Source organism: Rattus norvegicus, chromosome 8 (genome assembly GCF_021556685.1).
Source record: "Rattus norvegicus strain SHRSP/BbbUtx chromosome 8, alternate assembly SHRSP_T2T, whole genome shotgun sequence".
In the NCBI taxonomy this organism is placed as follows: Eukaryota; Metazoa; Chordata; class Mammalia; order Rodentia; family Muridae; genus Rattus; species Rattus norvegicus.
This window is the reverse complement of record NC_141541.1, coordinates 56,989,495-57,103,192: the sequence shown is the minus strand read 5'-3', so window position 1 is coordinate 57,103,192 and position 113,698 is coordinate 56,989,495. Positions and strand designations below refer to the sequence as shown.

General features: G+C 45.1%; 2 protein-coding genes and 1 pseudogene across 19 annotated transcripts; 2 read left to right on the top strand and 1 right to left on the bottom strand.

The window, feature by feature from the left end:
* Positions 1 to 5,259: 5,259 nt before the first annotated feature.
* Usp28 (ubiquitin specific peptidase 28) lies at positions 5,260 to 65,659 on the bottom strand. Of its 15 annotated transcripts, none has more exons than NM_001436504.1 (26): positions 65,499 to 65,659; positions 50,145 to 50,222; positions 49,140 to 49,272; positions 47,748 to 47,853; positions 46,883 to 47,042; positions 41,094 to 41,180; positions 40,382 to 40,519; positions 39,250 to 39,323; positions 38,277 to 38,356; positions 33,128 to 33,276; positions 31,311 to 31,438; positions 29,671 to 29,766; positions 23,621 to 23,800; positions 21,413 to 21,636; positions 20,324 to 20,394; positions 18,816 to 19,044; positions 16,077 to 16,268; positions 14,655 to 14,794; positions 14,300 to 14,479; positions 13,306 to 13,401; positions 11,725 to 11,903; positions 11,536 to 11,614; positions 10,487 to 10,566; positions 9,872 to 9,995; positions 8,412 to 8,607; positions 5,260 to 6,352 (listed from the first exon to the last, which is right to left on the bottom strand). In NM_001436504.1, the coding sequence occupies exons 1-26, from the start codon at positions 65,553 to 65,555 to the stop codon at positions 6,177 to 6,179; spliced, it is 3,432 nt and encodes a 1,143-aa protein (NP_001423433.1). In that variant the 5' UTR covers positions 65,556 to 65,659; the 3' UTR covers positions 5,260 to 6,176. The 15 variants fall into 15 exon arrangements, with proteins under 15 accessions (NP_001423433.1, NP_001423438.1, XP_087418025.1 ...); NM_001436509.1 differs by having other exon boundaries at positions 38,277 to 38,353; XM_087561899.1 differs by having other exon boundaries at positions 23,621 to 23,725; positions 65,499 to 65,649.
* Positions 36,892 to 37,227, top strand: Pclaf-ps4 (PCNA clamp associated factor, pseudogene 4; annotated as a pseudogene).
* A 17,145-nt stretch (positions 65,660 to 82,804) lies between the features above and the next one.
* On the top strand, positions 82,805 to 113,038 carry Htr3b (5-hydroxytryptamine receptor 3B). 4 transcript variants are annotated; one of them, XM_087563514.1, is made up of 9 exons: positions 82,805 to 83,123; positions 89,303 to 89,463; positions 100,649 to 100,693; positions 100,953 to 101,062; positions 101,638 to 101,807; positions 102,575 to 102,736; positions 110,843 to 111,049; positions 111,163 to 111,345; positions 111,979 to 113,038. In XM_087563514.1, the coding sequence occupies exons 1-9, from the start codon at positions 83,084 to 83,086 to the stop codon at positions 112,212 to 112,214; spliced, it is 1,314 nt and encodes a 437-aa protein (XP_087419640.1). In that variant the 5' UTR covers positions 82,805 to 83,083; the 3' UTR covers positions 112,215 to 113,038.
* The last annotated feature ends 660 nt before the right edge of the window (positions 113,039 to 113,698 follow it).

The following is a 113,698-nucleotide window of genomic DNA, read 5'->3' as shown; positions in this document are numbered from 1 at the left end:
CATGCCTACCTAGAAATGTTGATGTGTTGGCAAAGGAAAGTTAGTTATCGACTCCTCAGGTATGAGATTTGAGTCACAAGTCTCTGGCTGCTTTTAGATGCCCAGTGTTCTAGAAGGGCACCGCTTTATTTCTGCTGCGTCATGAAGCTGTGAATGGTCCCTGTGACTAGTAAGGTCCTTAACTTTCTTGATTTGTCTGGGACTCTGTACTTTCACTGCTAAAACTAGCAAACTCAACTGACTACACTGGGACAAGCTGGTTCCTCAAGGACAGTTGTGCCTATTACCATCCAAGGTGGGCTTGTGTGTGCAAAGAATTCTCAGCTCCACAAAAATGTCTGTTACCTCATGCAAAAAAAAAAAAAAAAGCACACTATAAACTTTTTATTACAGGGGAGGGTTTCAGCGTGTAGAGTGCTTGCCTGCTTAACATGTAGAAAGTTCTGGGTTCCATCCCCACCATTCGGTAAGAACAGGTACTTGCTTGTGATCCTAGCACTTGGGAGGTGGAGGCAAGCGGATCAGAAGTTCAAGACCAGCCCAGGCCACATAAAACCTTGACAAAGAGAAAGAGGAGGGGAGTAAGGGGAACAAACACAGAGACAGACACAGAGGTGGGTCGAGTGGGGGGGGGAGAGGAACTTTTATTGTGATTTGTATTATTTGGGCCTGGGGAGGTCCAGTGGTTGGAGATCTACCTAGTAAGACTTTGGATTTGATCTCCAACACTACAGAATAACCAACGCAGCCCAAACCAGCATCCTTTTGCAAAATGCCATTTTCCCAGGCTAACAAGTGACTGAGGACACTTGCCACCAAATTGATGACCTGAGTCTGATCCCCAGAACCTACACAACGGTAATTGAGAACTGATTCCACAAAACTGTCCTCTGGCCTCTGCACACACTGTGGCCATATTGTACGCACCACTTCTCCAACACCACAATGTCCAATAATAAAAGATAAAGTGTTTAATAAGGAATTAGGTGTGCTGGTGCACACTTTGTATCCCAACACTCCAGGAGAGGCGCGTGATGTCGTCAGTTCAAGGCTGGTCAGGGCTACAGAGACCTCGTCTTAGAAGGAAAAGAAAGAACACGCCTGGTTAAGGAAATGGAACTGCACACTTCTCAACAACTTTTCCCTTCCTACTGAAAGCTGGGGCCCTGGGAGTCAGGTTTCTCTGGAAAGCCTTTAATGTGCGCTCATCTGTGAGCAAACACAAACCTACTGAGACAAACATCAGGATGAATAAAATCCTGATTATTCTGTGTGCACCAAAGCATAGTCTGTTCTTCTCTGGCCAATCAGAAGACTTTTTCTCGATTCTTTTTTTTTCGGAGCTGGGGACCGAACCCAGGGCCTTGCGCTTGCTAGGCAAGTGCTCTACCACTGAGCTAAATCCCCAACCCCAGAAGACTTTTTCTGATGACTGTTTTCCTCAGCTACCCCCCTTTCTCAACAGGTTCAACGTTTGGTGGGCCAAGTGTCAGTAATAAATGAGACTCAAATACCCAAGGATCCCTGGTCCATAGAGTGCCTGCTTTGTGAGACCAGCACTCATCCATCCAGTTGTTAATTCTCTCATTTAACAAGTATTTATAAGCACTTACCATGTTGTGCTGGGAACTAACTGAAAAACCAGACACATTGTACCCAGGGTCCTCAGTCAGACAAAAAACAGACATTAAAGTAAAACCACTCAAATTAGAGGCAGTGAAGTCCTCAGAGTCACAGCTGGGCACCTTGAAGAATTGGCAGCTGTTGCAAAGGTAAGGGTGAGTGGAGAGGTGGGGATGAGGGGAGGAGGAGGAAGAGGAGGGGGGAGAAGGGAGAGGGGGAGGAGGAGGAAGAGGAGGAGGAGGGACAGGAGGGGGGAGAAGGGAGAGGGGGAGGAGGAGGAGGAAGAGGAGGAGGAGGAAGAGGAGGAGGAGGAAGAGGAGGAGGGGGGAGAAGGGAGAGGGGGAGGAGGCGGCGGCGGCGGAGGCGGCAGGATGGAATTAGACCTCGCAGCATCTTCAAGGCCCTCATGTAAGGATGCTGTTGCCCTTCTCAGCATCATAGGAACCCCACCCACCAAGCATCAGCCTGGCAGAGAGCTCGGCCCCTGACTGCAGCAGCATTGTGCCTCCTTCACGAGGGCTTGACCCTGTCACACAGCCGGCTGCAGCTTAATAGCTGCGCAGTTGAGACAGTTATGTAAGCTCCTCCAAGGTTTTCAGAGCAGAAGAGCACATCTGACTGCTCCCTTTGCTAACGAGGGGGACCTGAAGCAACACACTTGTAGCTAAGTCAAGAGTTGACATTGAGGGTGCCCTTCTGAACCTCATCCTGCTGCTTCACTGGACGGGCTGCACCCGAAGACTCGGAAAATCTTCCTTTGCACTGTTTAGCCTAACCAGGGATTTGGTGGACACCTGGCTCACCTGTGCCTCCTGGGGGCTCTCTAGTCCCTCATCCTAATCCTGTGTTCACAGGTGTTGGTGACATTGGTTTTCTATTGCTTTCTCCACAGAGAAATGGATGCGAACTAGAGCACTGTTAGGATATCCTGTCTCCCCACCCCTCCCTGTGAAGGATACAAGGGCACGGCTGGTAATGGGGGCTGCCTGGCATGCAGGAGCAGGGGCAGCATTCACTGAGGCACTCATCTCCTACATCACAATCTTTATCCACCTGCATTGAAGGCCAAGTGAGAGCTGAAAACAGAACTGCTTAAATACTTAACAAGGACTTCTCTCACGTGCTGCTAAGTTGATCTAATTGAAAACATTTTAGAGGCTAGGGATGTATCCTTGACAGCTTGCCTGACATTGCTGAGTCCCTAGTCAATCCCCAATAGAACACTATTCCCCACCCCACAGCTTGCCTGGCATTGCTGAGTCCCTAGTCAATCCCCAATAGAACACTATTCCCCACCCCCAAATTAAAAAAAAAAAAACGGGTTGGGGATTTAGCTCAACTTGTCTAGCAAGCAAGGCCCTGGGTTCGGTCCCCAGCCCCGAAAAAAAAAAAAAAACAAAAAAACAAAAAACCAACTTTGTAATTTCACTGGGAAAGATAAGACTCCTTGTTTCCTGTCTAGAGCACTGCTTTGGAACTCTCTATGTAGCTGAGCATGACTTTGAACTTCTGAGCCCTGTCTCCACCTCCAGGGTTGAGATTTCAGGCAACAGACATACCAATTTATGCTGCTGGGGGTGGAATTCATGATTTGCCCCATGCAAATGAAGCAAGCATTTTATATCAACTGCAGAGCCACGGTGGACTCAGGACCAGGTGGCCCAGCTTCTAGGACACCCATTTCTTCAGGCCAAGAAGATAGTGAAGACTGAAGGTCTGAAAGGGGCTCTCGTGTAGCCCTTTCTAGTTGCTTCATCTCTTCAATGTTTCTACTTTTCTAGAGATGTGTAGGGTAAAAATGAACTTACCCAACCACCCCAGCCCCTGCTAATTATTTGAAGTGCTGGGCCTTGAACACAGGACCCTGAGCGTGCCAGGCGAATGCTCCAACACTGAGTCGCATCGATTGCCAAGTGAGTCTCCTCATACTTGTAACTAATAGGTGTGTTTGCTTGGTTGGTTGGTTTCTGCTCTGAGACAGGGTTTCTCTGTGTAGCCCTGGCTGACCTGGAACTCAAGGGATCAAACTGCCCCTGCCTCCCAAATGATAGGACTAAAGGTGCATGCTACCAATGCCTGTCGGCAAGCAGTTCTAAAGGGAGCGTTCACATCTCCAGTTCACTGTCTCTGTGGCCCATACTGATGTAAAATGATGCCCTGCTCATACGCTTCCACCTTTCACACTGGCTTCTTCCTCCTCTCATTCCTTCAACCTCAGTGTTCTTGTTCCCAAATCTTTAAAAATACCAAAGACTAGGGGCTGGAGGGACGGCTCAGTGATTAAGAGCACTGACTGCTCTTCCAGAGTCCTGAGTTCAAATCCCAGCAACCACGTGGTGGCTCACAACCATCTGTAATGAGATCTGATGCCCCCTTCTGGTGTGTTTGACGACAGTGACAGTGTGCTCATATACCTAAAATAAATAAATCTTTAAAAAAAAAATACCAAAGACTAGTTGAGTGCATGTCTGTAATCCTGGCTGCTCAGAAAGCTGAAGCTAGAAGACTGGAGACAGACAACACATTCCATAGGTTTAGTGGGTAGATATATTACACAACCTGAGCTCAGTCCCAGAATCCTGCATAACGGGAAGAAAGAGAACTCCCAACAAGCTGACCGCTGACCTCCACAGGCAAGCTGTGGCATGAAAATACTTTTTAACTTACGAACCTGGGCCACAGAATAAGACCCAGTGTCAATAAAATAAAGTTAAAAGCCAGTAAGATTCCAAAAGAACACAGCAACATTCTAAGACACAGCTTGAGTACAGTTAGAAAGCAGTAGACACATGGTAGATAATGAGTGCCTACCCATCTCAGTATTTGGGAGCTAGGCACAGTAGGGTCAGCAGCCAGGGGCCAGCCTCTCCCACACAGTGAGTCTCAGCCCAGTCTAGGCTATATGAATCACTCAAAAACAAGTATCAACAAAGTATCAGCCTGAAACTTCAATCTGTGAAGTCCTGAAGAGACAGGGCTGAAAGAAAGGTAGCTATACAAGAACGAGAAACTACCTGTCACTCCTCCTAGTGATCTAACTGGTATAGCTATAAGGTGTGTGTGGGTGGATGGACAGTTAGAGCAAGAGAGGGCTGAGAGGTTAGGATCACTTGCTGCTATCCCCATGGCTCTCACCCTCCCTAATGCTGTGAGCCTTTAATACAGTTCCTCATGCTGTATGACCTCAATCACAAAAGTGCTACATACAGCAGAACTGTAACTTTGCTGTTATAAATTGTAATGTAAATATCCTTTTTCTGTTGGTCTTAGATGACTCTCGTGAAAGGGCCATTTGACCACCCAAAGGAGTTAACTCATAGGTTGAGAACTGCTATGCTAGCTGGTGTTTGGCTCCCAGCACACAGCAGGTGGCCGATGGCTCCTGCAGTTCTAGGGACTCCAATGCTGTTTGCTGTCCTCCGTACACGCTTTCATACATGACACACACATAAATGCACACACAAGTTAAAGACAAACTTTTGAAAAAAAGAGTCGGGGGAACAGAGGGAAATGCCATCTTTTCTTTCCCCTGCCCCTTTTAAAAGAAAGGCTGAAATCACATAAATGCTATGAAGTCCACTCATTTCCAAAATGGAAAACATGTATTTCAAAACGGGCCATGCTACACACCAAAGGTAAAACAAATACTTTTATTGCACATTTATAAAATCTGCATAGTTGTGTTCTTCCCTCCCATGATTCCTCGTTAATCCTTAAAATTTTGTTAAAACATGAATTCCCAATTAAAAGTTCTTTAAAAAGCAGCTTCTCTACATATACACAGATAGATGGTCTCTCTCTATATAAATTCACATCCCTTATTTCTAAAAAAAAAAAAAGGAAAGAGAGAATCAAAATTCTATCAGGCCAGGTAGCCTTAGACACCTGCATGTGACAATCTCCACAATGTTGCTTAATTAGCTATTAAATGTCCCTTGTGCAGCTTTACACCAGCACTGGGGTGAGAGCCCAGGATGCTTGCTTCTCTTTCACTCAAGACTGAGTGTGAGGTTTTCTGGTTTATCTGAAATATAAACAGACCGAAAATGGAGGCAGCTTTCCTGTGGCTTCATGGTGGGCGAAGCCTTACGCTCTACCCTTGTGTGGAGGGAAAGGCTCAGCAGCACCCTTTGTGTTACTGTCAAGAGCCAGGCAAGGCCCCTGTTGCCAATCTCTGGTAGCTAAGGACTTAGAAACGTCACCTGAACTTGACAAAAGAACCAGAAACTGTTCCTCCGGCTCAGTTCTGATGAGACAGGCGCCCGAAGGGTAATTATTATGGGAGATTTAAAAAGGCAATTCAGGTCTTCTGGGATAATTCAAAACCTTAATGCACCGGGCTCCTGCCTTCTTCAGTGAGAGAGCTCTCATGATTCTGTACCTAAATGCGCAACTTTATCCTTAATCCCTTAAACACATATCAGAGAGGGCAGAGGGTCTAAATCTTGCTCAGACACCCAATCTCTCTCTCCAGGGGAGTCTGCAACAACAGACTGCCGTGTAACTGGCAGGTGACTGGAGACCAAAATGAGTCTTGACCGTCCATGTGCAGTTTACTTCACTGTTACTGTTGAAACTCCTTGAATGGACTCCATGACAGCTGCAAACCGGCTGCAAAGATCATAGGGAGAATTCGGTCGAATAGTTGGAGGCTCCTTTAGGACGATGATTTCTGCGGAAGGATCTAGAAGCCTGGGTAGGAACTCCCCTAAACACAGCTGCAGATTTTCTGTAGAGGGAAAATAAATGTCATACAGACAGCTCAACAGATCTGAGCAGAAAGTAAGACGGCTATAGCTATTCAGCCTTCAGTAGCCAACTTTCAACTCAACAGCTCGCATCCTGCTGCAGCCAAGGAAGATGCCTTTGGGACTTGCCCCTCCCACTCTAGGTGAGAAGCCCACATAGGGCTGCATAACTGAGTCCAGGTTCATGTCTGTGTATGCTGGGGAGTTGCCCTGACAGCAGTAAAGGGGATTGAGCCTGCTCAAAAGCAAACATAGCCATGACTCCATTGCAGTCCTGGTTCAAATCAGACAATATACAAAAAGTCATGTCAAACAGTGCCAAGTTTTCCTGTCTTACAGAAAGGTTATTAACGTAACCACAGAAAAGACTGCTGTTTGCACTGCTGATTTTTATGTTTCGTTAAAAAAAGAAAAGGCTAATATTAAGTGAATGTTGGACTGGGATTAGCTCAGAATTGCCATCATTTCTGAACTGGCCCTCAGTGCACCTCTAACACTTAAAACTATGTATTTATATGACATGGTGGGCTCCTCATTGACATTCATAGAATTAAAATATCAGGGGTTGGGGATTTAGCTCAGTGGTAGAGCGCTTGCCTAGCAAATGCAAGGCCCTGGGTTCGGTCCCCAGCTCCAAAAAAAAAAAAAAAAAAAAAAAAAAAAAAAACCCATCAACTCCAAAAAACCGTTTTTCAGATGGTCTAAATTCTCAAGTATCAAATATTCATCTAGGATTTAACCTTTTATGAAAAGATAGAGCAACCCCATCTCCTGAGCATGCAAATTTGTCATCATTTATAAACAGAACATTTCTGTTTTTTAAAAAAATCTATAAAGGTTTAATCTGCGCATCTGTTTTGGTATGTGTGTATACCTGGGCTGTATAAAGCTTCTTGGATGAGAACAAGGAGCTGGCTCGGAGGGAGAGTAAAGTGTCTGCTGCACAAGCTGACCAGACTTCACCAGACAGAGCCAGGGAGAAACGGAGAACAGGCCTAAGTGCACAGAGCTGTCCTCTGATGTACATGCATCCTCTATACACCCAACACTAGTGATTCAAGCAACGCTTTTAACTAGCTTGGTGTGGCAGAGTACACCTTTAATCCAAGCACTCAGGAGGCAGAGGTACAAAGGATCTCTTCAATTCTCAGCCAGTCTGGTCTACACAATGAGCTTCGGGCCAGCCAGGAGCCAAGCCTTGTTACCATGGCTATTCTTACCACTATCCTCTTAAATCTTAAGAAATTGGATGTGATGCTCTGTAACACACACACACACACACACACACACACACACACACACACACACACAAATGGTGCTATTGTCTTTCAAATGCTTAAACACACTAATGTGTCCAAAGAGAATAAAGAAAAGCTACGCATCACAAGGTCTAAAGAAAAACAATGAAAGAAAACACAGCAATTGCTTGTTCTAAGATTTATCAGTCAGTTCTGCATACTAAGACAAGTCACTAGACTCTTTACAGAGTGGGAAATGAACAAGAAGGATTCCTACCAGAACATACAAGCAAACTGAATGCACCTACAAAATTCAGGATCTCTTGATATTCCATTTACTCATTCACAGAAGTAATTAGTTAATAATATTCTTATATACTGCAACTTCAAACTTCAAGAAAGTTCAGTTAAAGAGCCATCAGATAATCATACTCTACATAAATAAACTACAAAAGCCCTTAATTTAGTAGAAGGGAAAATAATGGAAAAAACTAACACTCCTGCAGAGCACTAACTGTAGCTAGGGAGTAGGGTGACCTGGGTTTAGTTCTAAGCTGTTGTAGCTCCCATGAGTAGCTGGCTGACCCTGGAGTGGCTTCAGCTGCTGACTGAGGCAAGGAGGCAGAGAGAAGCAGAGCCCGAATTCCCGTGCTGTTTCCACGGAGCAGACCCATGTACCTCACAGAAGATGTAAGGAGGTTTCAATCCCCTAAGAGGCTTTAACAACCAGTGATGCTAAAGGCGCTGTGAGGTTTCAGATACACAAAAGCACAACTACAGGTGAGCAGTGCTAGTAACACACCTGCGATGTCCTTCCCCAGGTAAGAGCACCAGTGGTTCCTCATGACCTCGATGGCATCAAGGTCGTCCTTGGAAATGTCATTATTAATGATCAGGTGGATGCAGGGAATGATCAGCTCATTCATCACATTAATGCCCTCTGTTACAGAATGGTCGTCATTTGTTTCAAAAAGAGAAGCAGCCTTGGCATTCAACTCCTACAGATAAAAGACAGACAAAGAGAGACTGAGAAAAAGAATATCATCACCTTAGTAGGAATCTAAGCCAACAGTCACACCAAAATCACCTAACTAGAAAAAAAGTAAGCACTGACTCCTGCCACAGATATTCTGACATAATTTAGAGGTGGGTGACCTGGGCCCTAGGTATTACAACTTCTGTGATGATTCTAAGCACCCAAACTTGTGGTTCTGGTGGCCTAAGTTACCACCCAAGGTCTTACTTGACATCTGTTTCTACCCAAAGACCTACTGAATGATTCTCCATCTTCACTGGCCACTAGAACCATTCATAGAAGACACTGAAACCCAGGTTACTCCCAGAATGGCCAGTTGTCGCCAATGGCTGAAGGTGTCCCATATAACTGATAACACTAGAGGCAGTGATGGGAAGTTAAACCATCCCTAGTACAGCAGCAGGAAGGAGGGTGTGAGGACACTCAAGGTGATAATCTGTATCTGGTGACTTAGAAGGCAAAAGCAAAGCTTTTAGGGGCTACTTCTCAGCATAGGACAGCCTTACCACACCTATAACTGGCACAGCAACCACAGAATCCCCAGAAAATACCCATGTTGCAAGGATAATACCACAGATGTCTGGGGTAATGAATACACAAAGACATCTTGCAAGCAAGCCATCTCTTGAGAATTTCATGAAAAACTAGCATGTTATAGACTCTTAGGCAGATTGACAGTATTATACTAGACTTTCCCTATGGCTGTTCAATGCAAAAGAGGTAAAGTAACAAGATTAGAAAGAATAATTCTTACATTCGTAACCTGGGCTTTTCTTTTTTTTTTTCTTTTTTTTTTTTCGGAGCTGGGGACCGAACCCAGGGCCTTGCGCTTCCTAGGTAAGCGCTCTACCACTGAGCTAAATCCCCAGCCCCCTTACATTCGTAACCTAACGTAAGACTGGAATATATTTTTAAGATACTCCTAGTCCTGAAAACTGCCCTCTGCTTGCTAGGCAACCCCGGGAAACACCCCATTCTTCCCACATATTTATATGGCTCAGTATGTGGTGGGCTCAAAGGAAACAGCTGACCAGAAGGTGGCTCTGAGCTCAACAAATTCATGCTTAGTGGGGGCAATATGCTAAAAGCTTCAACGCAGGTAGTCGAGAAGGGTATGGCTGCTGGCTCAACCTATCAGGGGTTGGAGAAGAATGATACCCAGAGAGAGCACGAGAGAGGCAGGGAGGGAGGAAGAGAGATTACGTTCTTCTGTAAATGGTACAGACCAGAAGGCATTTTCTGCGGTACAAAGCAATCACAGACTCCTTCACGCCCCTGCGGGGCCCCTTCACCAGCAGGCCAGCATTGCTCTGGTACGCGTACACCAGGTAGGACAAAGCTTCCTGGTACCTTAGAAAGTGGGAGACAATCCATAGATGAGTTCTCTTTGCCAAAACCTAGGGCTTAGCACACTTTTCTGTAATGAGAATCTACTCAGCTACAATAAGATGCACTGGGAAAACGTGAGAGCCAAACCCACAGCCAGGCTCAGCTGTTCTGCACACAGAACAAAACTCAGGAAACACCTTTGGGCCTCAGGTTTTCTCTATCTCTAGAACAAAGGAAAGAGACTGCTTAATCACTACAGCCTATGATAATCAGAATGACTTTCTGGTCAGTAAGAGAGCCTAGCATAACATCTCCTCACGAATAAACAAACCCACTGTAACAGGAAGGACAGGGGGAAGTGTAATGTGCAGAACGAGATGAAGCATGGGCGTGGGTGGGCACAGTGTATGTGACAAAGAAGGGGACTCCTGGCAGTTGACGTCTGAGTATCCCTGGGTAGGTGTTAGTGTTCTGACTATCAATGTTAGTGGGAAAAAAAACAGCCAACATACTTTCCTTTTTGGAAGAGTTCCAGGCCCGTTAGCAGGTACACAGACACCTTTCGGAACAGACTATAGTCTTCATGCCACCTCTGGAAAGGAAGGACCACCATTAGTGACTTGACCTTAGTGAACCGGCGCCTGCTTCACTTCCGTTGCTAGATACTCAGTACAGCCATGTACTCAGAACATGTGGTCAGGTATAAAAACACATCACACTTTCAGGTTAAAAAAATAAAACAAAAACAAAAGCCAAAACACAAACAGGAAAGACTCAAATGGAGGTGCACACCTGCAAACCCAGCACTGGGGAGGTGGATGCAGGAGCATCAACAAGGCCAGAGTCATCCTCACCACACGACGAACCTAGCCCTGCCGAGAATGTAACGCCTGCACCACTGACCTGACCTGCTGTGTTCTATTCCTTCCGCTAAGGAGCAGTAAATCATTTCACTCTGACTCAGTGCTTGAGTTTATAAACTCTCCTAATCCTAACCCAACTCGGCAAAGCCCTTCTGATGTGTATAGATGGCACTGCTGACTCTGACAGGCACAGGCAGCCATGGGGAAGAAGGGCGCACAAGCTAAACAGCACCACTCTGGCGGAGTGTGCTTTCATACACGGAAGAGTTTGGTTTTAAATTTAATCTGTAGCCCCACACATTTTAATGCTTACTAGAAAACAATGCCATTACATGCCCATAGATACACAAACATTGCCCAGGACAAGGAGCAGAAGGGCCCTTAGGAAAGGAGCACAGCGTAGGCTGATCAAGCTCGAAAACGAGGCTTCTGACCCCTTTAATCTGTAGCCCTGGATGTCCTACAACTTCTTATGTAGACCAGGCTGGGCTTGAACCCAGGTACACTGCCTCTGCTCCTGAGTGCTGGGATTAAAGGTGTGGCCCACCACACCCAGCTTTGTATTTTCCCTTCCCCTTTCAGCTACATAGGGAACTTGTCAGTCTGGCAACATAAAACTTCATTTTATCTTAAGTATCACTTGCCTCCAGAAGAAAGGTTCTGGGAGGAATTAAAAACAAACAAAGCCCCACACTTACCTTATACTCTTCCATGTTCATGTCCTCTGGACCAATTTCCATCAGTTTGGCCTGAGCCACCTTCATGATACTGATAGATCTGTGTGGGACAGAGTTCAGAAAGCAATGGCAGGGTACAGGGCAGCACCTCCCAATTGGAAGAAGTTGCCGAGTGAGACCCCATGCAGGAACAGGCTGGCACATTCTCACCTCTCATCATAGCTAAGGTTTCTATCTGCAAACTGTTCCAGAAGGGTTCGTTCTACTACCCTCTTGGGTGCTTCATTTTGGAAAAAGTAGACGAGAACATGCTGAAGGCGAGGATCACTGTGAGAGGTGGGTGTCTCTTTGGCAAGCTGATAGAGCCTGGAGTACTCTTCATGAAATGCCTGTTAACACAGAATTGAGCGGTGGAAAGGGAATATTGTGGACTTGAGCACACACAGAGGGAAACTGACAGAGAAACACCAGAGGGCCTCTCAGTAATTCATGCTAGGCCAAAGAATTCTTGCCCAGAAATTACAGAAGCAACTATGGGCTGTGAACTGTTGGCATACCATAACTCTCTCGAATCTTGACACTAAAGACATGCTATATCTAAAAAGTAAACTTTTCATCCTCATCAAGTTGTTTGTTTTTGTGGAGACAGGGTCTCAATTTGTAGTTCAGGCTACTTAGATCTCACTATGTACACCAGGTTGGCCTCAAACTTACCAAAATGCTAGGATTACAGGTATGTGTCAGCAGGCCAACCTCTCATGAAGTTCTTAAAAATACAAGTACTTAGTTTAAATTGTTTAAAAATCCACCCAAATGTAATCTCATTCAAACATCTTGAATGTCAAATAGCTCAAACAGTATACCAAGTTACAAGTCTCAGAGTTTGTGTCATCTATGAGCATGTAATAACCTCATCACCCCTGCAGAGTAGATGCAATGCACAGGGGCACGGCTCACTGCTGGGCCACTGCCAGGCAAAGATGAGCCATCAGCTCTGTGGGGCGGGTTGCTCATTAGTTGGACAGCAAAGACAGAGTCATGTTTCACTTCAACACAGGACACTGTGTATCTTTGTGCTAGGGTGCACATGTGTGGAGACCAGAGTGCAACCTTGAGTACTGTTCTACTGTTCTTCAGATTCTATCCTATACACATGTGTGTGCGTGTGTGTGTGCATGTGCTGGAGGGGTGTAGAGTTGGGTATGGGGTTGAAACAAGGTTTCACTGTGTAGTCCTGGCTGGCCTGTACCTCACTATGTAGACCAAATGCGTCGTGAGCCTCACTTGAATGTACCTGTCTCTGTCTCCTAAACACTGGTACTGAAGGCATGTGCCACTCTACCTTGCTCATCACACTTTTTTGGGACAAGGTCTCTCACTGACTTCAAACTCACCAAGTAGGCTATATTGGTTGGCCAGCAAGCCTGAGGGATCCTATCTCTGGCTCTGTGATTATAGACATGTACTGTACCATGTTACGTGTATATATGTATGCAGGGTATATGTCTGGTATCCACAGAAGACAGAAGAGGGCCTGAAACCAGAGTGATAGGGAGAGTGACAGCAGTGAGCTGTCCAGTGTTGGGTACTGGGAACCAGACAGTTTTCTGCTAGAGCAGTATATGCTGGGGCATCTTCCCAGTTCTGTGGAAAATTTTATTTTTTAAAATGTAGATTCTGAGATTAAAAAAATGTGTCCTTTTGACTGAGCAATCTCCCAGCACAAGGAATTTTAGTTAACAGTTTCCCGCTGTCTTACAGAAGTATCCCTGGGTTATGGGGATTGAGTACCTTAATAAGCCCTGCTTCAGACCCGTCTCGGTCAAAGGTCTGGCGCGCCTTAGCTATGGCCAGGAGGACCCCTTGCATGGCAGGGCTCAGCATCACCTACCACAGAGGGCACAAACAGAGAAAGGAGAGCGACAGATTCAAAAGGAAACCGTATGAAGTGAGGTGAACAGAGCTGAGGAGAGGCCCAGCACAGCCCCCTTCGCTGGCACAGGCTGCAGGCCAAGTTTCACAGCCCTATTCTAGGTGCATGCAGAGTCTTGGCTATTCTTGTCATGATGCCTATGACAAGCTGTCCCTCTACGTGCACATTAAGTCTAAGTCTAGGAGATAAACAAAGATGTCCGAGTGTCCATTTCCGATGGGACACTGCTGAACATTAAGTTCAACCATATGGTCAGCACTCCACCAGAAGGAAGGTATGAGGGTATATATTAAGTAACTGCAAACTTTCAATAAAAAACATATATACCTAGAGCAAAAAGCAGAAACCCGAGAGACAGGATTAAAGGCTATTTCTGTGCAGTGCAACTGAAGAGGAGACGAACCACAAGGACAGCTGCTTGCTCAACCTCAGAACTAAAAGCAAAACCAACTTGAATCCACATTTATTTTATTCACTAGCAAGTGGAAAAAGTCTACTTGTCAGACAAAATAATGGAGTGCCACCAAAAGCAAACACCTCTTGACTGTAAACGACTTTTGTTCATAATACCACATGGGGCTAATCCTCTCCCCAGGCCACCCAAGCTTTGTGGCAGTCCCTGTTCAACACAAGCTATTGTAGACACACACACACACACACACACATGCACACACGCATGCCAAGTGTGCACAGCAGGAATGGGTCACCCACCAGGGCCCTTTCTTAAAGTGCAACTAAGGTCAGTAGCAGACAGGCCTCCATGGCTATTCCTTGACTCAGTGAGAAAACATTAGCTCAGAACACACACCTTTTGAAATACAACACACAGCTACCCTGCACTCGCCTCTGTACCTCCTCATCATAGCCATCTGCATCAGATCTAACCAGAATCCTTCCCACACTGGGGATCTCCACTTCAGAGACCTCAGAGTTAGGTGGGGCAGCAGCCTCTGTGTCTTTGACCTCTGCAGCCTGTTCTGACTGCTCTGCAAGGTTTGTTTCCTGGGGCTTCTCGGGTTCAGCTTCCTTATGCTGTGGCAGCAGAATGGAGAGATAGAGTAAGAATAATGGGGGGGGGGGGGGGGAACAGGAAGAAATAAAGAGGGCTGATTAAATTCAGCAGAGACACGGAACAGAAACGACAGAAAGCTAGCAGCCGGTGTCAAAAACCAGACCCTCTCAAGGAGGGCCACTCGACCAGTCTCACCTCACTCAAGGCTGCTTCTACCCCGCTCTTCTCATAGGCATGAGCCGTGTTTGCGATGGCCTGGGCAGTCTGCTCCTTTGCAATCACAGCATGTTCAGAAGACAAACATCGAACGCCATGCGAGGACGCTGCTGAAGACTCTAACAACAATCACAGAAGGGTCACATCTGAGGAATACTGTTAGAACACTCTTAAGACCAGCAAGCAGGAGCGACACACATTTCAATATAGTTCCAGCAAACCTCTTCAAAGCCTACGTAAATGCCCCTATAAATTTTGACAAGAAACAGCTACTCTGCCAAGCAGTGGACATGCATACCTTTAATCTTTAATCCCAGCACTTGGGTGGCAGGTGGATCTTTTTGAGTTCAAGGTCAGCCTGGTCTACACAAAGAGACCCTGTCTTGAAACAAAAAAAAAAAACAAACAAAAAACAAAAAACAAAAAACAAAAAAAAAAAAAAAGCACTGATTGCTCTTCCTGGGGTCCTGAGTCCAAATCCCAGCAACCTCATGGTGGCTCACAACCATCCATACTGAGATTTGATGCCCTCTTCTGGTGTGTCTGAACACAGCTATAGTATACTCATATACATAAAATAAATAAATCTTAAAAACAAACAAACAAACAAAAAACCAGAAAACTTTTTTGTGAGGCAGTGGTGGTACACGCCTGTAATCACAGAGCCTGGGAGCCAGAGGTAGGCGGATCTCTGAGTTCGAGGCTAGCCAGCACTGCAGAACTAGTTCAGGACAGCTAGAGCTACACAGAGAAACCCTGTCTCCAACCCATTTAAAGAAGAAAAGAAAGGAAGATCTACCCCATCAAGGACCTTTGAAGGCTTGTTAAAATTACTGTGCACAATTTCTCCTAAGCTCTCATGCCAAAAATGCTTCCTTTCATCAACAATTCATTACAATCACCTATGGAGAAGTCTAACCTTCTTTTCCATCCTGTCATTCTTTCTCCTATATGATCAGGGTACAAGCAAAGTACTATAGAAAGCATAGACAGCCTTTCTCATAGCATTTCTGTTCACCCAAAAGCAACTTCTAAAGGAACACTGATCCTACCAAACTGTGTGGCAGCCACTGTTAACAGAATCTGCTGCTGGGCCAGCAAGACGGCTCCGTGGGCACAGGTGCTTGCTGCTACGCCTGAGGACCAGGGTTAGATCTCTGGGACCCACATGCTAGAAGGGGAGAACTGGCTCCCACAAGTTGTCCTCCGTATCAACCATGTTTTATGAATATGGGATGTGCTCCCACACTCTCCTCTCATCAAAGAAAAATAAAAAATTAAATATAAAAGAAAGCCAATGTGAAGAGAGACATCACCATGTCACTGAGTATCTGGAGTTGGCTGGAGAGTACAAGAACCTGACCAGACCAGCACTGTGTGGGGACACAAACTGGACCATACCTTGTGATGTGGAAAAATCCTGTGAGGAAGAGTTTGGGGAGGACTCCATCTGTGGGATCTTACAGGACTGTTCTTCCTCCCATTCCTCCACCTCTTGCTCAAACCTCCAGTTATCTTCCTGAATGTACTGCCTGAGTTCCACAGACAGGGCTTCCACTTCTGCAGTCTGATCAGATTCACCATGCGCTGCCTCTGAGGGAAAGGTTAAAATGGAGAAAGGTAAACCCAACTGTCAATGAGGAAGGGCAGGCAGCACATCCAGCTTCCCTCTTGTCCCAGACTCGCACACTTGCATGTATACTTGCATACTCACAGAACTTAATCAGAAACGCACAGCCCGAGGCTAACCAGCATAGCACATCAGCAACCCGGGCAGGCAACACCACCAGGCAGGTTCTTGGTGTTTAGCTACTAGGGTTACAGAAACAGCTCTGCAGCTAACAGCACCGGCTCCCCTTGCATAACACCCAGTTCTGGTTCACAGCACCAACATGGTAGCTCATAACCGTCCATACCTCCCAGTTCCAAGAGATCTGACACATCAGGCATGGTATGTGTGCATATGCCGAGCCCCCTATAGCTGTAGTCATTTGTTCCATGCCTGCCAGTCATTGATTCAGACCAAGGTCATGCTGGTCACATACCCTGTTATTATATTCTGTAGGAGGTTTGCTATATCTTAGGACCCATCACATTAAAGGTCAATATGAACTGTGATGTCTAAAGTATCCTGGGTCAAAGCTAACCTGCATTTCCTGCACCTGTGTATGAACCCACTGGGTGGTTTTTCCCTTTGAGCCAGCCCTGAGAAATGTTCGTTGTTATGGTTCAACCCCTGAATTCTGAGCTGCAGCCCTAATCAATAAGTCTTAGGGTGTGCATATAATAAACCACCACTGTCTGACTGAGATCGGTGTTCATGTGGTTTGCGGGACAACGCCTGGACATATACACATATATACAGCCAAATATTCATCAGCATAAAATAAAAATAACCAATTAGAAATTAATATTCGGGGTTGGGGATTTAGCTCAGTGGTAGAGTGCTTGCCTAGCAAGCGCAAGGCCCTGGGTTCGGTCCCCAGCTCTGGAAAAAAAAAAAAAAACAGAAAGAAAGAAATTAATATTCGGGCTGAAGAGATGGCTCAGTGGTTAAGAGCACCTGACTGCTCTTCCAGAGGTCCTGAGTTCAATTCCCAGCAACCACATGGTGGCTCACAACCATCTGTAAAGGGATCTGATGCCCTCTTCTGGTGTGTCTGAAGACAGCTACAGTGTACTTTTATATAATAAATAAATAAATAAAGAAAGAAAGAAAGAAAGAAAGAAAGAAAGAAAGAAAGAAAGAAAGAAAGGAAGAAAGGAAGGAAGGAAGGAAGGAAGGAAGGAAGGAAGGAAGAAATTAATATCCATTGACTGACTGAATGAGCACATGACAGGACAATGACTTAATCATGATCAGGCACCAGAGGCAGTCAGCGTTTCTTTAAAAACCCGAACATCAACAGAGGTGATAGAAGAAAATGGAGAGAGTTCAGTGCTTCAGACTGCTTGCTGCTCTCATGGAAGAACACAAGTTCAATTCCCAGCACCCACGGAAGGTGGCTCACAAGCACCTGTAACACCAGCTCTGGGACATCCTACATCTTCTGCCCTCTGTAGGCACCTGCATGCACATGTGCAAACACACAGAAACACAGGCATATACACAGAAATAAACAAAAAAAAAAAAAGGAGAAAGAAAATTTAAAGTAATAGTCTTATCAATTTAACGACTACATCTAAGAGTGGAAAGAATGTCCCAGCTGGGCATGGCGGCACACAGCTATAACCTCAGTACAGCTCCAGAGGTAAGGCAAGAAGATCAGGAGCCCACAAAGTAGGAAAGGCTAGATGAGCTACTGTCTCCAAAGGAATGACCGTCCAGTTCACTACAGTTGAGCAGGAAATGTCAAGGCACTGATCTGAGCGCACTCGGAGGCAGAGGCTACACGGTGAGACCCTGTCTTTAAAAAAGGAAGGAAGGGGTGGGAAGATAGAAAGATGGTGATGTCTGTAGGATTTACTCTTTTAGGGGTGGTTCGGGGCTGGCAGCAGCTTGACAAGCTCTGGGCAGGTAGTTCTCGTGGCCTGTCCCTTGAGGCTGTGCCCTCAAGCAACCAGTCTCAATGGCGCTTGCAGAGCGGCCACTGCTGATCACCAAGCCACTCACCCCATTGCAGGAAGAGAATATGCAACAAAGCAACAAAACCCCTGTTAGCTCCTCATCATGAGCACGGAGTCTACTAGTTCCTTCTGAGTCAGTGCCTGACCTGTCGCCTGTGCCTGAGCCCGAGGACTGCAAGCATGCATAACCACACCTGCTTTACAAAGTGCTGGGGATTGAACCAGGGTCCCTGCTCACCAGGCAAGCACTCTACAAACAAATCTTAATCTCAGCCCTCTATGTACTTCATAAAAATGAGAAATCTAGGCAGCAACAAGGAACTCCCAACAGCCAAGGGCTAGGACAGCCCTTTATAACTCTCCCAGCCAGCATTTATGACTTTACACCATAGAGGGTGGTTGTTTTCTGATATTTGAGATATTTTCTCTTTCATTCTCTTACAGCTTTTAGTCTTAAGAACATTTTACACAGTGATAAATTGCAGTTTACAAATGTCTTCAAAGTAAGTATGAGACTGTTCCCCTCCCAGGGACTAGATCCCCCAAATGCTTTCCTCTACTCAGTGTGTTTACCTGCACTGCAGTGGGGCAACTTGTCATTGATATACATCAAGCAGTATGCGCTGACATTTCTCAGGCCCCCGTAAGAATCTCTTTCAAGTTCTTCCCAGGAAGACTCAGTGACAGAGATGTCGTTGTATTTGAGCCAGATCTGCCGGGGCTGGTTATAGATGTACGCCCAGTAGTGCCCTGCACTGGCTTGTCCTTCATGAACAAGAACTGCATGTAAGCGATAAGGCACCTGCAAATCAAAAGGAGAGCTCTCAGACCGGGCATGGAAATCGGATGGTATCTGTGTCACACAATTCTGAACATTCCCACTAGCAAGTAAAAGGGAACACCCATACAAACACAATCATTTTATTTACCAGCTCAGGACAGACCAAATAAAGACACAATCTTGGAAGCTACCAAGGTCCCATCCTAGGGCCCTTAGAATGAGAAATAAGCCAAGCCTTGCTGGAGCCTCTTTCAACCCTAAGTTCTGCTCAGCACCTTCACTCAGGGGCAGATCTCTTTGGATCAACACAAGAAAGAAGAGGGAAAGTCAAGAGTCACATGACCTGTTCCTATTCCAACCACAAGCATGCTCACTGTCCTTCTGGGAGCAGAGCTGTGTTCTGGAGATGACTGGGTCATGGGCACTCATAGAGTTACCTCTGCACAGCCATGTCCACGGTTATATTGAATAAAAATGAGTGTGGACACAAAGATTTCTGTTCTGACTGGCTTCCTTCTGGAATCTCCAGTTACTAGAGAAATAAAGCCCCAAACGGAATGGTCCGAGGGACCTTAGAAATGGATGACTGATCTCCAATCAGTTTTCCCTCTGTACTGCTTCAATTACCACTTGGAAATGGCAAAATATTGATCAGACTGCTGCCCCCAAAACTGTGTTATTTATTGGGTACTTTCTCTGCCCCTCTGAGCTAGCAAACTTTCACCCCAGCACCTGGCTCCTGACTCTTTACTGGCAAAGTAGAATAATTAAGATTTTGTTAATACCACCACTTGGAGAAAAACTTTTTATTAATATTTAACAGCACATTTGTTTTAAATCTGTCTTTTGTAAAAGCATGATAAGCATGTGCATGTGGGTACGTATGTGAGAGCTCAGGTACCCATAGAGGGTGGGACATATCAGATCTCCCTGAAGTAATAGGTATTTCTGGGAACTGAACTTGAATCCTCTGAAAAAACAGCATACACTTTTTTTTTTCCCCCGGAGCTGGGGACTGAACCCAGGGCCTTGCGCTTGCTAGGCAAGTGCTCTACCGCTGAGCTAAATCCCCAACCCCCAGCATACACTCTTAACTGCTGAGCCATCTCTCCAGCTCCTAACAGTAAATATATCTCTATTAGATGAAAAATACCACGTGGCAGAATTAAAAAAAGATACTCGGAATTCTTCAACTGGATGTAAGGGAATTTATGTCTATCTTAGCGAGAAATCCATGCCGCCTTTGTGGTATTCTGCCCTGTCATTAGCACCAGTCCACTTCCCTTCACCTTTAATTCACCTGACGAAGAAGAGGATCACAGTACATCTGCTCAATAGCCTGGGTGGTGCTCGAGATACAATTCTTTAAGTCTGTTAAGAAGAAAGACCTCGTTAGGTTGGAGTGTCTGTGATGGGCCCTGCCAACAGTGCTGTTTGTCCCCACACTGCAATGACTTGTACTTCCCAGCAAGCACAAAGCAGCACGTGGTACTGGAGTAGCAGTGCTTCAGGTTATAAAGGCTGTTAACTCAATATAATTACATTGAAGCCATAAAAAACTATTCTAATAAATCTGCACTGAAATTTCTTAAAGCAATTGTCTCAATTTAGGAAAAAACCTTCCATGAGCTGAAGCAAGAGCGTAATGGGGAAGTGCAAGGCCCTGGGTTCAGTCCTCAGCTCTGGGGGGGGAAAAAAAAAAGAAAAGAGCGCAATGGGAGGAAAAGCTAGCTAGCTTGGCAGAGCACAAGCTTATCTTGTCTAAGGGCCCAGGACAGGAGGGAGGCCAAGCAAGAATGGAGTATGGGTAAGCTAGTGTTTAGAAAGCATTTTGTAAAGATGCTAAAAAACCTGTGAGCACTGTTCCCACACTGGGAAAGCTGAGGCAGGAGGATCATGAGTTTGAGACTAGCCTGTGCTATAAAAGGAGATCTTATGTTTAAAACTAGCAAGAGAGATATTAAACCAAATTTTCTTCTAACAAGGCCTAGTTATGACACAAGTACCGTTACTACCCTTTTACTATCAATTACAATCTTTACATTTAAACAAATTTAAATGTGCAGCAGCACGGAAGTACATGGACCATGTGAACTCAGGTCAGTTCTGAGACCCTGCCTCAAAGACACTGGACAAGAGCAGGAGAGAAGGGCGAGGAGGAACATACACTGCTTCATCTCAGCGAAGGGCCCCATGATTGCAACTATACAATTGGTAGATGTTCTGAGGAGGAATAATTCCACAGGACCAAGCCCACAAGGCAAAGTAACCGCAGAAGTCACAGCCACCAGGCGCTGCGCAGCAATGAGGGAACAAATACCCAGAGTGCCTGGCTTCCACTAGCCAGGGAAAACAGGGAGTAAGTAGCCAACAAGTTCAGGGCACCAACCTTGTATATCCTGTTCAATTTCACTCCGCCACCTCTGAAGACAGGTCTTAACGAAATTCATTTCCTCATCTGTGACTGTCCGAGGAGCTGGTGGGGGTGCAGGCATTTCCAGGGAAGAGTGAGGAGAAGTAAATGGCCCATTCATTACCTCAGAGTTGGGTAGAGCATCTTCCGGAGAGGAAAAGGAACCCTCAGCATTCTGAGAGCAGCTTTTGGGACTTGAACTAGAGAGACAAGAGATGGCACTTATTTTGTATTATCTAACAACATGCAAGTTGGGGTGGGCATGGTGGCACAAACCCGTAATCTCATCCCCTGGGAGGCTAACACAGGACCGTTTTAACTTTGAGATTATCCTGGTAATAGCTAAGAGCCTATCTCAAAAAAAGAAAATAAAGTTCAATCTGACCCAAACTAATACACTTCAGAAAACCAGCTGCTTTTTGAAAAGCTACAGTTAAGATATGACCCCTAACAACAGTGAGACTGAGCCAAAAGACCTAAATTGTCAGGCCAACATAAGCTACACAGAGAGGCTTCATCTACAATCTACATATATAATAAAAGCAAGCTTTTTCGGAATAATCATTTCATTTAATACAGCCTGGTTATGAAGCTGACATTAGTACTATCCCCATCTGATGAACTAACTTGGCATTTAGCAGAACTTTGCTGGCACGGTGGTTCATGTCTGTCACCCTGGCACCCAAGAAATGAAGTGGAAGCTGGAAAACCTCAAACTCAGTGGTTCTGAACCTTCCTAGTGCTATGACCTTTAACGCAGTTGCTCATGCTGCAGGGATCACCAACCATAAAATTATTCTTGTTGCTACTTCATAACTGTAATTTTGCTACTCAAATATCATAATGTAAATATCTGTGTTCTCTGATGGCCTTAGGTCATCCCATGAAAGAGTTGTTTGACCCCCTAAAATAGGGGTTGTGACCCACAGGTTGAGAACTGCTTCTCAAACCCAGGGTTCTAAGGGCTTTGAAGTAAGATGCTGTCTCAAAACAACAGGAAAAAAGCAAAGCAAAACAAAAACAAAAACCAGGGTTGGGGATTTAGCTCAGTGGTAGAGCGCTTGCCTTGCAAGAGCAAGGCCCTGGGTTCGGTCCCCAGCTCCGAAAAAAAGAAAAAAAAAAAAAGAAAAAAGAAAAAAAAAGAAAAACCATATGTCGCTCAGATGGCCTAACACTTGCTTAGCCAGCACAAGATGTTGGGCTTGATTCCCTATACCACATAAGACAGGCATGGTAAGCCAGAGGAAAGGAGGAATAATGCAGATTTATGTATGAACATCACCAAAAAAGGCTGCCTGCTGTGGTGCTGGGAAGTGAACTACCGTCCCCTGCAAAAGCACCACGGACACTTAATAGCGGAGCCATCTCTCTAGCCTCTGGGCACTTTGTTTTGTTTTTAAGACTAGGTTTCTCTGTGAAACTCTGACTATCCTGGAACTCGTCCTGTAGGCCTCAACTCAGATTCAGCCTGCCTCTACCTCCCAACTGGTGAGATTAAGGTATACACCACAGTCCATCTAACTACTAGGTTTTTTTTTTTCCCCTGGAGCTGGGGACCGAACCCAGGGCCTTGCGCTTCCTAGGCAAGCGCTCTACCACTGAGCTAAATCCCCAACCCCAACTACTAGGTTTTTAACATAAGCATTTTTCTCTGTGAGGGACAAATGTGCCCTAGTAATTCTATTAGTCAAAGACTCACATATCGTGGAGCATGACCCAGGCTGAACCTGCTGGCACTGGCAAGCTATAGACTGCTGGCTAAACAGGAAGAGTCAGAGGACTCCTCCACGTGGCCTCCTCTAGACTTCTCCTCAGAATCCTAGCCAGCTCCTCCTTGTATAACTCTGCTTTTTCCCTCGCTGTTAAGCTAGCCATGCTTGCTTCGTGGCAGATGAAGAACAGGATGAGATGCCTGGAAGACACCTGATCTCTGAGAAAACGCTTTCGAGGCAGTTTCAAAGCAGTCCTGAAGTCTGAACCAGACAGCAGACAGTGAGAAGCCTCTGGAACAAGTGCACTACAAGGACTTAGGACTGTGCCAGGAGCGGAGGTGACAAAACCCCTCCAGAAGGCAGAGCTCCCTCTTTGAGCTATCTGGGGAGTCCTCAGCAGAGGGAGGGTGGGAAATGATTCAGATAAGAACGGGAAAACCATACAAACCATTTAAGGAATCTGCTGCATTACCTTTCCTTGGCTGTGAGGTCAGAAATCGGGCAGTGCACAGAAGGAAGTGGTAACGTCATATGCTCAACACTTCCAGACAGACAGCTTTCAGAGGCAGGTTTTGTACTGGCAAATTCAATAACGTATTTCAACATGTCGGGGAGTGGGAAGCGAGATGGACCGGAGCCGTACTTCACATACCTAAGAGGCAAAGACACTGGAAGACTACTGCCCAATCTGATGTGCACTGTACTAACTGCTGACAGAGACTCACCATGCAGAGCTGCCAACACCGAGCTACAATCCTAGCAGCTCAGGAGGCTGAAGTAAAAGGATCACAGGAAGTTTGACCTGCCTGGGGTACAAAGTAAGTTTGGGGCAAGCTAGTGATAGCCTATCTCGATATAACAACAGAATCCCACATTATTCCTAAAGGCATATACTATTTAATTGGTTACTCAATCTACAGGGTTGGAAATAAAATCAGGCTTTAACAATGAAGCCCACCAGCAGCCTGATACCTCGCAGAGAGTGGGAGAGTTTCAGACTACGCCAGCACTGCTCTCTGTCATGCCAGTCAGGCTCTGCTCATAAACTTAAGTTCCTTCTTAAAGGACAATGTTCTAAACTAACTGAAAAAACATTCTGGTCATTAGTTCTCATGGCATTTTCTCTGTCCTTTCTACACCAACTGCCTCATAACCAAGAGTGAGAGAAATCCAGAAATAAAAATTAGGCCTTAATAAAAGCAAGGTGGTGATAACCCATGCCTTTGATCCCAGCTCTTGGAAGGCAGAGGAACTCTGATTTCTTTGAGTTCAAAGCCAGCCCAGTCAATAGAGCAAGATCCAGAGTAGCCAAAGCTATCTCCAAAGCCAAAACCCAACCAACCAACCAAGCAACCAACAATAAGGCACCCCCCCCCCAAAAAAAACCAGAAAGAAAAGAAATTAGACATTAGAGCCAAAGAAAATCAGCAATCTTCCTTTTACAGGGTCTTATTCTATTTTTAAAATTATTTATTTCATGTATGAGTACACTGTCACTGTCTTCAGAACACACAAAAAGAGGGCATCGGATCCCATTACAGATGGTTGTGAGCCATCATGTGGTTGCTGGGAATTGAACTCAGGACTTCTGGGAGAGCAGTCTCTTAACCACTGAGCCATCTCTCCAGCCCCTATATACTCTATTATTCATGAATGTGATCAATTGCATTGGCTAGCCAGTCATAAATTATTCAAGATTTCTTCAGTAAAGTAATATTCTTAAATATGTGACAAATAATAAGAGTACTTTTAAGGTTATTTAAGATGGTTTTATTTCTTGCGTATGCATATTTTGCCTGTAAGTCTATCTGCACCACATGCATGCCTGGTGCCCTAGGTGGTCATAAAAAGGAATAGGATCCATAATAACTAGAGGAACTGACCCTGGATCCTCTGCAAGCGCTAACTACTGAGCCATCTCTCCAGCTGTTCAGCTGTTCACCTTTACTTGCACACGTACATGCAAACATTCATGTCAGGTGCTCAGAGTCCAGAAGTGGGCACTGGATTCCCTGAAGCTTGATTATAGGTGGTTGTAGCCGTATGACATGAGTGTCAGGAACTGAACTCTGTCTTTTGCAAGCACAGTGTACACTTTTCACCCCTGAGCCATCTCCAGTCTCTAAACAAACTATTTTAATGACACATAATATCTGTCACTACTAGCACATTACATTAAACTCAGTCTGGAGACTCAGGCAGGACAGGCAGCCAGGGTCATCTCAGATACATGTTGTCTGAGGACTCCCTAGATAGAGACGCCACCTCAACAATGACAATAGTTACGGTGGCTAATTAAGAGAGCAGCACATGGTTGCAAACACCTATAATTTCAACACTGAGACGCAGAGGCAGGCAGATCATTATAACTTTAAGACCAGCCTGGTCCACAAAGCAAGTTCAAGCCAACAAGGCTTACACAGTGAGATCTTTTCTCAAAAAACCCAAACCAACAAACAAAAGAAGAAGATGAAAATATGAGTAGAAAATGAAGGGCACTTTAACTCAGCATCAAACTCGTGACGCAGGGTGGAGAGTAAAGGTGGCCATAGCCAAGGCTTGCCCATCGCCTATGTCCCTCAGGGTCACTAACAGAGAACTGGCAAGTGCCTGCCAGGGTGAAGAACCTGAGCCAGGTGTTCAGATCCTGGCATGCACGTGGCCATACCTGCTCACTACGAGTTCATCGACCTCAATGCACACTTCACAGAGGGCAGAGCTTGGCATAGGAATGGCTGCCAGCCTCCACCTCCTCCCAGGCTTAGTCCGTCTTAACAGAATATCTTTTTAAAAAAAGATTTATTTATTTTATATACGTGGATACACTGTCACTGTCTTCAGGACACCAGACAAGGGCACCGGATCCCATTACAGATGGTTGTGAGCCACCATGTGGTTGCTGGGATTTGAACTCAGGACCTCTGGAAGAGCAGACAGTGCTCTTAACCACTGAGCCATCTCTCCAGCCCTTAGAATACTGAACATAAAATCCCACAGGAGTTTTCCTCCTCTAAGAAACTTGTGTGCATTTATAACAATCACTTCTGAGTCCCAGCTCTTAGAGCATTTGCCTACCATGTACAAGGTGTTCAAGCCTCAGCACAGGATAAAAACAAAACCAGCAATGGTAGTTTTGAAACTGTCTTGTCTACCATGCACAGAAGAGGTCTCCCTTTCCACATCTGACACAGTTACTTAGAGAAGAAGAAACAGTAAGTATTTTGTTTGTTTTCTTAGACAAGGTCATGGAGAATCAAGGTTGGCCTGGCCCTCTCCATCCTCCTGTCTCTCTCTACTTCCTAAAACCTGAGGTCATAGGTATGCCAATATACCCCACCTTTTTGTTTTTCTGAGGCAGAGTTTAAGTTGTACTCAAACTATCCTGACCTGAACTACGTAGACCAGACCAACCTTAAAAATCACTCAAGGGTTGGGGATTTAGCTCAGTGGTAGAGCGCTTGCCTAGCAAGCACAAGGCCCTGGGTTTGGTCCCCAGCTCCGAAAAAAAAAAAAAAAATTACTCAATTCTCTTGCCTTGGCTTACCAAATACTGAGATTACTACTGGTCATGATGCCTGCTACTTTTAGTAAAGCAATGTATGTAAGAAAATTTAGTAAATTTAGTAAATTACTAAATTTAGTAATTTAGTAAATTTAGTAAAGCTACTTCAAGTAAAGCAATGTATGTAAGAAAATTTAAATATAAAGTGGTATTTAAAAAAAAAAATCATGAAAGTTGCCTACCCCACCTCTGTTCTGTAGCTCACAGCATGTTTATAAGTTCTTGGATATTTTCCCTGGAGTATATCACATACATGCATAATACAATGTTTGTATAGGGTAAAAAAAAAATCCACTCATTTACTTTTATGTGTCTGAGTATTCTGCCTGCATATTTGTGTATGTATCACGTGTGGGCAGGAACCTACAGAAGTCAGAGGGCATCAGATTCTTTCAAAGTGGAGCCATAGGTAGTTCTGAGCTGTCACATGGATGCTAGGAAACAAGGCAGGTGTTTTGCAAGAGCAGTAAATAGTAAATGCTCTTTGATGAGAATTAGGCCAGCTTCTCTAGTCTTTAAATCCTATCTAGGAAGTTAAATTTTGGCCAGTAGTGTGGCTTAATGGAAAAAGGTGTTTGATGCCAAGCCTGATGCTCTGAGTTTGGTTTCTAGGACTCACAGGGCTGAAGGAGAATCAACTTTAGAAAGCTCCACATATTCACACATGTACGCATAAAATAAGTAAAATAAGTAAGTAAATAAAAAGCAAAAAAAAAAATAATAATAATAAATTAATTAAATTAAAACCAGTTGGTTTTAAAGCCAGAGTGGGGGCTTAGTATTTAGAACATACTCCTCATATAGAAGTCTCTAGTTCTACTCCTGGCAGTGTGGATAGGCTCAGTCCAGGGTATCAGACCTTCTCTTCTGGCCTCCAGAGGTACCAGTACTGCCAGATGCACATAATCACACATAGATGCAACATACACATAAAATAAATAAAAATAAATCTTTTACAAAGCAATAGTAGTATTACACTAAGGAAGATACTTCCAAAGTCTCAGTGATTCTTGGTTTAAGTTCCCTAAAAATAACTAGGCCAGTGACATGGCACAGCAGATACAGGCACTTGTCATTAAGCCTGCTGACCTAAGTGTGATCCCCAGAATCCACATAAAGATAGAAAGAGAAAATGGATTCTGTGGGTTGTCACATGACCATCATAGAAATGCAGCAACACAAATCATTCAATCAAAATCAATCTCTCTCTCTCTCTCTCTCTCTCTCTCTCTCTCTCTCTCTCTCTCTCTCTCTCAACACCTATACACAGCAAATGATGTTGAATGTCAATCTTGGATCTGGGTAGAACTTGTGTCCCTTGGAGAAATTAAGGACCTAGCAGTGGGCTGGTAAGGTAGGAGAGAGAATGTTACTAGATGAAGCAGTTTAGAGCACCCGCAGAGGATCCCGGTTCAATTCTCAGGACCCACATGGCAGTTTCCCAACTGACTGTAACTCATTACAGAAGCTCTGACACTCACAGAGACACACATACATACAGGCAGAAAGAACACTTCCAAAAATGCACAGGAAATTTAAAAAAAAAAAAAAAGTAGATGAAGAGGAAGAGAGGAAGCCACCAACAGTATACAAATTTCCTTTGTAAATGTTAAACCAATGGATCTATCTAGACTACAAAAACCTTGCCGAAGGAGATCTGGGTGATTCTGTTTTAAAATAAAGAAAGCACAGAGTCTACCAGAAGAACTCAGTACACACCAGGCGCTTGAGCTCTATACTCAGGCAGCATCACTGCATCTCAACACTTCACAAGCTCATTTTCCCCAAGTGAAACAGCCAGGCTTGGAGGCCATTAACTGCAGTCCCAACCCCTGGGGAAGTGGAGCCAGGAGAATCAGAAGTTTACAGTCTGTCTGGAGAGATGGCTCAGTGGTTAAGACACTGACTGCTCTTCCAGAGGTCCTGAGTTCAATTTCCAGCAACCACATAGTGGCTCACAACCATCTGTAATGGAATCTGATGCCCTCAGACATCATGTGTCTGAAGACAGCTACAGTACTGTCATATACATAAAATAAATTTTTAAAAAAAGTTCAAGGTCATTCTCTTTGAGTTTGGGCTACAGAAAACTGTCTCAAAAACAAAAGAGAGTAGGAGGGCAGGGAAGAGACTACCAGACAGTCACAGTATACCTGGGTCCCTCAATTCCTCAGGACCACTCACCCACACACAGTAGCTGGCCTTGAAGACTCCTTTACACTTATAATGGGGGTACTGGTTATTCTATATACACCAGTTATTAGCTATGCTCTGATTTAAACACAATCTCTGATCTTAAAACTTGCTTTATGCCTCCACTCTCCGTGGAAGATGACTTTGAGAAACTAATATGGGAAATTTCAGGGGGCAAATTAGAAGCTGAGATTGACTTGGATCCTGGGAAAGATGACCTTCTGCTTGAGCTCTCAGAGATGATTGGCAGCTAAAGGGGGACAGTGAGGACACTTAAAAAAAAAAAAAACCTTCACCCAAAACTGGACTTACTTTTATCTATTTACCTGAGGTGATAATTTCCTTAAGTCTCAAATTTTACCTAAATCAAAAGTATACCTCTGAAGTACCTGTGTGTGTCCTCCCTGGGGTCGGATCTTTTACATCCCTTGATAACTGTTTTGTCCATTCAATGCCATTGTTCAGCATCCTTGAGAAGAAAGTTCTGTAATGCCCTTCTCTCCACATGGGACTGAGCTCCAAATGAAACGGTGCACGAGAACTCAGTGGTCCTTGAGGTGTTTGTCAGTGTGGGCTAACTTCCCCTGCTGTATTTATTTATGTATTGTCTTAATTTTATCAGAGTTTAAAATGAAGATGGCTGCTAACCATTGTGGACCAAATGTCATGCTACCACTAAACAAAAGACCCACTCAAAAAAAAAAAAAAAAAAAAAAAAAAAAAAACTTGCTTTATGCTTCAAAACATAAAAATACCCAGAGACTCACCTTTCTAATTTCTGCTGCAGAACTTGTATTTCCTCCTTCAACTTTCGAATGCTCTCTCTCTTACTTCGGATAAGCTCTTTGCTTTTGTACATGTACCTAAGCAAATGATAACCACGCACAGAAGCTGTACCAGCAGATATCAATAACAAAACCTCAGTGTAGCCCTCCTCACACAGGCAGTTACTGATTAACCAAGACTAAATGTTATTTTATTTCTGTGGTTCTGGGCTTGAGAAGGAATCTCAAAGCTCAGAGTGGTCTCCAACTCCCTCTGTAGGTGGAGATGTTCTTGAATTTCTGGCTAAGTTAGAGGAGGGCCAAACCCACCCGAGTGCATTGCTGTGGATCACTCAGGGCTACAGCCCCAACCTCCAGGTCAGCAAGGAGGCAAGGATACCCACTCTCACCACTGTTACTAAGGCTTTCCTAACTGTGGAGCCAGTACAGCAGGGAAGTCAGAGAAACTAAAGGGATGGAGACAGCAGAGGAAGCGGAGCTGTTCCTCAGCTGCCGCTCACAGCAGCCTCAAGACCAGGGTTGGTGAGTTTGCTCCAACTGAACATACAGTGCCAGTTTAAAAACCAGTAACCGGGGTTGGGGATTTAGCTCAGTGGTAGAGCACTTGCCTAGGAAGCGCAAGGCCCTGGGTTCAGTCCCCAGCTCCGGAAAAAAGAACCAAAAAAAAAAAAAAAAAAAAAAACCAAACAAACCAGTAACCAACTTCCTTTCCATCTGCTCAAAGAGAACAGAGTAAAATTTCAAATTCAGACTATCAAAAGGTTGATTTACCTAATGATGGAAGGGCTATATACCAAAACTTGTAAAACATCACTGAGAGAAATAAAGATGTAAAAACAAAATGTAGATACCACACTCAGAAGAAAAAGATCACAATCTAAAAGCGCATTTCTCCCCAGACTGAATGACAGGTGTGGCACAATTCAAATCCCTTATTTTAGTTGAAACTGGCAAATCACTAAAATTTCCACGGGAATACAAGGAGCCAAAAGCCTAATTTATTCTGAAGCTACAGCCACTGAAGAGTGTGTGAATTCTCTTGTCAGATTAAACAAAATAAAAGCAAATTAAACAAGTGTAAAAACGTCTAAAGTTCTAGGGGTATGGGGAATGAGCTCTGAGATCGATCTGCTTTCTTGATAATATAGGGTTCTCTCCCCCCCTTATCTGCCTGCCCCCCCTTTAAGTATAACTGGGTCCTTCTCAGAAAGGGTTTCAGAAAATTAATTTTCCATGTGGTGGCTAGAGAATGAGGGCTTTAAAAAAAAAAAAAGTCAAAGTTAGAGGAAGTTATGTTCCCCAATTTGGATGTAAAACAGAAACCTAAGTATAATTAGAAACTTAGTTGATATTCTGACGGGTTTGTGTATATACAGTTTTACCATGACACCATAAACTAGCACCTGCCTTGCATTCTTCACTCTATTGGTTTATAGTGTCCATGGAGATGAGATGCTCTGAGCACAGATGTCTAGCTACTCTGTCATAGTACTCTGGAAGGTTCACAGAATCAAAATTACACAGTGTCAGGTGTCCAGGTGATCTCCACACACAATTTTGTAGCTCACAGTCACTTCTACTATTGTGCTTAACATCACAAAGTCAGTTGAACCAATACTTACCTATCCATATAAATAACCTGAGGAAATTCCAGCTTATTATGAATTTTCTCAGGCTGCCCAAGAGACTGATTAAACTCAAATCTGGAGAGTTCGAAGGTCAACACTGGAGGCAGCTTTGTAAACCAACGCTGCCAAGGTAGAAACATGGGGAAAGGAGGGGTTAATGTCAGGAAATAACAGCCACATTTAAAATATCTTTCACCAAACTTCTTTTGATATCAAATTTATAGCCAAGATAATTTTAAACAGGATTTTATTTCATATACTCATCTTAAATAGTTAGAATTATATTTGAAGAGTATGACCAAACGTTCCTCAGACTCCAAACCTACTGGCTAGTATTGCATTCAATAGTCACCTTTAGAAATAACCACCCCAGGCAGGATACAGGAACTGACCAAACGCCAATACAAGTCATTCCCTAAACGAGTCGTCAGAATTCAGGTTGCTCAGATCTCATGAGAAACAGCCTAACAGCATTAATTAGGGGATAACTGCATCCAGTAATAATCTAAAAAGACAAACACTGTAAATATATTATGTAGTTTATTTATAGCTAGCCACAGTTTAAGTCCTGTTTAAATAAAAACCTAAAATAGTCTCAGGATGTTATAATCTCCCATGTTTCTGAGGAAAAGAATCTCTAACTTCCAAGAGACAAGTTTCTGAAAAGACAGGCAGGCCAGTGAACTACAATGGCAGCAAGAGTGTCCGAGTAGAACAGCTGCTTCCTAAAATGGAAAGAACCCACTCAACACGCAGAGCACAGCTGACAAAACCTGAACCAGCAGAAGCAGTCGGTGCAACCGACTCTCTCACAGCCAAATCTTTTTATCTCGTTGTTTGCTTCTTGAGACAGGGTCTCACTCACTAAACAGACCGCGCTGGCCTTGAACTTGTCGACAATTCTGATTCATCAGTCTCTCACGTGACAGAACTACAAACACGAGCCACCCTGCCTGGCTTTTCTGGGTCTGAATCTAATTAACAAATGTAATGGCTCTTGCTAGGGTTTTATTTTATAGAACTCTTGTCTCTGGACAAAGCGTCACTGGACACTGGTATAGCTCCTGCTGGGAATTGCCAGGAGTCTATTTTCTCCTGGAGAAGCTAAGGAGGCGGCGCTCTCCATGTTCTGGCATCTTCTAGAGCTAGGACACCTCCTCAGGCCCATGTCAGCTGTCCTTCAGTAAATCCAGTCAATTTCTCCTATCCTATCTCTTGAGGCAGACAGTTCCAAAAGCCAGTTTTGCCCCAAAATGTGTGAGAGTAGGCCAAATGGGGTAATGTGGACAATTATGCTACACTGGAGCTCACTAATCCCTGCCTAACTGGAATGTTGAGGTATTAATTACCCTTGCATTCAGACTTCTGTCCAACCCATCAAAACCCAAGAATCCCACATAAATAAATGGAATTACATTTTACAATGTAAAAGCAAAGGCAGACTTTACAAAGTGAGAACAGTAAATACCGTAATAGGGAAGATATTCTAAGTGGCATACCGTAAGAGTGAATCACTTTTACCCTCCAAAACTAAGGGGGCAGTGCATTCTCCCTACTCAGGTACAGGTAGGCTCCAACAGAGAGAAACTCAATCATACTGAGAACGTCAGAAACAGCATAAACCTTTACACATAACTCGGCTTTAGCAAAGAACTTCATCAGAGCTTAAAGACTCGGGATTCACACCAACTGGTTAGAGACAGGAGACAGATTCAAGTTCTGCTCAGTGTGAGGTGACCCAACATGTGAATCTGTCTGCCTCAAATTCAGTCCTATGTAACTGGCTTTGTCACTGGCAAAAGACACCTTACCTCTTGTCCGTATTTCACTGAGCGATCAGAAGGAAGCAGCGCAATGTCACCTTCCACCATGGCCCCTTCCAAACACTCGTCTAAGTTGTGGTAACCGTTTACCTGAAGAGGGTACTGGCCGAAGGTCTCGTTGTTACAAAAGGGTTTTCCTAGGCCAAGAGGGGGTTGTTAAGTTTCACTACCACCATTTAAAAGCTACTTCTCTGGCTCCACTGAGACACCGCCTTTTAAAATTCAGTAGTCTCTGAGAAGTGGTGAGAAGTACATGGGTGTTAACCTCTAATCATCTCTTAGACCCGGACATGAGTATACTGCAATGAGCAAACCCAAGGTTTGTCTCCCCATCAAACCCATCAAACCCATCACGAGAACCCTGGCTTCCCCGGAACAAGAGCACAGAAGATGCACAAGAGTGGCACAGGCCTGTGTCAAACACTAAGTATGTATGCTAGGATGTCGTCAGTGAATTTCAGATGGGTTATTACAAATAAACTACATTCTTCAAAATAATGTTATTTCAATATGGGCATAGTGCTGAACACTTGCAGTCCTGGTCCTTGAAGGCTGACTATTGAGAATTCAAGGCCATCCTGAACTACACAGCAAGACCCTGCCTTTAAAAAAAAAAAAAAAAACAAAAAACAAAAAACCAAAACCCAAAAAACTACCACCAACAACCCATAAGTATTTCAAGGGGAAAAAAAGGGTGGAAGTGAAGCCCACAGATACTGAAATGAGACTTGCCGACCAGTCATACACAAATCACACTTGGAGGCCGAGTGGACACTTCTGACTCAGTATGGGCAGTCCTGGGTTGCTTTCTCGGAAGGGACTTCAATACTGATTGAAACAAACTCAGGCTAAATGTTCAAGGTCAGTCCTGGCTCCTTTGTGTGTGGGGTTTACTAACCCACACAGGCACATGTGGAGGACGTCGACTTGGGGTATCTTCCTCAATCACTTCTCCATCTCTTAGGGGTTGGGGAGTGAGGCAGTATCACAAATGTAAAACGGAACTGTGCTGGTTAGTTTAATGTCAACTTGATACAAGCTAGAGTTAACTGAAAGGAGGTAGCCTTAATTGATAGTATGCATCCATAAGATCTGGCTGTAGAGAATTTTTTTAATTTGTGACTGACGGGGAAAGCCCAGCCCATGGTGGGCAGTGCCACCCTTAGGCTGGTGGTCCTGGGTTCTATAAGCAGCTGAACAAGTCATGGGAGCAGGTCAGTAAGAAGCACCCCTCCCTGGCCTGCCTCCATTAGTTCCTCCAGCTGATAAACCTGCATGTATGGCAGAGGTGTATTCACATACCAAAGTGGACAGGGCCTCCAAGTTCTCCTGCTGGCATGCCCTGCCCACTACAGGAATTTCTTCAACCCAGGGGCTGGGCTGCCCTTTCCTGCATGACCCAACCTTTTGGCTACCAGGGCTACTCGGACTACTCTCTCTTGGGCCTCTAGGCTACTACAGCTGGTTCCATACTACCTCCCCCTCCCTACATGGCTCAAGGTCACAAACACTCTGGACTCTCCCAGAAGTCCCTGCAATGAACAATCATGTCCTTTCCTTTTTAATTCTTTTTTCATTCACTAGCCCCGCTTTAGTTCTTGCCCTGATTTTCTTCAATGACGGACTGTGATTCAGAAGTATAAGCCAAATACATGCTTTCCTCTCCAACTCGGTTTTGGTCATGGTATTTTATCACAGCAATAGTAACCCTAATAAGTATACAAAGTGAGGATTTAAATAGATGTTTGACATTTAAAAATGCTCATTCTTTGGAAAAGTTGTGAGAGACGATTTACGAGGAAAGTCTCTGACAGGCTCAGACGTGTGAACAGCTCCTGCCCAGTTTGCAAGCTTACAAAGTACGGTCTTAGTGAAGGACGCCACCTGGGGTGGCCTTAATGGAGTTCACAGCCTCAACCCATTTTCAGTTTACACTCTGTTTTATACATGCAGTTTTAACATGTCCTCTCTCAGCTTCCTGCTCTTGTTACCATGCCTGCTGAGTGCTGCCATGACTTCCCACCATCACGCCCTCTGGAAAAGTAGCCATAATTAAACTAGATAATTTGCTTTTGGTCATGGTGTTTTACCCCACGATCTGGATGGCCTGAGTCGATCAAGAACCTGATCTTGCTGACTTTTTGGAGGAATGTAGAAGACTTTGAATTAAAGTGTTGAATGCTGTACGCAGAGCTTAGAGGTTCTAATAGTAGCCACGTTGCTGAGAGCAATGAAGACTGTGGAGGCCTGGCAGCCAAGACTAACAACAACCAGAGGCCAGTGCTGTGGTATTCTGGCAAAGAAACTGGGCCACCTTCTGCCTTTGCACTATGAACTTGCCTGAGGCAAAATTTAAAACAGGACTGATTTCTTTGGCAGAGAAAATGTCAAGACTGCATCATGCTGAGTTTGTGCCATGGTTATTACTGTTAATGTTTCCACAGGTCTACCATGAAAAAAGGTAGGGCAGAAAAAAAAATACAAAATGTATAATTTGGAGAGAAAAGAGCACCTGGAAGTTTAATGTTACAGCTAAAACACATGCAGGAAGGAGGGCTGTAACTATTAGGAGGTTCATAGCTTTAAGGAGAGGCTGCTTGATGCTAGAACAAATGAAGGGCTTCCTTAGGGCAAGATTACACAGCAAGTTTTCAACTGGTAACAGAGAACTAGAAAGCCACAAGAGTAAAAGCTTCTGCTAATGTGATTCAAGAAAGCAAGGATCCATCCCAAGTTGGCAGCCAACGTTGGCAATGTCTGTTGTCTTAAGAGATATTAAGCCCTTTAAAAACTGACATCCCGGGTTGGGGATTTAGCTCAGTGGAAGAGCGCTTGGGTTCGGTCCCCAGCTCAAAAAAAAAAAAAAAAAAAAAAAAAAAAAAAAAAAAAAAAAAAAAAAAAACCCAAAACAAACAAACAAACAAACAAACAAACAAAAACACACCAGACACTGAGCACAAGATGTGTGTGGGTTTTGCCCTTTCAGACTTTGGTCTAATAGTGACCCAGTATTTCCTCACAATGCCCTCACGCCTCCTTTTTGCCATGAGAATGTATATATTCTGTGCCATTATATGTTTAGAATATGTAATTTGTTTTGATTTTGTAAGGGTTTACAGTGAAGAGACTGCTTTGAGTTTCAGAAGAGACTTTGGACATTTAAAGAGATGACTGTGAAAGACTACAGAAGACTTTTGAAGTTAGATTAAATAGTTTACAATGTGGCTATGAGCCTATGGGGGCCACAGAGTGGGATACTATGGTTTAAATGAGAAATGTCTCTCAAGGTCTCATATTTGAACACTTCCTGTCTAGGAGGTAGCCTTGTTAGCCAAAATCGGTGTGTCACTGGGAGGACGACTCTGGGAGGAGGACTCTAAGAGTTCACGACCTTGCCCTGCTTCTTGTTTGCTCTGACTGCTTCATGCTTACAGTTAAAGATGTGATCTTAGTCAAAATGCCGCTACCTGCTGGCATTCTGTCCCCACCGTTATGGATTCTAATCCTCTATACCAGAAGCTAAAACACTTGCACCAGTAGGTTTCCATAGTAATGATACTTTATCACAGCAATGGAGTGGTCACTATTACACACGGTGGGTACCACACGTGGTACTGAGCTGTATAAATCTAATATTTAAATATCTAACAGCTGCCGTGGGTACAGGGGTTAAGAATGCACCCTGGGGGTCTAGTCCAGGTGAGACATTTGCAGTTGAGGAGTCAGTGAAAGAGGTTTCTTCCTGTGTGAACATGGCGCGGACCAAAGCGAACTATATCTGAGGAGCCCACAGAAACGTGGTGGCTTCTCAAGCCCCCGGGAGGGGCTGGGCTCCTCCATCTTTGTCACCAATCCTTCCTCACGTCCGTTGAGAAAAGCTGAAAATAAGTATGCTGGAGAAACCAGTCTGTGTGAGCCCAACTACCATGTGGCAAAAAGGCACCAGGGAACTCTTCAGGCTGTCCCCTAAAGATTCTAAGAAAGAGAACCAGATTCCTGAAGATTCAAGCCGGAAGCAGTGACTTAGGAAAAGCAAAGGGAAAAGCATGTCCTTTGCAACTCATCACAGAGATGGTGAAAATGAATAGAATTACTCATCTGAATGATGTCTTCAGTTCACTTACATATTCTAGGGTGTAAATGTGGGTAAATGAGTTTGTCCGACTGGCTTGTTAACAGGCATTTAATTGAAAAGAAAAAATGAGGCTAAAATTTAGCCATTCAAAAGAAACCAGCTATAAAAGTGGCGAATTTTTGGCTGGGGATTTAGCTCAGTGGTAGAGCGCTTGTCTAGCAAGCGCAAGGCCCTGGGTTCAGTCCCCAGCTCCAAAAAAAAAAAGTGGCGAACTTTTATAATTTGTAAATTTGAACTGCATGCTTGAATTTATGCATATGTTCCTTCTTTTTCCTGTTACGCTTCTTCCTAAAACCAACATTACACGGTGCTCTAATTACTAATCTACTGTCTCTGCTTAGATTTTTGTACCGATGCCATTTTACAGGCACTGATTATGGAAATAGTGTCACATTCTTACGGCATGCTTGCTTTAACAGTCTGACTTGGTCTTTTTTACATTAAAAAATTCAGTATTAAAAAAACACACACACCCTGAGTTCTGGGTTCAAGTCCTAGTACCAAAAATAAATACAAATACATACAGAAATTCTAAAGCACAAGTCCAGTGGTAGCACATTGCTATAATCACATGGGAGTGAGGCTGATATAGGGAAGAGCTGGCCATGGGCTCACAAGCCACTGAAGTCACAGAGGTTTCAATACTATTTGTACAGAGTAAAATCCTGCCACTAAAAAAATAAAAGCCATGTGCCTAGTCAACAGTTTAAGCATTTCTGGCAGGTTAATTCTATAGAACCTGAGATTCGATGGTCCATCAGGAAAAGCAACATAGAAAATTAAGTGGCATCACTGCCATCAACACAATTTAACATGACAGTTCTAGAATAAAGACTGTGTCCATTGTACAGATCCAGAGACTGAGGATTCAGACTATGCGCCCATAGTCACATGAAGAAAAGCCAGAGAGCATTCAATTTGTTGGACTTTCAAGTCTATCCTGTCTCCCTTCAGTGAGAATCAGTCACAGCTGACAACAACCACACAGGACAAAGACCTTACCTTCTCGGACCCCTTCTGTCAGGAAGGTACCGTAGAACAGCTGCACCATGGGGTTTTCAGATTTAGTCCTGGGATTGCTGCTGTTTTAAAAGAAATAAGACAGTTCTGTGTCAGATGAAGCAAATACATGCTCATAAAACCCAAGCAGCATTCAGAAACAAAAATACTCTGTTTTCATTACCACAGACTGTCACATGGTTTCTTAGTATCTAAGGAAGCAAAGACACAGTTTAGCTCAGACACTGACTGATAAGGTGCCTGGCACTGTGCTGGGACAGACACAGTGTGTGAACCCTGACCTTGGGGTCCAAATCGATGACAAACGTGTGTACAGATGTTTGCTATGTATATAGCTATGCCTGCTTATATGCATATACAAGGGAGAGAGCACAGCACAGTAGTGAAGAATGGACTCCCCCAGAGTTTCTCAGTGATACAATAGAAGTAGCATGCAAATGTTCTTTTCCTAAAGCTCGTCTTAACTGTAGATAAGTGTGTAAGTTCCCAGTTGCAAAACTATTTCATGGTAACTTTATTTTCCAACTCCAGACTTAAAACTACTTAGAAAAGCAGGTTCTTGGCAGCCATACACACGACACAGGCCCTTGTGGCCCTGTGTCCATGGCTGGGGTGACTGACCCACATGCTCTGTGAATACCAAGCAGATGTCACAAATGAGTGACATTAAATATAATGGTTCCATCCCATACACTATGTCCACATTTAGGATTCATTTATCCGCTTTTAATTACATCTTACAACTAAGTAGATAGTTCAGGTTCTCTCAGGAAAGAGAAACAAAGGCTAAAAGGACAGTCTAGATCTCTAGAGGGAAAGTCAAAACAGGGCTCAGTAGCCACCACGAAGTTTGGCAAACACTGGCAACTTTCTACTTTAGAAGAGTGACTTCGCCCACCAGCTGTTCTCAGCAGCCACTGTGAGCCACAAGGACGTGCAAACCCTCGACACTCACTTAACATTAACAGCTAGCTGGAACGCATCCTCCAGCCAATCCAGGAGCTTGTGTGTGAATTCACTCACATCTTGCTATAAGAGAGGCACAAATTGCAGTAAGTTAGATGAGATACAATGCTGTACTCAGGGAAACAAAGGTTTGTCTTTAAGCCCACAAATATTCTACTCCTATGACATAATCTCCCTTTTAGGGGGCAAACTTGCAAAAGACATAGGAACAAGGAGCCAGGTGACTAGAGACAAACAGCAGGGCATTGGCGTGATGTGACTAAGCTAGGCCAGGAAGAAAGTGGGAACTCTGTGGGGCCGGCCACATCTGTGTATGACCAAAAAAAAAAAAAAAAAAAAAAAAAAAAAAAAAAAAAAAAAAAAAAAAAAAAACAGAAAAACCAAAACCCACCATCTCCAATTAGGCATTTTATAAGAACAGACCAGAGTCCACTAGAGTACTGTGAGAAGCAACAGAGAAAGGCACTTTTACAAACTGTTTTGAGAACGCTGGTTGGCTATGTGGCCATTTTGTAGCGTGGGTTTTACACTGTGGAGTAGGGGGCTGGTGCAGCAGCAACAGCTCTGCGTTCAGTGGCACGTGGGAAAGGGAAAGATCCCAGGACTGTAAGAGAAAAGCTGCCGAAGGAAAGTGGATTTCTATCTCAGAGTGACCAGATCCAGGAGGCTGAGGGTAGAGGACCTGGACTTCAATGACCACCTGGGTTCAATACTGAGACCCCCCTCAAAATCCAACCCAAATCAAGATTTCTACCTGGATCATCAGACAAAGGACTTGACTCTCTCAATCTCCCTTTGGTATGGCTCACTGAATTACTTTTTAATTCTGTTCCTGCCTCAAAAGCCTGTTGGGATTGAGCCATTCTCCCTGGTTATGTCGGGCTGCCTCCCACCACTCCTTCCTCCTTTAGTGCCAGCATCCTGTGTACCTCTAACTCCTGCACAAACACACATGCTCTCTAACTACACCTTCTGAGAGCAGAATAAAGGCAGATAAAGGCAGTCATCTTGCATAGCTTTTTCAGAGCTTGCCACACAGTAACAATTCAAAAGGCAGTAGCACACTAGCAAGGGATAACTCAAGACCTGGCCTTTGAAGTAAGACATGAGAGCAAAGTTACCTGTTGCTCCTCTGAGGATCGGAAGGCCCCCTTCAGTAGATCCAGGGCAGCAGAAGGATCTACAAATTTCCGATTTGATCCCAATAACAGAGCAAATAAATACTGAAGCTCTTGCATAAACATGATATTTCTTTTTTCCTAGAGAAAACAGCCAAGATTTGGAAAGTTTGAATGAATAAAGAAAAAGTTAACAATCACCGATTCACATTTACCAAGTTCTAGACCAGCGAGATTAACAAAGGGACCAGATGAGGACAGCAGGTGAAACCCTAGAGCAGAGGGGAGGTGTGAAGCAGTCAGGGAACATGCTGAGAAGACAGAATATTCTGGAGTTTCTACAGCTGCCCACCCACCTAAGAGGACACACTGCCGCACGGTGCCATGTAAGGATGCAGTCAAAGAGCACACTCAAGTCTCTCAGAAGGGCCTGGCTCTGCCTCAGCTATCTGCTCTGCATCCCTTGACCTCAGCAGAGGAGAAACAGCACCTGGAGAACAGGCTGAGTGTCGTCAACAGTGCAGCACTAAGGTTGACACAGTGCTTCACTGCACTTTCTTGGGACTGTTTCCTAATTTTATTCCTACCTAACTGTGTATCTTTGTAAACCCTTACTTCTTATCCAAAGGGGGGAGGAGAGTGACTTAGCCAAGGACTATCACAGTTCCCACACTCGGTCCAGCAACACAGAAACTTTGTCTCAGTGCCAACTTACAGTGTGACTTCGACAATTTTCAAGAATGTTCTGTGGCAGGCTGTAACTGAGAACAAGTCTTCGAAATTCAGGCAACTGAAAGAGAGACTAAAGAAAGAAATTTATTCTCAACTACTCTCAAAACTGTTGAGGCCTGCTCCTTTTAAACAATTGTGGTCATTTTGTATTCAGTCTCCATTTTGCTCAAAGGTGAAATTAAGTATAGGTTCTCAGGCTCCAATTCCCAGAAGTAAGTAGCCATAGCTGACACCGAACACGTCTCCTAAAAGGCCGTAACACTTCGGTTGTATTACTAAGGATGCTATCTCAATGTTCTGAAACTCCCCTGTTCACCACCCGTCCACCATCCCTCTTACCTCAGTTAGGACCAATCAGCTTAAGTCAGCCGAAATGTAGAACTGCCTCCACCCTTGCCTGACTGTTGGTATGGTGTGTGTGTGTGTGTGTGTGTGTTTTAATTATCTAACAGGGTCTTATTAGATACTTTAAGCTAGCCTTCTATTCCCTATATAGCCAAGGCTACCCTGCCTCAGACTTCTGTTATGATTACAGGCGTGTTTAGTTTCAGGGGTAGTATTTCAGAGCCATTCATGGTAACTTGGAGTAATCCCAGCACTCAGAAAGCTGAAGCGACTTCAAGGACGCCCTGGGATCCAGCAAGGCCCAGGCCCAGCATCACACCGTGAAATCCTACCTCTAATCATTATCTTTCTCTTTTAAAAAAGTATCCATACTGTCAGCCTACCAACTCTACAGTTATAAGAAGATGACTATGGCCAAAGACTAATAAAAGCACCAATTCTTTTAGGTCATAAAAGAAACAACGCCAAAAGGAGGACTGCACAATACTAGATTAATACATATAGACATAAATATTAGTAATAGAATTATGCGTCATCAAAGTGATACTGCACAAGACTAGAGTGGTTCTTGGCACTCACACAAGATGTCTCGCAACTGGCTGTAACTCCAGCTACAGAGAACCCAACACCCCCTTTCTGGATCATTCTGCACCTGTACACATGCTATGCGCACATATAGTACATACATAGACACCAAGACTCTAAATCAGGACTGCCTCATGTTCAAAGCTAGCCTGGACTATACAGTGAGTTTCAGGGCTAGCTTGGGCTCCACAGGGAGACTCTCAAATGAAAAATGAATAAATAAATAAAACAAAGGTTACACTAAAGTATAATTCTATTTAAGGCTATACACATGAATGATTAGGTCTGTGGGAACAGGAGGTGACGACAGACAGAACTCAATAGCACTGGATCTTCTCATTTGTTTATTCGTTTCCTTGTTCAGTTATTTACTTATTTATTTTCGGTATTTTCAAGACAGGGCTTCTCTGTGTAGACCAGGCTGGCCTTGAACTCACAGATACACCTGCTTTTGTCTCCTAAGTGCTGGGACTAAAGGTGTGCACCACCCCCAACTGGTGCACTGGGATTTTATAATATTCACTTTCAAACAGCCCTGCACATGTGTCCCTGTGCAGACTCAGAGACCAGAAAGTGTTCTCCTCCATCATTTTCCATGTATTCCCCAGAGTCAGGGTCTCTCCTGGAACCTAGCTCAGCTGGAAGTCAGCCAGCCCCATGGTCCTATGTCCACCCAGCTGAAGCAGAGGTACAGCCATGTTGGAGGTCTGGCCTGTTACAAGGATGTAAACTCTGGTGCTCATGAGCACACAGTAAGTGTACTTAACTGCTTGTAACGGTCACTTCTTACCCAAGTGGTGGAGTACCCTCTCTGTACTCTGTCCTGTGCATGTAGGTTTATTTCTAAATGGCTCATTGTGTAGTCCAGGCTGGTTTCAGACCCTTGGTCCTCTTGCTTTAGTTGGAGTGCTGAAACTGCAGGTGTGTATCACCATGCACGTCCCTAATTCAAAAGTCTAAAACATTCAATAGTAAGTTTTCAGGTTTTGAATATGGTATCCTCCTGTCAACTGGTTTCCCTATAACCTCCAACTATTCTGAAATCCATCTACCACTTCACCAACCTCTTGAAAGAAAGAAAAAAGGAAAGAAAAGAAAAAGGAAGAAAGAGGCTGAATAAACAGTTCATAAAGAGAGCGTAAGCCTGTCCAGCATCTCCCACACAGGCAAAGGTGAGGAAATGATGACTCCAATGTGTGCCTGTCTCCACACACACCTAAGACAGCGGCAGTCGCAGACTAACTCACCAACAGTCCTACTCCCTACACTGTTTTTAATGACAGGGTCTCACAGATCATGGCTGATATGGAATGCATCACAAAGCCCAGGCTGGACTTGCAGCAATCCTCTTGCCTTTGCCTCAAATGTGCTGCTCACAGATCTGAGTCACTTGGCTTTGTTCCCACTATACTCATCGTGCTTTTAATTTTAAGTTGTGTTTACTGAGGGGTTGGGAAAGCAGCACAAACACACTGGGCCATTTGTAAGGCGTCAGTTCTCTTCATTCTTAACCAGCCACTCCTAGCTGTCTTGCTCTTACTTTTTACTCACAAATGTTCTGTGCATAGCTATCTAACCCAAATCCCAGCTACTTCACGCCCCTGCTTAAAAGCCTCTACACCCCCAGCCGGCCCTGACAACCTAAGGCAACGGCCCTGACAACCTAAGGCAACGCACTCTAGCTGAGTTGCCTACCGCTGTGACATGACTGAAAAGCAAGTCGGGGAGGAAAGGGCTCACCCAGCTTACACGTTTACATCACTGTAGGACAAAACAACACAGAAACCCAAGCAGGGAAGCAACCTAAAGGGAGGAGCTGATGCAGAGGCCATGAAGGATTGCTGTTCACTGAGTTGCTCCTTGTCTTAGGGTTTTACTGCTGTGAACAGACTCCATGACCAAGCCAACTCTTATAAGGACATTTCGTTGGGGCTGCCTTACAGATTCAGAGGTTCAGTCCATTACCATCAAGGCAGGAGCATAGCGGCATCCAGGCAGGCATGGTGCAGGAGGAGCTGGGAGTTCTACATCTTTCTCTGAAGGCTGCTAGCAGGATACTGGCTCCCAGGCAGGTAGGACTAGGTTGTTAAGTCCACTCCCACAGTGACACACCTACTCCATCAAGGCCACACCTCCTAATGGTGCCACTCCCTGGGCCAAGCATATACAAACCATCACATGTCTCATGGCTTCATGAGTCTACTTTCTTACAGAACCCAGAGCCACCAGCTCAGCAACGGCACTATGCACAGTAGGCTGGGCCCTCCCTCACTGCTGACTAACTGAGAAAATACCTTACAGCTGGATCTCACGGAAACTTTTCCTCAAGGGAGGCTCCTTCTCTGAGGACACTAGCTTGTATCAAGTTGACACAAAAATCAGCCCGTACACTCTTCTTCACAACACCTTTGTGGCATTTATCATGGCCTGATGCTGTTAACCAAACTCCAGAAGAGTACGGGCTTGTTTTAGTCATTGTTTCCCGGGTCCTAATCAGCCAGGCACATAGTAAACTGAAAGTATTTTGGTTTGAGCAGGTGCATGCACAGAACCAGATAACAGACAAGCCTGCAGGCAGGGAGAGGGAAGAACATAGGAAGCTGATGGTGCTGAGAAGCTTTTCCTTAAGTGTGTGATAGCTAGTCTTATGACAACCTGACACACAAACCACAGCAATCTAAGAACTTCAATTGAGACAATGCCTCCCTCCCTAAGATTCAGCTATAATGCATATTCTAAATTACTGAGCAATGGGAGAGGCCCAGTACATTGTGGGTGGTGCCATCCCTGTGCTGGTAGACTGGGTTCTGTAAGAAAGCAGGCTGAGAAGCCATGCAGAGCAGGCCAGTAAGCAGTCCCATTCCATGGCCTCTGCATCAGCTCCTTCCTCCACGATCTAGGCCTGTTTAGATTCCTGTCCTGACTAACATCAATAATGAACAGTGATGTTGAAGTGAAACTTCCTGTATTGGTTTGAAAAGAAATGGCCCCCAAAGACTCTTGTGTTTAAATGCTTGGTCATAGGGAGAGGTACTATCATGTTGCCTTTTTGGAGTGGGTGTGACCTTGTTGGAGAAGTGTCACTGTGGAGGCAGGGTCTGAGGTCATATATGCTCAAGCAAATAATGCCCAGCATGGCAGTCTCCCTTTGCTGCCTGCAGTTCAAGATGTAGACCTCTCAACTATATTTCCAGCACCACGTCTAACTTTGTGCCACCATGCTTTCCTCTATGATGATTATAGACTAAACCTCTGAACTGTAAGCCAGCCCCAATTAAATGTTGTACTTCATGAGAGTTGCTGTGGTCATGGTGTCTCTTCACAGCAATAGAAATCCTAACTAAGACACTCCCCAATTGGCTTTTTAGTCATGGGCTTTGCTCTAACAATAGAAACCATAACTAAGACAAGTAGTACCAGGAGTGGGGAATTGCTGTGGCAGACCAGACTATGTTGTTTTGGGGAGGACTGTGGAAGGACTTTGAAACTTTGGGCTGGAAAGGCCCAAAGGTGTTGAGAGTTCAGTGGGCTATTCCGCAGGAGCTTAGAAGAATGTTGAGAGCAGTGCAGACAATGAAGGCCCAGCTCATGACTTTTCAGAGGGACAAAGACTCTACTGTTTTTTTGTGTGAAGATTCTGTGGTTCTGGTTAGCTGGAGCTAAAGAATCATCTGTGATTAACAAAATATCAGTACTACTAAAGTAAAGCCTTTGCTTTGCTGAGACAATTGATGGGACAGCAGCTGAGGCTCTGCATGTGAGAGGCCAGCAGAAGCCACTGAAGAGGACGCAGCAATGTTAGCAGTAGAAGTCCCAGAACTGAAGAGGTCATGGAGAAAAGCTGAGGCTTTGCACCATGAAGAGAGCCCGGATGAAGCTACTGGTGAAAATGCAGCCAGGTGCAGCAGACCCCAGCATTTCAGAGTGGCACGAAGTTAGACACAATTGGTCCTAACTGCCAAGCCAGTTCTCCAGCTCTGGGAAATACTTAATAGCCACTTCTCTCTAAAGAAATCCATCCTCCTGCTTGGCTTTACTTAGAACCTGAAAGTACTCTTTTCTGAACTAGAAATACATTCAATTAACGCCTATGTAGTGTTGCATCCAAGGATGTAAACATAGGCATTTTGAACTTACCACATCTACAGCCTTACTGGCAACTTCTAGCACAAATTATTCCTCCTGTGTCAACAGCACTGACCCAACTGTTCACTCCTCTAGACCTGCGAGTCGTATGGACAACCTCCTCCCCATAAGAGTGTTTTCACAGGACTGGGACTAGCTCAGTGACAGTGTTTGAAGTGGATGGATATGTGTGTATGTGTATTTATATCTAATTCATGCATAAAGCTAGTATGGTGGTACATGCCTAAAACCCTACCATGTGGGAAGTACAGGCAAAAGGGCCACAAATTTGAGGCCAGTCTGGGTTACATAGTGAGGAGAGTATTTATACAGTCCTCTCTCCAGGCTACCCTGAATGGTACGCATTAACTGCTGACCCCAAATACTTAATGTATTTGTATTTCAGGACTGCACCGTTTAGAAGTCACAAATTCGGGCTTGGGCATTTAGCTCAGCGGTAGAGCGCTTGCTTAGCGAGCGCAAGGCCCTGGGTTCGGTCCCCAGCTCCGAAAAAAAGAAAAAAAAAAAAAAAAAAAGAAGTCACAAATTCTCAATCCAAACACAGCAAAGTAACTAAAACACAACAATGCCACAAAAAAAGACAAGACTACATATCCAGTTCTCCACAACTGATTTCAACATACTTCACATGTTCCATTTGAGCAAACTATAAAACTATATCCAGGAGAAAATAGCTGTCTCTTAAAAACACCATACCTGAATAACAGCACTGAACCAACATGTGTTGCCAACATTTTTCAGCCCAACTGGCCAACCATCCACTCTCCTCCAGTTATTGGGATTGTGGTTTTCTCCCCAAACTTCACAGCGTTTTCTCTTTGATCGTTTAGTCTCTGCAGAGTTAGCTTCATGTATTCTGTGGCATACCAACATCACACGGAGGAGGAGGAGGAGGAAGAAGAAAAAAACAAGTTAAAAGAACGATTTCCTATGCAGACCGTGTTGGAAATTTTGAACAGCTGATTGCAATGCAGGATAACCATCCACTGGACAACCAGTGTCTGCACAATAGCTCTGCGGTTACAATATCAGTGAAAAGCGAGGTTTAAATACAAATGTAAGCCCCTCCATCAGAAACTACTACTAGTAAGTAGTACACAGTAAAAATGGGCTGAGGTTCCAGGCTATTCATTCCTACCACATTAAAGGTTTACACTCAACCATGAGACCCTACTGGAGGGCTTGTATTTATCAGATACTTAGGCTTATTGTTGATTTTCCTTAGTAACCAGGAACAAAATTTTGTAGACTTCTACACAAAGACTACAGACCAGGTTAAGATCCTCTATGTCCTTTACTTTTTAAAGCGAGCCAAGAGCCAGAGTGTTGGCCCACACCTGAGGGTGAGGGAGAAGGGTCAGATTCCAGGCCACTGAGACACCCCCCACCCACCAAAAAATAGAAAAAGGAAAAAGAGGGGGAAGGGAACTGAATAAGCTAAAATTGCTCCTTAAAGGAACTATGATGGAGCAATAAAGGAACAAAGCCATGAGTAGTTTTTCCAGAATATTATACAGCAAAGCAACCAGGAGGAACAAAGGTCATAAATCAAAGCAACAACCTATTAAGATCTCTGCTGTCAGTCTGAATGTTAGGAGACTCCAGGAGACTCAAGGCAATGGCTGCCTGAAGGTCATCTTTGTTGTCATGTGTAAGGTCTATCACTTCTGTGAGGAAGCAGAAATTCCATTAGTCAATGTGCAGGAAGTAAGGAAGGTAAAACATTTCCAACCAAATACACCCCTAATGCTCACCAGTGGTTCCTCTGTACACACCTTGCAACTGTCCCAAAGTCAAATGAACCATAGAGCTGTACTGCAATCGTATCCCCTGACAGTTCAGTGACTAAAACAATTTACCAGGGCTGGGGGATGATCAGTGCCCAGAATGGTTGCTGCTTAAGCATAAAGACCTGAGTTCAGGTTCCAGCATCCGTATAAAGACAGGCATGCTAAGTCTATGCCCATATTCTCAGTCCTGGGGGGAAGAGAGCGATTCCATGGACTTGGTGGTCTGGCTGCTTAGCCAACTGGTGACTCCCAGGTTTAGTGAGCAGCTGTATCTCAAAAAATAAGGGGTTGGGGATTTGGCTCAGAGGTAGAACGCTTGCCTAGCAACCGCAAGGCCCTGGGTTCAGTCCCCAGCTCCGAAAAAAAGAAAAAATAAATAAATAAGGTAGAGGGGCTGAAGAGACAGCTCAGCAATTAACAGTACCCACATAGTAGCTCACAGCCATTCATAACTCAAGATCCAGGGGGGTCCAACACCCTCTTTTGGCCTCTGAGGAGCACTAGGCAGCATCCAATGCACTGACATATACACATGGAAAACACTTAGATACATAAAAATAGGCAGAACTTTAAAAATAAGTGAGATAGAGAGACATCTGAAACAAACCTTTGACCTACATACACGCATGCACACAATAAATAAAATACATTCATATCCCACAAAGTCAGAAATACATTCCAGGGGCTGGGGATTTAGCTCAGTGGTAGAGCGCTTACCTAGGAAGCGCAAGGCCCTGGGTTCGGTCCCCAGCTCCGAAAAAAAGAACCAAAAAAAAAAAAAAAAAAAAAAAAAAAAAGAAAAGAAAAGAAATACATTCCATACCTGTAGGCTAATTCCCTTTATCATTGTAAAAACATAGTAAAACAGCCTAGCATTGGACGGTCAACCAGAGATAGTATTCTATGATGAATGGAGGGCTAGCTTTATACACTTGGCTTATAACCCAGTACAGACACACAAAAACTAGTCAAGAAGAAAAACCATTCAAAGCCAGCCTGGGCTACAAAGTGAGGTAAGGAGAAAAGGAATGAAAGAAACCATTTGAGTCTGAGCCCAGGCCTGGCTCCCAGAAGTGGCTCAGTGACCAAAGGGTCAATGTGATAAACAAGCGATCAATCACTGTCTTCTGCTAGTCCAGAGAAGACGAGGACAGGAGACCCACTTGCTAAGAGATCTTTGCTGGTAGCACTCTCTTCTACTTCAGATGGTTCTGTAGCAGCTGTGTCGTGACTGGGCTCCTTAACTCTTTGGTCTGTGAGAAGGCTGACAGCCTGGGTGATGTCACCATTACTGGCCTAAGAGGAAGAGAAAACCAGCAAATTTCTAAAGTAAAGCATGGCAGAGTTAACAGTGCAACAGTTTTGGTGCTGTTCTTGTACCACCATGGTGACACAAGAAGTAGCCCAAGCCTAACCAGAGCTCTGAGGTAGGGAGCAGTCAGTCTAGTGAAAAAGGCAGGGAGCCTGGAACTCCTGGAGATGGATCAAGCCAGGTGACAGACAGCAAGAGTTAACACGACCACAGCCTAGCTGACAGTTCTGTCATTTCAGGAGCCTAACTTCACCTAAGAGTTAGGGCACAGCGAGTCACTAAAGGGAACAGGCAGCTAATACAGGTGGTAAGTGCATTCAGCCTGGACAGGGAAGCCATGGGCAGCCACCATATTTTACAGGGTGACACATCTGTTTTGTACTTATTAGGAAAATATTCTAAAAGGCACAACAATGCCCCTGACATTACCCAGTCACAGAATCACATTTTATCTATACACTTTATGTATACTGCCTATACCTGCTGGCTACTTTGAAGCTAGGTGTACTACTATTTCCTTGGTTAACATCCTGAATTTATCCTTTCAAATTATAACCAACTACACTTAAGAATATCACACGTTAAGAGCAGACAAGTTTTCTTCTGGAGTTATTTTTGGTTTGTTGGTCACACTCAGGATCCATATGGGGTCTATTCGATGCACACGGATGCTGGGACTCCCCCCACTGTACATCGCACCATCTACTTGAAGTCTCTATGTTGAAGACCTAACCATCTGACCGTAAGGGTTTCGGTCCCTATGTTTTCACCTGGTATAGAATTAGCATGTACCGACACACCTGTAACATGGGAACTGCTTCAGAGCCTGCCAGCTAAGCTGGGTCTGGAAACCAACCTTTAATGCTTCATGAAGAAAGGAAGGATCCTGGATGCCCGTGATTTCTCGCAGCTGATTTAACAGCATCTGGCAGCTCTGTTTTTGAGAAACAAAATCAGATATGTGTTAGAAAGCATACCTGGGTACCTGCTGGACAGACAGGCCCCAAACTTGCACTTTTCACTGTATAAACGCTGACAAGCTCCATGTAGCTTGTTACTGATGGTCAGACACACTATTAAATGCCAAGTCTATCACTGTCTCCAAATATACTTTAAGCAGTTAGAAGAGATAGATGTGTGATGGTTTGTCTGTGCTCCACCCAGGCACTATTAGAAGGTGTGGCCTTTTGGAGTAGGTGTGTTACTGTGGGTGTGGGCTATAAGACCCTCATCCTAGCTGCCTGGAAGCCAGTACTCTGCTAGCAGTCTTCAGAAGATGATGTAGAACTCCCAGCTCCTCCTGCACCATGTCTGCCTGGATGCTGCCATGCTCCTACCTTGATGACAATGGACTGAACATCTGAACCTACAGGCAGTCCCAGTAAAACACTGTCCTTATAAGAGTTGCCTTGGTCATGGTGTCTGTTCACAGCAGCAAAATGCCTCAACAGAAAACTACAAATATCCACAACACTTGTCATCTGTCAGCTTTAACGTATGCATGTATGCTTAAGGAGCCTTGGGCTTTCCTCTCTGGAACAGTGCATCAGAAGGTCATATAAGGAGCCCAGGGAATCTGCATGAATGTGAGGATGAGCGGATGAGCTATTTTAAGCTTTACTGTGCATGTCATTTGTGTGTGTGTGTGTGTGTGTGTGTGTGTGTCATTTTTACTGACAAACTTCTAACCATGTAATTAAGAATGGCTGGTACTAACTTTAAAAAGAAGCTAGCGGGGCTGGGGATTTAGCTCAGTGGTAGAGCGCTTACCTAGGAAGCGCAAGGCCCTCGGTTCGGTCCCCAGCTCCGAAAAAAAGAACCAAAAAAAAAAAAAAAAAAAAAAAAAAAAAGCTAGCACTGTCTCAACTATCAAATAAGACATATAGTTCTGGAAGAACAAGCTAAGATGCTCCATTTATCTGAACCACAGAGAGGCCTAACTACAGATCATCTCAAGAGCCCTTCTCGGTCTAAGTGCTCACCCTACCACCCTGGTTGGCAGTAAGAGCCAATCCAAACACCTTTGGACAAGCAAAGCCCCACTGAAACAACCAGCTGGCCTTTTAGTAAGCATCGAAAGCAGATGGCTAGAAGTATTTCAGTGAGCAGCAATCTACCTTAAAGCATAGCTAAGGCTATGCCAGTTTAGTCCTAACTTAACACTCCAGGCTTCACCATTAAGTTCAATTAGTAATGTCTCAGAGAGAGTCTCATTTACTGCCAGCTGTAACCGAAACAGTATCCTACGGGCTTCAACAGCTGAGGGCCGGCTGGCAACACTTAAGTACCACAACTAGAAATAACCAACTGAACAGCCCTCCCCAGGCCTGGGAAAGGGATCAGAACCTTTCTCTTGTCACAAACTCTCCAGTCAGAAACTAGAAATGGAATTTTCCCGCTGAGACAGCAGTCTTGGACATTATGGGTCTTGACAAACTCAGCCACCAGAGTTGGGCTGGGAAGGGGTTATCAGGCTGAGATTGTACTTTGGCAAAAACAGGAAACAGAAGCAGTTTTAAATATATATATATCTTTTTTGATTATTTGGAAATCTCACATCATGCTCACCAATGGCACTCACCTCCCAGTCATCTCATGTGCCAACCCCTTCCACTCCTCTGGTTTTCTGTTTTTTGTTTTTTTTTAAATTGGGTATTTTTTTAAATTTACATTTCAAATGTTATCCCCTTTCCCAGTTTCCCCTCTGGAAACCCCTAGCCCACCCCCAACCCCTGCTTCTATGAGGGTGCTCCCCCACCCACCCACTCCCTCCCACCTCCCTGCCCTGACCTTCCCCTACACTGGGGCACTGAGCCTTCAGAGGACCAAGGGCTTCTCCTCCCATTGATGCCTGACAAGGCCACCCTCTGCTACATGTGCAGCTGGAGCCATGGGTCCCTCCATGTGTACTCTTTGGATGGTGGTTTAGTCCCTAGTAGCTCTGGGGGGATCTGATTGGTTGATATGTTCTTCCTATGGAGTTGCAAACTTCTTAGCAGTTTTTTTGTTTTTTTGTTTTTAAGTAAGCTACTAATTTCCTTCCAGATGAATTCTGATTCCATTTGATTTCACCATGTAAAAGTATGTGAATCTATGAATCTGGAACCTACAAAATTTTTTGGAAAGCAAGATACCTGAAAAATTGTGGGAGAGCGGGAAATAAGAAGCTGGATGATAATACCAAACTGGGACAAAGGTGGAAAGGAGGGACAGACCCCAATAACCACATTCTCATCTGGAACTGCTCTGAATGTCACCAGTCATTTCAATGCAGGGACAGTAAGAGTCCCAGCAATAAAAAGCCTTTCTTGTAACTATATCACCTACTTCTGGCCCTGTGCTGGTCTGAAAGCTCTGTAAGTATTAACTGATGCTGGCTTAGCTCATTTTTAACCCTTAGAGCAAACCTATGAGCACAGAGAAGTAACTCAGAGTTATTGCTGGACTGGGTGTGCTGACTGCCAGCATCTCTAAGGAGACAAAGGAACAGAAGCAAATACCCTCTTAATTCAAACCAATGCAAACATATTTTTTTTCTTTTTTTCTTTTTTTTTTTTTTTCGGAGCTGGGGACCGAACCCAGGGCCTTGTGCTTGCTAGGCAAGCGCTCTACCACTGAGCTAAATTCCCAACCCCCATATTTTTTTTCTATATTTGGACCTGGAACTTTGCATGATAATAAACTTTTAAAAAATTTGCCAGTCTTTAGGCTATCAGAAGCTGATTACTCAGTGGAACAATGTGTTCTAAACAAGCTATTAGTGGGAAGGGAGGGTAACAACTGTGGCATTCTACCAGCCAAGGCAAGCATTATATAGTGTTAATTTTTAAGGTGTTTTACTTTATTGTATAGGTGTTTTGCCTACATGTTTATCATGTTTATGCCTGGTGCCTGGGAAGGTCAGAAAAAGGCCTGGATCCCCTGGAACTGGAGTTACTTACAATGTGAGCTGCCATGTGGGTGCTGGGAATTGAACCTGGGTCCTCTGGAAGAGAAGCCAATACTCTTAAGTGCCAAGCCATGTTTCTAGTCCCTTAAATGTTAACTTTACAGGGCCAGATGTAACGGCTCATACCTGGCATCCCAGCACTTGAGAGACAGAGGCAGAAGGAGTGTTTACAGGTTGCGAGGCCAGCAAAGCCTGCCTCAAAAAGCCAAACAGGAAGAATTACAAAAGTTTATTTTTACAGTGGCCAACCAAAGTCATCCTGCACCCACAGTGTCCCCAGTTCATGCTCTGGCACTTCACAGAAGTAGATTTTAAGATTAGCCCACTCTAACCACAGCACTCCACAAAAGTGCACTCTACTGCAAACAAGACAAAGCCTGTGCTCCGTGCTAATGAAGTCAAATGATGGCAAGCACTGACAGGCTTGCATTTCCTTGACTAAGGCACTGTTTTCAGAGGCAGGAAAGAAACAGACCCGCCCATCTAGAGGAAGGCTGGCTGCACACCTCGGCTTCAGTGACTTGAGAGCCAACCAGACTTCACTAGGACAGATATCTCTTATTCTTAAATTTTTTCATACAATGTATTTTCATCATATTCTTTGCCCTCCCAAATGCAAATCATCCCTTTCCCACCACCCACCCAAACTTCATATTCTCATTCTCTCTCATTCATATTCTCTCTCTCTCTCTCTCTCTCTCTCTCTCTCTCTCTCTCTCTCTCTCTCTCTCGTGCGTGAGCAGAGAAAAAACAAAACAAAAAAACACCAAACCCTAACAAAAACAAGCACACACTGAAAACAAAAAAACAAACATGGAGTCTAGCCAGTAACAAACCAACTCAGCCTTAACCAGGATTACATGAAGAGTGGGTGATGTGTGCACACCAAGGTTGGATCTAAGTGCTGGTAGTCAGAAGAGTGTGGACATTTAATGAGATGTGAACGGGGCGGGGAGGAAAGTCCTGGCTTTTCTGAGACGGGACAGATCCTCTGTGAATTGGGCTTCTACCTCTTCTCCTTCTTTTATTTACAACCCTTTGCTATCTAGCTATTCTCACAGAACTGGGTATCGTTCAGCATACAGATGGAAACAGAGCTTGTCTGTTGGTTGTTCTAGCAATCTTTTTAGGTCTAACTAGTTTGGGCCAGCCCACCCTGGCCACTGAGATCCAGCGTGCAAACGTAAGTAAGAGCTAGTAGAAGTGCAGCCAGGAGGGCAGGCATGTTAGAGAAAGCCAGTAATTTGCTCTCAGGAAGATCATCCCTGAGGATTTGGGACTAGCCTGAGCTACACAGTGAGTTCCAGACCAGCCTGGGCTACCTAATGAGTTCTAGGCCAACCATACAGAGAGACCTAGTCTTAAAAAATGAACAAGGGGAAGGGCTCATGGCCTACCTCCCAGAGGACCTATAGGCAGATAATGGTTGCTGGGAGAGGAAGACATTTCTTCAGCTGTGTAGCCACTACTAAGTTGTTCTTATGCCTGTAAATAATCTCTCACCCATGGCCCCGAAACTGTAATTAAACCCACTGGGTCCCTGAGAAGACACCAAAGTAGGAGTTGCCAAGAGAAAGGGGGATCGTCAGGACAAGGGGGATAATGGGGTGAACATGACCAGCTTTGGCTACAGTCAAAGCCAACCTGGGCTGTAAGAAACTGTCAGGACGGCAGGCAGGCAGGCAGGCAGGCAGGCAGGCAGGCAGGCAGGCAGGCAGGCAGGCAGGCAGGCAAGCAGGCAGGCAGGCAGGCAGGCAGGCAGGCGGGTGAAAATTTCAGCTGGGCAGCAGTGATAGGCGCTTTTAATCCCAGAACTCTGGGCAGTGACAAGCAAACCTCTGAGTTTTGATGACAGCCTGGTTTACAGAATGAATTCCAGAACAGTCAGGGCAACATAGTGAGACCCTGACTTGGAAAAAAAAATGAGGAAGGAGGGAGACAGAAAGAAAAAGGGTGGAGGGAGAGAGATAAATATTTCAATCAGGTCATACGGGGATAACAAAAAGTCAAAATGGGATGAAATATATCCTTGACGTAATTATCTAGCTTATATAAAGGGAGGGAGGGAGGGGCTGGAGAGATGGCTCAGTGGTGAAAAGCACTAGCTCTTCCAGAGGTCCTGAGTTCAACTGCCAGCAACCACGGGGTAGCTCATAACCGTCTGTAATGAAATCTGGTGCCCTCTTCTGGCCTGCAGGAATATGTGAAGGCAGAACACTGCACACATATTAAAGAAGGAAGGGAGGAAGAGAGGGAGGGAGGGAGGGGGAGGGGGCCCAGGATGTCAACTGGTGAAAGCATCTGCCTTCCAAGGTTGGTGACCTGAATTTGGTCCAAGAACATACATAACAGCTGGAAGGAAGGGCTTGCTCCACAAAGTTGTCCTCCGATCTCCACACAGACTGAGACACACATCACCACTTATGTATCATCCAACCTTAAAATTTAAAACATTTATAATTAAGGGTTTTAAAAAATAATTTAGCTCACAGTCCCAAACAAAAAGAATTTATTACTTAATAAATAGAAATAGCTCACTTTTGCCCCTCGCAACCCAGGAGAAAAAAGTCCCCAAAGTACTGGACCACAAAGGAAAAGGAACTGCCCCTTCTTCTCAATGCCACCCCTAGGGGCTCCACTGTTAATCTCACCAGAACCACTGACCAGGAGTTTTTCTCACACAACATATAATGTCCTGTGATTACTTCTTTCTTTCTTTAGAGGACCTAAGAGAATGCTTCTTTCTTTCAGTATCCACCCAACTAAATATGAGAAAGGAGCCCACAAAGCCATCAGCCATGTGGAACCCGCCTACAAAACCTAAGAAAAACAGCACCCAACAGTGTACCTTGTGGGAAAGATAACAGGAAGCGGGGTCATCAGGTTCATATGCCCAGTTTTAGACATGTAGGCACAGTAAAATGTCATTGTCAGGCACGTCCTGCTCTGGCACTGGGTTACTGAGGGATTTTTAGGTTAGGATGAGTTCAGACAGAATGTGGTGAGAGGTCAGCAGCTCTGCAGCAGACAGATGGGGGACACTGTGTGTGCAGAAGTGTCTTTACATGTTGGTGTACATGCTGTGCTACACATGCATGCAGGTAGGAGGACAGATTGTACAAGCTGGTTCTTTCCTTCCTCTCCGCGGGTCCCAGGGATGAAACTCAGTCAGGTTGTTAGGCAGGACAGCAAGTGCCTGGTATCTGCTATGCCATCCTACTCAGAAAGGGTTAGTTACAATTTTTAATATTTTGATTAAAATATTTTGACTGCCTGTATGTCTGTGAACCATATGCATGCAGTGCCCACAGAGGACAGAAAAGGGCATAAGGTCCCCTGGAACTGGAGTTGTAAACTGTCTTGTTAGTGCTGGGAATTGAACCTAGGTCCTTAGGAAGAGCAGTGAATGCTCTTAACTAAAGCATCTCTCCAGCTCTTGGGGAAGGTTTTTAGCACATGCTAACAACTATTTCAAAATGGGGCGAGGGAAAGACATTACAGCTGAGTGACACGGCTTCTGAGCAAACCAGTGGTGAGGAGGGGGCAGGATGCTGTTGGGAAGCAGGGCGGTGGAGCAGACCCTGACATCTCAGACAACAGGAAGGAAGCTTTAGTCAAGTATTCTCAGATGGATGCGAAAGTGGGTGCAAAAGACTCTGACTTCACAAAGTTGTCCTCTGAGCCTCCCAGGTGCACATGGCATGCAGGTCCTCCTCTGCGCGCACGCGCGCACACACACGCGCGCGCGCACACACACACTGTACATGCACACTGCATGCACTAACAGTAACAGGAAAAACTAAAGGCAGAGCATGACCAAGGAAAGACACTCAACATGCCCACCTTGGGCTTCCATGTGCACATGCACAAAATACCTGCCCACATACCAGATGCCATCACCCACTATAACAAGGGCCATCAGACACAAAATGTTAAATCCTGTACAAGTCCACAGGCATGGGACAATTACAGCAGATAAATACTGAGACAGAAAGGAGCTGCCACTGCCAGACATTAAGGGTAGGAAAATAGGGAATGACATCATAACAGATATGAAATTTTCATTTGGAAATCTAAAAAAAAAAAAAAAAGAAAACACAAAGTCAGAGTCCTGCTCTGGGGCACAGGGTGGCTGGAACTCTGCCAGAGTGCTGGATGTTGGGTGCACACCACCACTGCCCAGCAGACTCAAATTTAAATTGTGCCTGAGAGTCAAGCAGCAAGCTTGCAGACTGGCTTGACTGGAGAGGGGGACTCACATCTCACCTATCACAACCTTCCCAAGCATCAAGTTCTTGTGCCTGGAAAACAAGACTCATAGCATCCACAGGATGCCAATGAAGAATCACCTCTGTCCAACTAAAGTGTGCTCCTGAGTAGGAAACCACTGCTGCCCTGGAGAAAAGGTCACCGCAGTCTCAGCATTACCATTTCCTAGTTGTGCCACCGATTCTCTGTTCTAGATTTACAAGATCTGACTTCAGAGGTATGAAACAGGTTGGATGACAATGTAAGTTCAAGTGTTTTCCAGCCACGTGGACATCAGGATGTTTGGGTTTAGGAAGGCTCATGCTACAATGGGAGAAATGCTTTGACATTAGAGGTAGATGACTTCGAACTCAGGCCAGGCTGTATCAGTCGACTGCAGTATGTAGGTAATGGAATCTGCTTCAGGGTTGGAGAAATGGCTCAGTGGTTGGGAGCACTGACTGCTCTTCCACAGGTCCTGAGTTCAGTTCTCAGCAACCACATGGTGGCTCACAACCATCTGCAATGGGATCTGATGCCCTCTTCTGGTGTGTCTGAAGATAGTTACAGTCAATCATATACATAAAATAATTTTTTAAAAAATTTTAAATGAAGATTTAAAAAACCTTTAATTTTTCCCACAGTCTGTTGAGATGGTTCACCAGAAAGGCTTGCTGCCAAGCCTGATGACCTGAATTCAATCCTTAGAGTTCATAGGTAGAAGAAACAGAACTTCTTGCAAGTTGTCCTGACACCCCACCACTCATACATACAAGCACATGTGCACTCCACCACTCATACACACAACCACATGTGCACTCCAACTCTGTAATAAATTGAGCTCACGTGCATGTGTGCAAGTCTTTTTAGCAAGCTTCAACACCAGGCACCAGCAGATTCTGATTTGGTAAAACCACTGACCATCTACACCACAGACCTCACATGGCCGCCTTAAGACAAGAGCTTTGCAGAAATTGCACTTAGCACTTCCATTCCTGCAGAGATCTAGAAACCTCCCTCCCTCATCCCCCTCAGCTTGAGTTCATTCTATTCAGGGTTGTGGTTCCAAGGTATCTATATTAACTTTTTTTTCTCACTGTGTGGTTCTGGCTGTCCTGGAGCTCATTATGTAGACCAGGCTGGCCTTGAACTTGGACCTCCAGCTACCTCCACCTCCTGTGTACTGGGATTGAAGTCTCGCACCATCAACACCCAGCTTTTTTTTCCCCACCAACTCTTAAACAGAGTCATGAGAGGGGCGGGTAGCTCTTCATTTTTGAAACAGGGTCTCACTTTGTCACCAATACCAAACTTACAGCAATCCTCATACCTAAGCAAAGCTGTTTTAGAAAAGAGTTTTCAGTGTCAAGCAAGGGCACTCTGGCAAAATGGTCACCATGTTTAAAACACTAAGAATTTCCCTTAAGGAATGTGGCAAGCACCACAGTGACACGGTATTTCTCTGTGTGACCAGGGGAAGAGGCATGATGACAGGAAGTGAGCAGACTGAGCCTATTTTCTAGAAAAGAACAAAAGTGTAAGAAGTGTATGCCATTGCTTGAGAGTTGGGCCTATTGGTAGAGCCAAGAGCTCACAGGAGCAGCCTTGCAAACCTAGAGAGCCATGGAGGGAGGGCCAGGTGATCCAGTTAGTTCCGAGCTGGTTTTGTTATGAAGATGGTAGAAGACAAAACAATTGTGAGGTTCTATTCCCGTAGAAAAGGAAGAAAACAAGTGGATCTGGAAGCAAAGTGAACTACACCTGGGGGTGGGGAGCGTCAGAAAACACTGTTGACAAGGTTTTGAAGGGTTTGTTGTTCCCAGGATTAAGGGCTCCAATTCACAGCAGAATGGGAGTTCTATCCTTAAGCTTCTAAAAGGTTAATGTGCAAATGAGCCCCCCAGGGATGGAGTCAAAAGGCAGAATTTGGGCTAAGGATGTGGCTCAGTAGGTAGACTCCGGGCCTTGCATGAAGTAATCCCAGCATTCAGGAGGAGACCGGAGGACTGCTGTGAGTTTGAAGGCTGCCCTGACCTATATGCTCCAGGCAAACCTGAGCTAAGGGTGAATGAACCCCTTTTAAAAAAATTTATTTGTAGTTAAGTACATTGGTGTTTTGCCCGCTTGCCCGCACGTACGTCTGTGTGAAGGTGTCTGATCCCCTGGAACTGTTAGACAGTGTGAGCCCCATGTGGTTGCTGAGTATTGAACCTGGGTCCTCTGGAAGAGCAGCCAGTGCTCTTAGTCACTGAACCATCTGTCCAGCCCCCGAATGAACCCCTTTTTAAAAAATAAGCACAGCAGACTCTGATTTAGTGGGTCGAAGATGGGGTCCAGGTGCCACTTCCTTTGAAACACACTTGACCCCACAGTATCAACACTCCATTCCAGTGTTCTAACCTACAGGAGCCGGGCAGCAGCACTAGCCAGCTCACACACCCAACTTCCTTTATGGTGAAATTCCTGGTGAGAAGCTGCTGACCCCTCTAGGTAGTTTACGGGAAGACAGTGAAGGTTTGTGGGGGTTGGGATAAAGGAGTTGGAATCGCTTGGATGAGGGTTTCTTTACCTGTACCCATTATTGTTCACATAACAGACCACATATTACTCTTGGGAGGTAAACTGTACCAGGTGAGATGCTGAACCCTGTGCGTGTCAGCAGTCACAACTGAAAAACACCCCCCCCCGGGGGGGGGTCTGCAGAGTGGCTAAGGGCACGTGCTACTCTTGCAGAGAGCACCCACAATGCAACTAAAAGCAATCTCCAAGTCCAATCCCTGAGGGTCTCATACCCTTCCCCAGCCTCCTCTCTGGGCATTCCACACACAGAGCGTGGATCTCCATACAGACAAACACCCGTACACTGTGCAAATCCTCCCTGCTGAGAGACGAGGTTAGCAGCTCCGAAACAAGCCAGACGAAACAAAAGTATACTTTTTCCATGGAAATGAGAATGAAACCAGGTGGACAAAATACCAAATAGCTCTCGAACAAGAGCAAGCTCTGACAATTAGCAAAGACTTTGAATACTGAGACCACCTGCTGCAGAGTCTGAGCGCCAGAGGTCAATCCCCAGAACTCACTGTGGAGAGAACCAACCAGCTCCTATAAGATGTCGTCTGACTTCGCGTGGGTGCCCATGTTCCTCCCTGACCTCCTCTCACAAAAATAATGTAAAAAACTTTCATCTCTTAAACGTTCAAAGCACTAGAAGAGTTCTAGAAAGGACTTCAGGAGAATGGGACCCAAGTGTGGTGGTGCACAGCTGTACCTGGGAGGTAGAGGCAAGAACAGTTCCCCGTCACCTTCAGCATCCTCAACCGAAAGGTTCAAGGCCAACCTGAGCTATCTGAGAGCTTCTCTTAAACAAACAAAACAACAATAACAAACCAAACAATAAGGGGAGGAAGAAGGAAGCCAAGTAAGTCTCAGCGAGCTGGGGCACACCTGCCCTGCTAGTATCTGGTAGGAAGGTCCAAAAGCTGTAACTAAGACCCTGTTTCAAAACAAACAAACAAAACCCCACAAACACAACAGAGGCAGGAGGGGAGAGAAAAGATGAGAATGGGGATAGAGCTCAGTGGTGAAGGGCTAGAAGCCCGGGGAAACCCCAACACCGCAAATACACAAAATAAAAATACTCACTCTGAGTCAAGCATGGTGGTACACGCCTGTAAGCAGCACTTGGGAGGCAGAAAAAGCAGATGATCTCTGTGAGTTCAAGGCCTATATAGCAAGTTCCAGGTCAGCCAGGGCTACTTTATGAGAATACCTCAAACAAAACAAAACAAAAGCCTCAGTTTGAAGTAAAGCTGCCCTGACAGAAAACGCCCTGTTGCTGGAATATAAAGACACACAAGAAAATGCCAGCACTCAAGAAACCGAGTGTGGCAGAAAAACAGCTCCGAGTTCAAGGCTGGCCTGGTCTGTACAGAAAGACCCTATCTGAGGAAGACCTAAAAATGGAAGCCATCACTATAAGAACTTGAGAGCTGGGCAGCAGTGGTGCTGGCTCGCCTTTAGTCCCAGCCCTTGGGAAACAGAGGCAGATGCACCTCATCGAGGGTTGCCTAGTCTACAGAGCTAGTTCTAAGACACTCAAGGTTACACAAAGAAATCCTGTCTCAAAAAGCAAAAAAAAAAAAAAAAAAAAAAAAAGAAAGAAAGAAAGAAAGAAAGAAAGAAAAGAAAAGAAAAGAAAAGAAAAAAGAGGCTTAGTATGGTGGCACACACCTTTTAAACTCAGTGGGAGAAGACAGGAATCTCAGTGAATATGAAACCAGCCTAGTCTATACTGTGAGACCCCTGGCCTCTCTCAAAAAAGAAAAGGGAGAGGGGCATGGTGGCAGAGCTGAGACAGTAGTATTTCAGAAAAAGCAGCAGGAAGATCTTGAGTTCTGCTACAGAGTCCGAGCACCCAACTTGTTCACCCAGGTTGGGCTACATAAAAAAAAACCTGTCATCTACACAAAATGGAAGTGAGGGCTAGAGAGACAGGCAGCTTGGAAGTTAAGAGCACCTGCAGATGAGGAACTGGGTTCAGTTCTTAGCACCTACACCAAGTAGCTCACAGGTGTCAGAGAGCTAAACCCAGGTTCTAGATGTAATGACCTCTCCAGAGGCACGCAAGGACACACACACACACACACACACACACACACACACACACACACACACGGTGCACATAAACACACGAAGGCACACACATAAAGTAAACAAATCAATCTTTTTAAAGGGGCCTGTGAGATGGCGTAGTACAAAAGCACTTGCTACACAAGCACAAGGACCTGAGTTTGATTCCCAAGAACCCACATAAAAGCTGTTGAGCAATGTCATTCAAGCACTCCTGCTACAGAGGGATAGGAGGCAGAGATCCCTAGAAGTGCCAGGGCCAGCGAGCCTGGTACATGCAGGAGAAACTGTCTCTAACAAGGTGGAAAGTGAGATTTAACAAACCAAGGCTGTGCCCTAACACGAGCACAGGTAAACAAAGGGCTGGGAGGAGGCTGGAACCTGGGTATGAGGGTACAAGTGTGTAATCCCAGCACTAGGGAGGACAGCCTGGTCTACAGGGAAACCGTGTCTGTGTGTTTCACTCTTTCTCTGTGTGTAAGTTATTACTTGTGGTGTTGGCATTATTTTAAACTTCTTTGCCTCTAAGACACTGTGGCTCACGCCTATAATCCCAGCAGTTAGAAAGCAGACAAGGGAGCATCAAGAGTCAAGGTCATGCTTCCCTCTCCTACCAAGTTGGAGGTCAGTCTGGGTTATGAGAAAACCTGTCTCAAAAACACACAAAAAAGGTCACTTTGATGAAACAGAATGCACAGGGCCACCTGATAAGAGGCTATCTGTGAATGTGCTCAAAAGACTGCACTCTCTGTGTGGGCAACAACTGTGGCTCAAAGAGCTGGAGAGATGCAGAGCCAGGTTACAACCTTCTAACACTCCAAAAAGTCACAACATGACAGGAGTTGAGGGCACCTGAGAGACTAAGGCAGGATGACCACTTCCCAAGTTCCAAGCCAGCCTTGGTCTTAAAAAAAAAAAAAAAAAAAAAAGCCAAGATTCCACAAAATCAAGGGAAATAAAAAAAGATCAACCAAGGGTTGGGGATTTAGCTCAGTGGTAGAGCACTTGCCTAATAAGCGCAAGGCCCTGGGTTCAGTCCTCAGCTCCAAAAAAAAAAAAAAAAAAAAAAAAAAAAATCAACCAAGACAGCAAGCACAACAGAGCTTCCACTCAGAGAAGAAGCACTTGCCTAGAATGCATAGGCCTGAGTTCCAAGTGGGAGATGGGGGGAGGGGAATGTGTGACCTGAATCCTCCCCCATGGTGTCAAGGGCGACAGGTTCCTAGGAAGCAAACTGACTTCAAGCTGTTTCTCCTACCCCAACAGTAAACTCTGCAGCAGGTTTTTACCTGAGGTGAGAACTGATTAAAACACAGGAAGGTGTCCTTAACTCACCAGCCTGGGGGATTCAGAGATAAAGCAAGTGTAGGCTCAGATTCCAGAGCACTCACTGAAATCGTGGATGGCCTATACATAGTTTCGTCTGTCCTTTGTACAAATGACCAACTGGGGAAGGGAAAACATGGGAAGTTTTAAATAGCTCCTGAGTGTCGGGGGAGGATAACTCCTCTCAACTATATTAAACATCTTTTAAGGGAAGGGAGAATGCCTCGTGGAGTCAAAAGAAAGAGTCCATCCTACATAGAGCTTATGGAGAGGAATAAGTTATTAATACTCTCACGAAATGTAAAAGTTATGCTACATTTCCCTTCACCGTAGCCCATGCCTTCAAGCATTTTATCCTGACCTGAGCAAAAAGGGCAACAGTTATCAAGCCTTCAAAGCTTATCATCTGTCAGCCTGGGGCAAAATCTCTGGGAATACTAGTAAATGTCATCACTCTGCAGGTCGCCGGGAGTCAGGCTACTGCAGCTAGCCACAGGCTGGGAGTGCCAAGCCCTCCCAAAATAGCTCTGACTTTATACACAATGCTCAAACACCTTACAGACAAACCCTCAAATAGAGAGTGCTGAACTACAGATCACTACTCAGCAGCCTGTGACATAGGTAAATGAAAATGCCACTGACTGAAAGGCATGTGGTCCTAAACGACGAGCCCAGAACAAATTTAAATATGACTTGCTCTCCCTCAAAATAGTATCAACATGACTGTCTCAAAACCAAATCTCACCACCTGTTTTTAAGTCACTGTCCCCAACACAAGTAGACTTAATCACAGGGGAGGTGGGAGAGAGGGAAGAAAACACAGAAAAATACAGACCAAATATCCAAAAGACATTGTTCAGTAACAATGCAATTCTCATCTAATCGCAGAAAAACCATCCACCTACTTTCATTTTGCAGCCCAAGACTTAGAGGTATCTTTTTCTACATGAATTTTAAAGAACCTGCTCTGTTTTAAACTTGTAGTCCTCATGTGATAGGCCCCAGGTTTGACCCTCAGCATCTCAAATTATTAAAATTTAATAATAAAAGACATAGTTTCTCGGGGCTGGGGATTTAGCTCAGTGGTAGAGCGCTTACCTAGGAAGCGCAAGGCCCTGGGTTCGGTCCCCAGCTCCGAAAAAAAAAAAAGACATAGTTTCTTAGCATCTCATTTTTTGTATTCTAAATATTTTATAAATTTTCTCGCTTGCAAGCTCGGTATTTGAATACTTGGTACAGGTTTTCCATTTTGTCATTTAAAAAGTGCAGTTCTTGAGGAGTGAGAATGTTGTGTTACGTTATAACATTCCAAAGTAACACAAGATGACAGTTTCAAATTGCCCACCTCCCGAGTTTCTTTAAGAGACATGATGAGCCTTTTGATTTACTCCACATCAGTGTTTCTGAAGGCTCACCATCTTAGCCCTAAGAGCCTTGTAATGTTATATTATTAAGAACCTATAACGTGCCTTTTATTCATTGTGTTGTTCCTCTCCCCTCCTTCAAAACCTACAGTGATCAATGAGATAATTCGGGAAGCTGATTTGTTTCCGAAAGAAAAGGAAGAACTGAACGAAAAGCGGGGCGGGAAAAGGAGGAGTGGGGCTCCGGGTCTTTTTTGCACTTTGTTGATAAACGCCGGCTTTAAGTGAGGTAACTTAAGTCTGCTTAAGCCTCTAGGAAACCACTGCCACAAAACTGATTTGAGAGTCAGATCAAGGCACAGGAGTCTTGCTTTTGGGAAGTTTGTAGCTGCTGGGTCGGGCCCGGGGCACACTTCGGGGTGACCCCGCTGCCTATGATCTCACGTGCAACCCCTCCCGTTAGGGTCCCTAGCACCGGGTCCCACACTCAGTCTTGCTCGGACCCTGAGGTGGCCCATACAACCAGGCAACCTTACACAGGCTCTCGACCCCAGCCTCTCAAGTCCCCGGCGGTCGGGGTTGCTCTCGCCCTAGCCCGCAGGCCCCGGCCTCTTGTCCGCCCGCGCCCGCTTGGCCCGCCGCGCCCCTCTCGGCCGGAACCCGGGCCCCGCTACCCTCACCCGCCGCTCACCGAGCCATGGCCGTCCGCCGCCCCCGCCGCGTCGTCCTGCTGCAGCTCCGCAGTCATGGCCGTGGTGCCTCCGCGTGTAGCCCCACTCTCGTTGTCGTCTTCGCCGCGGTCACCACCGCCACCACCGCCGCCCCCGAAGCCCCGGAGTACCGGGAGGCACCGCCCACACGTCCCGCCCCCGCCCGCGGCGCGCGCTGGAAGCCCCGCCCACGCCAGCCCGCTCCCAACACTCCCCACCTACAGCACGGGGCAGAGGCTCCGCCCACGGCGTTCGCTGGATGCCCCACCCCCGCCCGCCGGCTCCAACCCTCTTGCGGCTTGCGCCGGAGACTCCGCCCACATGCCCCACCCACACAACCGGAGTCCCTCATACACAAGGCCCCGCCCACGCCAGCGAGAGCCCGGGCGGCCCCGCCCATACACTCTGCTCACGCCCGCAGCGTGCGCCAGAGGCGTCACCCACGCGCCCGCCCCTGGCTTGCGTGAGCCGGAGGCGGGGCGTCTTCCCGTGCTCCGGCCCACGTGACCGCAGCCGGGCACAGACTGAGGGGTCAACGTCGCATCACCAGCTGTTTCGATTTCCGCCTTAGGTGCCCTGGAAGTGGGCGGCGAGGCCTCTGGGTTTCCAAGACTCCTTTTTTTGCCCATCCTGCACTGGCTGAGCCTCACATCTGCGTCCGTCCTCCACCCAGCTCGCCATAGGCCTCGAGAGGCTACTAGGTTCCTTCTTCTGACAGACTTTCTCACTAGGCCTCCTAGCCATTTCCTATTCTGGGAATGCGAAGAGAATCAGAGAGAATCGAGTGGTTTGGATAAAGACAACTGAACAGGCAGAACCTTCTCAGAGCTCTGCATCGTGTCTTAATCCTGAACAGAGGTGCCACATGTTCCAAATTCCTGTTTTCAGGTCACGTATGTGTAAACTGTGTTGAGCCTAGCGCCCGCACTAAGCCACATCCTACCCTTTTTAATGTTTGGGAAGAAGGGTTTAATTGTTGGTGGTTTGGGTTTGGATTTTTTGAGACAGGGTGTCACGAGAGTTGAACTATCTTCAGACTAACTGTGTAGCCAAGGTTGGCCTTACATTTTTGATTCTCTCCCTCCACCTGGTCGTATGATGATAAGTCTTTACTGCCATGTTCAATCTAATGTTTTACTTTGAGATGATCTCATTAAGTTGCCCAGGCTGCTTTGAACTTTTACGCTTCTGCCATAGGCTCCTAGGTGTCTGAAATTTGGGACCTGTGTTTATCAGGTCCATCTTTGTCAGGATTCTCTGAGGACAGAACCATTAGATTTGATAAAATTATAATAGGAGGGCCCCGGAGAGATGGCTCAGCGGTTAAGAGCTTCAAAAGCACTGGCTACTCTTCCAGAGGTCCTGAGTTTAATTCCCAGCAACCACATGGTAGCTCACAACCATCTGTCATGAGATCTGATGCCCTCTTCTGGTATGCAGCTGTACATGCACTTAGAGCACTCCTATATGTAAAGTTGTTTTTTTTTTTTTGTTTTGTTTTGTTTTGTTTTTTTTTTTTTGGGTTCTTTTTTTTTTCGGAGCTGGGGACCGAACCCAGGGCCTTGTGCTTCCTAGGTAAGCGCTCTACCACTGAGCTAAATCCCCAGCCCCAGTTTTTTTTTTTTTTTTTTTTTTTTAAGATTTATTTATTATATATAAGTACACTGTAACTCTCTTCAGACATGCCAGAAGAGGGCATCAGATTCCATTACAGATGGTTGTGAGCCACCATGTGGTTGCTAGGATTTGAACTCAGGACCTCCGGAAGAGCAATGAGTGCTCTTAAGCCATCTCTCCAGCCCCAAAGTTTTTTAAAGTAGTAGAAAATTATGGAGAGACTGATTAAATTATTAGGTTGACTTACACCATCAAAGGCAGGTGTGTCCAGTGTCTGCACTCACTGGAGAGTCAAATCACAGAACAGTAGGAGTCAGTACAAGAAGCTAGAATTCCTAAGATTTAGTAGTAGTAAACCATTTATGTGGGTGCTGAGACTCAAACTCAGGGCCTCTACAAGAGCAGTGTATGCTTTTAACCACTGAGCCGTCTCTCCAGCCCCATTTTCTTAAGTGGTATAGCCACAGTTAACTTATTCATGCATCATTAAGTAATCCCTCACTCATGCTTGTGTAAGCAGCCCAGTTGAATCTCAGTGGGTCACTGTCCTACAGTAATTCCAAATTCAACCTACTTTGGAAAGTAGCACCTTATGCTCAGGAAGTAGACAACTCAAAGACTTCAGGAAGTCCTTGAAACTGACCAGAGTCACTAGGTCCCACCCTCCTGAAACTTACATAAACAGGGCAGCTGAGAGAAAGGGAGCTGCCTGGAAAGAGGCTCAGACAAGCCAAGCTGCCTGCAAGAGACCCACTCCAGCCTGTCTCGGAGCCTGCAAGTGGTGCATTGTGCTTCAGGTTTCCAGCTTTATTGGATTGTCACTCATGCTGGGATGGGTTTTGGTGATAACAGCTATCTATGAGTCATTTCTGCTCCTATAAATGGCCTTCACTTACACTCCTATAGGTACCTCCAGTAAAACTCATTCATTTGCTAAGTTGGACTTTGGAATTCTTACTTTAGTCAAATACACAATATACATGTATGATAGTCGCAGAGAACTGGGGGAGGCTAGATATAGTGGCCTGTCCCTTTAATCTCAGCACTCAGGAAGCAGAGGTGGTTGATTCGCTTATGAATTCGAGGCTAACCTGGTCTACAGATCAAGTTCCAGGACAGCAAGAGCTACACAGAGAAACCCTGTCTCAAAAAAACAAACAAACAAACAAAAAAAAACCAAAACAAAACAAACCCACACACACAGGGAAGAGAGTGAGGAGGAAGGGAGGGACAGATATGGCTGTGTATGCCTATAATCCTAACTAACACTTGGAAGACTGAGGCAGAAGAATTGCTGTGAGTTTGAGACTAAACTGAGACTAACTATGTATTAAGTCCAAGGCTAGCCTAGAGCACATAAACAAAAGCCTATCTCAACAAAACAAAGGGCAACAAGAGAGACACACACACTGGTGACACTGCTCAAAGGAAGGCTTCTAGGAACAGAGTTTTCATTAAGACAGTCTGTCACTGTGTCTCCTAGACTGGCCTTCAACTCTAGATCCTACTGCACCAGTCTCCCTGTGCTGAGATAACAGTCCTAGGCCATCTGGCCTGGTGGAAGCAAGTTTTTAATCAAAGGAAAGTATACATACTCAGATTGGAAAAAGTCATCAAATTCAGATTTGAGCATGTTCCTGAGTTCATATAATGTGTTCAAAACAATGACAGAGGTCTGGGGGGAGATGGCTCAGTAAGGTAGAAGCCAGCCTGAGGTCATGAGTTAGATTCCCACGACCCTCATCGTGGAAGGAGCGGTCCAACCCCTGTGCTGTGGCATACCCTCCCATGCACATCTACATAAATAAGTAATAATAAAGATTATAGCTCTGATTCTCTGACACACACACACACACACACACACACACACACACACACACACAGAGCCACACACCAGAAGCAGACAGGAAAGCCTCCGTGGAGTATTTAGTATTTTAATGTGCCAGGTTTATTCTAGGTCTCATAAAAAGAGTAAATCCAAATGAACCAGCTATTTTTAGTTGGCTCCTTGTTTCTGTGGAGGCTGTTATCTGAAATAACAACAGTGAACAATTCTGAAGTCTCCATAATCAGTCCTTTACAGGGGAGCAGCCTTCCCTCTCCCCAAATCCTACCCCTGAAGCATGGGTGTTTACTCCAAAAGGTGCCTGCCTGGAGCCTAACAAAGGCTCAGAGATCAACCACACTTGAAAAGGAAATCAAAACAGAGACTAAAGTTCTGCAAAGGGCGTGTGCCCTCTTTGTAGCTTTACTCAAAACAGCAGGCCACGGCCACAGTATGAGTGATCAGAGCTCTGACAGAAAGGCATCCAGACCTCTCACTTTAGGAACCACAAAGCAGTACTTGAAAGGAAAAAAAAATACACACAAAATTAAGGGACAAATGTAACCCAATAAGAGGAACAGAAAACCCCAAACCATGCCTACCTATTCTCGTAGACTATGAGAAGAATGGCACGCTGTGGTGCCATTACCCTGAATCCTAGCACTCCTAAGGAGGGGACAGAAAGATTACTGAAAGTTTGAAGCCAGTGTGTGTGGGCTACATAGAAGCACCGGGTTATCCTGGGCTCTAGAGTTAAGACCCTGTTTCAGAGAGACAGGGAGAGAAATGAATCCCAACAACTATTTAATAAAGAAGCAAAACCTATAACAACAAAACTAATAGGTAATAAAGATAGAAATGTAAACAAGGGCTGGAGAGATGGCTCAGCGGTTAAGAGGACCCGACTACTCTTCCAGAGGTTCAATTCCCAGCAACCACATGGTGGCTCACAACCATCTGTACTGAGATCCGATTCCCTCTTCTGGTGTGTCTGAAGACAGCTACAGTGTACTTATATATAATAAATGAATAAATCTTTAAAAAAAAAAGAAATGTAAACAAAGAGAAGGCCGGAGTTTAGGTCTATAGAAGACGTTTTGTCTAGCAGGTAGGAGGCCCTGGGCTTGATTCATAGCATGATATTAACAGCACAGAGAGACAATGTCCCTCAGTTGGCTAGAGTGTTTGCCTAGTATGCAGGATGCCCTAGGTTCAACCTTCAGCACCCCCTAAACAGCATGATGGTGTGCTGTGTCCATCACGGAAGTTCAGGGAGGAGGATCAGAGGTTCAAGGTCATCCTCTCCTGTGTATTGAGTTTGATATCCTCCTATCTTAAAAAACAAAAGCAAAAAAGGACGAAGAAACAAAAACAATAAGAATCTGGAAAGCAATAAGACGAGTGATCTAAATCTGTTAATGTCAATAATTACTTTAAATAGTAATGGATCAAACATTCTAATTAAAAGGAAGAGCTTAACACATTGGCATTTAAAAGGCAAGCACAACAATGACCCGGAAACAGTTTTGCTGGGGAATGGACTTCTTTGAGCACAGCTATTCTGTTGGTTAAGTCCAGGTTTTCAGTCTTATCAACCGTTAACTACAAGAGATAATGTCTTTAAACCTACCACGGGCACGGCTCTATACATAGTTTTTAATTGCTGCTTGTCTTCTGTTTTTCTTTATCCATTCCCAGAGCTTTAGTCAAGTTTAGATGGTACATTCATTGTCTTAAAGACCACTCTTTTAATCCCAGGATTCAAGAGGTGGAGGAGGGGAGATCAGAAAGTCAAGGTCATCCTCAGACTCTCACTGAGTGTGAAGCTAGACTAAAGTACAAAGAAAATGTCAGAAAGGGCAGAGCAGAGGAGCAATGCCCAACCCAAGCAAACCTGAAATACCTAAGCCTTTGGACTACCCAGCCATTCATTTCTTTACCGTGGTGTGCTATTCTAATTCAATACCCGCAAGTTGGAAGAGTTCTACTGCTCCTTTGTGGGCAGTAATACAATGATGGTGTGTCTTCTTGCTACCCAGATGTCAGGTTGTCCAACTGCAAAACCCGATGTTGGCATCTGTCATTGTGGATGGCTGTTGGCATCAGTTATCACAGTAAACTCCAAAAAGCTGAGTATAAGAAATCCTATGGAGGAGCGTTTGAGGGATCAAGAGGGGAAGAAGAGAAGAAAGACTAAGGAGGAGACATTGAATTGCAAGGTAGACCTCGGCTGAACATTTTAAGTGTTGGATTAGCCATAAAAGGGAAGGGAGACAGGGCTGACCTTTATACCCACTGGAAGTAAGTCACCCCGGGACAGGATGTGACCTTGGAAAAAGTATTACCATTTAGCCAAGGTATATAGTCTTTAAAAAACCAAGTTGTTGTTGTTGTTGTTGTTATTACTATTATTATTATTATTATTATTATTACTGTGGTGTGTGTGTGTGTGTGTGTGCAGGCATATACATGGAGGTTAGAAAACAACTTTCCGGAGCTGATTCTCTCCTTTCACCATGGATTGGTTCCAGGACTCAAATCTCAGCTAGTCAGGCTTGTTCAGCAGGGACTTTTACCCACTGAAGAATTTGGGGTAAACACTCTTCTCACTAAAGCAAGCTTTGGTGCATCATGGAAGACGGGGACACCTGAATAGTACAAGCACCTTCCACACTGGCCTCCGGGATGAAGTGCTGGACACAGCTCGAAGCTGTGTAGGATCCGGAAGTCCGTATACCCAGGTCTACAAGACAAGGCAATCACTATTCAGATCACCAGAACTAGGGACACAGCTCTGGCTGCTGACGGTTTCTGGAAGTCCTTTTTGGTTTCGATTTTTAGAACACGATATTGCTATGTGGCCCAAGCTGACCTCATTTTCAAAGCAACTCCCCTGCCTCAGCTTCCCAGATACAGATATTACAGGTGAGTGCTATGATGTCAGCTTTCCTAACCGCATCCCTTAAGAGTGAAATACAAATCAGGGTGTGTACCCTGCCTGTATACCCAGAAGGAAGATTGAGAGTTCAAGGTCATCTCCTGCCAGATATGGAACCTGAGGCCAGCCTGGGCCGCAGGGAAACTCAGGGAAAGAAGAGAAGGAAAGGAGAAGGAGAGGAGGAGGAAAATGAGGAGGAAACTAGTTGGGCGTGGTGACACATGCTTGGAATTTTAAGAGCCTGAGGCAAAAAGATCACCAAGAGACTCTCTGGCAGCCAGCCGAGCCGGGTCAGGGAGCCTCAGGTTCATTGAAAGACCCTGACTAACAACAACAACAACAACAACAACAACAACAACAACAATAATAATAAATATGAAGAGAAAAAGTCAGAGTGACCTGATGTTGACCTCTGTGTTCCACGTACCTGTGAAGTTGTGTACTTATACACATACCAACACAAACTTACACACACACACACACACACACACACACACACACACACACACACACACTGGTTTACCCCCGCTGATTCTGAAGTCATGGGATATGGGATGTGTTTGAAACTCCATGGTGACTGTCATGTGTGGCCACATCTGCAAACAACAAGCTCGAAGAAGCAGGCTCACCTGTACATGGACTGAATGAATTCCCACTCAATGACTGATTCTGCTTCAATGTCCATGAAAATCTTCTTTGCATATGTCTGCTTCTGTTTTATAGTCTCACTGTGCCTCCTCAGTCCCAGTGCACTGTAACTCTGAAACAGTGACCCACAATAAGAAAGATGTGGTCAGGTCAGGAACCCTGTGCCTCTGGTAAAATTTATAGACAAATCATCAAAGCTGTCGGGGGAAAGAAGAGTGCCTTCTAGTAGGAGTAATGTTCATTTGAAAATAGCTAATTGCATTTCTGCATGACTGAGCTCTAAAAAAGCTAGTCCTTAGGGTTCTCAGAAACAGTATGGAGTTCCAGTCTCCTCCCGGCTGCCTGCAGTTCAAGATGTAGAACTCTCAGCTCCTCCAGCACCGTGTCAGCCTGCAGGCTGCCATGCTTCCCTCTATGATCACAGTGAACTGAACCTCTGAACCGGTAAGCTAGCCCCAATTAAATGTTTTCCTTTATAAGAGTGGCTGGGGGTCATGGTGTCTCTTCACAGCAATAAAACCCTAAGACACCAGGCATGCAGGAAGTCCAGGTTCCACCTCCAGCATCAGAAAAACCAGGCATGATGTCGTTCCAGTAATCCCAACACTCCAGAGGAGAGACGGGAGGATCATGAAGTGCATCTTCCACTACATATGTTGAAGACTCAGAAACTGTACCTCCCTTATGTCACGCTGTCCCCTGCAATGGAGCATATTTCACGGTCCCTGCAGATCTTTTCTGCATCCCTGGTAGTGTTTCTATGTTTCCACTAGGCTTCTGTGCTTTTACTGCTGAGGTCTATGGCTCAGATTTTTGCCAGACTTTTCTTCTGAACTAATAAAGCTTTGTCTGCCCAGGAGAAGCGTGGGAAACTTCTAGGAGTCCCTTCCTTTCTGCAATCCTAGACCACGCAGATCCCTTACACCAGTGAGGTAAGTGGCAGTGTGCACGCCGGGCCCCCTTGTGCAGCTTTCTTGGTCACACTCCCCTGTAGGCCCAGGACGAAAAAATTTCATCTCATTTCCTGCTCTCTATTGCATGAAGCGGAAATTCCTGGTTGTATCATGTGATATAGGCTCACGTGATGTTTTGCTGACGCAAGACCCGTGAGAGGACTCGTGATGTTTAGAGAGAATATAAGTAGGACTCAACAGCCAGTGTCGGGACCGGGCACTTGCATAGCTAGCCATGCAGCTCCTTATTGGTCTCAAGCCTCTGCTGTCCTTCACTTCCTTGAGAGAGACACAGCAGAGAACTCCTGGCACTGCAGTTGGTCCTGGTCACTCCTGCTGGCTCTGTGCTGATTTGGTGGAGACCTGGCAGTTTCTGCTGGATCTTGCTGTCCTTGCTGATTAGTGTTTGGTGGTACTTTTGAACTGAGCTGTTAGTATCCTGATACTACTGAACTGGACTGCTGGTATCCTGACAAATGGAGAATGGAATCTCGACCAAAGAACTACTTGTAAACAGGTCCACATCCCCTTGTCCTGTCTGCCATCTTTTCGACTCTACCTTTGGACAGTGGGTGAGAAGGCGGGGGTAGGGGGTTGGGGGAGTGTTGAAGTGTTCGAGAACCCTTATTAAAGTAGCTTTTGAAAAATCTAAGCCTACAATTGTGTACATGAAATAAATCACCTGTAGCCAGATCCTGATGGCAGGGAGCTTCTAAGACCTTATAGAATTTGACTTTCTTATAACATATGACAAAATTCAGTATGGTTTTAAATCATTGTTTGTTTTGAGACAGAGTCTTGCTATGTGGCCTATGTTGGCCACAAACTCTTGGCAATCCTTCTGTGTCAGCCTCCAGGATGCCGAGATTACAGGCTTGTATGATCAGCTCTGTTTCAAAACTTCTCAGCGGGGGGGGGGGGGATTCATTTATTTACTCCTACTCAGGAATTCTACTCTTTTTTTTTTTTTTAAAAAGGTTTACTTTATTATATATAAGTACGCTGTAGCTGTCTTCAGACACACCAGAAGAGGGCATCAGATCCCATTACAGATGGTTGTGAGCCATCGTGTGGTTGCTGGGATTTGAGCTCAGGACCTCTGGAAGAACAGTCAGTGCTCTTAACCTCTCAGCCATCTCTCCAGCTCAGGAATTCTACACTTAAGAAGTCACTTAAGAGGGGCAGGAGAGGGGTTGGGGCTTTAGTTCAGTGGTAGAGCGCTTGCCTAGCAACCGCAAGGCCCTGGGTTCAGTCCCCAGCAAGAGGGGCAGGAGAAATAGCTCAGTGATTAAGAGCACTGGCTGCTTTCTAGAGGACTGGGTTTTAATTCCCAGCACCCACCTGGCCGCTCACTGCTGTCTGTAACTCCAGTTTCCAGAGATCTGACACACTCACACAGATATCCGTGCAGACATCAACACACATGAACTTAAAAAAAAAAAAAAAAAAAAAAAAAAAAAAAAAAAAAAGGTCTAGGCTGTGGTGGCTCATGCATTTAATCCCAACACTCAGGAGTTCCAGGACAGCCAAGCCAAGCTGGAAAAAAAAAAAAAAGTCACGTAGAAAACTGGAAGTCTCCTTTGAATGGAGATTTGAAGGAGCAAGAGTGAAGTGGTTAGTGTGGGGTGGATACATAGTTAATAGTTGTAAGTTGACAGAGTGGACAGGTGGGTTGGTGTGGGGCAACTCCAAGAGGGAAATTAAGAGCAAAGTAAGAGTGACCCAAACTGAAGAATACACGACTTTCGAATAGTCTGAAAACAGCATATAATAAAGTTTAGAGTTGCCAGAGGCCTCATCAGCTATAGGCACTTGCCCAGGGGCCCGACAACCTAGGTTTGATCCCCTGGATCCACATGGTGAAGGGAGAGAACCAACTCCTCCAGGCTGTTCTCCAAACACGGACATGACACCCGCTCAAACATAGGCACACAGACACAGCAAATAAATACGCCAACACAGTCAGTTCAATAGTTTGTTTAAGGCTGGGTATGGGGAGTCTCCATAATCCCAACCCTAGAAGGTATACATAGAAGGATGTGGAGCTCAGGGTCATCCTCCATTATAGAGACCAGCTTGGGTGACAAAAGACTTCCTTTCATTAAACAAAAACAAGCCTATTTAAAGAGTGGTGTGTTGTTGCACTTGGGAGGCAGGGGTAGGAGAGTCACCCCAAGTTCAAGGCCACACAGGGATGCACAGTGAGACTTTTCCTCAAAAAGCCAAGAAAAGCAAATTGATAGAAATAATCTGGAATAGGTTGGCTACAGTTTTCTCACTGCACAGAATTTGCTAACGGGAGCAGAAGGGCCACCACAAGGTGGCGCTCTAACTACATCCATCGCCTCAGACTGGCTTCCTGAGAGCTTTATTTATTTATTTTTTTAACTCTTTTCCCCAGTCTTTAAGGGCCCTAACTAGAGGTCTGTCACACTCCAGCCATAGTCAGCCCCCCTATCATTAGTGCCAAGCCTTCCTCCTGAAGCAATGACAGTGTCAATTTCAGCCACGGGCAACGACGGGGCAAATACAGCTGTTGTGCCGTTTAGGATAATTGCTCCAGGGCACTGGGAGACAGCGTTATAATCTCAGCGCTTACACAGACGTATACCATATTTCGGTTTCCTGTTTTAAGTCCTGTCAGCACTCTGTGTCATGAACTTGTGAATCTATTCAACTAATGTGAGTCCGGAATTAATCTGCCCACGGTTTTACAATGTGCTCGTGACCCCATGTTCTCATCTTACAGCGTGCTGTCCCCATCCTACCTGGACTCAGAACAAAGGGCACACTCTCAAAACAAAACAAGCAACAACAAACAAACAAATAATAAACAAACCAACCCCCCCACCCCTCCCCACCCCTGTCTCTTATAGACTCTACTGGCCCCCAGCTCTCTATGTAGCTGTCCATGGTCTTGAGTTCTTAACCCTTCTTCTACCTCTATCCCAGTGCTGCGGTTACAGGCAAGTGCTATGGTTCTCAATTTCTGTAGTGTCAGGGATGGACCACAGGCTTCTATACACTCTACCAGCTGAGCTATATCTGAGCCTCCTGTCCACTGCCCCACCCAAGATGGGATCTTGTCCTATGTTCTCTGTGTGGCCCAGACTGGTCTTGAACTTGCCTTATAGAACTGGTCTCAGACTTTAAACGATCTGCCTGCATTTGTCTCCCAAAGGCTGAGATTGTAGGTGAATGTCACTGCGTCTGGCTGCAAAGGCCACTTTACCCTGCCTTGTCTGGCTCCCTCCTATCTACTTCCACCGTTTCTGGGAGTCCATCCATCTTTCGGGCTGTTTTATTTTCCTCAGGCATCTGAGGAAAGTTTCTTATTTTCAGCCTCCATCCCGGTCCACGGTGCTTTCTGCTTGTTCCATCTCTCATGTTCTGCACAATTTCTCACCTAGTGAGAGGAGGAATAGAGAAGTAAATAAAGCAGCCTCTAAATTCAGTGTCATGGCTTGGGCCTGTGACCCTCGAAGCTGTGCAGCTGATGCAGGGGGATAGCCACGAGTTTGAAGACAGCCTGCACCACAGTCTTATCCTTATTTTTTGCTGTGATGAGACACCATAACCAAAAGCAACTGGGGAGGAAAGGTTTATTTGTTTTACACTTCTTCCAGATCTCAGTTCATCATCAAAGAAGTCAGAACAGGAACTCAAACTGAGCAGGAACCTGGAACCAGGAGCTGAGGCAGAGGCCAGGGAGGGATGCTGCTTACTGGCTTGCTCCTCATGGCTTGCACAGCCTGCTCTCTTATAGAACCCAGGACCACCAGCCCAGAGACGGCACCACCATCGATCAGTAATTAAGAAAATGCTCTGCAGGCTTGCCTACAGCCCTGTCTTATGGAGACAATTTCTCAAATGAGGCTTCTGATGACTCTGTGTCAAGTTGACATGAAACTAAGCAGAACAACCTCACGGCAGGTTCCGGGTCAGCCTGGGACTGGGCCACAAAGTGAGACCTTGTCTCAACAACAATAACAAAACTCCAACCTGAGTGTGAGGGGGGGAACGTTGGGGGATGGATATAATCAAAATATATACACATATGAAAGTATCATAATAAAATCTGTTTTATATGATTAATATATCCAGATAACAAATTTCTTAAAAATAGGGCTGGGGCAATGTCTCACAAACACAAGGATCTGAATTTGAACTGCCAGCTCCTGAGAGTCAAGTGTAGCCACATCTACCTACACTCCCAGGTCCAGGAATGTGATGGAGGGGATCCTCTGCCCTCCCCAAAATAACTCAGCTCCAGGTTCATTGAGAGATCTTGTCTGTTAGGAACAAGGCTGAGAGTGATGACATAGCACGCACAACATTCTCTAGCCTACACACACACACACACACACACACACACACACACACACACACCTTAATCTCAGCACTCAGGAGAGAGGCAGGCAGATCTCTGAGTTCAAGGTTAGCTTGGTCTACACGAGTTACAGACTAGCCTTTCAACAACAAAACTACTTTAAAAGGAACTGGAGGGATAGCTCAGCAGTTAAGAGCACTAACTGCTCTTCCAGAGGTCCTGAGTTCAAATCCCAGCAACCACATGGTGGCTCACAACCATCTGTAATGGGATCTGATGCCCTCTCCTGGTGTGTCTGAAGACAGCTACAGTGTACTCATATACATGAAATAAATACATCTTTAAAAATAAGTAAGAGATACCAATAGGAACAGCAGTAACAACAAAAGGCTCTGTAAAGGCTTTGCTCAATATGGAGTCTAAGGCAGAGATGAAAATAACCAGAAATCCAAATCCTAATCCTTCAGGCAGCTGGGATTAACCACATCTCTGCACAGAACCTTTAGATGAGTCTACGTGGAAAGTTCAGTGCACAATAGTGAACCACAGGTCAGGAGAGCATCCCCAGTGCTTATAAGGACCTCCCAATCTCCAGTCTGAGCAGCATAGCCACTAAGCCTGTACAGGACTCAGGAGGTCTAAGCAGTTACCTGGAGCTGATATAGCAGAGCACAGGCAGGTACTGGGAACTCTGTGTGTGGTATGTGTACCTGTGTGTGTGTGTGTGTGTGTGTGTGTGTGTGTGTGTGTGTGTGTGTGTGTGTGAAGGAGGGGAAGGGGGAGAGAGGGAGGGGGAGAGGGAAAGAAAATGTGTGTGTATGGAGAGAGAGACAGAGAGACAGAGAGACAGAGAGAGACAGACAGACAGACAGAGAGAGACAGAGAGAGACAGGGCCTGGTATGGGCTTTTGAAACCTCAAAGCCACCCCCACTGACTTACTTTTTCCAACAAGGCCACACCTCCTAATCCTTTTCAAACAGTGCCGCTCCCTGATGACTAAGCATTCAAACATACAAGCCTAAGGGAGCCATTTTTATTCAAACCATTTCACCTGGCAAGAACTTGGCTGACCAAGTCATCTTTGAGCCCCCAACCCCTATACCATCCTCTTTTACAGCAGAGTCTTCCTGTGTAGCTCTGATTTGCTGTGAACTCAACTACATAGCCCAGTCTGAACTCAAATTCATGACAGTCCTCCTGCCTCACCTTCCCACGTAGGCGGGATGAGTGACTGAGGTAGCACACTTGGCCTAGTTCCTTCTGTGTCTTAGAGTTCATCTTACTCCCAAGGATTTGTAAGATCCTGGAATGCAGGCAATCTCCGGGAACCCAAGAGAGGTGGCATCCACCTATGCCTGTGTCTCTGCCTCTCTATTACCCTAAGTGCTGTGTGCTTACTGAGCCCAACAAATAACAGCCTGGCTCAAATCCCAGCCATCCTTCTCCTCGTGCTTTATGAAATAGTGGCAAAAAGATAGCATCTTGGGTGTGGTTCTGAGAGAGCTGGGTCCCTCTAAGTATGCCCTTTCATGAATAAGCCAAAATTCCTTTCTTTTGGTTTGCTCACTTTTTCTTCCTTCAACCCCTCTGGATTTTTACTGAGTATTCTTCAGTTCTGTGCTAGAACTACAGAGACAAACAAGACCACTTTTGCAATCTCCATGGTGTGACGTTAGCTTTAATTATCAACTAAACACAACCTAGGAACACTTGGAAAGAGACATTCAATGAAGGGTTGCCTATATTGGTTTGGCCTGTGGGTATGTATATCTTAGGGGCATTGTAACACAGTCTGGCCTTGAACCGCTGTAATTTCTTGAATTGGTATGCCAAGAGCTGTGACTATAGGCACAAACCATCATGACTGCCGGTGCTAACGAACAGACTCGTTAATAACCAGAAAATATGTATTATTAAATTCAAGTTCCAAACAGAGAGTGTGAGCTTGGATTTGACGTGCCGTCTCAGTAGTGAGGTTGATATTTATTTCGTGGAGTAATGATAATGACCTATGGGGTGGGAAGTGGCGTGTAGCTCCGTTGGTCGAGTGCTTACCTAACGCTCACAGATCAACAGAGTTTGGTCACCAGCACCAGGTATGGTGGAGCACACCTGTAATTCAGGAAACAGAGTCGAGAGGATCAGGAGTTCGAGGCCATCCTCAGGCCACAGGATGGCTGTGAGGTCAATGCCTACAGGGTAAGATGCTATCTCCAAGCCAAAGGAAAAGCAACAACACAAGGAAGGGCCTGCAGGGGCGCTGAGGGGTGGGCGGACTCAGTGGACACGGATTCGGTCCGCTTTCCTCCTCCCTCCAGCAGGACCAGATGTGCTCAGAAACCTTGGTTCTCCTTGAGTATATGTACATCTGTCAAAATTCCTGTCAATTTTAGCCCAACTGCCAAGGGACTGAACAAAGAGAGTTAGCGATTAACTTCAAAGAACTTTGTTGGAGAGGAATAAAGATATTTAAGGCCTATTTTGTGAACTAATTGCATTTGCATATTTATGGGATTTACTGATATAGCAGTAATTAAAAACTATTTAGTAGTCTTAAAGGACACATAACTCAGTCGCCGTTTGCATAATAAACACTTCCTTATTATGTTTGCATAATAAGCACTCTCTCCCTGCTTCTTCCAGAAGACATTGGTCCATCTAAGAGGTGCCACGTCCTGCTCACAAATGGAGAAGCATGGTACAGGGGTTTCTGGAGCTGTGGAGAGGGGCTTCTGAAAGAATATTCTTCTTGCGATTCTCTTAATGGTGGTGGGCATGGCCTGAGTTGCTGCTAGAGAATGGCAGACTCAAGCCTTACTTGAGGTTTTGGCTTACTTTGCCCCAGTGTTATTCCTTGAGGATTCTGAGGTACGGGCCTATAGCCTCAGCACACATACACACACACATGCACACACATCTCTTGACTCCAACTTTGCATCTTAAATGTACTGATTTGAGAGGCATGGAGAGTTGGCTCCATGGTCTACAGCACTTGTTGCTCTTGCCAAAGAACCAGGTTCAGTTCCCAACTCCCACAAGGTGTTCCATCACCATTCTGTTTCAGGGAACGCAGCACCCTTTCTGACCTCTAGGCACTAGGCAGGCCTGTAGTGCACGCACATACACACACAAATACAGGCAAGACACTCGTACACAGAAAATAAAATCAATGAAAAAAAATTGTCTACATAATGAGTTCCAAGCCTGCCAGAACGATCTATGTAGTAAGAAGCAGTCTGGAGGCTGGGGGTAGGGTTGGGGGACTGAAAGGTTTAGCTGAGAATCTAAAACCATTGAGTAAAATATGGGAGAGTTAGACAAAGGAGAGAGCTGAGGCAGTGAAAACTCTCCTGAAGACACGGTACCCACGCAAACTCCTGGCCGGAGGCTGCAGCCAAGAGCTGTGGCAGGTAGCAGCGCCAGACTGCTGTTAAATCAGCTAACGAAGGTCATAATGGACCTGCATTACACATCATTAGCAATGGCCTTGCAGTAACAGATGGGCACATGAGAAAGTGCAAAGAAAAAGAGGGAGGGAATGTTCCCGAAGGGTCTGCCTTAGAGTCACGACACACTAGAATGTGTGGCAAGAGACCATGGGGATCACCATCTCAGTTCAAACCTCTGCACAAGGGGAGGCTTCCCAATCCCTCCCCTAGAAAGACGCTACCAACCCAGCTGTACTCCCTCTTGTCCAGATTCTTCCCCATGAGCCAAAGCAGACTCTCAGAACTGTCAGGAGCAGACAGGAAGGGGCCAGATCGATTCTTGGTGAGCCAAGCTCACCAACAAAATCAGAAGGCTGGTGGAGAGAGCTCTCCTCTCCCACCTCCAGCCACACAACTCTTTCACAGCCAATTAGCTGCAGCCTTGACTAGCTAGTGTGCAGTTACCACATCAAAGACTATCTCTAGGGGTTGGGGATTTAGCTCAGTGGCAAGCGCAAGGCCTTGGGTTCGGTCTCCAGGGGGGGGGGGACTATCTCTGTTTGTTAATGGGGGGATTAGCTTGCTTCTTTTCATTTCTTCTTTGTTGAGACAAGGTCTCCTGTAGCTCAGGCTGGCCAGAAGTCAAGCTCTCCTGTAGTCAAGGCTGGATTTGAACTCCTGGTCCTGCCTCCTCCTCTCAAGTGTTGAGGTTATAATTGTGAGCTGCTACACTGGGCCCCGACAAGGACATTATTTTATTTATTTCTTAGTGTATGTGGAAGCGGTGTCTGCACACTGGTGTGCACAGGTACACGGACACTAGAGGGACTCCTGCTCAGTAGCCAGAGAAGAGAAGGTAATGTCACAAAAAGTAACCATATTCAATCCATCGAACAGCAACACAAGCCACAAGATGGCTCATGGGGAAGGGGTGCTTCCCCCCTAAGCCTGACAATCCAACTTTGGTTTGATTGGGACCCCATTTGAGTCCCCAGGACCCACAGTCTCCATGTACCCCAAAGCACTTGTCCACCCCCACATACAAAATAAAGAAATAAAAATAATTTTAAAGGGACATTAAAAAAAAACTTTTATCGAAGGATGTTAAACATTAATAGTTCTCATCTTCCAGAAGCCTAGAAGCATCTTGTCTGAGTTACTTTGTGGACTGTGCGCAGTGAAAATTTAAAAAGCATTCCTATATATCAAAAATCAATGCTTCCCTTAATTAAAGGGGCCTAGCAGAAACAAAAGCACTCTTTCCACTGTATTGTTTGTAGTTGATGCTCATTAGACAATACCAGGTTCCCATTAGCTGCTTGTAACTCAAGAGCCCAGTGACTGTTCCCAGAGACCGAAGATGTTCCTGCCTACGTCTGATTTAAGGCAACAATCTGGATCTCAATTATTAATGAAATTAGGGTCCTGAATGCCAGCAAGAACATTGCCTTAGGTAAAGGCTGGAAAGGAAATCATATTAGCCTGGAATTTCCTCTCCTTGGGGCCCCCTCTAAAATTGCATTATTCACTTAGCTGGCTCCTGTAAGGGAGATGGAGTCTTGGCCATCATCCTAGGGCACAGCCAAATGGAGAAGCTTGTGGGCTTCGTGAAGGCATTAATCCCCAAACCTCTGTGCGGTGCACATGTGCCTGTCCAGTCGGATGTTTACAAAATCGCACCAAAGTTACCACAAGTGAGCAGACAGGAGACGAGGGTGGAGGGGCACTGAGAGATGCAAGGTCGAGCAGTGCTCTCGCTCGCCCGACCGCCCGACCGCAGTCATCGCTCGTCTCTGGTACCTGCCCCAGAACAATAGGCAAGTGCGATGATTCTTCTGTGGTCCTGCCTCCTGGTGGCTGTCGTAGGTAAGTCCTGTGAATGATTCTGCCGGGCGCTGTCTGTAGTGCCCACACTGTGCCGGGAACACCTCAGATCTGTTCCTTTGGACTCATGATCTGTTAAATGCTAGCCCTATGAAGCTTTGCAGAGACCAGTGATGTGTCTCTGACACTCCCCTGCCACCCCCTCACCCCCCCCACCTCCGTCTACACAGGTGAAAATTCACTCCAAAACATTACTTCCACGGGAAAATGTTCTCTTCTGAAGAAATCCAGCTCACTCAGGTGGTTTATGTTGTTCGGGGCAATCTCTTTCAGATATGCACAGATAATGTGTTTTAGGATCCCAGATAACCTTGGCTTTATTATAAACCTTTAGCAGAGCAGAGAAGAGTCCCATGGATTCGTCTCAGCTGTGTATCATTTTGATATCACAGTGTTTGAATCCAGCTTTGCAGAAACTGCGGAAGCGGCCAGTTAACTGCTGAAGGCAGATGTAAAGGCATGTAAGTTTTAAGTACACGATTTCTATGAAACTACTTTAGCGGTTATGTGTGTTTTAATGTATGGAACGATACATCAACAGTGGCATTGACTCTACTGAATTCGACTGTTTTAGTTAGGATGCAACTGATTTTTTAAAAATGTGGATTAACCAAGAATCTATGGGTTGTCCCTACCCTTACCTGGGCATGTTTCATTCTCTTTGTCTTAAAACCCACTTTTTTAATTGGATTTTTTTATTTACATTTCAAATGTTGTCCCCTTCCCCCACCCAGCCCACCCAACCCACCCACCCCTTCCTGCCTCCCCACCCTGACATTCCCCTACACTGGGGGTCTAACCTTGGCAGGACCGAGGGCTTCCCCTTCCACTGGTGACCCAAAAAGGCTATTCATTGCTACCTATGCAGTTGGAGCCCAGGGTCAGTCCATGTATAGTCTTTGGGTAATGGTTTAGTCTCTGGAAGCTCTGGTTGGTTGGCATTGTTGTTCTTATGGGGTCGCAAATCCCTTCAGCTTAAAACCCATTCTTTAATCTGGTAATGCGTCCTTTCCTTCATCCCAACTGTGTACAAAGAGAAAAGGAAACCTGTCTTTGTCAGCGACTCCTAGCACAGTACTTCTGTTCATCTTATGTTTATTCTCTACCTTTTTGAGGGTTCTCCTAGAGCTTGGGTCTGAATTCTCAAAGTTTAAAATAAAACCGGAAGTAGGACGAGTCAGTTATGGAGACAAATAAAGGCATTCGGTAGCTAGAGAGCTAGACATTTACCAACTCAGGAAGAAAATGTTGGAAATGATTTTTTTCCTTCCTATTTGGCAGAGAAGAAGAATAACCACATAAATCCTGGACATTTAACTTCCAGGATAAAAGCCCGTCTTAATTATAAGAGTGAAAGAGAGGAAGTTTCATTAATGCCAAATGGATTTCTTTGCAGAAAATAACCACCAACATGAAACTAAGATAAAATAGATAAACGATGTCAAGTACACTCAGGAAATTCTTTTTACCAGCTTTTCTCTCTGATGTTTTGTACTGAGGTTGGATTTTGGTTCTCAGTGGGGCAAGAACAGAGTCGAATGTCCAGGACCTCCTCAGGAGTCATGCTAAGGACATTCATGACAAAGAACCAGGCATTTTACTAAGTAATTTAGAGTTGACTTGTAACCGTCAGAACTGAGCTTTTCTGTGTGCCGAGAGTATGCTAGGGATGAGGCTAGCCCACCTCCAGCTTCACTGCTCGCCAGCCACAAGGCCCACACAAGTCAATTCATTCTTCAGGCAGTTTTTCAGGGCCTTGCACAGCCTAGGCTAGCCTCGAACTTACTGGGTTGCTGCGTGTTGAAATCTGAACCCCCTGTTTCCGTCTCTCAAATTCTAGATTAAAGTATATACCACCCCACCCTGTTTGTGTGGTTGTAAAGGTGGAACTCAGGCCTTCATGCATGTTAGGCAGGTGCTTTACCCAGTGACCCTCATCCCCAGACCCTTAATATTCATGAAGACTGGTTACTGGAAGTGTAATGTGCAACACAAATGTAAGATATTACCAACCCGAAGCACAGGCTCTGGAAGACCACTGTCTGTTTCTGCTCAGTAACGGACCGTGCACGGCGTATAGGTTTTCCTTCCAATGGCCTACTCAGTGCTGTTCCTAATATTTGTAGACAGCCAGGTCACCACAGTGTCATGCCTAAGAGGAGGTTCTCTGAATGCAGACCAGCTGTGCTTTGACCCCAGCCTCTTCACTTGTAAGCTATTTCCCTGGGCAGCTGTGTCCTCACAGCTGTAGTACGTATGCCATCCTTACACACACACAAACGCACACACACAGACACACACAGTCACATACACACATACACACTCACACACTCACACACACATATCCACACACACACGTATACAGACACACATACTCACACATAGACACACACATAGACACACACATAGACACACACACTCACACATATACAGACACATTTACACACACAGACACACACAGACACACACATAGGCACACACACTCACACATATACAGACATACATACTTACACACACAGACACACACACATATACAGACACACACACTCACACACACATATACAGACGCACACACAGACACACACACAACAGAGACATGCACATACACAGACACACACACAGCAGGGACACACACACACACTCAGCAGAGACTCACACACATACAGCAGACAGACAGACACATACATACCCCAAACCAAATCAAATCCAAACAAACAAAAACAAGTGAAAAAGGAAGAATGTTTTGTTGTTGTTGTTGTTGCTTTTGCTGTTTTTGAGACAGGGACTCTGTTTAGTCTGGGCTGGCATATAACTCAGTATGTAGCCCAGGCTAGCCTCGGATTTGTGATTCCCTGCCACAATCTCTGGAGGGCTCGGATTCTAGGCATGTGCCACCATGCCTGACTTTGTATTCCTATTGTCCTTTCAGATCCCTTCGCTGCCAAATACTGTGTAGTTCAGTCCCTAACACATTCCGCTCTACAGAAACAATCCATGTGACTAATGGAAGTCGGTTATCGCATCTGAGGAGGCAGGGTTGACTGGGAATCTCTCCTGAGCCCGCCGATAGCTTCCATCAGTGTCTGTGGAAACAGCCTCGAACTCTGAGTCATTTAGCGCTTGTGTGAATGTCACATTAGCTTTCAAGGGGGCATCATTTGCTGCTAATTAATGGTCACTTAAATCCTTAATCTCTCTCCTGTAATTGATCTTTCTCCTCACGCAAATTTGCATTCATAGTAGAAATGCAATTTATTTCCTCTCAGCTTATGCCAGAACCCTGCTCCATGTGAGCTTGCTTCCATTTGCTTTTGATTTTTTCCTTTTGTTCTTAGTCCTAGCTTCCAGAACTTTCTCTTTTTAACCCAACACTTCCAACACATTCTAGAAAGGCTGGTTCTATCCACAGGAGATTTCCTAGGTAAGAAAGCAGAGACTGGAGTCCTTGCGAGCACAGGCTACAAGGGAACACGCCTACATCCCTTCAGATTATACTTTAATTCCACCTCGGATTTCCTGTGTTGAATCCTGCCCATTTCAGGACTTCTGCAACTGAGACTTGAATTGGGAGTTCCCAAGAGAGGCTAAAAAAAAAAAGCTGCCGCCCAAAGCAAACTTTGTAGGGAGATCAGCCGGTTTTGATGTTCCCGACTTCCCCTCCCTGGTGGGGTGGGGAGAGTTACAACGTTGAGAAATGTTCTCAGGTAGACAGTCACACCACACGTTTTGACAATAACAATTCACAAAAACCTTAAAAACTAAACGATGTCCCGTGCAAGGCGTCCACCTCCATCCTGCATGCCTGAATAGCTTCTTCCAACCTAAGCTGCTCCTCTGTGGGTGAACAGTCATGGAGTTAAAACGTTCATTAAGTTCCCAGTTCTGGTAGTAATGAAAGCAGATCTACTGCCCGCCTCCAGCCTCAGACTGCAACTCCAGCATCCACTAGGCGCCACTAAGCTCCACCAGCAGATTTTTTGTTTTGTTTTTTTTGGGGGGTGGGGCTTCGAGTCTTCCCCCACCGCACCCCCACCGCACCCCCACCCCCACATTGATAAATCACAGAAATTGCTGCTTGTGGTGGCAGGTGGCAGGTGACTGCATTCATCAAGAGATGGCTCCAAATGGGATTGTTGTGCAGGGAGTAGCGATCTCATCCAGTTTCCGACTGGATCCCTCAGACCGTCAGGAGCTCATCAAAATAGGGCAATCCACACGCAGGACACCGCAGATAGCTTTCATCCCACACCATGTCAGGAGGTGTGCAATTTGCTTCAGTCCAATGACTTATCGAAGCTTCAAAATCCCCCAAGGGTTGGCAGGCGAAGCCTGTGAACAAAATAATCTTTTTGCAATTCAGAGAGAGCCCTCGCAAATCTGTCACTTCCAATCCCCTTCGCTTGTTCCTCTTGCTTGCTCTCCCCTGCCTCGACACCAATCATGACTCCTCTAACAAATCAAGATCCCTGGACCAGAGGAAATGATTGTTTCCTGAAGCCGGGGAGAATTTTCCCAAAGCAAAGATCTCATTTTCTGACAAGCACATTTTATTCAAAGACAGATGGTGTGAGAAAATAGATTTTTTTTCAATGGAAACAAAAAAAAAAGTGTGAATTGAACTCTCATTAATTCCATCATGTGGAAATCCATGCAGATCTTTAGGATCAATGGATTGTCCATTACACCCAGGAAATCAAAAGAAAAAGAAAACAAAAACAAAACTAAAACAGGCCTAGGGGATGGTTCAGTGGGTAAGAGTGCTCTGTTTTGAAAGTCTGAGGACCCAAGTTCTAATCCCCACCGTCCATGAAAAAAGCAGAGCATAGCTATGTATGCACCTACAGCTCCCGGACTGTAGGGGACAAAGGCATGAGCATCACGTGGCCTTGCTGGTTGCTAGTCTAGCTCCGTGTTCAGTGAGAGATCTTATCTTGAGGGAGCAAGTCAAAGACAGACAGGTCTGGACACCCAGTGTCCTCCAGGTGGAAACCTGTACCTGCCCACACTCACACACACAAACCAACATAGGGTTTAAGTTTGAGCTCAGGGTATAGGCGAATTTTTTCATCAAACCAATAGAGTATGTTACAAGAGCAGAGATGGAATGCTGCCTCGGAATGGCCACTGTGACTTGGAACTGTAGGGACAGACCTGCCTTGCTGAAGATTAATTTATGTATCTTTATGATGCAGTCTCTTTTGAGGGCATGTCCTAGTCTAGTTTCCTGTTGCCATGACAAACACACTATTGCGCCAGGAAGCGTTTGTGAACCCCAAAAAGACTACCAAGGAGCTCGAGCTTGGGCCACACCACGTCTCTGATGCAGGAGAATGGGAGGCCAATTTCAGGCAAGCAGTTATAGAGGCAAGAAGGGGATATCTAGCCTGGAACACATCTAACTGGGGGACCACTATGGCCTTTGACGCAATTGGTGTTTTCTTCCTGATTGGTGGTTGTTGAGAAGTGAAGTGTTAGGGGCGGGCTTGTCACCTTGAGGTGCAGATTTGTTCGGGGAATAACCAGGAAACTGGTGCTAGACCTAGGTTTTGTTGGGGGCAGGCCAGGTAACCTGGAAACTACTTTATTAACTCAAGTTCAACCTTAGGAAGGTTCTCTAAGGTGGAGTCCCAAACCCAAAAGATCTGGTTTCTCAACACCAACCAAAAGCAGCTTTGCTCATCTTACAGGTTATAGTCTCTTATCAAGAAAGGGCAAGGCAGGAACCTAAGACCCTAGCAGCATGAACTGAAGCATGAACACTGGAACACTGCTTACTGGCTCACTCCCACACTCTGGATCAGTTGCCCTCTTAAATGGCAGAGGCCCGTCTGCCCATAGATGATACAGCTTACCATGGGCTGTCCCCCTGTGGCATCAATTAATAGTCCAGACAATCTCCCACAAACGTGCTCACAAGCCAGCCTGGGGGAGGCCATTCCTCAGCTGAGTTTCAAACTAGCAACAGAGAGATTAGCCATCACGGGGCACTTGGGCCATTGTCTGCTGGAGAGCCCACTGGCTGGCTGTGTATTTACACCGACCAACGTCAGCTGACTATTGCACAGAGAGTCACTACGTCACAGCCATGTGATTCTACAACCCACAACTCCCTAGAGATGCTCATTAACTTCATCACCTCAGCACCAGCTTTCTCTTTCTAGGTATTCTAGGCACAGCGACACCTCAGCCTGGGAATTCCTCTCTGCATCGCCTCACCAGGCAGCTGCTACAGCAGTACCACAAGGAGGTCAGACCAGTTTACAACTGGGCTGAGGCCACCACTGTCTACCTGGACCTTTGCGTCCATGCTGTATTGGATGTGGTAAGGACTGTCCTCCCTTGCTTGTTCTGGTCCTGAGTGATTGGCTGATCGAATAATTGATTGATCGAGATGGGTCTCATGTAGCCCAGGCTGGCCCTAAATTCACTTTGTGGCTAAGGATGGGCATTGGACTTCTGGGCACTGGGATCACAGGTTGCATATCTCCACAGCCAACTTCTTCCTGTCCTCCATACTTTATCCAGAAGTCTATTCCTGAGACTAGTTGAACTGCTAGGGCTAGGCAGCGTCTACATTCCCAGAGATGAAGTTGATTTACTTATCTTTTCCATTGTTATCGATAATTAAAATAGACATCCAGGTCTGGGGTTGTAGCTGTGAGCACCTCCCCAGTAAGATCCACCATTTTACCGTCTGAAATGTGAAAACCAGAAAACAAACAAGCAAAGAAAACCTCGGCTTTGATTGTCGTGAATTCATAAAGGGGTTTTCTAGATTGTTTGCGGAGGACAGGAAGAAGGACTCATCTGAGACCTTGTCTCGAAAACAAAACAAGACAAACAGAAAAATGTATCAAGAGAAAGGTTTGTTTTTGGCTCGTGGTTTTGGACATTCCATTCCTTGGCCGAGGGGTTTCATTGCTCTGGGGCCTTCAGCAGTACATACCACAGGATCACACATGCAGGAGCAAAGCCACTCAGTTCACACGGGGAAGAGTAGGAGGGATCCAGGTTCCCTTCAATGCCATATCCCTGGAGGAAGAGACCTCTTACTAGGCCCTCCCTTTTAAAGGTTTAATGTCCTTCTGATAGCATGAAACTGCTGACCTATCCTCTAACACATCTCAGTTGTGGTTTCCAGTGCTGTGACCAAAAGCAGCTTGGAGAGGAAAGGGGTTTTGATTTGTTTTTAAATACTACAACTTCCAGGTCACACCTCAGCACTGAAGGAAGTCAGGGCAAGGACTCAAGCAGGGCAGGAACCTGGAGCAGGAGCTGCTGTAGAAGCCATGAAGGATTGCTACTCACTGGCTTGCTCTTAATGGTTCCCTCAGCCTGCTTTCTTACAGAACACAAGACCACCTGTCTAGGGGTGGCTCCACCCACAGTTGGCTGGACCCTCCTCTCATCAATCATCAATCAAGAAAACACCGGACAGATTTGCCTACAGGTCAATACTTTGCAGGCATGTTCTTACTTAAGACCCTTCTTCACAGATGACTTTAGCTTGTGTCAAGTTGGCGTAAAACTTGCAAGCACACACACTGTCCTCTGGAGGACGATCAATATGCAAACCTTAGTGGTACTCTTTGTGTATCACCACCATAGCAAAGCTGCACTCATGTGCCACCAGCCCAGGGCTCTCTGGTGCTGTTTTTGGTATCCCTGTCTTTTTTCCCCAGTAAATCCCACTCATGTCACCCACTGAGTTGACCACAAACTGTGAATGTGTGTGTAGACACATACATGCCACAGCACATGCATACAGGTCAGAGGACAACCAGGGGTATTAGATGTTTCCTTCCTCCGTGTTTGAGACAGGCTCTCTCCGTTCATCTCTGCAGATGCCTGGCCCTTGGGCTTTTGGGGAATGCTCCTTTGCCCGGCTCCACTGCGCCATAGAAAAACCGTGATTGCAGAGTTTGCTAATGTGTCTGGCTTTATGTGGGTTCTAGGACCCCAAGTCACAGTCCTCACTCTTCTGTAACAAGTGTAACACATCGAGTTGTGTCCCCAGCCCTGCTCTCAAGCTTGGTATTTCTCCAAGGAAATAATAAACATGGAACCACAAACACATGACCTTTTGACCTTTGATACATTTTGTTTGTTTGTTTTTGTTTTGCTTTGTGACAGGTTCTTAGCATGTAGCCCACACAGAGCTTGAAGTCTTAGCAAATCCTCCTGCTTCAGCCTCCCAAGTATGGAGATTACAGGCAAAAATCACCACATCCAGCACTTTTTTTTTATGAAACTAGGACTCTCTCTCTCTCTCTCTCTCTCTCTCTCTCTCTCTCCACCCCTACATTTATTTAGTCCACCACAAAGAGACAGTAGTTGTGGCAGACACAGGTGAACAGCCCCTCCACGTCACTTCCCTGAGTCTCCACTGCAGTGCGGAATGACTGTCTATCCCTTCTTTCCTCAGTAGTATTCTAGGCCATTGTTCTTGATTTTTCATTCATTACTGGTTTAAAAACCCATTTTAATTGACTTTATCTTGTTCATTTACCAGCTAGAATGATTTTTTTTAATTCTTCTATTCCTTATATTCTTCCCTATCTCAGGTAACTTACACATTTTTAATAAATATTCAAGATAATAAGACACTTTAAGCATTTTTAATATTTTGTTTCAGTTATTTGTGATAGGGTCTCACGTAGCTCAGGCTAGCTTCGAATTTACCATGTAGCTAAGGATGACCCTTAACTCATGATTCTTCTGCCTCTATATTCCAAGTGCTGGGATTACAGACCTGTATGTACCACCACGCCTGGTTTTATGCAGTGCTGGGACCCTGCGCTATATTCCAGACCCAGACCCTTTTTTTCTATTTAGATCTTAGTGATAATATGCAGAATCTTTTTTTCTCTTTTTTTCTTTTCTTTTAATTTTTTTGAGACCAGCACTTTGCTATGTAGCCCAGGCCTGAATAGAGTTCATTATCCAGCCCGGATTAGTCTGGAACTAGTGGCCATCTTCCTGTCTCAGGCTGCTGAGTGCTTGGCTTGATTATGGGCATGATGGCCCATGCTGTATTCCCATCATTCTGGAGACAGAAACAAGAACATCAGGAGTTCAGGGCTAGTCCTGCATGGCAAGTTTAACACCAGTCTAAGATACACAGATTCATTCACTCATTCAATCAATGATACTCCCCAAATTCTTCCTTTTAACAACAACTTTCACTTTTGTTTGTTTGTTTGTTTTTAATTTTTTGGTTCATTTATTCGTATTTTATGTGTATGAGTGGATTGTCTTTGTGTGTGCATCACTGACATGCTTATAACCTGAGGAAGTCAGAATAGGGCATCAGATCTCCTGGAACTGAAGTTATAGACACTTAGGGATTACCATGTGGGTGGCAGAAATCAAATCCAGGTCTCCTGGGAGAGCAGGCATAACCACTGAGCCATCCCTCCGGCCCTTAAATTTCACTTTTTTCAGTTTGACTTTCCTGTAAACTAGCAAAAGTAACAGCCTTATGCTCTTAGATAGTATTGTTAAATTTAATGCCAGGAGCTATTCCTACACCAAAGACTTAGTATGACTCACACTGCTAATAGATCACTCCTTTAGGGTCCCTCTTTTTTTTTTTTTTTTTGGTTCTTTTTTTTCGGAGCTGGGGACCGAACCCAGGGCCTTGCGCTTCCTAGGTAAGCGCTCTACCACTGAATCCCCAGCCCCTAGGGTCCCTCTTTTTAACAGTCTCTTTTTAATTGGTTATTGAACTAGAATTCTGGAGACCTAATTTCTGGCAGCCGATGCTTTAGCTGGCTACAAGAGACAGCATTCCTTACCCTGTAGTTATTGGTGGATTATGATAACCATTCTGCTTCCCAGAGTCCAGGGGTAAACATGATCTGAATGAAGATACCTAATATGACAGCCACGATGTATACACCTGTAATCTCAGCACTTGGGAGGCTGAGGCAGGAGGATCCCTGTGAGTGTGAAGTCAGCCTGAGAGACAGAAAGAAGTTCTGTTTCAACAAACAAACAAATAAATGGCACACAATAAGAGCTGTCATGCAAAATCCCAGAGCAGGGGATAATAAGCCCCGGGAAGGGCTTAGGATGACTCTTAGCTCTTTCCTTAACCTTCTCCTTTCGATTTTATAAGATTAAAATAGTTTCTCAGCCTTCCCTTCAGAGGTTTACTTGCAGATAAATATAGAAAAGATATAAGGTTAGGGTGGAGGGATGGCTCAGTGGTTAAGAGCACAGACTGCTCTTCCAGAGGTCCTGAGTTCAAATCCAAGCAACCACATAATGGCTCACAACCATCTGTAATCGGATCTGATACCCTCTTCTGGTGTGTCTGAAGACAGCAGCAATGTTCTCACACAAAATAAATAAATCTTAAAAAAAAAGATATAAAGTCTTTATATTATATTTTCCTTTGGAACAAGTGTATCAAATTGAACTTTTATAATCCAGCTCTTCCTGCCTTGGTAAAAGGAAGTAAAATCATTTCATTCAGTGGAGTCATGCATTATAGGTAAGGAAACACTATTAGTTTTTTGAAGATGTGTCTGCCCTCACCATGTTGTAAAGTAGTCTTATTTGCTGCTAGATTAGATTATCTCATGGTTAGAGTACATTTTCTGTCGCACGTGTTCATGTATGCAAATTTGTATAGGGGTGCTGTGGGTGTATGCAGAAGCCATAGGGCAACCTCACTGCCATTCCTGTTTTAAAATTATATTTTTATTTGTTCTCCACCCCCCCCCCGTGTGTGTGTGTGTGTGTGTGTGTGTGTGTGTGTGTGTGTGTGTGTGTGTATTTGAGCCACAATATGCAAGTGAGAATCAGTTTTCTCCTGCTATTCCATAGGTCCCAGGGATTGATCCCAGGTTGTCAGGGTTTCTGTCACACATCTTTATTTGGTGAGTCATCTCACAGGCCCCTTAGCTACCATCCTCAGAGGCCGTCCACTTTATTTGCTTCCTTTTAAAACAGAGTCTCTCGCTCATCAAGTAGGCTAGGCTGGCTCCCCAGTGAGCGCCAGGAACCCACCTGTCTCTGTCCCCTTAGCTCTCGAATTATAAGAGGGAGCCACTGCTTCTAGCATGTGTTTCTTTTAACATAGGTTTTGGGGATTGAAATTTGGTCTTTATGTTCATAAATGTCCTCGTTTGCTTTTTGGTGTTGTGATAAAATATCGACCAAAGACAACTTGGGGAGGAAAGAGTTTGCTTGGCTTCTAGGTTATAGCCCGACATCAAAGGAAGCCAAGGCAGGAACCTAGAGGCAGGAACCTGGAGGCAGGAACTGAAGCCTACTGGATTGCTTCCCCAGGCTTGCTCAGTTTTCTTTTCTTTTCTTTTTTCTTTCCTTCCTTTTACCATTCCTTTCTTCATTTCTTCTTCCCTCTCTCTCTCATCCTCTCCTCTTTTCCTTTCTTTTTTTGACCGTGTCTCTCCACACAGCCCTGGCTGTCCTGGAACTCGATATGTAGACCAGGGTCTGCCTCCCAGGACTGAGCTTAAAGACCACCATGCCCGGCTCAGTTCTCTTTCTTATACAGCCCAGACCCCACCTGCTCAGGGATGGCACCACCCACATCCTTCTTCAATTCTCAATTAAGAAAACACACCCCACACATGCCCACAGACCAGTCTGATGGAGGCATTTCCTCAGCTGCAATTTCTCATGTTCCGATTTGTGTCAAGCTAACAAACACTGTATGACAACAAGGTAAACACTACTGACTGGGCTGTCTTGTCTGTCTGGCCACCAACCACCCCTTTGAGCATTGGGATCATAGCCCGTGTCACTATATCGCACTTGGATATAGCAACTTTTTTTTTTAGATATTGGGAAGGTTCTTATACTTCTGCTTTCATCCTTTGTACAGCCTTGCCTTGTCTTGTATTTTTCAGTATTTTGAGGAAGCTGGGCCTTGCTTTTCAGTCTATTTCCTTTATAATCTTTCAAACCTCAGCTTCTAAACGAAAATTCTCTCAGCTCTCCACGGTAACAATGATGTCTTTCTTGTTTCAATCCACCTAAGTCCATGTTTTTTGTTTTTGTTTTGTTTACTTGTTCTGAGAAAGGGTCTCTGATAGCACAGGCTACCTTCCAAATTCACAGTGTAGCCAAGGCTGACCTTGAACTCCTGATACTCTTGCCTCTACCTCCCAAGTGCTGGGATGACAGATATATACCCCAAAACCTGGCCTGAATCTGTGTTTCTCATTGGGCATAGTCAGTTGGCAAATTTCCCATTTTTGCCATGTGTAGTCAGGCACACTTGTAACACCGGTACTTTAAAGGTAGGAACTAGAGGATGAAGAACTCATGCCATCTCAGCTACAAAGGAAGTTTGAGGGCAGCCTGGGGTACGTGAGACCCCCTGTCAAGAAACAACTGCAACCAAAAGTTACTGTCCCTAATTTGCTATAAGGTTTTTGTTTGTTTGTTTTTGAGACAGGGTTTTTCTGTGTAGCCTTGGCTGTCCTAGAACTTGCTCTGTAGACCAGGCTGGCCTGGAACTTGCTCTGTAGACCAGGCTGGTCTGGACTGGAATTCAGAGATCCAGCTGCCTCTGCCTCCCAAGTGCAGGGATTAAAGGTATGAGCCACGGCTGCCTGGGTTGTTATAAGATTTCAGATGGAAAGATTTTGTTACTTTTATTATTTCCTGCCACATGCATTGTAATATATTTTACTTCTAAGATGCTAGATCAATACTGTAAAATAGCTAGCAATTAGGAAAACACTAATTCTAAGGTTATCTCTGTTGATGATTAGGTCACTCCAGAGACACTTTATAAATGTCACGATTATATGTTGATGCGCTTGCTCCAGCTAGTTCAGACGACATTAGTTGCAGCCACCCAGCACACAGTTCTGAAGGATCTGATAAAAATCACTCGCAGAGTCTGTTCAAACCAGCATGCTCCCTCTGTGAACAGCCAACTTGTCAGATGCCTCTGCCAGCAGCTGTACTGCTGGCAACTTTGTGTCTGAATGAAGAACTCGCAGCCTGGCTCCCATCATGGCTCCTTCTCCTCCCTTCTCATGTTTTGCCTCCTGTTTTGTTTATGGAACAGCCTACAGTCTTGTCTTCGAATTTCTGAGTATTATGAGTACCTTAGGGAAATCTGATTATGGAGATAATCTACTCAACAGTGAAGAGTTTCAATTTGTTTCTATTGAGTTTTGTCGATTCCGAATCCTGAATCCCGGATACCTTTGTACTCCAGTCCATTGACTAGAGCCTCCCAGCCAGACGTTGAGGCATCTGTTTCCATAGTCTCCGGAACTAGGAAAGATAAATAAGAATGTGAGGGAATTATCTGTATATTTGCTAACCACCAATTTAGATCTAAATAGACTCCCTCTGTTAGGAAGACTAATGAATTCCAATTCTCGGAAATATCCTTTGCTTTTAACAAGCAAGATGGAAGGTATCTAAAGAAAAAAAGAGAGGCACACAGAGGGAAGAGCTGTGAATAATGCCACCAGAGAACCAATTACATTCACCAGCTGGCATTGGGAAACTTGTATCTTTAACAAAAAAAAAAAAAAAAAAAAAAACCAAAAAAAAAAAAAGAAAGAAAAAAGTTTTTTGGCTTTAGCCTCCAACTACTTTTTGACTTTGTGTTCTTTAGGTCTAACTGATGAGTCTTGCTAGTTACCCCCATAAAATTCTAGGGCCAGAAAAAAAAATGTGTAAACCTCGTTTCTAGGTGTAAAACCAGCAAAGCAATAGGCAAGAGAGAAGTGAGGGCCAGTGCCAAGATGACTGGCAGCCAGAGTCATCTGGATCACTTGACAGCAGAAAAGAGAGAGACCATGCCATCGGATGGTCTCTTCCCAGCCATCGGACCAACAAGAAATGTCTATAGGGTCCTGTGACAGTGACAGAGAAATCGGTAAATAATGCAATTGTGGAAATAAAGACAATGTTCCTGTGAGATCCACAGGTAAAGGAGCTCCCTCCTCAGAACCTACATAGAAGGAGAAAACCCAGTTCTCAGATTGTCCTCTGACCTCCACACTAACACTATGGAATCTGTGTGCATCCAAACAGACACTCAGACACACAGACACGAATGTCATTTTTTTTAAAAAAGAAAAGTATTCCCATGAAAACACAGTTAATAGTTTGTTCCCCCTTAATATAAACTGCATTTTGGACTTTTAAAAAATATCTACCTGTAGGGGTTCCTCATGGATTATAACTAAGTCTAGCCGAACTTGGGTGCATAAGGTCGGTGGATCCCGTAATCACTAGACTCATACATTTCCTAAAGAAGTGAAGTGAGTAGCATCCCCTGATCTTGGTCTCTCAGTAGAAGACTTTTAAAAAAAAGAAAAAAAGGAAAAACCCTTCCAGAACCCCTGCTGAGCCAATCTTGGCTGGGGGTCCCCACTGGTCCTTCCACAAGCTGTTCCTTGGGGAAATATTTGTGAATTCAATCTTTTCACTTTGCATACCCGCTTTAAAACCTGCCTCTCTCAAGTATCTATTTAAAGTCCATAAAAATCTGTAGAACCAGTGAGTTCAAAGCAGCCTTTGTTGAGCCTGGAAAACAAGGCTCCCAGTCTCTCTCCCTCTTTCTTCTTTCCCACAGTACCTAGAGATGCGTATTCAGCCAGGACTCACTTCCTTGACTGTAAAAGAGGGAAACTTTAATCTAAAAAGGTTATTGTGTTTCCTTTGGGTTTGGGAGGTAGCTCAGCCCGGGGAAGCTTGCTTAGTGCGCATGAAGCCCTAGGTTCTTTTCCTCACCCTTGCTGGTGAGCGCCTGATTCAAGCACTAGGGAGGTGGAGGCCTAGGAAGCAAACTCAGATCTTCTGTGAGAGGACTCCTGACTGCTGAGCTCCCTCTCCGGCTCCCAGAGGAGCTTGTAAAGACAGGCTCTCAGTATTTTAGGCTGATCTTAAGCTACTTACATAGCCGAGGGTGACTTTGAATACTGGGTCCTCCTGTCTCTGCCTCCCAAGGGATGGGACCACAGGAGTGGAGCCACAAGCTTAGGTTTTGTTGAGCCGTGCTTCGACTTTGCCTGGTTGCTTAGCAAGTCATCCACTTGCCCTAGGTTTTTTGCAGTTGTTCGTAGAGCCTCTTAGGAGCCTTCATACTTCCTTGGTATGTGTTGTAGTGTCTTGGGGCCAGGGGGAGATGGCTTGGTTGGTCAAAGCACTTATTCCATTCCCAGAATTCACAGCAGAAGGCAAGAAATGACTCTTAACATGTGTGCCATGGCATATGCACGCAAACTCACCACACAACAACAACAACATTGATAATAATAATACTCTAATGCCTTATTCTCTTTTCTAATTTTATTATTTAGGCCTTCTCTCTTTCTTTTCAATAATGTAATTAAAATTTTGTTAACTCTGTTTACCTTTTTTTTAAAATTTTTTTAAAGATTTATTTATTTATTATATATAAGTACACTGTAGCTGTCTTCAGACACACCAGAAGAGGGCATCAGGTCTCATTACAGATGGTTGTGAGCCACCATGTGGTTGCTGGGATTTGAACTCAGGACCTCTGGAAGAGCAGTCAGTGCTCTTAACCACTGAGCCATCTCTCCAGCCCAAGGCATTTATTTTATGTATATGAGTACTCCATACACGTCAGAAGAGGGTATCAGATCCCATTACAGATGGTTGTGAGCCACCATGTGGTTGCTGGGATTTGAACTCAGGACCTCGGGAAGAGCAGTCGGTGCTCTTAACCACTGAGCCATCTCTCCAGCTTCTGTTTACCTTTATAAATTTAAAGATTTTTAATTTTTTTTGAAGTATATGTACTGGCGTTTGTGTGTGTGTGTGTGTGTGTGTGTGTGTGTGTGTGTGTGTGTGTGTGTGTACCACATGTGTGCAGCTCGCTCAGAGTTCAGAAGAGGGTGCTGGATGCTGGAACAAGTTCTCTTAACTGTTGAGCCATCTCTCCAGCTCTAACATATTTACATTTATTTTTTATATGTGTGTGTGTGTGTGTTTGCATGTCTTTACATGTGCAACAGTTTATGTAGGCCAGAAGAAGCCATCAGAGTCCTTGAAACTGTAGTCGCAGGCAGTTGTGAGCTGCCAGATGTGGGTCAGGGAACCACACCCAGGTCCTCTGCAAGAGCTGCCAGTGCACTTAACTGCCGAGCCATCTCTCCAGTCCCACATGAAACTTCTTAACTTTGGTTACCCCCCACCCTCTTTTCACTTGTTGCTTCTGCTCTTGAATCTAAGAAAACGCCACCAATTTCAAAGTCACAGGGATCTGAGAGCTTTCTAGTCTCAGCTCTAACATTCAGGCTTCTGATCCATTTTTATCGTTAATATTTGTAAGATACTTTATGTGTGAAATAACTCTTCTCTTTTTCTTTTACTTTTTAAAAAAGATTTATTTATCCTATGTATATGACCACACTGTCCGTGACACACCAGAAAGAGGGCATCAGATCCAATTACAGATGGTCGTGAGCCACCATGTGGTTGCTAGGAATTGACCTTTGGAAGAGCAGCTAGTGCTCTTAACCGTTGAACCATCTCTCCAGCCCCAACTCTTCTCTTTTGATCCCTAAAAGCATCTTAATTTTGGAATGTTTCTTTCTTTTTTTTTTTCGGAGATGGGGATCGAACCCAGGGCCTTGTGCTTGCTAGGCAAGCCCTCTACCACTGAGCTAAATCCCCAACCCCTTGGAATGTTTCTTACTGGGTGAGATATGGAAAACTCGGGGAAAGGGGCTTTCATTGTTGGTACTGCTACTGCTGTTGCAGGGGCTCTTTAAGCAAAGAGTCGCTAAGGTAAAAGGTGGCTCAATGGTTAAGAGCACTGGCTATTCTTCCAGAGGATCTGGGTTTCATCCCAGCCCCCAAATAGTAGCTCACCATCATCTGTAATTTCAACTTTGTGGAGTCCAGTGACCTTTCCTGGCTTCCACTGGCACCAGGCACAAACATGGTACACGAAGGCAAAAGTCTCATGCAGAAAATAATTTTGGGGGGCAGAAAATAATTTTTTTTAATTTAAAATATTGCTGAGTTATTGCAGACATGGGAACTCACATCTGTTGTCCTGAAGGTATACCTTACCAATATTGAGCTCATCAGTCTGTTTCATAAGCAGACGCATTTAAATACAAAGTAACCTAGCAGAAATGGCTGCATGTGTCAACACAGATAGCTCTCATGGAAGGATTATGAATAATATCTTGATTAGAAATAGAAGTTGGGTCTCATCTTTTCAGCTCAATGTTGGCTGAGACCTACGTACTTTTTTTTTGGTTTGATTAATGGCAGAATAACTAATTAGAGAGGAAAAGAGATTAGAAAATCACTCAAAATGTTAAGTGCAGTCAGAGTGCTATGTTGTCATGGATAATAGAGCAACATTCAAAGCCACAGGTGTTCACAACAAGCAGGAACTGAGACTACTTGGGTATCAAGGAGGCTAGGTAATGTTTTTAAAAACAGCACTAGCTGGTTGGGTTTGATTTTGCTCCCTCTTAAATTGTCAGAAGCATGAGGAAATTCTTTTTGCTCTGCAGGATGTACAGAATCAAAAATTAAAGACAAGCATGTGGTACCGAGAGGTAAGTGATGCTTCATCTCTCTCTGCATGCTGCTTTCCTGACCGGGATCTTCCATTATTCTGAGGAGGAAGTACTGCCTTTGGAATAGTCCCTTAACTCAGCAGCAGGCCTAGTTTATTAGAATCCATGCAAGGATGTAGTCATAGACTGGATTTCCTTCCCCCTACACATTAAGGGCTGATGAATTGGGTCAGTACTCAGTTATGTCAGTGGACTTAAGCTTCCTCGTTTTTGATGGTTCCCGTTTGACTCCTAACAGGTTTGGAATGATGAGTTTCTGTCCTGGAACTCTAGTCTGTTCGATGATATTCAAGAGATCTCTCTCCCTCTCAGTGCCATCTGGGCCCCTGATATCATCATTAATGAGTTGTAAGTGTGCTGGAACAGATCTCTGTGGCCTTGGGGTTGATTCACCTGCTCCGACCCAAGTGCTGTTTACTTTCAGTCATTGCTGTTATACTTTTGTTTTCTTCAGTCACTGGGGTCATCATACTATAAGGGATATTCAGGATGGAGTGGTCATGAGTTGACATCAGTTAAGATACAAATTGCGGGGCTGGAAAAATGGCTTAGTTAAGAATTTGTACCGCTTTTCCCAGCACCTATATTGAGTAGCTTATAGCGTCCTGTAACTTAACTCCTGGAGATCTGACACCCTCTTCTGTGCTTGCTATCTATCTATCTATCTATCTATCTATCTATCTATCTATCTATCTATCTACCTATGTGCTTGGAGTTCCTGTCTATGCTGTAGCAGTTAATTGATGAGACTCATCATTTCTGAATGCATCCTTCAGGGCCAATCATCTCATGGGAAGTATCATTCTGTCCTCTTTTTCTAAGTATAGCTTTGGGTCTCATGGTCACTACCTCCTACTCACTTCTGTGTATGTTCAAAATGACTAAGGTCTTCTTCCTAACAGGTTCTCTTGTGTTTCATATAGTGTGGATGTCGAAAGGTCTCCTGACCTGCCCTATGTATACGTGAACTCTTCCGGAACGATTAGAAACCACAAGCCCATCCAGGTGGTCTCCGCATGCAGTTTGCAGACATACGCTTTCCCCTTTGATATCCAGAACTGCAGTCTCACCTTCAATAGCATCCTGCATACAGGTAAATAAACCATGAGAGCCACGGTCTACCAGGAACACGTAGGCTATGTGGGCATACATAGGTGAAATGATATTAACTTCAGATCTATTTCATTCATACACATAATTGATTATTTAAAAATAAACCTCAGAGGCTAGAGAGATGGCTTAGCAGTTAAGAGTACTGGCTGTTCTTTCAGAGAACTTGGGGGTCAATTCCCAGCATCCTCGTGGTGGCTCACAACTGTAACTCCTGTTCCAGGAGATCTGACGCCTTCACACCTTCACACATGCAGGCAAATCACCAATGTCCATAAAATAAAATAAAAGAAATTACAAAGTAACTTCAGCTGGATGTGGTAGCACACGCTTGAAATCCCAGCACTTTGGAGGTAGAGGCAGGAAGAACAAAAACAATAAAACCATAAGCCTCTTGATGCAGTGGGTTTTTCCAAATTCAAACAAGGTTATAACTAGTGGGTAGTTATAACCCACTAGTGCTGTTAATTTGTTATTATAATATCGGCATTCTATCACCGTTGAGAATGTTCTAGAAGTCACAGGGCATGCTTCATACACTGTGGAGAACAGGTTCCAAACTCTAAGTTCACAGCTTAATAAAAATTAGAAATATTTTTGTTTCCTACCTCTGCTCTTTAATTCAAATACTGGTGATACCAGGGCTGCGGGGGTCAGGATAAAAAGAAGGGCTAAAACTGGGAATTGGGAAGGTGATGGTGCTGGTCCCCTTTCTCCCCCCGGAAGTCCGTTGTTTCTGTTGGTTTTTAGTGGAAGACATAGACCTGGGCTTCCTGAGGAACCAAGAAGACATTGAGAACGACAAAAGGTCTTTTCTGAATGACAGCGAGTGGCAGCTTCTTTCTGTGACCTCCACTTACCACATCCGGCAGAGCAGCGCTGGTGACTTCGCACAGATTCGGTTTAATGTAGGTTCTCCTTCCCACCCGTTACCAATCCCCTGCAGTCCTCGGCCTTCTCTGCTGAGCTGTGGGCTCTGCTGGATTACAGCTCCTCATTACCCCCTGAGAACAGTGTGCTGCGATGGCTCTGCCCATCCACCTGTGCACCAGTGTCTGCAAGCAGAGACCCTGAGCCTGGTAGCCCAGGATCCTCTGTAATCTCCTACAGAGGAATCAGAGAACAGTGCACAGATTCCAGAGATCTGACCCATCTCACAGCAGAAACCACTGAACCTTTTGGCTTATGCAAACATTATCATGTTTAATTGCCACTGAGAACGAAGCCCACAGCAATCTACACGACATCAGCCTTACAATGAATTGGAAAAAAAAAAAAAGAACCCAAAGACAACAACAAAAACGCTTGCCAACATAACTGTCCCATTTTTAATTGAGAAAAATATCAATTAATTTTAGAAGCAGATGCACAAAATGGTCACATTACTAAGCTGAGTCTCTGAAGGGATGAGCAGATCGTCATCAGAGACAAAGAGTAGGGCTGGGATGTAGCTCTGTTGGTAGCTTACATGGATCCTACTGGCCTCATAAACCACGCATGGTGACACACACCTGTGATACCAGCACCGGGAAGGTGGAGGCCAGAGGATTAGAACTGATTTTTGAGGTTAGCCTGGGCTACATGAGATCCTATTTCAAAAAAGGAAGGACAAGGGAAAGAGACAGGAAGGGAAAGGGAAAGGGAGGGAAGGAGATAAATAAGAGAAAGAAAAAAGAGATAGATAGATACACAGACAGACAGACAGACAGACAGACAGACACAGAGAGAGATAATGCAAACAAGTGGCTTCAGGGTCAGAGGAACTGCTGACCAGAGCATGCCGTGGGCATGCTAACATGATGCTTTGATGCATCCCTGGGAGTACTGTTGGCCAAACTGTTCCAGGGAAAGATGTCTGTCCTGAGGGGCCGGGAGGAGGGCAGTGGTGCCCACCTCTCTTCCTGCAGAGCTCCTGCTCCTCCGGCTTCCCTAGCAAACCACCTTGTCATGATCACAGGTCAGTCCATATCACATAGAGACTCACAGTGCTAGGATAAGGCTGCACAGAGTGAAGGTGCCATTTGTGACAGGATGGGAAGGTGGTATTCATGTCAAGGAATGAATCCAGTTGGAGAACAGAGGCTGCAAACAGGTCAGGAGTGCCCGTGACATAGATTCCCCCCAGAAACAGGCCTTGGGGAACGAGGAGGTGCCTGTGACCAAACTAAAGATAGATGCAAAGAATCAGAGTGAGATTAACTGTGACTGAGGGCATGAGTGATCGTTGTTGATGGAAATGTATGTGTTTTCTAGAAAAATGTTCATTAAACCAGAGCCTTAAAGTGTTGGAGTTTGAGCCTCCCTTGTGGCCACCTGTATGGAATAGACAGCCTATTACAACATGTGCTTGTGGAGCCCAAGATTCTGGACCAGAGTTCTTTCTGACTCAGAATTTAATGACGTGTCCATTGTGTGCCCACTCTTATTCCTTTGTTTTGTGATCCTAGGGCTCCAACAAGGGCCTCTCTCGTGCAAGGCAAGCATTGTACCACTGACCACATCCCCAGTTCCCGTCCACTCGCTTTCAGTAGGAAAAAGAGAGCAGGGGGAAGAACGCTTTTTTTTTTTTTAAATTTCAATGAGTTTCTTGGCAAAGAGTAAACACCTCATTAATTTTAAAGATATCAGCCTGCAAACATTATTAATGCAGCCCAAATAATGGAGAACATTAAAGGGAAATGTGAGGGAATGGCACATGCAAGGTGGAACCAGTCACCTACCAAGCACTCCACGGCATGCTACACACATCATTACCTGCACTGCACGGAGACAGGCCAAGGAAAGAGGAGGCAGGTAAGCAGGAGTGTGTGTGTGTGTGTGTGTGTGTGTGTGTGTGTGTGTGTGTATGTGCGCGCGCGCGCGCGCATACCCCTGTGTTGGTTCTCTCTCTCTCTTTCCAATTACATGTCATTCTTTCCCCTAAATATTACCTTGTCTTTTTGAGAGCAGCAGGGTCTGTTTGGAATAGGAGAGAAGGTAGGTGCTCCTTCCTGGGAGGTATCCCTCCGCAAAGGAACCATGGTTCAATTCCTTTACCCTCCTCATCACCACATCCTTCTCTGTTAAAGTGTTCCCACAGTGTTGTCTTGGAAGAAGGAACACATACATTTGACTTTATGGCCTGGAAGTTTTCTCCAAGGTGCCTTTGCCCTGGGGCTAAGGTGGGTTACCTGGCAAGGCTGGCTCCCACCTGACTCTCTGAAACCGTTTCCCCAAAGAATCCCCGGGAAAGTCACAAATCGTATCAACCAGACTCACAAGTGATCCTGCAGCTCCAGAAAGACTTGCATGTTCCAGAACCCTCGATGGTTTCCATCTAGCAACCTCCATCCCTCCCCTGTGGTTGCCATGGGTTCCGTGCCTGGTTTCATTGTTCTCTAATACCATATAAGACATTCTGAATTTAGCATCTGAGGTATCCTGGTGTCATACAAAAGCGCCTGGCTGGTATTATAGTATTTGGAGTCCAACTCTGTGCTAAGAGTGGGCTCATTGGTGTCCTGACAGCAAAGGACCATCTTCCTGTTAATCCAATCACTCACTGTCCTGGCAGAGGTAGGGACAGTTGGAACACTCAAGAGAGACAAAATGTACCATCTCTTCAAAATGTACCACACACACACACACACACACACACACACACACACACACACACACACACACGAGGTTACTGTTTATCTACCATCAAATACTTGGGATGCCGTTAGCTCCAAAGAGCACAATTGTAGCCACTAGTGCTGGGACACATACTGCTTATCACAGGGCACTGCTGCCACTTTAGAATCCAGCTACATTCCACAGGGGGCCCAGACAAAGCTCTTCTGTCTGCAAGGATGTTTGTGTACAGCCTGGGACCCAGTCCAACAGCCATGGGAGAGGAGATTACTTCCAATACATATTGGAGGTGCTGGTTTCCAGAACGCAGCAGGATGAACATTCGATTTCTGTATGACCTTGCAAGAGCGGGCAGGAGTAGGGGGGAAAATAGAGAAGTCATTTTGGATGGCAAGGGACTCACCAGGCAAAGGAAACTCACGAAGGATGGGGAAATGAAAAGGAGATTAGGGAGAGAGGGATACCTTGCTCATCTCTTTCTATCACAATCCTCATGCCTTTTCTAGATGAGGGCAATGTTGATGAGCTGTCCATTGAATACTTCAAATGCTTAGGATCTAAGACATTCTGGCATCCTTCAAAAGTCCTTGATCAATATTGTGGTTGAGGCTCATACATGACAGGTTGGCCTTCCAAGGAGGAGGGAGGAGGTAGGAGGTGGGAGAGGAATCTTAAGCTCTAGAATCCTCCTAGGAGTGTTCAAGGAATATAGTAATCACAAACTCTCACTTAATCCAGCCCAACCCACAGTCTACATCCAAAGTCCTCACTCGGGTGCAAGACTCTCACTTAAATGGCAGCAACTTTCCCATTCTTTCTGAACTGGGGGTATTAGGAAAGCCTTGGAAGGAGAGGAAAACAGGCTTCTGTATGAAGCGTCAGTCTGGGCGTCAAAATTCCAAGTATGTCATAAAGACGGTCATGCAAAATTGAGTACTGGTGGGGTCTACCATCAAGGAGGCCATTAGAGGCTAACCTTGGGGCCTATTCCATCTCCAAGGAGCTCTCCACACACACATTCTGAATTAGATTGATCTCTTTCATTAACATCAATAGGCTCCGAATACCTTTGTGTACATATTATTACCTGGCTTTAATGGATAATGAAATTGTGGCATAATATTGCTAACACCTGAAGGGTGTCTAATGGAGAACACGGACTGAAACTAAAGTGCCTTTTCTTCCTTTTCTGTGGAATTTAAAGGCACCAGCTCCTTTAGTCCATTAGGAATGATGAGCTCTGGGTAGGGCAGGCATACAGAAAATAGCGTCATACTGAGCAGGTGACACATTCCCCTCGCAGAAGCAGGAGTCATTGGTTCTTCTGTGATGTATGAGAGGAGGCCCATATGAAGCCTGACCCCAGTGGGATGCCCCATTTGGGCTAATGTCACATCCCATTCTGTTGGAATGAAGAGTAGCATCAGTAACAGAAACTGATGTAGTTCAGAGAATATCTGTCTTCTCAGGCTTAATGGTTGTTGGAATTTGATCTCTGTTGCTGGGGTAAATTACTGTCACCAAAAGCTACTTGGGGAGGAAAGGGTTTATTTGGCTCACGTTTCCAGGTTACACTATCATCAAAGGGAGTCAGGGTAGGAATGCGAGGCAGGAAGCTAAAGCAGAAACCCCAGAGGAACAGTGCCTGTACTCCAGATTGCTCATTCCTAGGTTCGTGCTTGGCTAGCCTTCTTATACAGCTCGGGACCACCTGCCTAGGGATGGTGCCACCCACAGTGGGCAGCACCCTTCTGCGTCAAGCAATGATCAAGACAATCTCCCAAAGACAGGCCCAGAGACCGATCTGATCTAGACAGTTCCTCAGTCAAGTTTTTTTCTCCCAGATAACTCTAGGCTGTATCAAATTGTCAGTTAAAGCTAACATGGGCAACGACAGGTATATGAGGTTCAGAGAGGAACAAGAAAGGCTCAGGCTCTTGGTGTCTAACATAGACATCAACTCTGCCCAAGGAGGTACAGTTGGTAGGGTATTTGTCTAGCAAGCAGGAAGCCCTAGGCTCAGTCTCCAGCACTGCCTAAAATAGCACCCAAGCTTAGGAAAACGTCTTGCGTGTCTTCATGCAAGTGAGAGAGGGAGTCTGGTTTTGGTTCATTCTGGAACGAGGCTCCTTTCTGCCCACAGACTCACTAAGTCTGGTTCCTGAACTCAGAAGACCAGGCAAGGGCAGGGACTGTCCCTGCACATGCACCAAGTGTCCGGTATTTACAGTAGCTTGTCAGCAGTCTCTCCATGCTCAGTGTTTGCTGAACAAGGGAAAAGCTGAAGGGCCGAGTAACAGTACAAATTCCAGGAAGCAATAATGAGGTTAGAGGTTCGGTTTGTTCTCATTGCACTTTTTAAAAGGCTGTACCAGGCTTACAGGGAACTTTAGCTTAATCCTTAGGAGGCACTGACTCTAAAGCAAAGAGCAAGGTAGGTCCTTTGTTCTAGAAGAAACCCCGGACTGTGGCACTGTTTGGTTTCTCTTAGGAATGGCTGCATCCTTGCTAAGGACACACGAGATTAGAATCTTCTAGAAGGCGTAGTCAGCTTTCCAGTTTTGTAAGATAGATGAAAATAGGAAAATGTCTTTGTTTTATGCCACGCAGGAGCTAATTACCTAATGGGATACTTGTCTCTTTCTGCTTTTGGCTTCTACTGAGACCCAGTAAAGATCCTTCCAAGTTCAGGACCATGTGTATATGTACAGTTCAAAAGCCCATGCACTTCATAAGTCTTCTCAGACCTCCCTCAATCCCAGACACTTGGGGACCTTTAGCCTGATAAATCTATATGTCCTTGGAAACCAGGGTCTTCGAGGAACCACACCACTCACTCACCTTTGGTTTTTAGCCTATATTTATGTTTTCTGTCTGCATCTGGGTGGAGGGGAAGCGTCTTTACCTGTGCTAATTACATCAGAACTTGATTTAAAAGGACAGCAGCTCAATTGTACCTGGGATGTTTGGCAAGGCAAAAGTATCCTGCTTCTTTAAAAGGAAGGGGGAGGGGCTGAGGAAATAGTTCAGTTGGTATATTGCTTGACTTGTAAACAAGAGTTCCTGGGTTCAATCTCCAGAACATGAAAAGCTGGTGTGGTCGGGTGTGCTTGTAATCCCAGCACTGGGGAGGTAGGAACAGGCAGATCCCTGGGGCTCCCTGACTAGTCAGTTTGGTCTACTTCGTAAGTTTAAAGTCAATGACAGAGAGGTCCCTGGGAATAACACCTGAACTTGCTCTCTGGCCTCCCTGTGCACACATTCATGTGTATACACAAACCCATCCCCATACACACAAACATACATACATACATACATACATACATACATACATACATACATACATACATACATGATTACAGATCTGGGTCCTTCCCACTTAACCGACATGCCTTGTGCTTGTCTTTAGGGTGATGCTCATATGCTTTTCTCCCACCTCATGCAATCTCTGCTATGAAATCTTCCAAGGTGATCTCACTTCTTCCTCCATCCGAGCAGGTATGATCCCTCCATCCCCCCACTCCAAAGAGGCCAGATCGCCAACCTTCCAGGCTGCATCACAACATAAAGCCCTCTGGGCCTCTGGCCACTCAATGCTCTTCCTCCCTCCCACCACCGTCTCTCATAGCTACCTCATTAGAGCCAACAGAGATGCAGGTTGATGATGGTTCATTGTGGGTTTTGTTCTTGTTGACTGCACTTTGATAGAAATGTGTTTTAACCAAATTATTGCAAAGCAATGTGTGCTGCACTGGTATAGATATTTGCAGCCAATTATGTTTAATGCAGAAGACAACAGCCAGGCTACAATCCACCAAACAGCTCTGGCCTGCCAAGCTCCACTGAACCGGGACATGTTCCTGGATTTGATGGCTAAGGGAGCCTCAGCTCTCATCAACAAGGTGTGTGGTAGACACTCCCCCCACCCCAGACAACGTGCCCACCCCCATCACCAGCCTCTATACCTCCTCTGTGTTTGTGGCCATTTCTTTGTACTTTTCTCCCAGAGCAGTTCTATCTCTCCTCTGATAGCTGATTTGTAGCTGACAAGCTCCAAGAATCAGAAGAAGTAGGGTTACATCACAGCTTAGTCGCTGACTTGACTTACTTACGGGTGCAGTGCTTTGAAAAATCTATGAGATGGAGGGTGTTATCTACCCTACATGTTGAAAATGAGAAGGAAACAAATAATATAATCGATGTGAAAGCATCCAGCATGTGAGCCAACGCATAGAAAGCAGTCAAGTGACCCATTGTCTGGCAAACTCAAGAAATGAGAGCTGTTAAGAATGCTGGTCTAGGGGCTGGGGATTTAGCTCAGTGGTAGAGCGCTTACCTAGGAAGCGCAAGGCCCTGGGTTCGGTCCCCAGCCCCGAAAAAAAGAACCAAAAAAAAAAAAAAGAATGCTGGTCTAAACTAGACTGGTGGGGGGAGGGCGGCAATGGGGGGAGGGTTGGGAGGGGAACACCCATAAGGAAGGGGAGGGGGGAGGGGGATGTTTGCCCGGATACCGGGAAAGGGAATAACACTCGAAATGTATATAAGAAATACTCAAGTTAATAAAAAAAAATAAATTGTAAAAAAAAAAAAAAGAATGCTGGTCTAAATTCAACAGCTAAGGGATGAGGATGCTGGATTGCTCTGTCAGGCTTTACTGAATGTCCACCTCAGGAGAGACCCTATTAACTGCCCTGAGAGGAATCATCGCCTCAGAGATGGGACCTTGATTCTCTTGCCTCTACCTCCCAAATGCTTGGATAACAGGTGTTACCAACACTTCCAGTTTATGCTGTACTGGGCTAGAACCCAGGGTGTTGTACATGTTAGATAGGCACTTTATCAACTGAGCTACACCTCCAATTATAACCCCAGCACTGGGGGACAGAGGTGTGTCAGAGAACTCACAAGCTAGCCATCCAAGTGCTGAGCTTCTGGTTTAGTGAGATGCCGTGTTTCACGCAATGACTCACAGAATGATAAAGGACGGCACCTGACATCTTTCTCTGGTTTCTGCATGTATCTGCATGGACAGCATCTGTGTACCCATGCACACACAACGGCATTGTTAGGTCGATTGAAAATTTACCTTTCCATCTTTTTGAACCACAAAATAGCTGTGTGTGTGTGTGTGTGTGTGTGTGTGTGTGTGTGGTGTTTGAGACAGGGTCTTATTGTGTAGTCCAGGCTAGCTTCCAACAAGTAGCAATCCTCCTGCTTCAGCTCCCTAAATTCTGAGATCACAGGCATTTACCAGCACACCAGGCCACCTCAAATACATTCCTACTATAACTTACATTGCCATTTGTCATTATGCACGAGCGGTGGGACTTAAGTGCCATGGACTCAACCAAGTGTTAAGTCTTCTGCTTAGACTGAAAAGCTCCCTTGTTCCCTGCCAGGTAGTGATTCGCAGATGTCCATTGGCCTATGTTGTGAGCCTCTTGATTCCTAGCATCTTCCTGATGCTCGTGGACCTGGGAAGCTTCTACTTGCCCCCCAACTGTCGTGCCAGAATTGTGTTCAAGACCAATGTGCTGGTGGGCTATACAGTCTTCAGGGTCAACATGTCTGATGAGGTGCCAAGAAGCGCAGGGTGCACATCTCTGATTGGTAAGCAGCCCCAATGTCACCTGACACCCTCCTAGACCACTCCTGGCCAAGATCTACTCATCCTATGGAAGACTTCTGCTAACCCCCTCCTCTCTGCTCTGGTTCTCCCACAGGGGTCTTCTTTACCGTCTGCATGGCCCTCTTGGTTCTCAGTTTATCCAAATCCATCTTGTTGATCAAATTCCTCTATGAGGAGCGGCACAGTGAGCAAGAACGGCCTCTTATGTGCCTTCGAGGGGACTCTGATGCCGATGAGTCTAGATTGTACCTCAGGGCTCCATGTGCTGAGGACACAGGTTCGTCAGAAGCCTTGAGGAACCCCCCCCCAACCGCTCCCTCTCCCCCCACACCAATCCTGCTTGCTTTGTTATACTAAGCACCTGTTTCTACTGGGGAAGCATCAAACCATGTCTGAACTGAGTGAATGATGGCAAACACTGGCTTTAAAGTGCCTGGTCTGTGTTTGAGGTTTCCTCTTTGAACTGAAGGCTACCTCCTGCTGGAGGTCATTTCAGCTTGTAGATCGGGTCTTCTGTCACCTCTAGTTTTCGTCATTTCCACAAGAGTGACTGAGCCATGAACTCAAAAGTTGTAGAATTCTGACATATAAGCATACACACACATATACATCACACACACACACACACACACACACACACATACACACGTGGGGAGGAATAGTTGGGTTCTGGTTGCTTTACACAAAGAACTTTAACTATCACCCTCACTCAGAAATCTAGATAGATGCAGCCTCCACACGCCCCTCAACACGGTCCAGCTCTGCCACGTTCCCTGGGAGTTCCCTCAGCGTAGCTGTGCCTCCTCTAACCAGCCATGGTGAGAGTCCTCAACTCCAGCAAAGACTTTTCCTTAAAGAATAAGAACAAGTAGTTCCTGGTTCATTCAGAGTGTTTCCCTCTATCACACAGAGTCCCCGGTTCATCAGGAGCACCAGGTCCCATCAGATACTCTGAAGGATTTCTGGTTCCAGCTCCAATCCATCAACAACTCTCTCCGAACTCGGGATCAGGTTTACCAGAAGGAGGTGGAGTGGCTCGCCATCCTGTGCCACTTTGATCAGCTGCTCTTCCGAATCTACCTCGCCGTGCTGGGGCTCTATACTGTCACCTTATGCTCTCTCTGGGCACTGTGGAGCAGGATGTGACAGTGGAGACTGCTGGTCTCGCTTGATATGAGGTCATAACACGTAGGGAAAGCTGAACAGTGTTTGGAGAGGGTCTGAAGAAGGAGGGATGGGTAGGTTTAAAAGACGCCTCTGGGATGCTATTGTCTCTTTTCAGTGACTCCAGAGACAAGCATCTCATTGGCTATTGACTGAAGCAGTAAACATATATGTTCCTAATAAAGATGTATAAACAGAATAGGGTATGTAGCAACAAGCAAGCTTTCACTCTCCGAACCATCAGCCACTGCTTACACTTGGGTTTAAGCAAGGTCTCTTACAGTCCAGGCTAACCTTGAACCCCTGACACTCAAAGCCTCTACCTTCCAAGTGCTAAGACTGAATGTATTGTACCACCATGCCCAGCTTCATTTGGTACAGTCTGCTTCAACAGTCCATATGTCAGTAAGCTGCTCAAACCAGCTTAAATCCTCCAGGATCACCAATACATGGCTGTCTTCCTCAATTCTGTCTTTGACCTCACGTTGCCTTATATCCTTTTCCCTTGGTAGCCTCTTTAATCCCTGTGTGTATATGAGGAGGAAGAGGGACAGACAGATGACAGACAGACAGACAAATTATCTAATAGGCCACATGCTTCCAGCCCCCCATGCTGAGCCTGCTTCTATCACTGTTCATTTGGGAGACCTCAGACTTCAGTTTGCCTTATTTAAAGCAAGGGCTGCTAATATTTAGTCTCTCCACATCATAGAATTATGAGGGCAAAATCAAGCTCAATGGCATCTTGAAAAGTACATAATAGATGGTGAAAATAAATGTGAGACTTGCCTGCTGTCAACAGAGAAGGGCTGTGGTCTGAGTCTTTGGTGTGTGTGGGTTTCCAGTTTCTTGTTTGCTCTTTCTGCTCCCCCCTGCACCTAGCCTAGATCCCTAGAGCTCTGCACGCAGGGATTCTGCAGGGATGACCACAGAACACTTCATACTAGCTTACTGCTTGACGGACAAGTGTCTGATGTGCGTTTCCAAGTCAGAGGGACAAAATCTACCCAAGGTCAGACATCCAGTTCCCTGGGCCTCCACATCGCTCTCCATCACAGACCGTGGTCCTCAGGAGACCAGTGGGCAGAACGACACAGCGAGGCTTAGAGATATTATACATCCTGGTGCTTCGAGCTCAGGCCATGAAAGTCCAAAGCTGTTTTCTAGAAACCTATTCCAGGACTAAAATTGCCTTTAAAAAAAAATCTGCCCTCCCATCCCCACTCTGAAGAAAAAGAATTTAAATTCCAACAGCCTTTACCTGCACCCCGTCTTTCATTACCTCCCAGTTAGTGCTCAACGCCAATTGTCCATGAAATTCCACTGCTGCCGTTAATGAAATGGGGAACACAAAAAGTTTGTGAACAGGAAGTGTCCATGCAAACTCCACCTGTTTCCTTCTTCACTTCCTATCTTTTTTTTTTTTAATCACTGGCCTCCTCTGCCTCTGTGGTGTTGTTAGCTTC

Excerpts from the sequence above, each read along its gene's own strand:
- Usp28 (NM_001436504.1), bottom strand. The coding sequence starts at position 65,555 with ATGACTGCGGAGCTGCAGCAGGACGACGCGGCGGGGGCGGCGGACGGC. Across the intron at positions 47,854-49,139 it reads CAGCAAAGATCTCTTAGCAA|AAGTGATAGACCTTACACAT; the intron begins GTGGGTCTCCTG and ends GCTTCCTCACAG. Across the intron at positions 29,767-31,310 it reads CAGGTTATTTATATGGATAG|GTACATGTACAAAAGCAAAG; the intron begins GTAAGTATTGGT and ends TCATTTGCTTAG.
- Htr3b (XM_087563514.1), top strand. The coding sequence starts at position 83,084 with ATGATTCTTCTGTGGTCCTGCCTCCTGGTGGCTGTCGTAG. Across the intron at positions 83,124-89,302 it reads CCTCCTGGTGGCTGTCGTAG|GTATTCTAGGCACAGCGACA; the intron begins GTAAGTCCTGTG and ends TTCTCTTTCTAG. Across the intron at positions 111,346-111,978 it reads TCCATGTGCTGAGGACACAG|AGTCCCCGGTTCATCAGGAG; the intron begins GTTCGTCAGAAG and ends TCTATCACACAG.